At 47.4% G+C, this 142,893-nt stretch overlaps 2 protein-coding genes across 7 annotated transcripts; one reads left to right on the top strand and one right to left on the bottom strand.

The window, feature by feature from the left end:
- Positions 1–32,646: 32,646 nt before the first annotated feature.
- On the top strand, positions 32,647–60,823 carry ZBTB8OS (zinc finger and BTB domain containing 8 opposite strand). 4 transcript variants are annotated; one of them, XM_073552000.1, is made up of 7 exons: positions 32,647–32,936; positions 33,038–33,086; positions 39,292–39,413; positions 46,191–46,273; positions 46,352–46,404; positions 49,365–49,401; positions 59,418–60,823. In XM_073552000.1, exons 1-7 carry the CDS (start codon positions 32,855–32,857, stop codon positions 59,502–59,504), a joined length of 513 nt encoding a protein of 170 aa, XP_073408101.1. In that variant the 5' UTR covers positions 32,647–32,854; the 3' UTR covers positions 59,505–60,823. The 4 variants fall into 4 exon arrangements, with proteins under 4 accessions (XP_073408101.1, XP_073408103.1, XP_073408104.1 ...); XM_073552002.1 differs by having other exon boundaries at positions 32,655–32,940; XM_073552003.1 differs by having other exon boundaries at positions 32,656–32,940; positions 33,038–33,062.
- ZBTB8A (zinc finger and BTB domain containing 8A) lies at positions 59,932–105,676 on the bottom strand. 3 transcript variants are annotated; one of them, XM_073551999.1, is made up of 4 exons: positions 105,540–105,676; positions 93,858–94,792; positions 82,207–82,376; positions 59,932–60,488 (listed from the first exon to the last, which is right to left on the bottom strand). In XM_073551999.1, the coding sequence occupies exons 2-4, from the start codon at positions 94,777–94,779 to the stop codon at positions 60,171–60,173; spliced, it is 1,410 nt and encodes a 469-aa protein (XP_073408100.1). In that variant the 5' UTR covers positions 94,780–94,792; positions 105,540–105,676; the 3' UTR covers positions 59,932–60,170. The 3 variants fall into 3 exon arrangements, with proteins under 3 accessions (XP_073408100.1, XP_073408098.1, XP_073408099.1); XM_073551997.1 differs by having other exon boundaries at positions 105,490–105,641; XM_073551998.1 differs by lacking the exon at positions 105,540–105,676 and adding an exon at positions 105,280–105,461.
- Positions 105,677–142,893: the final 37,217 nt, after the last annotated feature.

Raw genomic sequence — 142,893 nt, 5'->3', positions numbered from 1 at the left:
CCATACAGTATATTATGGGCTCCCATGCTCCTCCATACAGTATATTATGGGACCCCATGCTCCTCCACACAGTGTTATGGGCACTCTGCTCCTCCACACAGTATTATGGGCCCCATGCTCCTCCATAAAGTATTATGGGCCCCCTGCTCCTCCATACAGTATTATTGCCCCCTGCTCCTCCATACAGTAATTATGGGCCCCATGCTCCTCCATACAGTATATTATGGGCCCCCATGCTGCTCCACACACACAGTATTATGGGCTCTCTGCTCCTCCACACAGTATTATGGGCCTCCAAGCTACTCTATACAGTATATTATAAGCCCCATGCCCCTCCATAAAGTATTATGGGTCCCCATGCTCCTCCATACAGTATAATATGGGCCCCCATGCTCCTCCATACAGTATATTATGGGCCCCCCATGCTCCTCCATGCAGTATATTATGGGCCCCCTGCTCCTCCATACAGCATATTATGGGACCCATGCTCCTCCATACAGTATATTATGGGCCCCCATGCACCTCCATACAGTATATTATGGGCCCCCATGCACCTCCATACAGTATATTATGGGCCCCCTGCTCCTCCATACAGTATATTATGGGCCCCCTGCTCCTCCATACAGTATATTATGGCCCCCATGCACCTCCATACAGGATATTATGGGCCCCCTGCTCCTCCAAACAGTATATTATGGCCCCATGCACCTCCATACAGTATATTATGGGCCCCCTGCTCCTCCATACAGTATATTATGGGCCTCCATGCACCTCCATACAGTATATTATGGGTCCCATGCCCCTCCATACAGTATATTATGGGCCCCCATGCACCTAATTACAGTATATTATGGGCCCCCCTGCCCCTCCATACAGTATATTATGGGCCCCCATGCACCTCCATACAGTATATTATGGGTCCCATGCCCCTCCATACAGTATATTATGGGCCCCCTGCTTCTCCATACAGTATATTATGGGCCCCCTGCTTCTCCATACAGTATATTATGGCCCCCATGCACTTCCATACAGTATATCATGGGCCCCCTGCTCCTCTGTACAGTATATTATGTGCCTCCATGCACCTCCATACAGTATATTATGGCCCCCATGCACCTCCATGCAGTATATTATGGGTCCCATGCTCCTCCATACAGTATATTATGGGCCCCCTGCTCCTCCATACAGTATATTATGGGCCCCCATGCACCTCCAAACAGTATATTATGGGCCCCATGCTCCTCCATACAGTATATTATGGCCCCCATGCACCTCCATACAGAATATTATGGGCCCCCTGCTCCTCCATACAGTATATTGTGGGCCCCCATGCACCTCCATACAGTATATTATCGGCCCCCTTCTCCTCCATACAGTATATTATGGCCCCCATGCGCCTTCATACAGTATATTATGGCCCCCATGCACCTCCATACAGTATATTATGGACCCCATGCACCTCCATACAGTATATTATTGCCCCCATGCGCCTCCATACAGTATATTATGGGCCCCATGCACCTCCATACAGTATATTATGGGCCCATGTAATGCTGCATATATAAAGAAAAAAAATCACATACTCACCTCTCCCATTCCCACCGCAGGCCCTGTGCACTCAGCGTCTCTCCTGGCACTGCAATGCTCAGGACAGAGAGGGCACGCAGTGATGACGTCACCCTTTGCTCTGAGACGCCTCAGAGTCAGAGGGCACTGAAGAAGACCCTGCAGCTGCTGAAACGAGGAGAGGTGAGTATTAGAGGGGGCCCCAATGCCAGCGCTGGACCCCATGGTGTGTCCCACTCCCCGTTCACCCAGGGCCCCCAGCGTTTGCCTTGGTTCGCCGGGTGGTGCCGCCGACCCTGGCCATGGCCGTGGGCCGGGAGTCGGGACCGCGTACTCGGGACACGCACGCCGCGCGCGCCTGGATCGCTCTCAGATTTAAAGGGCTCGCATCCCTAATTTTTTTTTCTCTTTCTCTTCCTCCTCTCTGGGGCTACGGGGCCCACCGGGCATTTCACCGGTATCCCGGTGGGCCAGGCCGACCCTGGGTTTTTCTTTTTGGCAGCTGTTACATGCTAATAGTCGCTTTTTATTGCAAAAATAGTTTTTGCATCACCACATTTTGAGAGCTATAATTTTTCCATATTTTGGCCCACAGAGTCATGTCAAGTATTGTTTTTTTGCGGGAAGAGTTGACGTTTTATTGGTACCATTTTCGGGCACATGACATTTTTTGATCGATTTTTATTCCGATTTTTGGGAGACAGAATGAGCAAAAACCAGCATTTCATGAATTTCTTTTTGGGGAGGTGGTGTTTACACCGTTCCATGTGTGGTAAAATTGACAAAGCAGTTTTATTCTTCGGGTCAGTATGATGACAGCGATACCTCATTTATATAATTTTTTTTATGTTTTGGCGCTTTTATACAATAAAAGCGATTTTATAGAAAAAATAATTATTTTTGCATCGCTTTATTCTGAGAGCTATAACTTTTTTATTTTTCTGGTGACGGAGCAGTATGGAGGCTTGTTTTTTGTGGGACAAGATGACATTTTCAGCGGTACCACGTTTATTTATATCCATTCTTTTGATCACATGTTATTCCACTTTTTGTTCAGCGGTATGATAATAAAGCATTGTTTTTTGCCTTGTTTTTTTAATGGGGTTCGCTAAAAGGGTTAACTAGTGGGACAGTTTTATAGGTCGGGTCATTATGGACGCGGCGATACCAAATATGTGCACTTTTATTGTTTAGATTTTTTTTTTTTAATTCAAATATTTATTTAGTGATAGAATAACTATTGATTTTTTTTTTTTACTTCATTCTTACTTTTACACTTTGTCCCACTATGGGACAACCATTTTGTGCAGGCTGTTCGCTTAAATGGCATGCAAATGAAGCAGCATCTGCATGCCATATAAGCTGTCAGCGCTGCCCTTACTGCACACTGACCTGAGAGACTTCCTGACATGCACCGCGCATGACAGGAAGTCTCTCAGCTCTGGTAACTCAGATGTCATCATGATGACATCGGGTTACCATAGCAGCGATTGGGACCCCATGTCATGTCACGGGGTCTCCGATCCAAAGGCAGGTGGGCTGTCAGCTTCGATCGCAGTATTCCAGGGGTTAAATGCCAGGAGTGGTCTGTGACAGCTCCTGGCACTTAGTGCCCGGTGTCAGCTGTAAGAATCAGCTGACACACAGCCACACACCACCCGTGTGTGCGGCCGATCGCTATGACGTATTATTCCGTCCATGGGAAGTAAAACCCAGGTCATATAGATGGAATACTACGTCGCATGGTAGAGAGGGGTTAAGGACTGAGTGATTTGTTCTGTTTTGTATTCCATGAGCCATAAGTGTTTTTCTCAAAATAGCTGAATGTGAGTTTTTTTTGTCAGATGTTAGTTGTATCTTTCATTGACACCATTTTTGAGTACGTATAATTTTTTAGCTTTTATTAATTTTTTTGAGGAAAGAATAACAAAAACAGCAATTCTGCTACTTTTTGAACATGTTAATTTTTTTATACAGGTCAGTATGAGTGTAGTAATATCAAATACTGTATGTGCATTTCTCATGTTATAAAACATGTTTTTATCACCATAATCGGCATATAGGACCCCTACTCTTCTCAATCTATACACTTGGTCTGGGGCAACTCATAAAGTCCCACGGATTCCACTACCACCTTTATGCTGATGACACTCAGATCTACCTCTCTGGCCCAGATGTCACCTCTCTGCTGTCCAGAATCCCAGAGTGTCTATCAGCCATATCCTCCTTCTTCTCCTCTCGCTTCCTCAAACTCAATGTAGACAAATCTGAACTCATCATCTTTCCTCCATCTCACAGATCTTCTTTACCCGACCTAGCTATAACAATTACTGACATCACACTTTCCCCAGTACCAGAAGTCCGCTGCCTCGGAGTAACCTTTGACTCTGCCCTGTCCTTCAAACCGCGCATCCAAGCTCTTTCTACCTCCTGTCGCCTCCAGCTCAAAAATATTTCCAGAATCCGTCCTTTCCTCAACCCTCAATCTACTAAAATGCTTGTGCATTCCCTCATCATCTCCTGCAACATCCTTTTCTGTGGTCTCACTGCTAACACCCTCGCACCTCTCCAGTCCATCCTTAACTCTGCCGCCCGACTAATTCATCTCTCTCCTCGCTACTCCTCCGCTTCTCCCCTCTGCAAATCTCTTCACTGCCTCCCATTCCCTCAGCGTATCCAGTTCAAATTACTAATACAGACCTACAAGGCCATCTATAACCTGTCTCCCCCATATGTCTCTGAACTAATCTCCCGATACCTTCCCTCACGTAATCTCCGGTCCTGCCAAGATCTCCTTCTCTCCTCCACACTTATTCGCTCCTCTCCCAACCGCTTCCAAGACTTCTCCCGAATAGCCCCTATTCTCTGGAATTCTTTGCCCCAACAAGTCCGACTATCAACCACATTTGGATCCTTCAGACGGAACCTGAAAACCCACCTCTTCAAGAAAGCCTGCAGCCTGCAATGACCCCGCTATCTCCTTCTCTCTCACCACTACCGGTGATATCACCTCAACCAACGCCAGAACTGCTGCAACCCACCAACCTACTGTCTCCTTCCCCACCATCCTGTAGCATGTAAGCCCGAAAGGGCAGGGTCCTCTCTACACTCTGTATCAGTCTGTCATTGTTAGTTTGTTTACTGTAAGTGATATCTGTAATTTGTATGTAACCCCTTCTCATGTACAGCACCATGGAATCAATGGTGCTATATAAATAAATAATAATAATAATATAGGGCTTGTTTTTGCTGGATGTTAGCTATTCTTTTTATTTGAATGCCATGGACTGTGCAGCAAAAATAACAGGTTTATCTTTTTCTAAGGGTTGTTGAAAAAGATGATCAAAATATTTTTCAAGATCCTGGTCCAACAACCAAGTCGGTAGTTTATGGTCACTAGACCAGAGCTCTGTGAGCCTCCTCCTACCTACTGGAATCCTCGGAGGCTCTTCTGATTAGTAGATCAGGCGCAACTTCATTGTCACAGCAAAGAAAGTCATCACTCACTATGAAGTGAGCGCAATGTAATCACTCCCCTACACATTGATTGACAGCCAGCTCCGCACACATGCTACAGAGCTGGCAGGATAGTGATAAAAACCCTCACTGTATAGTGAGCTGTGACTGTTACAGCCCCATGCATTGCACCGATTACTGGAAGGCAGCGTCGGACTGGAGCACCTTGGGCCCACCAGATAAAATCATTCTTGGGGCCCACTATGTTGCTACATAGAAATAAATACAAGACCATCAATTGTGTGGTAAAACACGCTAATATCAGGGTATAATATAAGGTAGTACACATCTTAATTATGTAACAGGGGTTGGGGTAGCCCCCTCATCTCTATATATAAAAATGAATGTATGTATGTGTGTGTATCACCAACCAATCACGAAGCATCTTTCATTTCACCAGAGCTGTTCAAAAGAAGCTGAGCTGTGATTGGTTGCTATGATCAACAGTTTTCCTTGCAACCAATCACTAAGCATCTCTCATTTCACCAGAGCTGGTTAAAAGTAGCTGAGCTGTGATTGGTTGCTATGAGCAAGTTTTCCCACTTGACAACACCTCAGCAGACACTGACATGGTGGGAGAAATCTAGCATCCCCAGGAACATAAGCTCCCAGCCATTGTCTGCCCCCCAGAAAGGAGCACAGAGCACATGACAGAAATGAATCCCCCCTCCCATGTGGTATCATTAAGTGACACACATGAATGTAGGAAAGTGCACATATTAAATGTCATGTGGATTTAATATTTTCTCACTGACACTTTTATGCATTATTGATGTGTTACTGTTGTGGCGCCCCTGAGGCTTCAGTCGCCACAGAGGTACTGCACCTTCTCCTAAGGTGTAGTGCCCCACCATCCAGGTAAGGTGGGAACTCCTGACCACACTCCACACCTGCATTCCACACTCAGGATAGTTCAGTGGGGCCACCTAACAGCTTCAGGCTGGGGGTTAGCAGAGCACCCCTCGTGGAACCCTGCTTCGTAACACGACATGTGCTGGTAGGCGGGTGGAGTGAGATGATATAAAAGAGTGGGAAGAGTGAGAGTTAGGGGGTTAGTTGGAGAGAGAGAGAGAAGAGTGAAGATGGGTGTCTGAAGGACGTGCTGCAGCAGGTCCCAATGATCTGGGCTGCTGGCACGAGAAAGACCAGAGAAAGAGACTGATAAGATTGATAACCTAACCTTCCAAGAGAGAGAACGGATTGGAACGAAGGAGAATAGAAGGACGGTGGGAAGCTGGTTGAAGAAAGATAGAGAACCCTTCCAGTCCAGAGTGCAAAGGCCGGGGCCCGGTCCCCGAGGTTGATTGGATCTTTATGTCCGGCAACAGACACCGGAGGAGTAGTGAGCCACTAACGCCTTGCTCCCATCATAGACTTGGGACACAACAGCAACTGAATAGAGAGCCGGGATGCAGAGAGGAGTCCCCGAAGAAGGCTACAGCTGTCTGTCATACAAGTAGAGACTAGGAACACCTAGAGAGAGGCATTCCAGGGTAACTAAGTACTGGAGTGCTTCGCACCTAAAGGCGCATTGGAGGAGTCGTTCAGTGAAGGTACATATTGGCGGAGTGTGGAAGGGAAAATCCTATCTGGCCTGGAGGTTTGCTGGAGCCCTGGCCTGGAGAGCACAGTATGGAGGCAGGCGTGTGTGTGAACTGCAAACAGTGAGTAAAGCGTTGGAACCGCACACCCTGGTGTCCTCCAATTATTCCAGCACGACTACACCTGGGTAACCACATCTATACCATTCTGCGCCTCTTCTCATCTATTGCACCTACACTGCCCTGGGACTACAGCTCCACCTGTGGGGAGCTACACCATCTTTGCTGCACCACACCATCAGTCCCAGTGGATCTGCATGCAGCGTTAGCTCAACATCTCACTTGCCAAACACCACGGGTGGCGTCACGAACTATTCTAATAAACTTTAACACCATTAACATCACCGCCATTGAAATTGGGCACCCAGGGCCACGGATCGGGTCACCGCTGCTGTGACACACATTCCCCCTGACACCGGCCCGGTACGAGTACCCCGCTGCCCTGGGTGTGAGGGGCGACCCACTGTGCTCTAATGCTGTGAGTTTTTTTAAGTGCTACTTTCCCCATAATTCACATGAATATTCCCATATAACACGTAATGCTTTTCCCATAACAACCCATTAAATATTATACTATACTGCATACAGATGCTGTACATTCAAGAGCAACTCAGCCGGACATATTACAAGTTGGCGGTGCATGAAAATGTGTGTGAAGATTTCTCTACTGTACTAATGTATACGGTTTGTGCCTGTCCATTGGTGAAAAGCATATTTATGGTGGCAGAAAATTGAGAATATCAGCCTGATCAGTAGAAAACCTGGGATCTTAGTGAACCATGTTTCTGTGCAATTTCACTATTCTACTTTTACTGGCTTTGACTGGATGATGTGGATTATTAGGGGTAGTAGTCCGGTATCTCTGGCTGACGGGATGATGTGGGATATTATAGTGAGTGTGGGCTATGCGGAGTGGGCGGGGCTCTACACTCAGCTTTAAATATATAGATATAATCATTATAATCTTCAGCTAGTAGAATATAATGTAGCCCCCTCATATAATAAAATGTAGCCCCCTCATACAATATAATGTAGCCCCCTAATAGAATATAATGAAGTCCCCCCATTAAATATAATGTAGCCCCCTCATGGAATATAATGCAGCCCCCTTCATAGGGTATAATGCAGCCCCGCCATAGAATATAATGTAGCCCCCTCATAGGGTATAATGCAGTCCCTTCATACAGTATAATGCATCCCCTCCACAAAATATAATGTGGCCCCCTCAGAGTATAATGCAACCCACCCATAAGGTATAATGTAGCCCCCCCCATAGAATATACTGTAGCCCCCTCATAGGGCATAATGCAGCCCCCCTCATATAGTATAATGTAGCTCTCCCAGAATATAATGTAGTCCCTGAGAGAAAAATGCAGCCCCAACAGAATATAATGCAGCCCCCATCATATAGTATAATGCAGCCCCCCTCATATGGTATAATGCTGCCCCCTTATAGGGTATAATGCAGCCCCCTTACATAGTATAAGGCAGCCTCCCATAGGGTATAATGCAGCCCCCTCCACCTCCATCATTGTTCTCCCCCTCCACTCCATCATTGCCTTCTCACCCACCACCCCTATAATTGCCCTTTACACCATCTCTATCATTGCTTTCTCCCCCACCACCCCTATCATTGCTCATTCCACCACCTCTATCATTGCCTCCCTATGCACTGTGCACAACTGTCAATCATTGAAACAAGCAGGTTCTACAGAGATCAGCAATCAGAGAACTGGTAGATCTGTAGCAGATAAAACATTGATATTATCACAACTGCAACAAGCAGCCAAGCAAGTGATAGATCGCTGGAATCAGGGTCTCTGCCCCTACATCTGTTCTACACCACCCTATATATTGTCATCTCATTTCTGACTACCACCCCACCTATGCTCTAGTTTCTGCCAATAATCAAAGATTAACATTGTGAATTATTTGAACCTTCCACTCCAATTGCTTATTGTCTCTAGCTGCATCAGTTTTCTGGAATTCACTATACCCCAGGCAATTAGGGTAGAAAACCTGTAAGATATTTCATGCTGCATTTCCACTGAGCAACAGGCAGTAGTGACAGGCTGTATGTCACCGTGGGTGTGTTATTAATGGTTATGATGTGGTCAGGTCACACTCGCACTTTAATCCTGACAGCGCAAGGCCAACTTCCTGAAATAAATGTCAGTGATATTCGTAAGCTGTAGCTCTCCCATCCTTCTGATGTTGATTGCCAGTTTTCTCCCTAAGGCCGGAGTCACACTAGCGAGAAATATGGACGAGTGCAATGCGCAAAAAAAACGCATTGCACTCGTCCCAAAGTTAATCTATGGGGCAGCTCCCATCAGCCGATATTTTATCGGTCGTATTATACGTGTTGAGAAAATCTCAGCATGCTGCGATTTGCACCGTATTATGCCGTAAAACGCCAATGCAAGTCTATGGGTGAGCGAAAAAAAGGATTACACACGGACCAGAAGTGTGACTTGTCAGAAATACACACCGGTGTCCTTTACAAAAGCCCGCAATTCAGTGTGCAATACAGTAAAATCACACTGACACGTTTAATAAAGAATAGATATATACACATAGAATATATATGTATATGTCATTGAGACACACATACCGTATATACTCGAGTATAAGCCGATCCGAGTATATGCCGACCCCCCTAATTTTGCCACAAAAAACTGGGAAAACTTATTGACTCGAGTATAAGCCTAGGGTGGAAAATGCAGCAGCTACTTGTGAATTTAAAAAATAAAAATAGATACCAATAAAATTAAAATTAATTGAGACATCAGTAGGTTAAATGTTTTTGAATATCCATATTGAATCAGGAGCCCCACATAATGCTCCATACAGTTCATGATGGCCCCATAAGATGCTCCATACAAAATACACCCCATATAATGATGCACAAAGGTTGATAATGGCCCCATAAGATGCTCCATAGAATAATATGCCCCATTTGTTGCTCCATAAAGGTTATGGCCCCATAAGATGTTCCATAGATTATGCCCCCATAAGATGCTCCATAGATTATGCCCCCATATGCTGCCCCCATAAGATGCTCCATAAATTATGCCCCTATATGCTGCCCCCATAAGATGCTCCATAGATTATGCCCCCATATGCTGCCCCTATAAGATGCTTCATAGATTATGCCGCCATATGATGCTCCATAGATTATGCCCCCATAGGCTGGCCCCATAAGATGCTCAATAGATTATGCCCCCATGTGCTGCTGCTGCATTTAAAAATAAAAAAAGACATACTCACCTCTCCATCGCTGGGGGCCATGTGCCGGTGTCTCTGCTGGCACCTGAGATATTCACCTGTTGGGGGTCCATCGCTGCCTGCTGCTGTCTGGCACGTCATCTGTCAGTGACGTTCAGACTGCAGGGGACGCGGCGCGCACTAACCACGTCACTGTGCCCTCTGCTGTCTGAACGTCACTGACAGATGACATGCCAGACAGCAGAAAGCACCGATGGACCAGGGATAGGTGAATATCACTATACTTACCCATCCTGGTGCGGTCTCTGCAGCCCTGCTCTCCCATGGTCTCCCTTCCTGCCTTCAGCGGTCACGTGGTACCGCTCATTAAACTCATGAATATGCGCATATTCATGAGTTTAATGAGCGGTACCATGTGACCGCTGAAGGAAGGAAGGGAGATCGCGGAGAAGCTGGGGGCTGCAGAGACAGCGCCAGGAAGGGTAAGTATGACCTGACACCCCCGCACCCCCTCCCCCTCCAACCCCCTGGGGTATATGACTCGAATATAAGCCGAGAGGGGGACTTTCAGCCCAAAAAAATGGGCTGAAAATCTCGGCTTATATTCGAGCATATATGGTATATATATATTTATATTTCATAGAGTTCTACATAGCATAATAGCCGGCTTCTGTAAAATCATTACAGAACCTGACATGATGCAACACATGATTTACATATAGTAAACCATGTCATATCAAAACGATTGATATGTCAGTGTTTAATAAATGTATTAGCTTGTGTTAGGAAAAATTTGGAACTCTAGGGGTTAAATTTAAGGCTATAATTGCGGAAGAAAATTGTGTGAGCTCCGGCGCAATTTTCTCCGCCAGAGAGGGAAAGCCAGTGACTGAGGACAGATGTTAATAGCCTAGGAAGGGACCATGGTTATTGGTGCCCCCCCCGGCTAAAAAATCAGCCCCCAGCCACCCCAGTAAAGGTGCCTCTTCCTCAATTCCGGCACTTAGCCTCTCTATTCCCATTGCCTTTAGTGGTGGCTCATGGGTTAATATGTTGTCACCTTGCTTTTGAACTGTGACTTTAAGCTGGGTTGATAATGGAGAGGTGTCAAAAAGACACCTATCCATTTTTAATCCTATAGTAGTAAAAGTTTAAAAAAATACACACACACATTAATTAAAAATTATTTTTTAATTAAAAATTATTTTAATGAAATAATTACACACTGTTTTTGACCAAATTTATTATGCTGCCAATCCAACTGAATCCCTTGTTCTCCTGTAAAAAAATGAAATAAAAAAACAACAATATCCATACCTGTCTGCCGTACTGTCAGGTCCCACGCTGCAATCCGTCACAAGGGGTTAACTAGTTTACACACAGGACCAGGGCTAATGCTACAGGCCACTGCAGAATGAATTAAATCATGCCTGATTAGCTTGGGAAGGTTTCAGAACGTTTTCCCACGCTGTCAGATCACCGCTGGTCAGGCCGGGAGTCTGCACAGCCTCAGTGACTATCGCTGATGTCACTGAGACTACGCGGAGTCCCTGGCTGACCTGAGGTGAAGCTTTCCCACGCTAATCAGTTCATCTCCGGTCAGTCAGGGCGCCTGCGCAGACATGATTTCATTCTGCAGTGGTTTACAGCTGGGCCGGTAGCATTAGCACTGGTCCCTGTTGTAAACTAGTTAGCCCCTCGTGATGGATTGCAACGGGGGACCTGACTGAACAGTGGAGAGGTATGGATATTGTTGTTTTATTATTTTATTTTTTTACAGGAGAACAAGGAATTTTTTTGGATTGGCAGAATAATAAATTTGGTCAAAAACTTTGTGTAATTATTTCATTAAAATAATTTTCAATTAATGTGTGTGTCTTTTTTTAACTCTTTACTACTATAGGACTAATTGGCACCTCTACATTATTAATCCAGCTTAATGTCACCTTTCAATAGCAAGGTGACATTAAACCCTTATTAACCCATGAGCCACTGCTAAAGGCAATGGAAATAGAGAGGCTAAGTGCCAGATGCGCCTTTTCTGGGGTGACTGGGGGCAGATGTTTGTAGCCAGTGGGGGCCCAAAAACAATGGTCACTCTCTAGGCTATTAATAGCTGCCCTCAGTCACTGGTTTTCCCTCTCTGGCGGAGAAAATACCGCCAGAGCCCACACCATTTTTTTCAACGAATTTACCCGTTAATTTAACACCTACGTGTCCCACATTTTACACACATACACTAATCTAATTATTAGTCAAAGACATATATAAAACTAAATGAAATGAAATGGTTTACTGTATGTAAACCATAGAATCATAGAATCATAGAATCATAGAATCGTAGAGTTGGAAGGGACCTCCTGGGCCATCTGGTCCAACCCCCTGCTCAAAGCAGGATTCGCTAAATCATCCCAGTCAGATGTCTGTCCAGCCTCTGTTTGAAGACTTCCATTGAAGGAGAACTCACCACTTCTCGTGGCAGCCTGTTCCACTCATTGATCACGCTAACTGTCAAAAAGTTTTTTCTAATATCTAATCTGTGTCTCCTCCCATTCAGTTTCATCCCATTGCTTCTAGTCTTTCCTTGTGCAAATGAGAATAAAGTTGATCCTTCTAAAATGTGACAGCCCTTTAGATATTTGTAGACTGCTATTAAGTCTCCTCTCAGTCTTCTCTTTTGCAAACTAAACATTCCCAAATCCTGCAACCTTTCCTCATAAGACAGGTTTGCAGACCGGTCACCATTCTGGTCGCTCTTTTCTGAACTTGCTCCAGTTTGTTGATGTCTTTTTTAAAATGTGGTGCCCAAAACTGGACACAATATTCCAGATGAGGTCTGACCAAAGAGGAGTAGAGGGAAATAATGACTTCACGTGATCTAGACTGTATGCTTCTGTTAATACATCCTAGAATTGCATTTACCTTTTTTTGCTGCTGCATCACACTGTTGACTCATATTCAGTCTGTGATCTATTAGTATACCCAAGTCTCTTTCACATGTGCTGTCACTTAGCCCTATTCCTCCCATTCTATATATGCTTTTTTCATTTTTATTGCCCAGATGTAGTACTTTGCATTTCTCCCTGTTAAAAACCATTCTGTTAGTTGCTGCCCACTTCTCCAGTTTATTTAAATTTTTTGAATCCTCTCTCTCTTCTCTAGTATTAGCTATCCCTCCTAGCTTTGTGTCATCAGCAAATTTAATCAGTTTACCCTCAATTCCTTCATCTAAATCGTTGATAAAGATGTTGAACAATACAGGGCCCAGGACAGAGCCCTGTGGTACCCCACTTGAGACATTCTTCCAACTGGATGTACAGCCATTTACGACCACTCTTTGGGTCCGATCACTAAGCCAGTTATGAATCCACCTAACAGTTGCCTTGTCCATTCCATACTTAGTCATTTTTTCAATAAGGATTGTATGAGAGACTTTGTCAAATGCTTTGCTGAAGTCAAGATATACTATATCTACAGCATTTCCTTGATCCACCCAATCAGTGATACCATCATAGAAGGAAATTAAGTTAGTCTGACATGACTTATTAGTTACAAACCCATGCTGACTCTGTTTAATCACTTCATTCTTATCCAGGTATTGACATACATGTTGTTTAATAATTTGTTCAAAGATCTGTGTCATTTCATGTCGGGTTCTGTAATGATTTTATAGAAGCCGGCAATTGATTTAGCGGCTATTATGCTATGTAGAACTCTATAAGCTATAAATATATATATATATATATATATAGTAGGGATTTGCTCTGGTAGGTGATGGCAGGGCCGCAGTAACAAGGCAACACACAGGCTTAAAGTCCAACTTCAGTGGTTTAATGTCACTTTGGCAAACAGCAGGTTAACAGAAAGTAACGGAAAACATAAATATGCTCCAGCTTGAAGAACCACTGGTCCCAGACTCACCCTTGCACGGGACGGGCTTAACTAAGCGACTGCCAGGTCAGCGGCATCCGCCAGGTGCCATTCCCAGGGTTGTTTGGAGTCTTGCTGCAATAGCTCTGCAGCATGGGTAATCCTGCAAACAAATTCAGGCTAACTCCAGCCAAGTTCCTGTATCTTCCACACACACTCACCATGTGCCAAATACCAACCTCAATTACATAGCCCATAATAACCCCTCCCACCGGTGAGGTAGACATCACATGGGCTGATCACTTGACCATGACATCATCGCAGGTCCTGTCTTTAGGGAAAAACCCGGCCAAACATTAATCTGCTGGGAGAAATGTATCTCCCATCCAGTAAAACACCCTTTACTGTAGCACTATATATATATATATATATATATATATATATATTGTGATAAAACACTCCGGGATCGCCTTTGCTGGGGTCAAAGGTCACGTGCGTTCAGCATGAAACTCAGGCGCAGAGCTGTGATTCGGGTATAACTGACACTGGGTCAGGTTTATTAATGGTGAAAGCAATGCATAAAGAAATAAAACATAAAACAAATCCTTGCCTGTCCGGCACTAACTAAACAATGGACAACCTAACTACCAACTGGTGGGCTTCTCCCGTCCAGCCAAACCACAGTTGCAGTGGGCACTGCTTTCACACACGTGTGTCTCTCACACAGACAGGCTCTCTGTGTTCCCAGGCTGAGACACTCACACAACCACCTAGCATCCTTTTATATCCACCTCCCATTATTCATTAGTAAGCAGGTGCTATACTGACCAGACTAGGCCACATAGGAAGGAATCTGGGCGAGATATACCTGCCCTCATCCACTATTCCCACATGATTCTCACATATCCTCCCCCTCTGCTCAGACCACTCCGGTCGAGCAATGACACCCGCCAAACAATGCACTCGGGACAGGGCATCTGCATTTCCCATCTGTACCCCTGGGCGGTGCTCCACTGTAAAAGTGTAGGCCTGCAGGGCAAGGAACCACCGGGTCACCCGGCTATTCCGTTCCTTGTTCAAGTGCATCCACTTGAGAGGGGCATGGTCAGTGATCAGCCTGAACTTTCGGCCCACCAGGTAATATTTGAGGGCCTCTAGAGCCCACTTAATGGCGAGGCACTCTTTTTCTACGACTGCATACCTTTGCTCATGTTTATTCAGCTTCCTGCTGAGATAGAGGACTGGGTGTTCCACTCCGTCCCTCAGTTGTGAGAGTACGGCCCCGATACCGGTATCAGAGGCATCCGTTTGTACCACAAACTTGCTGCGGAAGTCCGGAGTCACCAGTACAGGCTGAGAGCAAAGTGCCCGTTTTAGGCTATGGAAGGCTTCTTCAGCCGCTAAACTCCATTTAATCATGACGGAGTCTTTCCCTTTTGTAAGATCCGTCAGGGGGGGTAGTGATGGCTGCAAAATTGGGTATGAACCGGCGATAATAGCCGGCGATCCCCAGGAAGGCTTGCACCTGCTTCTTGTTGACAGGTTGTGGCCAGTCCTGAACCGCCTGAATCTTATCAACCTGGGGTTTAACAACACCCCTTCCAATTACATACCCCAAATACCGGGCTTCTTCTAGCCCGATGTGACATTTCTTGGGGTTCGCGGTTAGACCTGCCTCCCACAGGTCGTCAATCACAGCTTGTACTTTCTGGAGATGAGTCTCCCAGTCCAAGCTGTAAATGACAATGTTGTCCAAATAGGCCGAAGCGTACTGCCTATGTGGCCTCAGGACTCGATCCATCAGTCTCTGGAAGGTCGCCGGTGCCCCGTGCAGTCCAAACGGCATATACACATACTGAAATAGACCTTCTGGGGTAGCAAATGCCGTCTTTTCTCTGGCAGCCTCCGCCAGAGGGATCTGCCAATACCCCTTTGTTAGGTCTAGGGTCGTAATATACCTGGCTTTTCCTAACCGATCTATTAACTCGTCGACCCGGGGCATAGGGTAGGCATCAAATTTTGAGACCGCATTCAGTTTCCTGAAGTCATTGCAGAACCGGATGGTGCCGTCCGGTTTAGGAATTAGCACAATCGGGCTGGACCAAGCACTGTGCGATTCCTCAATGACACCTAACTCTAACATTGCCTTCACTTCTCGGGAAACGGCTTCACGGCGCGCTTCCGGGATTCGGTAGGGCTTTACGTGAACTGTGACACCAGGTTCCGTTACGATGTCATGTTTCATTAGCGTAGTCTGCCCGGGTTTTTCTGAGAAAAACTTTTGGTTGTGAAGTAGAAACTGCCTGACCTCAGTCTTTTGCTGCTCTGAGAGCGTCTCTGCAACCCGTACCTCCGGTACGGTATGCGAGCAGACGGGATGGGCCAGCTCCGCTGACAAGGCAGACCGATCTTTCCAGGGTTTTATCAGATTTACATGATAAATCTGTTCAGGTTTCCGTTTACCTGCCTGGTACACTTTGTAGTTTACTTCACCAACTCTTTCCTTAATCTCAAAGGGGCCCTGCCACTTTGCCAGGAACTTACTGTCCACCGTGGGGACCAGGATCAACACCCTATCTCCGGGTGCAAACGTACGGATCTTGGCGCCCCTATCATAGATTCTTTTTTGGGCTCCTTGAGCCTGTATCATGTGTTCTTTGACGATAGGCATAACAGCCGCAATACGGTCCTGCATTTGTGTGACGTGATCTATCACTGTTTTAAACGGAGTGACCTGACCCTCCCAGGTTTCTTTTGCAACGTCTAACAGTCCACGAGGACGTCGGGCGTACAATAACTCGAAAGGCAAGAATCCCGTGGAAGACTGGGGTACTTCCCTGATGGCAAAAAGCAAATACGGAAGTAAATAGTCCCAGTTCTTCCCATCCTTGTCTATCACCTTTCTCAGCATCTGCTTCAGAGTTTTATTGAACCGTTCGACCAACCCGTCTGTTTGAGGGTGATACACGGATGTGAGTAATGGTTCGATTTGTAACAATCGGCAGAGCTCCTTCATTACCCTGGACATAAAGGGGGTCCCCTGGTCGGTGAGTATCTGTTTTGGTATACCGACCCGACTAAACACATGCACCAGTTCCTTGGCAATCGTCTTGGTGGCCGTGTTACGCAAAGGGATGGCCTCCGGGTAACGAGTGGCATAATCCAAGATGACCAGAATATGTTGGTGTCCACGTGCAGACCGTGGAAGGGGCCCAACTAAATCCATCCCAATCCTCTCAAACGGGACTTCAATAATAGGTAGGGGTACCAAAGGGCTACAGAACCGGGGCTTAGGTGCAGAGGCTTGGCAGTCAGGACAAGACTCACAATATACACGAATATTGTGATGCATGCCTGGCCAAACAAAACAGTGTAATATCCTTTTGGTGGTTTTCTGGACTCCCAGGTGACCTCCCATCACATGTCCGTGGGCCAGGTCCAGCACCTGCCGCCGGTAGGGTTTTGGCACGACTAATAGTTGCACCGTATCTTCCCCCTTTTTCTCTATCTGATAGAGTAAATCATTCTCCAGAACCATGTAAGGATATGCCAGCCTAGAGCCAGGTTCTACGGGTACCCCATTTATCACTTTTACATTTGTCCTAGCCTGAGAAAGGGTAGGATCCTTTATTTGCTCGCTTTGGAAGTCATCTTTCTGAACTTCTAAATCCGGCAAACGGGGAGGTGGACGGCTGTCGGCCTCCTCCTCTTCCCCGGTCTCCTCCGTATCACCCGCCATGACTGAAAACGGGAACTGCAGGTCATTTCCCGCAGATTCTTCCCCGGAGTCTTCCGGGGAGACCTCTTCCAGGGGTTCGGGACCCACACGTGCCCTGGGAGAAGAATCATGTACACTATTACCCGAGGGCATCAACTGATTCTCCCACAATTGCCAGAAGTGGGGAAAATCCCGGCCCAGGATAACATCATGCAATAACGCCGGGACAAGTCCCACTTTACGTTGCACAGACCCATAGGAAGTAGTAATGCATATGACCGTGGTGAGGTACGAACAGGTGTCTCCATGCTCACACGTTACAGAAAATTTGTCTGATGGTCCAGTCGGGGCTGACACCAGACTGGCCTTCACCAGAGTCACCACACTTCCCGAGTTTAACGATGCCACCACATTTTTGCCATCAACAGTTAAATCACACAAGTGTTTTTCCACATCCTTTTGACCGGCATTCACACTCACTACCCGTGCAACCATAGACATGCGGTTTTTTGAGTCTGTGACATCGCACTGCATGGGTTCAGTAGTGACCGGACAGTTCGCAGCAATATGTCCCATCTCTTGGCAGCGGAAACACCTAACAGGCCCCTTGCTTAGACCATAGTTCGTTACTCTCGGCCTCGCAGTGCGGGCAGTCCCGTTTTCCTCCCCCACTGTCTTAGGGATTTTTCCATCTCCCCTACTCCCTGGAACAGTCTTACCGGTTCCACGTGGAGATGATGAAGAACGAGGTGGGGTAGCGTCGTCTCGGAGTTCTTCCGCCACGGAGTAACGTTCAACCAGATCCACCAGTTGATCTGCCGTCGTAGGATTTCCATGGCTTACCCACTTCCTCCGGGCTGGCGGTAGAGCTCTCAGGTACTTGTCCATGACGACTCTCTGGATTATCTCTGGCGCTGTCAACACCTCCGGTTGTAGCCACTTCTTCGTCACGTGGATCAGGTCGAACATCTGTGACCGCGGTGGTTTATCCGACTGATAAGTCCATTGATGCACTCTCTGTGCACGGACAGCGGTCGTCACTCCGAGCCGGGCCAAGATCTCGGCTTTCAATTTGTCAAAGTCCTGCGCAGCTTCAGGTTCCAAGTCATAATACGCCTTTTGGGCCTCACCGGAAAGAAACGGGGCAATCAGGCCGGCCCATCGTGCCTTCGGCCATTTTTCTCGCACCGCCGTCCGTTCAAACGTGGTCAGGTATGCCTCGACGTCATCTTCGGTCGTCATCTTCTGCCAGTACCGACTCACGTGAATCACTCTCGACTCGGCTTCCAGGTTAACCTCATGTAGGCTTGCCAGGCGCTGCGCCACCTGCTGGAGAAGCGAACGATCGGTAGCTGTCATGTCCACCAACTCCTTCAGCTGGGCCATCATCACCTGATTAGCTTCTTGCTGGACAGCGGTGGACTGTACCAGCGCTTTCACCACGTCCTCCATGCTCATGCTTGCAACGTGATGCCCGCATTCTCCACCACAATGTGATAAAACACTCCGGGATCGCCTTTGCTGGGGTCAAAGGTCACGTGCGTTCAGCATGAAACTCAGGCGCAGAGCTGGGATTCGGGTATAACTGACACTGGGTCAGGTTTATTAATGGTGAAAGCAATGCATAAAGAAATAAAACATAAAACAAATCCTTGCCTGTCCGGCACTAACTAAACAATGGACAACCTAACTACCAACTGGCGGGCTTCTCCCGTCCAGCCAAACCACAGTTGCAGTGGGCACTGCTTTCACTCACATGTGTCTCTCACACAGACAGGCTCTCTGTGTTCCCAGGCTGAGACACTCACACAACCACCTAGCATCCTTTTATATCCACCTCCCATTATTCATTAGTAAGCAGGTGCTATACTGACCAGACTAGGCCACATAGGAAAGGAATCTGGGTGAGATATACCTGCCCTCATCCACTATTCCCACATGATTCTCACTATATATATAGTATTCTATGTGTATATATCTAATCTTTCGTTTGTGTTTTAACCTGTCATTGGGATCCATTATATGTCCATTTTGCAAGCCGGCATTAAAATCTCGTCATACAGATGCCATACGGATGTCACACGGATGCTTAGATGCAAAAAAATAGCATCCTCGCATTACAATCGGATGACAGACAGATCACTGTTCATGAAACATTTGTGCGATTCTGGTCATTGAAAAATGGATCGTATCTTTATACGTTGTGTGTGACTCCAGCTTTAAGAATTTATTCATAGAAATGTTTGTCTAGTCTATGTGCGTCAGTTCTGGGCCATTCACCTTTATGAAAATGAGAACAGAAAATAGCATGCTTCCTGTAGGTCACTTATGTGCTGTCCATTATTTCACTAATTTGTTTTTTTCAGATATAAAAGTAGACACGGTTGTATGAATATAGCCTTAGGCTACGTTCACACGTAGCGGAACTCCCACGGAAGTTACCGCGAGAATTCCGGAATTCCATTCCGCGGGAAAATCGCATTTTAAATTCCCGCGGAAAAACTAGGCGATTTGCAAACGTTGTTAGCTTGCATAATGCTAGTCTTTTCCAAGCAATCTGGAGCATTGCTTGGAGAACTGATTGACAGGTTGGTCACACTCGTCAAACATAGTGTTTGACGAGTATGACCAACTTTTTACTACTGAGGCTGCCTATACAGCATCAGTAGTAAAAGATAGGATGTAAAAAATAATAAAAAAAATAAAAAATATTGTTATTCTCACCTTCTGGCATCCCGTGCAGCCTTCCCGCCTCTCTCCACGCTCCTGGCATCTTCCGGTCCCAGTAAACCTTTGCGTGAATGACCGCGAGACGTCAAGTTCCCGCGACGTCATCGCTAATGATCGCGAGACGTCGTGCTCCCGCGAGACCGCGACGTCATCGCGGTCATTCTTGCAAAGGATTACTGGGACCGGAAGATGCCGGGAGCATGGAGAGAGGCGGGAAGGCTGCGCGGGACGCGGGAAAGTTAGAATAACAATATTTTTTATTTTAATTCTATTTTTTACAGGGATATGGTACCCACAGCCTGGAGGACAGTCTCCTCTCCTCCGTGACCATCAGGAGAGTCTCCATTCTTTTGTGTGTACGGTCAACATCCTCAGTTTTGTACCTTACTTCAGGGTGACTCCGGGGGTGTCCCGGAGGAGGATCAGCTAGGAGCCCAATTGTCATCAGTCTGGAGGCGGGTGAAACAGCGTTTGTTGAGCATGAGTGCCAGGTACAAACGGGTGGCTGACAGTAGACGCGTGCCAGGTCCGGACCTGTGTGTGGGTGAATGGGTGTGGTTAGCTACTAAGAACATAAAACTCAAAATTCCATCTTTAAAACTGGGTCCAAGGTTTATTGGGCCTTTTAGGATTTCTGCCATCATTAACCCAGTGGCTTATCGGTTGGAACTTCCTGCGGTGTACAAAATACATAACGTTTTTCACAGGGCTTTATTGAAAAAGGTGGTAGGCTTGGTGGACACGACGCCGATGCCACCTCCAGTCATGGTGGATGGCGATTTAGAGTTCGAGGTCGCCAAGGTAGTGGACTCTCGAGTAGTACGCCGTACTCTTCAGTATTTGGTGCACTGGCGGGGGTATGGTCCGGAGGAGAGGTCTTGGGTTCCAGCCTCAGACATACATGCGGATCGGCTGGTCAGTTCTTTTCACCGTCGTCATCCGGACAAGCCGGGTCCTATGAGTCTTGAGGGCCCTGGGGTCCCTCGTAGAAGACGGGGTACTGTCATGTCGGACGCTGTTCACACCACAGCGTCCGGCAGGCAGAGGTAGTTCCACCTCCAGCCACTATAGCCTCAGTGGCGCCGGCTTGATCTTCAGGCTCTCGGGGGTTAATCCTGCTGGAGACCAGGTTGGAAGGTTAGTCACGCCCACGGTCTTTAAATAGTCATACTGGCATATGGGCGTCGCCGATTATAGCTTGTGTTTTCATACCAAGTGGTTCCGGTCTGGAGTGGAGGTGTTGCAGAGAGAGAGATTCGTATCTGGTGTCGTATGATCCGTCGTTATCCTTTCTCCTTCCCATATTTGTGTTTAGTTGTGCCCTGTTCACATTACTGTATATTCCTGTGTGTGTGCGGCGCAGTGCAGTTTAAGTTCTCCCTGTCTGTCTTATTTGTGTGGGAGCTTTGGTGGTGTGTCTCCTCACTGGGTGGAGGGTGGAGGGTTAAGTGCAGGGCTGAGCAGGAGATAAGGAAAGGGTGGAGGCTCAGGCATTTGCACCTTCAGCAAAAACCCTGGGTTGAGGGTCAGACAGGGTGTCCCCTAGTGAAAGGGACACCACAGGGGCCCCGGGTATTTCTGCCTTAGTTGTCCTAAGCCCCGCGTGACAAAGGGTCTTGCCTGGCGGTGGAGAAAGCCAATTTCCTGGAGCCACAGTGATGATTCTAGAGGGCTGAATAATGTGCGAAGGTTCCTCCACTGTCTCAGTCGGCTGGAAAGCTCTGGATAAGGCGTCGGCTTTAGTGTTCCTGTTGCCAGGACGAAAACGGAGTTCAAAATCAAATCAGGCGAAAAATAAGGACCACCTGACCTGTCGAGGGTTGAGTCTCTGGGCAGACTGGAGATAGGCCAAGTTTTTGTGGTCAGAAAAGATTACAAAGGGGTGAACAGCCGACTCCTGCAGATGACGCAATTCTTCCAGGGCCAATTTTATGGCCAGCAGTTCGCGGTCGCCGATCGAGTAGTTGCACTCAGACGTAAAGAAGGCCTTCAAAAAGAAGCCACAGGGACGTAGTCGGCCGGAGGCGGATCTCTGGGACAGTACTGCCCTGTCCCCTGTTGGAGAAGCGTCCACCTCAAGCACAAAGGGTCGGTTACTTTCGGGGCGGTGCAACACCGGGGCGGCTGAGAAAGTCCGTTTTAGAGTCTGAAAGGCCTCCTCCGCATCCATAGTCCATGAATTGGGACTCGTCCCCTTTCGGGTGAGAACAGAAATAGGTTTAGTTATTGTGGAAAAAAGTGGAATAAATTGCCTGTAGTAATTAGCAAATCCGAGAAACCGTTGTATAGCTTTTACCTCGACAGGACGAGGCCATTTGAGGATAGCAGTCAGTTTCTCGGGATCCATCCTTAATCCAGTGTCAGAAATAATGTAGCCCAGAAACGGCAGAGAGGTTTGTTCAAAGAGACATTTCTCTATCTTAGCATACAAGCGATTCTCCGAAGACGCTGTAACACCAGGCGAACACTTTCTGTGGGATGCCAGATCCAGCGAGAAGACAAAGATATCGTCCAAGTAAACCACCACGCAGGAGTACAAGAGGTTCCAGAAGATCTCATTGACGAACTCTTGAAACACGGCAGGAGCACTGCAAAGACCAAAGGGCATAACCAGGTACTCGTAATGGCCATCTTTAGTGTTGATCACAGTCTTCCACTCGTCCCCTGCGCGGATACGGATCATATTATAGGCTCCCCTAAGATCCAACTTGGAGAAAACCCGGGCCCCACTGAGACTGTCAAACAACTCCGGAATGAGTGGAAGAGGATATCTCTTCTTGATGGTGATCTCATTCAAGCCCTTATAGTTAATGCACAGCCGCAGAGTTCCGTCCTTCTTCTTGACGAAGAAAAACCCGGCTCCCGCGGGCGACGAGGATTTCCGTATTAACCCTTTGGCGAGGTTCTCCCGGACGTATTCGGACATGGCTAATGTCTTAGCGGGAGACAGTGGGCAAATTCTGCCCCTTGGAGGTGTTGAGTCTGTTGAGAACTGTAGGCTGAAGGGAGACCCGCAAGATTAGGAAGTGGCCGGGGGGCGGCAGCAAGCTGGACAGGAGACAGGCAACGATCCTGGCATGAGTGCCCCCAGCGGAGTATCTCCCCAGAAGACCACTCCACTGAAACTGCCCTTACTAAGGGCACCAATGACCTCTTAACCACCAAGAGCAAGCGACACTACTCTGTCCTCCTCCTCCTGGACCTGTCGGCTGCCTTTGACACAGTGGACCATTCCCTATTATTACAGACCTTCTCATCCCTCGACATCACAGACTTGGCCCTATCCTGAATCTCATCATACCTAACAGACCGGACATTCAGCGTCTCCCACTCACACACCACCTCTTCACCTCGCCCCCTATCTGTCGGAGTCCCACAAGGTTCAGTCCTTGGGCCCCTGCTGTTCTCTATTTACACCTTTGGCCTGGGACAGCTCATAGAATCTCATGGCTTTCAGCATCATCTTTACGCTGATGACACACAGATCTACATCTCTGGACCAGATATCACCTCCCTACTAAACAGAATCCCTCAATGTCTGTCCACTATTTCATCCTTCTTCTCCGCTAGATTTCTGAAACTCAACATGGACAAAACAGAATTCATCATATTTCCCCCATCTCACGTGACCCCCCCTACGAACCTATCAATTACAGTAAATGACTGCCCACTCTCCCCAGTCCCACAAGCTCGCTGCCTCGGAGTAATCCTTGACGCTGATCTCTCCTTCAAACCACATATCCAAGCCCTTTCCACTTCCTGCCGACTTCAACTCAAAAATATTTCACAAATCCGTTCATTCCTCACCCAAGAATCTGCAAAAACCCTAGTCCATGCCCTCATCATCTCTCGCCTTGACTACTGCAACCTCATGCTCTGTGGCCTCCCCTCAAACACTCTCGCACCCCTCCAATCTATTCTAAACTCTGCTGCCCGACTAATCCACCTGTCCCCCCGCTATTCCCCAGCTTCTCCCCTCTGTCAATCCCTTCACTGGCTCCCAATTGCCCAGAGACTCCATTACAAAACCCTAACCATGACATACAAAGCCATCCACAACATGTCTCCTCCATACATCTGTGACCTCGTCTCCCGGTACTTTCCCGCACGCAACCTCCGATCCTCACAAGATCTCCTTCTCTACTCCCCTCTTATCTCCTCTTCCCACAATCGCATACAAGATTTCTCTCGCGCATCACCCCTACTCTGGAACTCTCTACCACAACATATCAGACTCTCACCTACCATCGAAACCTTCAAAAAGAGCCTGAAGACCCACCTCTTCCGACAAGCCTACAACCTGCAGTAACCACCGATCGACCAAACCGCTGCACGACCAGCTCTACCCTCGCCTACTGTATTATCACCCATCCCTTGAAGATTGTGAGCCCTCGCGGGCAGGGTCCTCTCTCCTCCTGTACCAGTTATGACTTGTATTGTTTAAGATTATTGTACTTGTTTTTATGTATACTCCTCCTTACATGTAAAGCGCCATGGAATAAATGGCGCTATAACAATAAATCAAATCAAATCAATCAAATCAAATCAAATTTATTATCGCCAAGTACATATTACATATATACAAGGAATTCTTTGTGGCAAAGAGGCAACATAATATAAAACAACAGATACAACAAGTAACATCTGACAAGACAGATACAGTATATAGTCTACACATGACGATTTAATTGTTGAACAGAGAGTGGATAGAAGCTGTTCATATGGCGGTTGGTATAAATAATAATAATAATAATAATAAAAGACCAGTCGAGGACCGGCTGATGTGTCCGTAACCAGGGAAGACCAAGTAGAATCGCATGGGACAGCTTTGGCAAGACGTAAAAGGCTATCTTTTCTCGATGTAACGCTCTGACTTGCAAATCCACTTCCTCCGTGACCAAGGTGATGGTCTCCTGTAGCGGTTTGCCATCCACTGCAGCAATCAGGCGAGGGTTACATAGGGTAACCACGGGAATTTGATACTTGTCCACTTCTTCACGCCCGAATCCACGTAGGCCACCTCAGACCCACGTCTCTGCCCTGAAACTACAAGAACAGTGATTGTAAGAGGTAAGAGGTTGAGAGGAATCGTTAGCACCTAAGGAGGCCTCTCTTACCTGTCCTAGGTGGAGGAGTTTCCCTGTCTTTCTGAACATTTGCGGACAAAATGCGAAGAACCTCCGCAATAGAGGCATAGACCTTGCGCCCTTCTCTCCATCCGACGTAACTCAGCCCACTTGGTGCGATCCACCTGCTTGGGTTCGACAGAGGAGGAAGAAGAGGACCCGGGTAGACGAGGACTAGCGGACCGATTGGGAAGGAGGGCTGGTCTAGTGGGTCTCCTGTTGTTAGGCGTCGGATTTCTGCGTTTACTCCGCAGGGATCCAGACCCTCACATTCTGCAGTCTCCTGCTGTTTATCTACTGCAGAGGAGATTGCAGAGGAGATTGCCTTGCAGCAATTCTCTCCTTAGGCTAATTCCTTCTGTCCTCCTAGTGAGCATGCTCATGGGACAATCTCCCACTGGAGATCGGGAGTCATGTGCTCAGGTCCCGCTCCAGATCTCATTGGTCCATCTCAGAGGTCTGGAGGCTTGCGGAAGGTCCCGGCTGCTATAAAAGGCGTGCATGGCTGTTCCGCCATGCGCTAGTATAGACTTACTTGCTGCTGTGTGTATGAGGACGGATGTATGATTCTGGTGAATGACTCATTATAAAACCCCTTCCCTCTAATATTACGTATGTAGTTAGGGAATGAGTTAGAATCAGCGCCAGCGCACCTCTGCTGCAACATCCACAGCTTCTAGCGTCCGACATTGCGCTTGCGCCTTAGCTTTGTCATTTAGCGGCAGTGTCCATGCTGCGCTGCAGTAGCAGCTCCTTTGCGTCCGCAGTTGTGACGTTCCGCACACGGTAGGTCTTTTCGGATGTAGTGCCGCCGTCTTGGGCTACTCCTGTGACCTGATACCGTGTGTGCGTTTTTACTGAGTACTGTGACCTCAACAGGCTCAGTCTTTTGTGTTTGTACTTATTTGGCATCTCTGTGAATTAACTGAGATTGCCTTGCACATCTGGTTGAAGTTTAACCCTGTGCGTATTTCCGCCATATTGCTCCTGCCACCACTTAGCAGCGGTTATATCACCTACTGCACAGTGGACCCCGAGCGGCGAACGCACTTTATTATTATTTTTATTTAGTGCGTTCTGCCGTTCCTAACACCTGTCTCTCGCCGACACCCGAGCGCGTTCCTGGAACTGCAGGTCTATACGTGTGGCCAGCGAGATAAGGTCTTCCAGAGTGGTCGGGATATCCTTTATCCTACTCAAGAGACCGCGCCAAAATGCCCCTACCAATGTCACGCTATTCCATCCAAGCTCCGAGGAGAGGGTAGGAAAGCGGATGGCATACTGCCCAACTGTGAGGGGACCCTGGTGAAGGTTGAAAAGGGACTCGGTAAGAGAGGCTAAACGACCGGGATCGTCAAAGACCCTGCGAAATGTATCCAAGAAGACCGGAAGGTTCGAGACAACGGGGTCGTCCCGTTCCCAGAGAGGGTTCAGCCAGGACAGGGCCTCTCCCTCCAGATGGGACATAGTGAAGGCTACTTTGGCTTGATCAGAGGGATATTGCTGAGGCAACTGTTGTGAATTCGCTTTCTGGCCTACCTTTGGTTACTAGTGAAGGTAGTGGAGCTGGTTATATTGACAGAGGGGTCGCGAGTTCTCTTTCCGGGCTCCCTCTGGTGGTTACTGGAGGTAATGGAGCTGATCTAATTAACAGAGGCCTGCCACCTGATAATGAGGAGGATGACTGGAGATCTAGAGTTTCTGACTGGATTTAAGACAGCCGACTCCCTCTATCCCTGCTGGTGATTTTTTCCTGCCTCCTGAGGTCTTAGTTTCCAGCTCAGTCCCTGCATGCTCAGCTAAGTGTTCTTTTGCTATTGTTCACATTTGATCTGGTTTTGTCTATTTCAGTTTTGTGTGTTCAGCCAGCTTCGGCTGGGGCTGTGCTGAATTTCCATCCTTATGTTACTACTTGTGCCAGTTTGTTTTTGTCCCTTATTAGATTGGCCTGTTTTTGCTCTGCTTTCAGAATATACCAGAGTGCTGATATAGTGGGCGAAGTCTAGTGACTTCAGTATTTTTCTATCAGATGTGTTGGGCATTTTTTGCAGGGTTTTTTGCGTGATTGCAGACAGAGTCTTTCCATTCCTGTGCTGTCTAGTTAGTGTGGGCCCCATCGTTTGCTCAGTCTATTTTCCTACCTGCGTATGTGTTTTCATCTTGTCTCACCGACAATATATGTTTGGGGCTATCTATTCCTTTGGGGTCTGCTCTGGGGCAGTTTAGATTTCCCCTTTCTTGCTTTAGGCTTATTTAGTTCTCCGGCTGTGTCGAGGCGTCTAGGATCATCGTAGGTACACTCCACGGCTACTGCTAGTTGTGTGGATAGGATCAAGGGTCTGCAATCCGCTTAGTTACCAACCTCTCTGGTTTTCTGTGGCTTAGCTGGGTCTTGCTTTCCTCCTCGGTGACCCAATCATAACAGGCAACAATTTAAAATGGAGGCTACACTGGTTTAAGAACCCCCTAGAGAGTTTGGGGTCACCACTAAACAGGGGGCGGCTTGGTGAGGCGGGGCGATGGGAGAACAGCCGAGACAGGGGGCAGAGTCGGGACCGCGGCGTCAGATTGGAGGACCCCCAAACAGCTATCAACAGAGGTCATATAACTTAAAATATGGGCTTGAGTATCCCGTTGCTGAGCCAGTTCCAGATGAAGACTGGCCAGCTGAGTAGCATTTCCGGTATCGGCCGCCTGCAGGGTCAACAATCGGGAGTCCAAGAACTTCACGACGGACATTATGCTTCCCTGGTTCTCCCGCAAAAAGAGCAACTCCTTTTGGGTGGCAACAGGAGTACCTTCGGAGTCCATGGCCTGATCGTACTGTTAAGGGTCAGGTGAGAAAGTCTCCAGGAATGGACCCTCTGGATCGTGGCACCGAGGGGTCCCGGGCGAGCCGCCAGGTGGAGCTGACCCCTATACAGGGATCGTTAGGAGCAGGCCTAGAGGTTCGGGTACCACAATAGCCGATACCAAGAGGGGCGGCTCAGAAAAGACTGGAGTAAGACCACGGACTCCAGGACTTCCCATGGACTTCCTCAACGTATCGTGTCTGACCGGGGGGTCCAGTTCCCTCCAAGTTCTGGCGGGCACTGTGTAAGCTCATGAACGCTTCCCTCAACTTCTCCTCTGCTTACCATCCGCAGTCTAATGGACAGGTGGAGCGAACCAACCAGACATTGACTGGGTAAGTACGCCATTTTTCCAACGCTCACCAAAATGACTGGGTTTATCTGCTTCCCTGGGCAGAATTCGCCTATAACAACCATACGGGTGAATCCTCGACTAAGTCTCCATTTTTTATTGTCTTTGGCAGACATCCCGGTGTTCCGCTTCCTGTAATCCCTACCTCCGAGGTACCCCCGGCCAAAGCCTTGTCCTCGGAATTTTCCAAGATCTGGGCCGAGACCAACACGTAATTCAAGAAGGCCGGTGATCGGATGAAAAATTATGCCGACAAGAAGAGATTGGATCCTCCACCGTATCGTACCGGGGACAAAGTCTGGCTCTCGTCCAAATATATCCAGCTGAAATTGCCCTCTTACAAGTTGGGTCCGCGGTACATCGGTCCTTTTGAGATTCTTGGTCGTGTCAATGAAGTCGCCTACAAGGTTGCCTGCTTCGCTCCGAGTCCCGAACACCTTCCATGTCTCTCCTGAAACCTGTGGTGCTGAATCGCTTCCACTCTGTGCCTGAGCTCGTTTCTCAGTCGGTTGGTACCGACAATATCTTTGAAGTGGAGTATATCCTCGCCATGAAAAAGGTTAGAGGTAGGACCCTTTTTCTTATTGATTGGAGGGGCTTTGGTCCTGAGGAGAGGTCCTGGGAACCTCGGGAGAACATCAATGCCCCCCGCATTCTCAGGAGATTTTTTGCAAATCTCAGGGGAGGGCGGCTTAAGGGACGGGGTACTGTCATGCCGCCGAATAGTTACCCTGCCGGCGCTCCCACGTCGCAGCCTCCCGCCGCCTGGCAGCCGCGGCGGTCTCTTCCCCCGGGTCTGCGGCCGATGGCATCTCGGCATGTTATGCGCATGCGCCGTAGGCCGCAGGCGCACCTCCTCCCCGTCTCTTGTGCTCCGGCGGTGCCCTGACCCGGAAGCACCGCCGGACCAATGGGAGACAAGGCTGGGGCATATCAGGCCGCCCTCCTGTATTGGAGGCGCCTGATCATCGTGTCATACAGCATGCTAGGCCCCTCTCCCGCTACCCCCGCTTCTTACCTTGTTACACTTGTCTCCCGCAGTCCTGCTCCGGTCCTGTCCTCCGTGTCCCTGCTCCATCCCGCTGTCCGCGATCCAGTCCTGCAGTCCTACTCCGGTCCTGTCCTCCGTGTCCCTGCTCCATCCTGCTGTCTGTGGTCCAGTCCTCCAGTCCTACTCCGGTCCTGTCCTCCGTTTCCTTGCTCCGTCCTGTTGTCTGTGGTCCAGTCCTGCTATCCCTCTGTACTACCGTGGTCTTACTCCAGCCTATTCTGAGCCGCCCCTCTTGGTACCGGCTATCGTGGTACCCGAACCTCTGGGCCTGCTACTAACGATCCATGTATAGGGGTCGGCTCCACCTGGTGCCTCGCCCGGGGCCCCTCGGTGCCACGATCCAGAGGGTCCACTCCTGGAGATTTTATCACCTGACCAGACCCTTAACACTGGGATGGCTGAGAGCTGATGTTTTTAGCCTGCGGTGTGCCAATATCCATGGCCCCTTCCCAGGCTATTAATATCAGCCTGCAGCTGTCTGCCTAGTCTTTGCTGGTTCAATTTTATAGGGGGAACCTATGTCTAATTTTTCTGGGGTTCCCCTGTAAACTAACCAGTAAAGGTTAAGCAAACATCTGTGAGCTGATACTAACCCCTTCCTGACATTGGACGTACTATCCTGTCCATGTGCCGTGGGCCTTAATGCCCATGGACGGGATAGTACGTCACACATGATCAGCTGCGCTCCCTCCGGGAGCGCGGTTGATCGCGGTCAGGTTTCAGCTGATTCTCACAGCTGACACCTGGCACTAAGTGCCAGGAGTGGTCATGGACTGTTCCCAGCACTTTATCCCCCCGGCACACTGCGATCAAACATGATCGCAGCATTCCGGGAGCAGGCAGAGGGGCCGTCAGCTGTAACATGATGACATCCGGGTTACCAGAGCTCAGAGACTTCCTGTCATGTGCAGTGCATGTCAGGAAGTCTCTGAAGTCAGTGGTGTGCACAGATCTACATGCCATATAAGCGATCAGCCTGCACAAAATGAGTGTCTCACAATGAGACACAGTGTAAAAGTAATAATGAAATTTTAAAAAAAAAATTGTAAAAATATTTAAAAAATAATAATAATAAAAAAATCAATATTTATTCTATCATTAAATCAATATTTGAAAAAAAATCTTAACAATAAAAGTACACATTTAGTATCACCGCGTCCGTAACGACCCGACCTATAAAACTGCCCCACTAGTTAACCCCTTTAGTGAACACCATTAAAAAAAAAAAGGCAAAAAAAACAATTCTTTATCATCATACCGCCGAACAAAAAGTGGAATAACACTCTTTCAATAAGACAGATTTAAATAAACATGATACTGCTGAAAACGTTATCTTGTCCCGCAAAAAACAAGCCTCCATATAGATCCATCACCGGAAAAATAAAAAAGTTATAGCTGTCAGAATAAAGCAATGCAAAAATAATTATTTTTTCTATAAAATAGATTTTACTGTATAAAAGCACCAAGACATAAAAATGGTATAAATGCGGTATCGCTGTCATCGTACTGACCCGAAGACTAGAGCTGCTATATCAATTTTACCACACGCAGAATGGTATAAATGCCCCCCCCCAAGAAAAAAGAAATTCATGAATTGCTGGTTTTTGTTCATTCTCCCTCCCAAAAATCGGGATAAAAAGCGATCAAAAATGTCATGTGCCCGAAAATGGTACCAATAAAAACGTCAACTCGTCTCGCAAAAAAAAAGGCCTGACAAGACTCTGTGGGCCAAGATATGGAAAAATTATAGCTCTCAAAATGTGGTGATGCAAAAACTATTTTTTGCAATAAAAAGCGTCTTTTAGCGTGTGACAGCTGCCAAACATAAAAACCCGCTATAAATAGTAAATCAAACCCCCCTTTATCACCCCCTTACTTAGGGCACATATTTGTGGGGTTGATGTCACCTTTGTATTGTTAGGTGACATCAAGCTCACAGGGTAGTAATGGAGAGGCATCTATAAGACATCTGTCCATTACTAACCCTATAGTAATATTGTATAAAACACAGACACTCAGAATAAAGTCCTTTATTTTAAATAATCACACAGACTCCTTCATTGAATCTTAATTTGCCATACTTACTGAACACGTAATCCCCAACACCCTTGTCTCCTGCAAACAATCAAAAAATAATAAACCAACATATAATACTATCCTGTCCGTTGTAGTCAATTTAATACAGAGTGTCCCACAGCGATCTCACATGTAGATCAGTTACATCTTGAGATGTGACTGCTCTACACGGCCTCCGGCGATACACTGACAGGAGGTAATCGCTCCCATAGTATATCACTGAGCTGCCGTGAAAGTTCACCGGAGTTCATGCGCTCTGGTGCTCTCACTTACAGCACCATTGTGTGAGAACCGGAGCTGATCAGCTGATGAACTCCTGTGAACTCTCACGGCAGCTAAGTGATACACTACGGGAGCGATTACCTCCTGTTATTGTATCGCCGGCGGTCGGGTAGAGCGGTCACATCTCCGGATGTGACTATTCTACACGTGAGATTGACGTGGGACACTCTGTATTAAATGGACTACGGCGGACAGGTGAGTATATGTTGGTTTATTATTTTTCATTAGTTGCAGGAGACACAGGCATCAGTGAGTATTAGGCATTCAGTGAAAAGGCCGGGAAACAAGTATTGAACGACTTCAATATTGTCGATCACACTCATTTGGCAGCCTGAACTCAGCGCATGTAACTACAACCAAAATGCTTCTGTGTGATGTGCAATATGTTAGCATTTGGGGCCCCATTTTGCCTAAAACCGGCCCTGCCCATAGCCATTCATTACAACCCCATGGTTCACTGAACACAGATTTACACGGGTGATTTAGATCGCAGCATTTTGGGTGCAGCGAAAATACACTGGGTCCAAAACGCTATTTCCTGACCGTGGGCACATAGCCTCAAGGGTGGCACCTGTGAGAAATCCACAATGACACTGCGGATTAAATGTAATACAATGTAATTAATGTCGTTTTAAAATGTCATTAATGTCGTTTTGTGCGGAGTGCGGACTGTCTCCATGCCAACCAAGTCTGACTGCTCCCAGTCACGTGACGGGAAGCGGCAGTCACCCGGAAGTGAGCGCACCAAGTCTGACTGCTCCCAGATCCCAGTCACGTGACGGGAAGCGGCAGTCACCCGGAAGTGAGCGCACCAAGTCTGACTGCTCCCAGATCCCAGTCACGTGACGGGAAGCGGCAGTCACCCGGAAGTGAGCGCTGTGAGGTAATGGACGAGCGCTACTACACGGTGACGGAGGAGCAGGCTGCAGTGAAAGCCAAGTACCCGGCTGTGGTGAAGAAGCATGAGTGTAGGTACGGGGCTGCGGCCCTAGGACGGCTGCCGGCCGCTCCTCCATAGTCCGTGCGTACCTCACTGTGCCCCACTAATCCGCCACCTTGTGTCTTTCAGATTTGGACCACACCGCTGACGTGCAGTATGTTCCCTTTTGTGGTGCTTGGTGATGTTATTTTATGTCTCTTTCTAGGTAGCTTTGCACATCGCGACCTTCAGTGAGCTGCTGCTTACCTGGGCGCCATATTGGTTTATTAGTCACTCCACTAGTGAGAAGCATGATGTGTCTCGTGGTGTGAGGGGAAGGTGCCCAGTGCAGCTGTGGGACCCAGTGTTTCTCTGGAGGGTGGCTGCCCCAGATTCTGGTGTATTGTATTCCCTGCCACTTCCAGGGGTGGGAGTTGTTACAAGGTTCCTGCTGCCTGATCCAGGGGCAATAGGGAAAGATTTGATTAGGCTACTTTCACACATCAGGTTTTCGGCGTCAGGCGCGATCCGGCGTCGTGCCGGAACGCCGGATCCGGCAAATGTTTCGTAAAACCGGATGTGACGGATCCGGTTTTCTGGCGGATCCGTCTTTTTCTGGACAGACAAAACCGGATCCGTCTCATCCGGTTCATCCGTTTTTCTATCCGTTTTTCGACGGATTACGCCAGATCCGGTTTTTAAAATTGACCCTTGTGGCCTTCCGAACGGGATTGGCTACTGGAAAACTATATATAGCATGTTCCTACAGCCCTTCTTTGACAGGTTGTAGAGGAGAAAGTGCAGGTTGGAGAGAAGAGCAAGTTACTGGCGAAGATGGATGTTGTCATTGGAAATATTTTGAAGAATTTGGCGGATTTTATAGCGGAGGCGAATCGTTTGAGGGTGATTGTTCTGGAGAAGGAGAGAGCGAGACAGCAGCGCATCAGGCATCGTAGACGACGTTTGTGGATCCACCCCATCACAGCCAAGAGAATGACGCGTGGGGTCTATTCTACACTATGCATGGACCTTCGACGAAACCCGGATACATTTTTTGGATATGTTAGGATGAAAATGGAGAATTTTGATTACTTGGTGGAGCGCATTGCACACCTCATAAGAAAAGCGGACACCTATTGCCGCTTCTCTGTTTCACCCGCAGAGCGTCTGATGGTGACTTTAAGGTAAGCCACATTTATTGGATATGATCGCATCAGAGCACACTTTCACTGCAAGCTTGTTGGTGGTAATTTGTATCTCCTAGTGTTATAGGTCAGTTTTGGTATGTAATGCTGTGATTTAAAACTAATTGATTGTTTTTTAATTCCCCACAGATTTCTTGCAACTGGAGAATCCCTTTCGTCACTGCATTTCCAGTACAGACTCGGGATTTCCACCATATCTGGAATTGTGAAGTACACATGCCGTGCACTGTGGGACTCCTTAGCTGAAGAGTTTTTACCAGAGCCCACAACAGAGAGGTGGATTGAAATTTCAGAAAAGTTTCAACAGATATGTCAGTTTCCAAACTGCTTGGGCGCTGTGGACGGGAAACATATCCGCATTGTAAAGCCAGCTGGATCGGGATCGGAATATTTCAATTACAAGAAATATTTTTCAATTGTCCTCATGGCCATCGCTGACGCGGAATACAAATTTATTGCGGTTGATATTGGGGCCTATGGCCGCTCCAATGACTCTCAAGTTTTCAAACTGTCTGCCATGGGGCGTAAACTGTATGGAAACACCTTCCAGTTCCCACCACCTAGACCGCTGCCGCAAACATCTGGTCCACCTATGCCATTTGTCTGTGTAGGGGATGAAGCCTTCCAGCTGTCAGAACACCTTTTGAAACCGTACTCTAGCAGAGGATTGACAAGACCAAAACGCATTTTTAATTACCGCCTCACAAGAGCAAGAAGAATGGTTGAATGTACCTTTGGTATTCTGACAGCCAAATGGCGGGTCCTATTGACTGCGATCAACCTCAAGACAGAAACTGTGGACGAGGTGATCAAAGCTTGCGTGGTACTCCACAATTTTGTTATCTGCAAGGAACCCATTTCCATTGAGGACACCTCTGAAGAAACCACCTTGGAAGATTACCAGGACATTACCACTAGAAGTTCTGTGACGGTTTCAGTAATGAGGGACAATTTTGCACTATACTTTATGTCACCTCAAGGCAGAGTACACTGGCAGGATGACAGAGTGTGAAAGATTTGTGCCCTAACCAAACTTGTGTACCTTCTGTACCAACAGTATATACCTTTGCCAACCAAAGTTGGCTATCTTGTCATGGTCTCTATTTTTAGCTTTAGGCCACAGGTGTGTACCTGGTTGTGTTTTATGCAAAGTATTTCACCTTTTAACAAAAGTTGTGTACATTGTTAGGAAATCACCAACAATAAACACAACTTTTTAGGTGAAATACTTTGCTTCAAACACAACCAGGAACACAACTGTGGCAAAAAGCTAAAATTTACCCACAGTTATATACCTAGTTTTGAATACCATTTCACCTTTTAAATACCCTGTATTTAACCTTTTTCGCCGCAGAAAGAAATGACAGACAACCAGTGTAAAATAATTTAACTTTTATTGAAAAATGTTTTTTTTAGTAAACTTTTTTAAAATTTTAATAAACTTGTTTAATAAAACTTTGAAACTATAAAACTGAAACCATAAAACTGGTCATTTTTATTTAAATACACACATAATTCTGTGTAGTGTGTGGTGGAAATACTGCTGTAGGGGCTGCGGGACACTTCGACACTGGGAGTGTGGAGAGAGGACTGGGATCGTGGTGGGGAAGGAACAGTTAGAGGTGAAGGTGTGGAAAAAACTACAGAATGGGTGGACATGTGGGAAGCAGAAGAGGTGGTGGGTGGTGAAGTGGAGGGTTGGGCAGGGACTGTAGGAGCAGATGATGTTGATGGCAAGTTGTATGGGGAAGGAGTTTGGTACGGGGCAGGTTGCTGGAAGTGGGGAGATGTCTGGTACGGGGCAGGTTGCTGGAAGTGGGGAGATGTCTGGTACGGGGCAGGTTGCTGGAAGTGGGGAGATGTCTGGTACGGGGCAGGTTGCTGGAAGTGGGGAGATGTCTGGTACGGGGCAGGTTGCTGGAAGTGGGGAGATGTCTGGTACGGGGCAGGTTGCTGGAAGTGGGGAGATGTCTGGTACTGGGGAGTTTGCAGGTACTGGGGAGTTTGCAGGTACTGGTGAGGTTGCTGGTGCTGGTGAGGTTGCTTGTGCTGGTGAGGTTGCTTGTGCTGGGGAGGTTGCTTGTGCTGGGGAGGTTGCTTGTGCTGGGGAGGTTGCTTGTGCTGGGGAGGTTGCTTGTGCTGGGGAGGTTGCTTGTGCTGGGGAGGTTGCTGGTGCTGGGGAGGTTGCTGGTGCTGGGGAGGTGGATGGTATGTAATAGGAGGGGGAGGATGGAAAGTGGCTGGAGGTGGATGGTATGTAATAGGAGGGGGAGGATGGAAAGTGGCTGGAGGGTGTGTAGATGTAATAGGAGGGGGAGGATGGAAAGTGGCTGGAGGGGGTGTAGATGTAATAGGAGGGGGAGGATGGAAAGTGGCTGGAGGGGGTGCAGGTGGAGGAACTACTGTGGTGGGAGGAGGAGGAGGTTGGGAGGTAACTTGCTGGAGAGCAGCGTGGCATGAATGCATTACATGCATCTGCTGGGCAGGAGAGAGCGTTTCCATGCGCTCCACAACAGACCTGAAAAAGGTGTGGTTTGGCGAAGATCTTGCTTCTGAATGCATGGTTTGCAGAAGTGTCTTCACCTCCAGAATGCTGGAGTTGATCTGCTGATAGCCTGCGGAGATTTGCTCTGACAAGACTTTTAGACAGTTCTGGAAAGATGCATTCAGATGCAAGAACTCTGGCGCATAAGTCTTTTCCTGACCCCTCTGCCGCTGCCGCCCAGTTCCCGCAGGTGTACTAGAGGTGGCAGGGGCAGAAGGGTGGGGTAAAGGGAAAGCGATCTCCTCACCAGCAGCTTCATGTAATGTAGGCGGCCACGATGCTCCTGTGCTGGTGGATGGGACAGATGGGTCGAATGTGTGGGAAGGCTGGGAAGGTGCAGATGTACTGGGGCGGTCGAAGTGTCCCTCGGTGCCGGTCTCCTCAGGGATCGCCTCAGAAGGGTCCAATCGTGCCGGCTCCCGAGTGCTGCTCACCGTGCTGTGGAATAAAGAGAAAAAAAAACAATTAAAATACTGACATGGTATGGCCCTGGCTGAAAAAAAAATTTACATATAACATTTTTTTTCACATGTGGTGTGTAATATTTACCTTCTGGTGACCATTGTTTCCCGGAGGAACGACAGGGCTTCTGCGTACTTGTACTTGCTCCTGCGTCCTCCAGATCCACTCGGGGCCCGCATCTCTTTATTGAACTCCTTCTTGAAAAGATCTCTCACAGACCGCCACCGATTCACAATTCTGTTCCCTGAAACGAGAAAGGAGTGGTTAGTATACAACATCAGTGTTTCCCAAACTCCAGTCCCCATGGTCCCCAGGGGTCATGTTTTCAGGATTTCTATAGTAAATAGAAATCCTGAACACATGATCCGTGGGGACCACGAGGACTGGAGTTCGGGAAACACTGGTTTACATCAAGCAACCGGTACTGTATATACTTACGCTCTTTAATCTGGGCCCGAGCTTCGAGGTCCTCTCAGCGGCCAACAAGGAGCGAACAGATTTCCTCCCAGAGTCGTCGGGTAACGATCAGGTCAGCGTGGCGGCGGTCAGCCATATTCCAGAGCGGCTCCCTTTCTCTGACGAGATCGATGAGGCGGTCCACATCAATCCCTCCATCCTCACCGTCAGAGTCGGGAGCACGCTGTGAAGGCTGTTAAAGAAAAAGACAAAAATAACAATTAGCCTCCACAAAAGAAATGAAATAAAAAGTGCAAAAAAACAAAGCAAAAATATTTATACTTACACGCTGGTGACCGCCGCGTTGCTGTCGCCGACGACCCTGGGAGGCACTGCGAGGACCTCTTGGCCAAGCACCAGATTGGGAAGACTAGAGAAGAAAACAAAAAATGTTATGTCTTTGGATGTAGGCATTTGTTTGCTGTGTGTGGTCTGCAGAACATTGTTTTCTATGTGTTGTGTGTAGTGTGATGTTGTGTTTCTGCGTTTGATGCAAAAAACTTACCAATTGTGAGCCCACTCCAGGTGTCTGTCCACCCCTTCCTTCTTCTTCTGGGAGCTCCTCTTCATCTTGTGATTCCTGTTTTGAAATAAAAGGCAATGAATAGACATATATTACAGAGAAGATGGATTTTGGAAATAAAAACTTACCGTCAAACGCTGACGATGCGAGGGAGGGCTCCCAGAAGATGATGTGCTGTCTTCCTGGTGGCCACACTCCATGCCTGTGGGTGGTGTTCCAGCTGCTGCCATTGCTGCTGCTGCATCTATTGGGCGGCTGTTGAATGAAGAGAAACAAAGGGCCAATGAATATCTTGATATTCAATAGCCCTAGTTTGGAGGAATGGGTTATTTGATAATTACCGTCTCTCATCTGCTGGCCTCCCCTCCTCAGCATGTTCTATTTGCTGCTCCATTTGGGGTGGTGGTGGTGCGGATGGTGCTGCAGTGGTCTCCTGCCTTCTCCTGCGCCTGGTTGCTGTCTTGGGTGGCATGTTGGGTGTGGCTGTGGGTCCCACTGTCTTGCTTTTATATATGTCTTGTGGGCAGAGCTACTGAGCATGCGCAGACCAAAAAACCGGATCCGGCGCATTGCGGCGCTCATAGGCTTTCATTGTGTGAAAAAGCCGGACGCGCCGGATCCGGCGTGTCCGGCTTTTTCGCCGGAGACAAAAAACGTTACAGTCACCGTTTTTTCCAGACGCCGGATCGCGACACATTGCCGGATCCGGCGAAAACCGGATGAAACGCATGGCCATCCGGCGCGATCCGGCGCAAATGCAAGTCAATGGGGGGGAAACCGGATCCGGCATTGCATTTCGCCGGATCCGGTTTCTGTCAAAAGCGCCGGATCGCGCCTGACGGCGAAAACCTGATGTGTGAAAGAGGCCTTAGTTTGGTGCCAGGTCTCGGAGGTTCTGTCTGCCATGTCCCAATGATTAACATGTCAGACAAGTGTCAGGCCACACTCAGTATTTGGTCAGTATCTGTAAGCCAATACCAGGAGTGGGTAATAGAAACACCTCACCACTTCTGGATTTATTCTACTTTTCCTCTGATTCTCACTCCTGGTTTTGGCTTACAAATACTGATAAAAAAATAAATGTTTTTTGCTTTCTGTTTACAAATACTGATGTAGAATTCTGAATGTGGCTTTATTTCAGAGAACATGTAGATCTAGAAAGTCTTATTATAGAAGATCTGACTAATAGGTGGCACCTTGTGCTTTTCTACAGGCTCCATGCATGGGGGGATACACTGGAGGAAGCCTTTGAACAGTGTGCGATGGCGATGTTTGGTTACATGACGGATATAGAGACTGTAGAGCCTATAGACACAGTGGAGGTGCAGATTGAAGGTGAGAATGGTTCTGAATAAGTAAGGTATACACTATGTACTGCAGGTAGTCTGAGACTCTTATGTTCAAATTATGGAAAACCAGAGGGTTATTTTATTAAGATGACCACGTCATTGGCGATTGTGCCACCCCACAAACAATCTATTTTATAACCGATACACATACATGTGTTATTTCACTCTGATAAACTGAATTCTGTATTGTAATGTAAGGACCGGCGTCTCGTTATTCCTGTTCCCTTTTGTATACATAAGGATTTTTGTTAAAGGCAGGGCTGTGGAGTCAGTCGGTGCTCATTTTGGTGGAGTCGGTATAAAATGGTCCGACTCCTAAAATCTAATATATAAAGCTCAATGTGGTTATGTATGTATGTCCGGCATTGACATCAGCACCGTCGCAGTTACAGCCACAAAATTTGGCACAGTCACACATCTGGACCCCGAGCGCATCATAGGCTATGTTGTGAGGCGAAATTTTAACCCCGCGCGTTCCAATTCACCAAACAATTTTATCCCTATCTACATAATGGGGAAAAAGTGTATGTATGTATTGGCATCTGCACCGTCATAGCTACAACCACAAAATTTTGCACAGTCACACGTCTGGACCCCGAGACCATCATAGGCTATGTTGTGAGGCGAAATTTTAACCCGCGCGTTCCAATTCACCAAACACTTTTGTCTCTATCTACATAATGGGGAAAAAGTGAAAGGAAAAGTGTTGGAGGCAAATCGACAGCTGCCAGATGTGAACATGGGGGACTTAAAGAATGAGAGCGATGCCGCCAAAGAGTATATACTGTACAGTTGCTAAGGTGGGGCCCTGACATGGGATACTCACCACACACGGGGATATGAACACACACACAAAATGCGCCACACATATACCACCCTCAGCACACATTTCACCACACATATACCAACCTCGCCACATAAAAGTCGAAACACAAGCCACTGAAAACTCGCCACGCTGTCCCAGAGCTGTTTAAAATATGAAAAATGAGCTGTGATTGGTTGCTATCAGCAACAGTTTTCTTTGTAGATAGTTGTGGTAACTGAGGCCAATTATTGTTATCATTTCTATGGTGTTATCGTCCTTCTGTAAAGCTGGAAATAATATAATTTATTACCGTGCCAACACAGACCACCCTCTGACACAGACTGCAGGGGGAGCCCAGTATCACACAGGATAGGATTAGATACAGGATTAGATACACGGCTCAGCAGTCAGTATCACACAGGATAGGATTAGATACACAGCTCAGCAGTCAGTATCACACAGTAGAGGATTAGGGTACCGTTACACTAAGCGATGCACCAGCGATCCCGACAACGATATGGATCGCTGGTGCATCGCTAAGTGGTCGCTAGTGAGCTGCCACACAGGCAGATCTCGCCAGCGACATAGCAGCGGTCGGGGGTCGCTACTTACCTGTCAGACGCGGCGATCCTGACGTCCTCCCGCCCGTGTCCACGCGTCGCTCGTCGGCGCCACAGGAAGCGCCCGACGAGAAATGGTCCAGGACGTTCTCGCGCAATCAGCGACAGACAGCGGGGAGCCGGTCGGAGGTAAGTATCACATGTAGCAATATCGCTGCTACGTCACAAAACCAGTGACGTTACAGCGATATTGCTAGCGATATCGCTATGTGTAAAGGGCCCTTTAGACACATGGCTCAGAATGCAGTATCACACAGGATAGGATTAGATACACAGCTCAGCAGTCAGTATCACACAGGACAGGATTAGATACGCAGATCAGAACACAGTATCACACAGAATAGGATTAGATACACGGCTCAGCAGTCAGTATCACACAGGATAGGATTAGATGCATGGTTTTTATGTGCAATATAATCATTATAATTTGTTATAGCTAACCACAGTTGGTTACTATGCCCAGGCAACGCCGGGCTCTTCAGCTAGTATATAATAAATTGGGTACAGTAGTTCAATGCAGAATGTGCAGACTATTTTTTCATAGGAATTTGGGAAAGTTATGAAATGTCCTATAAAAATGGCTGTTCTAGTCCTGATCTAAGGCTACATTCACACAAGAACAGGTTCTTGCTATTGTAACGGACAATGCTTCTAACATAAGTACAATTAAACTGATGAATGAGAGTAATGAACAACAGCTAGAAGAAAATTTAGGATGCAGTATGTTGGAGATGGAAGGCCACAGTGCTGTTCATGTAACTGAGGAGTAAACAGATATTACAACAGAAGAACAGCAAAGTTATACTTTAGAAATAGATGATCTTGTTGAAGGTGCTTCAAAACACTTTTATATTCATCACATGCGCTGTGTTGTGCACACGCTGCAGCTGGCAATAAGAGATAAGGCCCCGTTACACGTATCAATGTCCCAGTGATCCCACCAACGATCTGACGTGGATGGGATCGCTGGGACATCGTTAGCTGATTGCTGGTGAGCTGTTACATAGACAGCCCCTCCAGCGATCAGGACCAGCGAGCAAGTTGGTTTCCAATGTAAACAGCGGGTATCTAAGAGCTGCGCGGTTCTTTAGTTACCCGCTGTTTAACTTGGAAACCAGTGTCTCTGATCGCTGGTCTCTCGCTGGCCAGCGGGAGACCAACGATCAAAAAATGGCCCAGGACGATGAGCGCGATCAGCGATACCCGACAGGGGGGCCAGTCGCTGATCCATGTCACACAGCGATGTCGCTGGCGAGATCGCTGTGGCGTCACAAAATCAGCGATCTCGCTGGCGATATCGCTGTGTGTGACGGGGCCAATAGTCTGCAAGAGTGACATGCTGGAAATCTGATTGGAAAAGTGAGGTAATTGGTTATTGCCGCCAGAACCCCTAAAATTGATTCCATCTTGAAGAGACGTCCTGGGAAAGGGGCAATTGTCGATCAAGCCACTCGGTGGGGCAGCACTTATTTAATGATTGAGCGATTGCTTGAACTAAAACCGTTTCTTATAGATATGACGAACCCTCAGGTAACCCTAAATGAAGGTCAATGGACACAGGTGGCTGAATTGAAGGAATTGCTTAATCACCCATTTACAGTGACTAAAAAATTACTAGCTGAGAATTTAACTCCTGGCATTTTCGTAAGGGAGTGGAAGAACTTGCTATTTTACCTGTCCCAAAGAGGAGGTTTAATCGCAGATGGCATTTCTGCTTCAATGAAACGGAGAGACACACAGCTATTGGGAAAATAAAATTTTTCTGGCAGCTGTTTATGTGGACCCAAGTCATCATATACTGCTTGATGATCAACAGCTTACTAAAGGAAAAGAAGCTCTGACTGAGGTAGCAGTTAGGATGAGTGGCCTACAGGAGGACTACCAGGCGCAAGAGGACTTGAGTCCTGACAGTGCTACTGCTGCCATATCTTCATCCTCATGAGGAGTTTGACTTTGACAAGTATTTGGATGACATGGAGCAGGCAAAGCGTTGCCGCAAGGAAAAAGATTTCACTCGTCTCCTATAGCAAGCAGATTGACCATATTTCAGCAAAATGTTTCACTTGCTCTCAAAGAAATAGAAAAATTCAACCGTTCATCAAAACTGACTGTGCATGAGGCAATTCCTTTATACCCGGAAATTGTTAGAGATGTTTCCCATGTGGTTACGGCTTTGCCTCCAACCCAAGTTAGTGTAGAGAGGTTGTTCTCTAGCCTTAAAATTATTAGGTCAGATTTGAGGTCTTCTATGAAGGAGGATCTGATGGAGGCAATTCTATTTCTTAGAACAAATTCATAGACTGCACAAATGTTATTTAGTATGTTTTTGTTGAAAACTGTTTTTTGCCACTTACATAGTTTATTACATAGTGATATAGATATATATATATATATATATATATATATGTAATCAATATTTCATAGTGTATTACATATTTACAATTTATTACAGTTTTTTGTTCTAAAGTTGTATTCCAATAAATATATATTATGTTCTATCTAAATATCTTGATTATTGTATCATAAAATGATTAAATGTCTGATGTTCACATTGTACTACAATAAATTTTTCACTTAAATATAAGCAATATATGTGGGAGTCGTGGAGTCGGAGTCTGTGTAGGGGAAATAGAGGAATCTGAGTCGCAGGTTTAGCTTACCGACTCCACAGCCCTGGTTAAAGGGAGTCTGTGACTCCCTAAACGAAGACGGAACTACCGTATATACTCGAGTATAAGCCGACCCGAGTATAAGCCGACCCCCCTAATTTTGCCACAAAAAACTGGGAAAACTTATTGACTCGAGTATAAGCCTAGGGTGGGAAATGCTCCATAGATTATTCCCCCATATGCTGCCCCCATAAGAAGCTCCATAGATTATTCCCCCATGTGCTGCCCCCATTAGAAGCTCCATATTGTTCCCCCATATGCTGCCCCCATTAGAAGCTCAATATTGTTCCCCCATATGCTGCCCCCATTAGAAGCTCCATATTGTTCCCCCATATGCTGCCCCCATTAGAAGCTCCATATTGTTCCCCCATTAGAAGCTCCATATTGTTCCCCCATATACTGCCCCCATTAGAAGCTCCATATTGTTCCCCCATATACTGCCCCCATTAGAAGCTCCATATTGTTCCCCCATATGCTGCCCCCATTAGAAGCTCCTTAAGATTATTCCCCCATGTGCTGCCGCTGCTGCAGCATGTAAAAATAAAAAAAATGACATACTCACCTCTCCGTCGCTGGGTGTCAGATTCTCACCTGTCCTGCGTCCATGGCTGCTCACCGCTATGTGCCACGTCATCAGTCAGTGACGTCTAGACTGCAGGGGGCGCGGTGCGCACTAATCACGTCACCGCGCCCTCTGCTGTCTCAAGTCACTGACCGATGACAGACAGCAGCAAGCAGCCATGGACGCAGGACAAGTGAGTATCACTATACTTACCCGTCCTGACGCTGTGTCTTGAGCCCCCAGCTTCTCCGCGCGCTCTCTTCCTGCCTTCAGCGGTCACGTGGTGCCGCTCATTAAAACTCATGATATGCGCATATTCATGAGTTTTAATGAGCGGCACCACGTGACCGCTGAAGGCAGGAAGAGAGAGCACAGGGAGAAGCTGGGGGCTCAAGACACAGCGTCAGGACGGGTAAGTATGACCTGACACCCCCGCCCCCCTCCCCCTCTGACCCCCCGGTGTATATGACTCGAATATAAGCCGAGAGGGGGACTTTCAGCCCAAAAAAAGGGCTGAAAATCTCGGCTTATATTCGAGTATATACGGTAATTAAAATTATTTTCTAGATTTACCCCTATACAAATTATATTTGCAGTATGCATTTCACTTTTGTAATTAGTTTGAAAACTCTTTAAATATAATCTGTGTAGAACCCTGCTGTACGTGCACACTGATTATGCCGGAGCCAACAGCATGAACACAGTACACCTGTCACCAGGGCCTTTGAGCTGCATTCGGTATAAAATGGACCGACTCCAACTCCTAAAATAATAAATTGGGTACAGTAGTTCATTGCAGTATAGTATTTGCTGTAAATGTTTTCATAAGAATTTGGGAAAGTTATGAAATGTCCCATAAATGTCTGTTCTGTTAAAGATGTTTGCTTTTAGTTGAGCTCTCTGCTGTACTTTATGTACATGCTCAGTAGTGAGGCAGTGCTGTGGGGTTAGGAACCAAAGGTTTGGCTTACTGACTCCACAGCCTGTCACTGCTCCGCTGCTTCTACACCCAGAAGTGTAGTGAGTGGCTTCAGCCAGGATTAGTTATGTGCTCTCCCTGTCTTTAGTGCAGGCCTATTCTGTGACACATTGAAGACATGAGGATCCCTTCTCAGTCTAAAGCCGCTCACTACACTTCTGGATGTAGGCGATGCCATGACAGGAGACAGTCATAAAGGTAGACCCGCCCTCATACTGTGTGGGTGCTGCTGACTCCTCCATAGTCAGTGTGCACATGCAGTGCCTGCTCTGGCAAAGTGAGTGCAGAGAATTGCTCAGTATGAAAATTAAGGGAGTTGTAGGGGTGCAACAAGCTTTTGGCCACACCAAGGTTGCCCCAAATGTTATTTGCATATGCAATATACAGAGTTTTCAAACCAATTACCATATATTGGAGAAATGTACACTGCTAATATGATTTTTATAGGGGCTAAGTGAGCTTCATAACTGTTTAATTAGTTCAATTTGCTTGTCATGGGTGACAGACTCCTTTTACAGAAGACCCTTCACTAATATTTTTGCATTATAAACTGTACTTTCCTGCACATAGTAGCAGGAATATACATAAAATGTTTGTTTTTATTTATTCTCCACTCCGTTGTAGAGATACAGGAAGCCAATATTACTGGCACCTAAAGTGTTAACTTTTTTTTGTCATTCAGCTGAGCATTTAATATTATTTTGCTCTGTCCTCATGGATTTTCTTCCACTATGATGCTGTCCAGTTCTAAAAAGGTAGGGTACATAGGTAGGAAAAGTAGCTTCCCATTGATGTCAGGAACTGTGCCAGCGTGATACTTCCCCGACCTGCATTTTTAGCCCGGTGCCAATCTCTGCTGGCACAGATGGCTCCTGCCGTCGTTTCAACGGCTTCCGCTAACATCATGTTGTTAGAGCAGTGGCTTCTCTTCCACTCTGCTTTGTTGACGGGGCTTGACTGTCGACATCATGATGCTCCATATGTGCCCAAACAATATTAAACATAAAACGCCAAATAAGTAAAGCATTGTGTACTGAAGGTGTATATGCTGACTTTCTCTATCTGTGGAGAGAAATGCTGCATATGTCTGATTCTCTATATCTGACTTTTTTTTTTTTTTTTGCTTAGGCATTGATATGCTTTCTTTGCTGTATAACTTCCTGGACGAGTGGCTGTATAAGTTCAGCGCTGATCAGTACTTCATACCTCGGGTGAGAATTTCATAATGATGTAACTCGCTAGCCACTGTGTAGATTGTACTAGAGAGTGACATTTTCTTTTTCATTTAGGAGGTGAAAGTGTTACACATAGACAGAATGAATTTTAAAATCCGATCTATAGGGTAAGTAATTTCTTAGTCTAATCGAGAAAAATGATCTGCTCAATTGTAGAGCATTCAACAACCTTGTACCGCACTTTTACAGTCCTTACTACTTACTGCGAATGTGCACAGATGTATGGAGCAGGCTTAGGATCTGCTTCATACACTGTCAGCTGCGTTACATATCTAGCACCTTGTTAATGTGCAATCAAAGCTAGTGTAACCCTACAGATGCTGCAGTGATTAACCATTGAGGCCTCTGTAATTTGACACAGAGGGGTGGGGTAACCCTCTATCACCCCAAACTGTGAAGTGATTTCAGGTCTATGTCCTCTAGTGGGAGTGAAACCCAATTTATGGTGCTGGTGTCTGCGCTGATTGGGTAGTACATTTTTTTTATATTACATGTATATTCAGTATTTGCAGTTGGTTGTAATGTTAGGGATATAACGTATTTTTTAGACGATCAGACGCAGCGGAAGAAGCACGCCAAATTTAGAGGTGGAAAATGGGGGGAAAATTCTTTATTGTGAAAATGGTGGTTCGCTTTATAGTCTGAATTTATCTTGCCAGGGGTGGGGCGGCGGCGGTGGAGCGGGGTCCAGGAAGGCATGGTCACCGCAACAGGAAGTTGGAAGTGGCAGAACTGGGGTGATACTGCAAGTTCTGGGCTTGGAAGGAGGGGGGTGTCCTGGTAGTGCGAGGCAGGAGCCATTGATCTCCTGGCAGTGAGCTTCAGGAACATGGCGCTGAAGGCGTCTCATGCACAGATTGAGATCTCTGCTCGTCATTGAGCCAAGATATCAGTTTGCACATGCGCCAACACGGCGTCATTTTTTTTCTTTAAGCACATTGCCATGAGATCAATGGCTCCTGCTTGATGCTGCTGACATGTGAATGTTTTATCTGGTTATCCTACTGATTGTTAAATGGCAGTAACCATTTAACAAACTGTAAATCAACAGATCAAGCAAATGTAAGAATCCTTTCTACTATATTTTATAGGAATTTTTTTTTCTTCTCCTTCCTAAGCCATCTGAACTCATCAACAACTCTGGGGAGCTCAAATACTTTTGTCAAAGTAGCACAGAGTGCCAGCATAGTGAGATGTTGGGTTAAAAGGAACCTGACAGACGATAGATGCTTCCCGCGGTTAGGGCAGCATGCATTAGACACTGGCTGAATTATTTCAGCCATATAAGTTTGACTCAGAAATCAATTCAGAGAAAAACGTACTATAAAAGCCGCTGAGGACTGACCACGAGGGAGCTTAGACAGGCGGATCTCCAGTGACTACATCTCGCCCACTTTCAATGACTACAGGCACGCAGAGAGAGATTCTTCAATCAAGGGGAGCTGGTGGGGGGAAGAAGCAGAGGTGCCACCTGTCCGACTAGTTTACCATGCAGCTTGGTTCCCAGCAGCTTTTAAAGCAAATATGTCACCTCATTTTCTGTAATGCTGTAGATAAGCCCCCGATGTAACCTGAAAGAGAAGAAAAACGGGTTAGATGATACTCACCCGGGAGTTCGGTCTGATGGGTGTTGCGGTCCGGTCCGGCGCCTCCCATCTTCTAGCGATGACGTCGTCCTTCTTACTTCTGACGCGGCTCCTGCGCAAGTGTACTTTATCTGCTCTGTAGAGGGCAGAGTAAAGTACTGCAGTGCGCAGGTGCCGGGAAAGGTCATAGAGGCTCAGCGCCTGCGCACTGCAGTTCTTTACTCTGCCCTCAACAGGGCAGATAAAGTACGCCAGCTCAGGAGCCGCGTCAGTAGTAAGAAGGAGGTCGTCATCTCTAGAAGATGGGAGGTGCCGTGACACCCACCGCATCGGACCGTGCCCCCCCCCCCCGGTGATTATAATCTAACTCGTTTTTCTTCTCTTTCAGGTACATTTGGGGCTTATCTACAGCATTACAGAATGCTGTAGATAAGCCCCTGATGGCTGTGACCGCATCTTATAGGCAAAAAAAAATTAGGTGACAAGATTCCCTTTAAAGTCTGTTTTTCTATGAAACGCTACATCTTTTCAGAGTTAAACTTACATGGCTGGAATCATGTAGCTAGTGCCTGATACATGCTGCTCAAACCATCATGGCTGCTTTTCTCTACCCACTAGCTCAAAGAGAACTGAAGTATAGAGAGCCTGAAGAGGGGAAAATTGGTGCAAATTGCAGGATAAAAGTCATTAGATAGAAATAGTGTTATTCCTCATGTACATATGCAAATTGTCTCTTCTGAGAGGAAGAGGACTTGAACTCTTGTGCCACCTGTTGGAAGTAGCAATCATGCAAGTTATCGACCTTGAAGAGACAATTTGCATATTTAATTTCCCAGAGAAGCATGCAAGCATTTAAGTCTTCTCATACAGGCGTGCTAGACCTGGCATGTCACTCTCCACAAGGAGAAACCTTACCCCTTAGAACCCAGTCAGCCTTTCACTTAGCTAAATCAGATCTCATACTTTGTACTGATGAGGGGCAATACCCCAAAACAGCATGTCTACAAATGGAGATTTCGATTTTGCTTTTATCCTCAGTCATATTTCAAGACTCGTTAAAGGGCCGATAATGATTTGTAGGATCGCTACTTCCAATAGGTGGCACTAGAGTTCTAGTCCTCTTTCTCTTTGAAGAGACCATTTGCATATTTAACTTCTCAGAGGATCATTCAAGGCGTATAAGTCTCCTCATACTAGTGTGTCAGACCTGGCATGTGACTCTCCACAAGGAGAAACTTTACCCTTTAGATCCTCATGTACACACACAGAACATCATATTTTTAAAAGCTACTTGACATGAAAAGTGTGCTTTTAACAATTTATTTTACTATTTATTGATTCTACACACTTAAAGGTTTTCCTCTTGCAGTTTGGTATTTGAGTTATATTAGAGGGTTTTTGTAGATTCTAAATAGTATATTGGGTTATATTTAGTGCACGATACGTGAATTTTAATATCTATATTTTTTTTTTCTTTACAGGTGGGGAGAAGAATTTAGTTTAACCAAACACCCACAGGTAAATTCTAAATTATTCCTTGAGTGTAGTTTTATTAAACAATGTAAATACGATGTTTTCTTATAAGATGGAGCTAAAGGCCTTCATGTACAAAAGTCTAGTAAATCACCCATTTAAGGCTGGTTTCACATTAGCGCTTTTTAAGCGCACGCACGGCCGGGGGTAGCTCCGCCCCCGAGCCGGCTCTCTGCCCGGCGTGCCCGGCCCTTGCTTGTAGCGCCGCCTCCTAGCGCACAGCGGCGCCTGCGATCGGCGCACCCTATCTTTAGCATAGGGTGCGCAGATCGTGCGCAGGCCGTGCGCTAGTTGCGCTTTGACCTGCGCTGCGCACTTTTGACGGTGCGCCGTGCGCGCCAAAATCAAACTTTTCGGATTTTGGCGCGCACGGCGCACCGTCAAAAGTGCGCAGCGCAGGTCAAAGCGCAACTAGCGCACGGCCTGCGCACGATCTGCGCACCCTATGCTAAAGATAGGGTGCGCCGATCGCAGGCGCCGCTGTGCGCTAGGAGGCGGCGCTACAAGCAAGGGGCGGGCACGCTGGGCAGAGAGCCGGCTTGGGGGCGGAGCTACCCCCGGCCGTGCGTGCGCTTAAAAAGCGCTAATGTGAAACCAGCCTAATGTGTAAGGGGTACTCCAGGCTCTCTTCCCTATAGATTATTTTAGGAGAGATAAGGATCGGGCAAATTGACTTTTAAACACTCGATTCTTTTGCTGGAGATAAGCAGCTGCCAGAGGTGTCTGACAGCAGCATAGTATGCTCTCCTTACATAGAACACATGCACACTAGGCTGAACAGTTTGTATGGGAAGTGTGGAGAGAGTAAGCTGATGGTAGAAATGCATTTAGCCTATAGCTATGTGACGTAAGTGGCCAGCTGTTAGGCCACTCTGATACTAACACTATTGCCACAGCTTCTCATTTTTAGTATTAAGAAGTCAATGATTAGGTGAATGTGCAAAGTAACCGCCATGGCTCCCTTGCCAAATCTTGGAAATGCTACTTAAAGTGCTGAAAACGTTAAGGAAAATTTCACACCTTTACTCCTCACTAAGTTACTGATTCTAGCATAGCAGATAATAAAGTTTTCTTAACATTTTGTTGTTTCGTTATACAAAGCTGTTTTTTATGATGTTCATAATGAAAAGAAAACAACTCTTCTTGAACTGGAGGCGAATTATCAGGAATGCCGCCTGAATATCAGGGATAGCTGCCTGGTGGGCACTCATCGGCGGCTGAGGTAGAGACGCCTGGAAGTCCGGCACCCGGGACAGCCAGCGACAGCAGGGAGCGGTGAACCAGAGCAGTGCTAGCGTTGCTGCAGGAGCTAGCCGCCCACTAGAGAAGGCAGACAGGACCTGCGGCATGTGACCGCAGGTCATAGGGGAGGAGGCGGAGCCTAGCGCACCGCTGTTACAGACGACAAAGCGCGGCTCCTGGGGGCAATGCAGGAGGGAGAGGGGATCCAGGGGATTTTGCAGGGCAATGGAGGGGAAAAGTAGTCAGACACAATCCAAGGTCATACACGGATCCAGGAACTAAGTGCACAGGTGTAAACCAATGGATAGTCAAAGTACGTAGCCAGAGTCAGATAACTGGGAGAAGCAGATAACGGTACACAGGCAACAAGCAAAAATCGCAACAGGGACAGAACCGGGTCAAAACCAAACACGCTATAGCACAGGGCACAGGCACACCAGGGATGACACACTCAGCCAAGGGTCAAAGTATAACTGACAAAGGATGGCCCCACAGTGAGGCTATAAAAAGCCTCAGAGAAACCCAAAAGGAGGCCATTCGAGTTTACCCTAAACACACCTAATCCATCCACCAGCAAACCATGACACACATGCCTCAAATAAAACAAGCCATATAGTATTATCTTAAACTAACTCAAATCTGTACCTCGTGTCTAAAGCCAGTGTGAGATTATAAATTCTTACACTAGTACTGAATAATTCTGTTAGACTAACATTTTCATTGGCGTGCACAATGCAGCTGCAGGTCCAATGTCACATGATCTGGAAGCATATACTGTATATGTAAGTTAGTGCAGAAAGTGGGCAGATTGCTTACAGCAGCCACTCGCATGACTTTATTTACTAATTTGCATTGGAAAGTGGACCTAATACTCAAATAAAAGAAGACAAGCATCCAAGACACTTGGAAACTTGTCAGGGAACCTATAAGCAAAGTGGGTGCCTATAATTGTATTATTAAGGAAGTAAATCTGTACCAATTAATATCCAAAAATTTAGTTTTCAGATATGAGGCTCAATTTTCTGCTACAACTAGTTGGTTTTCTATAATTGGTAATTAATGGGAGTGTTACTACAAATCTGTATGTATTAAAACCCACCCCCACACACTGGTGGCTGTCAGCAAGCATGAGGGTTATAACTTAGTTTTCCCTTTAGCCTGTGCCATATAGCTCAGCCATGACATGTCTGCACAAACGGTTAGAAACCGACTCCATGAGGATGGTCTAAGTGCCTGATGTCCACAGATGGGGGTTGTGCTCACAGCCTAACACCGTGCGACCCGCCAAAGAAATGCCGCCCCACACCATTACCGACCCACTGCCAAACCAGTCATGCTGAAGGATGTTGCAGGCAGTAGATCGCTCTCCAAGGCGTCTCCAGACTCAGTCACGTCTGTCACGTGCTCAGTGTGAACCTGCTTTCATTTGTGAAGAGCACAGGGTGCCAGTGGCGAATTTTCCAATCCTGGTGTTCTGTGGCAAATGCCAAGTGTCCTGCACGGTGTTGGGCTGTGAACACAACTCCCATCTGTGGACGTCGGACACTCGGACCATCCTCATGGAGTCGGTTTCTAACTGTTTGTGCAGACACATGCACATTTGTGGCCTGCTGGAGGTCATTTTGCAGGGCTCTGGCAGTGCTCCTCCTGTTCCTTTTTGCACAAAGGCTAAGGTAGCGGTCCTGCTGCTGGGTTGTTGCCCTCCTACGGCCCCCTCCACGTCTCCTGGTGTACTGGCCTGTCTCCTGGTAGCGCCTCTGGACTCTACGCTGACAGACACAGCAAACCTTCTTGCCACAGCTCGCATTCATGTGCCATCCTGGATGAACTGCACTACCTGAGCCACTTGTGTGGGTTGTACAGTCCGTCTCATGCTACCACGAGTGTGAAAGCACAACCAACATTCAAAAGTGACCAAAACATCAGCCAGAAAGCATTGGTACTGAGATGTAGTCTGTGGTCCCTACCTGCAGAACCATTCCTTTATTGAGGGTGTCTTGATAATTGCCAATAATTTCCATCTGTTGTCTATTCCATTTGCACAACAGCATGTGAAATTGATTGTCAATCAGTGTTGCTTGCTAAGTGGACAGTTTGATTTCACAGGAGTTTGATTTACTTGGAGTTATATTCTGTTGTTTAAGTGTTCCCTTTATTTTTTTTGAGCAGTGTGCATTGCTGATTGTTGGTGGTCCAAGTGAAAGACTAAGGCCGGGGTCAGACTTGCGAGAAACTTGCACGTCAATACCCGGCACTCGGATTGGAGCGTTCAGCTGCATGTATTTCTGTGCAGCTGAATGATCTGGTCCCGAGTGCCGGCAGCAGTGCTGGGTATTGACGTGCGAGACTCATGCGAGTTTCTCGTAAGTCTGACCCCGGCCTAAGGCTGGCACTGGCCTTTAGAGTTTTCTCTGCACAGTGCCGTCTGCCCTTTATTAAGATATATAATGTTAGTCAGTACAGAAGTTTGTCCTATTTAGAATAAACAGAAAAAGGTGATAGCATTATCATTTCCTCTTAGACTCCATGTAAGAGCAGTGTTAATTGCCACAGATCATTACTGGTGGTTTCAGATAAAAATTGACAAAGGGGTTGTCCTGTCTCAGAAGAAAAGCAATTTGCGATCACGTGCAGTCTAGTATCATCCGATTTCTCTCAATTGAGGAGAATTAAGGGAAGCCACGTGAGACTATTCGGTATGACCAAAGATATGCATATTGCATACAGTACATGTGGTCGTGTGACTGCCCACCTGCATGTGGAATAAAGGGGAAGAGTGACAGTTGTGGGCATCGCTCACCGCCATAATTGTGCGGTCATAAAGTGCCCACAGACTCTAAGACCGGACAACCCCTTTACGTAATTAATTTGGAAGAGAACCCAAAGACAAACCAGTTATTGTTTTTCAGATGTTGGGGAGCAAGAGGCCTACTTTTTTCACACAATGATCTTTTAATATTTACATGGGAATAAATATTAGTAGAACACAGGAAACCACAGAGGAAGAGGGTGTAAGCTGTCGGCCTATTAAATTTATTGCCAGGAACATGTTGGTAGGCATGACCACCATACGTTAATGAAAATGCTGCTAAAGTGGCACATAGTAGGACATTTGTCCAGGTAAAGAAAATGGGCTTGAATGCTTAAAATAGGAAGTTATACAATGTCCTAATATACTTGAGATGCACACTCTGTTCTCCTCAACTCCACATCTGACTTGCCTTTGACGGAAGAGGTCTTTGTTAGCACATTGAGTGCTGTGTGTGAAGCATCCTCAATAATCAGAACCTCCCACTCCCGTCTTTAAGACTATACACGTGCTGCGCCAATTCTTTGGAATGCACTTCCAAGGTCAATACGATTAGTCCCCAATCCCCACAATTTTAAGCGTGCCCTGAAAACGCATTTATTCAGACTGGCCTACCGCCTCAACACATTAACCTAATCTATCCCTATGTGGCACAGCCAAAAGTTTTTTACCATAACCAGGTTCCCAGCATCATGTTCCCACATGCTTTATGTATCCATTAGCCCTCTGCATCCGTACTGGTACACACTTAACATTATGGCTGGTCCATACAATCCGGGCAACTGTTACCACCCACCTTTCGTGTCTCCCCTTTTTTTCCTCATAGATTGTAAGCTTGCGAGCAGGGCCCTCATTCCTCTTGGTATCTGTTATGATCTATGTGATTATTGTTATGCTGTAATGTATATTGTCTGTACAAGTCCCCTCTGAAATGTAAAGTGCCGCGGAATATGTCAGCGCTATAGAAATAAAATTTATTATTATTATTATGGGTGACTGACTGACTGGCACATTGCAGTAGTTAAATGTAACTACCTGTCACCTCGGAAAACGCGATTTACCTGCAAGTAAGTAGTCTTACAATGTTGCCCGGCCTCGTTACGGAAAGTGCAGCTATCAGGAGAAAGTTACTGTAACTTATTTCCCAGGAGTTGTCAGTTTTCAGGTATAGGGACTATGCACATAGCAGCTATAGTTACCACACACTATACTGTTATCGGTGACTGTAAGCTCACCTCAGCGCTTTTATTAAAGGCCAGCTTGGGAAAGCAAGCTTTCAGTCACCTACTGCTGCTCACAGTATAGTGAGTGGTGACTAGCTGCTCTGTACACATCCTGTATAACTGAAAGCTGTTCATTTTCTCCCAGTCCCAACACTATCAGTAAGGAAGCTGGGTAGCAATGTAATGCTATTTATTTGCCTGCGTGGATTCGAAGCTGTAAGTGGGGATACTGTGACAACCTTTGATAATTGATGTATAGCTTCTGTAAACTGGATCAACCCTTTAATTAAGTACCAGATGGAGTAGTCAGGTGAAAGTTGTGTAGCTATGGATAAATATACAGTACAGACCAAAAGGTTGGACACACCTTCTCATTCAAATAGTTTTCTTTATTTTCATGACTATGAAAATTGTAGATTCACTCTGAAGGCATCAAAACTATGAATTAACACATGTGGAATTATATAATTAACAAAGTGTGAAACAACTAAAAATATCTCTTATATTCTAGGTTCTTCAAAGTAGCCACCTTTTGCTTTAATTACTGCTATGCACACTCTTGGCATTCTCTTGATGAGCTTCAAGAGGTAGTCACCGGAAATGGTCTTCCAACAGTCTTGAAGGAGTTCCCAGAGATGCTTAGCACTTGTTGGCCCTTTTGCCTTCACTCTGCGGTCCAGCTCACTCCAAACCATCTCAATTGGGTTCAGGTCTGGCGACTGTGGAGGACAGGTCATCTGGCGTAGCACCCCATCACTCTCCTTCTTGGTAAAATAGCCCTTACACAGCCTGGAGGTGTGTTTGGGGTCATTGTCCTATTGAAAAATAAATGATGGTCCAACTAAACGCAAACCGGATGCAATAGCATGCCGCTAAAAGATGCTGGTCCAGTATGCCTTCAATTTTGAATAAATCCCCAACAGTGTCACCAGCAACGCGCCCCCACACCATCACACCTCCTCCTCCATGCTTCACGGTGGGAACCAGGCATGTAGAGTCCATCCGTTCACCTTTTCTGCGTCGCACAAAGACACCGTGGTTGGAGCCAAAGATCTCAAATTTGGACTCATCAGACCACAGCACAGATTTCCACTGGTCTAATGTCCATTCCTTGTGTTCTTTAGCCCAAACAAGTCTCTTCTGCTTGTTGCCTGTCTTTAGCAGTGGTTTCCTAGCAGCTATTTTACCATGAAGGCCTGCTGCACAAAGTCTCCTCTTAACAGTTGTTGTAGAGATGTGTCTGCTGCTAGAACTCCGTGTGGCATTGACCTGGCCTCTAATCTGAGCTGCTGTTAACCTGCGATTTCTGAGGCTGTTGACTCGGATGAACTTATCCTCCGCAGCAGAGGTGACTCTTGGTCTTCCTTTCCTGGGGCGGTCCTCATGTGAGCCAGTTTCTTTGTAGCACTTGATGGTTTTTGCCACTGCACTTGGGGACACTTTCAAAGTTTGTCCAATTTTTTGGACTGACTGACCTTCAATTCTTAAAGTAATGATGGCCACTCGTTTTTCTTAGCTGCTTTTCTCTTGCCATAATACAAATTCTAACATTCTATTCAGTAGGACTATCAGCTGTGTATCCACCAGACTTCTGCACAACACAACTGATGGTCCCAGCCCCATTTATAAGGCAAGAAATCCCACTTATTAAACCTGACAGGGCACACCTGTGAAGTGAAAACCATTTCCGGTGACTACCTTTTGAAGCTCATCAAGAGAATGCCAGGAGTGTGCAAAGCAGTAATCAAAGCAAAAGGTGGCTACTTTGAAGAATCTAGAATATAAGACATATAGTATTTTCAGTTGTTTCACACTTTTTTGTTAATTACCGTATTTTTCGCTTTGTAAGACGCACTTTTTTCCCCCAAATTTGGGGGGAAAATAGGGGTGCATCTTACAATGCAAACATACCTTTTATTGTGCTGCAGCTGTGGGTGTCCGTTACTTGCCGCCACAGCGCTGGGTCCTCTGGGTGCTGCCGCCGCGCTGGGTCCCTCGGGTGCTGCCGCCGCCGCCATGCTGTGTCCCCCGGTGCCTGCCGCCGCCAGGCTCTGTCCTGTGCTGCGTGGGGGGCTCTGCCATCCATGCCTGTGCGGTGGCTTGCTCCCTGGAAAATGGCCGCCGCGCAAGCGCAGATGGAGATCTCGGCTCTGAAATCTCGGGAGATGAGATTTCAGCGCTGAAATCTCATCTCCCGAGATTTCTGTCATGATCCAAGGTGGATCTGACAAGTAAAAAGACAAAGTGAAATTTTTTTCCTTTGGCTTGGTGCCAAAGTGGGTTGATTGCCCCCCGGTGGCCAGTAGAATTATTACACGTGGTGTCGTTTGTTCTAAGTTGCCCCGGTGGTGAGTGGTATTGCACTTTAGGTTTAATGTGCACGTAATTATAAAACAGGTGTGATGCTCTATAAAAGAGTGTCAGGTGTGTTTGATCACTGTTGGTTATAGTTAGTCATTCACAAGCCTGGGTGAAAGATGGAGCTGAGCAAGAGTCCTGGGCAGCCCAGCTAGAAGGGACGAGTGGCAGCTTTCGAGTCTGCAAGGATTGGTGGAGTCCAACGATGTGGTCTGCAAGATGGGCTGGCATGGCGTGGTGGAGTCGCAGTTTATGGTGTCAGCAGGAAGTGCTTGCATGGCTTGGTGGAGTGGCGACTATGGTGAGAGTTGCACTCAGCATGCTGGACTTGGTTGCTGAAAACTGGACTCAAGCATGCTGGACTTACTGGCAGCAAAGTTGGACTCAAGCATGCTGGACTTTTTGGCAGAAGCTGGACTCATCTTTGGGACTCTGTTTACTGGGCAGCTGCAACTGGTGGTGGACTCTGCTCCAAGCCTACACTATGGTGATGGATCTGGTTGGAGGAGAAGATGCATGCAGGTGGTGGGCTCTGTTGCTAGGAGCGTACGCAACAGAGCAAAGCTAAGTGGTGTTCCCCCTGTATTGTCATTTTCCCTTATGTGTGTTTAGTGCAGTGGTGGGATTAGTTTCCGCACCGACCAATTCCCTAGTGAGGTTTTAGGTGCAAGGGCGAGTCAGGGTTTGAGGTACGCGTGCGTCGCCCGGTGCGGAATCTGCATAGGGAACGTTAGGAGTGCAGGGACTCTGGCTCAGGGGAGTTCAGGAGGTCTCCACGTCCCTATTCCCTATTGCAGGGCCCAGCATTGTTATTGTTACCCAGGTTTCCCCTTTATTATTTAAATTTGCCCTACTGGAGGTGGTGTATCCAGGGTCACGCGTGTCATGGGTTCGCCTTGCGGTACTTGCTGCGTCCAGACACGTGACCTTGACAATTTCAATGCCGAGATCTCCATCTGCGCTTGCGCGGTGGCCATTTTCCAGGAAGCAAGCCACCGCACAGGCATGGATGGAACGGCAGAGCCCCGCACGCAGCACAGGACAGAGCTCGGCAGCGGCAGCAGGCATCGGGGGACACAGAGTAGGCGGCGGCACCCCGGGGACAGAGTGGGAGGCGGTTCCAGGGGACAGAGCGGTAAGCAATAAGACCCCTGGATTACAAGAAGCACCACCACTTTATTAAAAAAAAGTTTTTTCTTCCTATTTTTCTCCTCAAAATTTGGGGTGCGTCTTATAAAGCGAAAAATACGGTATATAATTCCTCATGTGTTAATTCATAGTTTTGATGCCTTCAGAGTGAATCTACAATTTTCATAGTCATGAAAATAAAGAACTCTTTGAATGAGAAGGTGTGTCCAAACTTTTGGTCTGTACTGTATATATTTTTTTGCTTAAAGGGGTTGTCCTATCTAAAACTTTGTGAATCCTCACACTGTGTGCACTGCACGCTGTGAAGATTCTCCAGCTGTCAGTGCAAGGAACAGCAGGGTCCTGACCACAAGTATGTGATATGCATACTCCCCGGCCAGAATCCAACTAGACTGTTTCTGGCATTGTGCAGTAAATTTGCCCTGGAAACAGTGTAATTGGATTCTGGCAGGGAGTATTCATATCGCATACTTGCAGTCACTGGCACTAACAGCAGGGAGTCCTCACAGCATGCAATGTGTAGGATTCACAAGTCTGTAGCCTAAGGCCTGTTTCACACTTCAGTTGTTGTCAGTAGAAATCCGCCAAGAGTGAAAATAACGGATCCGTTTCCGCTATGTAACGGATGCACCGGATCCGTTTTGTGGACGGATCCGTTTTGTGGACGGATCTGCCAGTGTATGAAGTTTAAAGGAACAGATCTTTAAAAAAAAGAGAGAGACTTTTTTCGCTGCTTCCAGAGCGGCGTTTAGGGTTAAAATGCATGAAAGGGAAAATCTTCCGGGCATGCGCAGTTTAAAATAGCAGTCCGCCGCTGGAAAAAAAACATTACATTGTCCGTCTACTCCACCCGGCGGATGCTATAATTCAAACGGATCCATCAAAAAACGGATGCAATGGACGACCATCAGTCAAAATCCACCGCTAATGCAATTCTATTGGTTAAAAAAAACGGATCCGCCAAAAAAAGTGGATCCGTTTTTTTTTTATAAAAACGGCGGATTTTGACTGACGTCAAACAACTGAAGTGTGAAACGGGCCTAAGACCAGAACACCTCTTAAATTGCTCTGGTAAGTACAGATTTGGTTTAAATGCATTTATTACTAACACACTGCCATTATTTATTTTAGTTTAACACACAGGTGTCAGTTTTGTCCTGAATATGAAATAATGTTGTGTAAGGCAAAGCCTCATGCTGTCTTGCCTTTTCTTTTGCCAGGGCACAGAAGTGAAAGCCATTACATATTCAGCTATGCAGATCCATGAAGAAGAGAAGCCTGAGGTTTTTGTCATAATTGACATTTGAAGTTTGCTAGAATTATTCTTACTCCTCTCTGAAAAGATTTTATTGAATGACCATAGAGATGCCTTACCTTCTAAACTGAGCACTTTCATAACATAACTGAAAAATTAGATTGTTGTGTGCATAAGGCAGCAATCTGATCTGCACTGGAAAGTGGACTGTATTCGTAGCAAGTGTTAAAACCATTTGCTGTTTGCACTGAAGAGCCAAAGTAAAGCTATTTTTATTTAATGCTTTGTAAACTGCTTGTATTGTGGTATTATCTGTGATGCTACTCATGGGTGTGGCAGAGTTGTGCTTTAGTGACAAAACATGTAGCGTTCATAAAAATGTATATTACTTCATTACAGTGAAACGTTGAGAAATATATTTAACAGGAATATTTAACAAGGGGGAAGGGGTTTATACCAGACATTTACAAGAAAGGAAAAGTTGGTCATTGCCAAACCCAACATTCATGAAGAAAATTGGGATCCAGACTTTAATAGTGTCATTCTTTAAGATATGATACTGCTGCTACTAAAAGGAGTGGTGCACAATACAGCAAATCAATAAAAACCACCATGGACATAAAATTACTACACCAAGTAGGTAACATCATAGCCAAGTTTGTGAGGGAGGACGAGAATACCAATAGAAATTCTCCTGAAGTCCTTTTTTTTTGCTCTATCACTTTATTTGAGATTTTGAATCCTCCTCTTCACTGTCCTCTACTTCTTGGATAACAAGTTCTGATTCTGGGCGATCGCCACTGTTCTCTTCCTTAATATCATCTTTGAAGTTCCAACTTTGCTCGCGCTCATTTTCAGGTGGTAGCACTAGGGGTTGGTCATCCCCAAAATCAAAGTTTACATTATCCAAACCAGCTTCTGATAAACACGGATGACATAGACGGTACCTTCTTGTACCATCTTGGATTACTCGACCTGTGACCTCGGTGACTGGTAGTTTGCAACGTCTGCAGATGAGTTTGCCAGCTTCATGGATCTAGGATGAAGGGATAGGAAAAAGTCAATTTATTGAATACTAATAATATTCACTGACTACAGATAATTTGTGCATAGTATATAGTGGATTCTAAAGTCTTTGTACACAGATTTCATCTAATATTTTGTCCCTAAAATTGTATCAAATGATTTTAAAGGAAAAAACCTTTCACATGGCAGGACATAACACCATTCTTGGAACAAAATAACATCTCTCAAACTGTTGGAACAAAATGGTATAAATGAAGTATAATTTCAGCTCTCAATGTAATAGTCATGTTCACCCCACAAAACAGACTGTTGATAAAATTGTTTCTATTAAAGAGTACAACCTTACTTGTCATCAACCCTTTTACTCATCAGGATTAATATTTGGCCTTACATTAGAGGATTTTTGTTTCCTCTCTCTACTAAACAAGGAGAATGAGCAGTTACAAAGGCATGATGACAGACCCATGATTCTAAACTGCTGTTTGGCATTTTCACTGTGCCAGGTATCAATAGTCAGAGGTATGATTTGTTTTTGCTTTTTTAATATACCGGTATACATTTGTCAATAGCTTAAAAATTGTACCTGCAGAAAGTGTTAACGGTGGGTATCTGTAATACTATATTAACATCTATAGGATAATATTTTGGTGATATGGGTTCTGGAGTTGAACCTATTAATACAAGGAATGGTCTGTTGCATTCCTACAAGCACTGCATACCTATTGTTTACAGACCTGTAGACACACTTGACTGCACACCGCAGTCCTCGGACTGACAGTCTGCTCTCCTGACCTGAGCATGACAGCATGTATTTCTATGAAGTGGTCACGCTCGGGTCAATGAGAGGCGACTGCCAGTCTGAGGATTGCGATGTGATCCTCGCACAAGCAATACAGCGGTCTGACTGCGCCCTTATATTGGGATCAGCACAGGAAAGCTTCCTCATTATCCCTGTCAGTCACAGGCTATAGGTTGACTAGCTCATTTCAGTAGCTGAACTAGCAAACTTCTCTCTGACAACTGGTTCAGAGCCAGAGAAGGCACCTGGCTTAGCTAATGAACTGACCCATACAGCCAACACCTTTTATGTACATCCCCGACAGAGGGAAGGTAGCTTTCTCCTTGGTCAAAACTATTGATTGGCGCTTAGAGTCACCATAGAAACATTTTGGCAGCATTCCAGCAAAAAAAATGTACTTTTGCTTGTACAGTGTGTCATAGACTACTATTAATAATGTAAAGGCCAGATTTAGTTGATGTGCCATGCTTGGATTTTCTGCCAACTTGATTCCTTTGCCCCACCTCATATGGTTCCGATAACAGGCTTCATTCCCACAATGTCAGTCTCATCACATTGCTCTTGCTCCTTTGTAATGGCAGCAGTGAATATCAGTGACAGAGCTACTGCTCCCTGAAGTAACCAGGGTGCAGTCAGACGGCTGTATAAATTGGACCAAGATCAGAACACAGTGCACGGACTGGCCGACAGCTCTTCTGACCCAGTTGTGATGGCTACATAGAAATAAATGAAGCGGTCACGCTTGGGAGAGCCGCTAGCCAGTCCGTGCACTCCGTTCCTATCACTGATCTATACAGCCATCTGACTGCGCTCTTAAAGAAATGTCTGCCACCTATGGCAACCAATCACAGCTTAATTCTTATTTCTTCCAGATCAGAATACAAAATGAGTTGCTTAATGATTGCTATGAACAGCAGAGGTGGTTTTCTTTTAGACAGTTTCATAAATCTTCACCTATATCTGTAGCTGCATGGGAGATCAGAGAAGGGCAAAGAGGGCTCAGCTGCTAGGGGAAGATGTCTGAGTTACCAGGGGGGGGGGGATTTGATAAGTGATGTCATCCTATAGTTGACAGGAATTCAGAGAGACATCTTGACTATACATTAGTGCATGTATGGGACTGGTCGTCAAACTAGGAATCATGTGACCCAACTTGGGTGGGAAAATGTAAAGATGTAACAAGTGAGATGAAATGAATTAAACCGCAAGATTTGATAGTGATTTTAAGTATTAATACATTACATACATCTGAACTTCTTATTGCACTTTAAATATTTGAATATTTGTATGTTTTAAAAGGAACTTATTTTACTTTCTCCATTTATCAATAGTACACTAAAATAAGACTTTGTAATAACTGCTTAGAAAAATCTACTTTCTCCTACCAGAACTATATATTTTTTTCACTTATATAGCGTTGTTGGGAAAAACCCACTGTTTCAGTTCATGAAACTTGCAGCTCTCTGGCACCCCCGTTACCCTCAGGTCAGTCAGGGAACTGCACCTAGGTAAGTAGTTGCTGGAGAAGCTGCTCTGTCACATGCTGGTTATCGGGGTACTCTGCAGTGAGGGCGAGATATAGATACCATATTTTTCGCTTTATAAGACTCTCCGGATTATAAGATTTTAGGGAGAAAAAATTTTTTTCAATAAAATAGTGGTGCTTCTTATAATCCATGCATCATCTTATTGCGTACCAGGGGTCGCTGCTGCTGCTGCTGCCACGGGTCTCTGGTGCTGCCCGCTGCTGCTGCCCAGGGTGTCCGTGGCCACTGCACGGGATGTCCTCCGCTGCGGGGGGCTCTGTCGACATTTCTTGCAAGACCAGAGCCCCCTGTAAAATGACCGCCGACGCAGATCTCTGCATGGAAATCTCGGGAGATAAGATTTCAGTGCTGAGATCTCATCTCCCGAGATTTTTGTCTGCGCTTGAGCCGCCTCCCGGCGGCCATGTTACTGGAGTCCACCGCACAGGAGGAAAGCACAGAGCTGCCGGGGGGGGGGGGCTCTGGCCTTTCACGAAATGTCGGCAGAGCCCCCCTGCAGCGGCGTACATCACGGGCAGCCTGCGGAGGACACCCCAGGCAGCGGCTGCAGTCAGCAGCGGCGGGCTACTTACGCGTAAGCGGTTACCACCGGCATATCCGCATTGTAAGACGTACCCCCATTCCCCACCCCCAAATTTAGGGGAATAAAAGTGCGTCTTACAAAGCGGAAAATACGGTGTGTGTGTGTGTATATATATATTAATAATCTCTCACCAGTCTCCGGCCAGGAAAACATATATAAGCCTCCGGTCCGTCACTGCCAGGATCCCTGATAACACACCAGTACGCTTTGCTGCCACCAGTTCCTTGTTAGATATAAGACCGGTCCGTTACCAAGCCTACACTCACTGGCCACTTTATTAGGTACACCATGCTAGTAACGGGTTGGACCCCCTTTTGCCTTCAGAACTGCCTCAATTCTTCGTGGCAGAGATTCAACAAGGTGCTGGAAGCATTCCTCAGAGATTTTGGACCATATTGACATGATGGCATCACACAGTTGGCGCAGATTTGTCGGCTGCACATCCCTGATGCGAATCTCCCGTTCCACCACATCCCAAAGATGCTCTATTGGATTGAGATCTGGTGACTGAGGAGGCCATTTGAGTACAGTGAACTCATTGTCATGTTCAAGAAACCAATCTGAGATGATTCGAGCTTTATGACATGGCGCATTATCCTGCTGAAAGTAGCTATCAGATGCCTGTTCTTAGCTGAGAGGAGTGGTACCCAGTGTGGTCTTCTGCTGCTGTAGCCCAAGTCTTAACACACAGTTGGACAGGTGTACCTAATAAAGTGGCCAGTGAGTGTATATCTGGTCAGAAACCAACCCCAGGGAGCATGAATTTGTGTGGAGTACGTGTCGGATTGTTCATAGAGCAAGAAGTATGAAGCTAGCAAATTTATAAGTTGACTCCAGAAAAAAAAATCTGCAGTGTTTACAAAAGATATTACAAATGAGATAAAATACAAGTATGTACAAAGTTATGAAAATAAAAGGGATAAAAATACAAAACTTACTAAATCTCAGTCACAGGTATGATGTGATGGTAAAGGGGAGGAGAGTTCACAAAGAAAAGAGTCAGTCCACAGCATGGATGTTAGCTGTCTCCGGGCTCTGAATGCCTCCCAAAATGTACGTTTCTCTTTTATGCTAAGGCCATAAACTTAGGGACTCCCGCTTTTGCTGACCTCACATGTGGGCTGTAATTGGAAGGAACACCTATTTTGGAAAGTTATCAATAACTTCATTTCTCCATATCTTTGGCCTGGAAGTTCACAGGCCAAATGATAGTCATTTTTTCCTCTGTGAATTTAGTGTTCATTAGAGTCCTAACACGGTATGTCTGTGATTTGCTGGTGGGCAGAAATCCATTTCCCAGGTTTCTGATGGCCCTAAATGCCGCAAAATGCTGCCATACGTAGCCCCAATTACCCTGATCCTGGAAACAGAGATTTGTGTGTACTCACCGTAAAATCCTTTTCTCCGAGCCACTCATTGGGGACACAGGACCATGGGTGTTATTCTGCTGCCACTAGGAGGCTGACAATAAATTAATACAAAAAAAGTTAGCTCCTCCTCTGCAGTATACACCTTCATGCTGGTTCCGAGAGAACCAGTTTGGTGCAAAAGCAGTAGGAAAAATACTAACATAGAAGAGTACAACATGACAACTTAGCCTAATGGCTTATGCCTGTCCTTTAACAGGGTAGGTACTGTGTCCCCAATGAGTGGCTCGGAAAAAGGATTTTACGTTGAGTACACATACAAATCCCTGTTTATCGGTCGTCCATGACAGCACCACCTGAGAGAGGGGATCCGCCCTTCAGGAACAGGAAACCTACAGATACAAAAGGGCGGCACCTCTCCCACGCATCAGTTGGTTTCCTGTTCCTAGAGGACGGGACTTCCTTCAGATCGTCCATCATGGAGTCGTCGAGGGATTCCCAGGCCGGCTGACCGACTCAGCGGGGGGATCTCCTACCTCGGTCAAGCTCGGGGTACCTGGAAGCGCCACGGTGGGGCCGGGTAGGTCGCCACGGCAGTGGTTAGGGGAGGCGGAGCAAAGGGTCCGGTGGACAGCCGTCTCCAGAATGCGGGCACCAGGTATGTATGCAGGCCCCTCCTGATGCGTTTTCCCCCGGGGTCCGGTCTCAAACCCCCTCCGGCCGGGTCGGCGGTTGCGTCCGGTCGCCAAGCGCAGGCTGGCGCGCATGGGGGCGGCGGGCATACCGGAGCCGGGGGCGCCGTGCCGGCTCCTTTCCGCTCGCTCCCGCGGCCTCTGACGCGCGGCGGAAGTGACGCGGTGGAAGGGGCGGGGCCGGGAACGCCAAAACCGGAAGTCGGGTGCCGGCCGCCTTCCTAGTGTGCGCCGCGTGTGCGCGGCGATCCGGGGGGACGCGCGGTACCCGAGGCGGTGGGGGGGGACGGTTCATGCGGGGGAAGGTCGCGGGAGGGTTCCTGGGGGAGGTGCCGCGCCAGTGCCCTGCTGACCGGATACTGGGAGGCCTTAAAGGGCAGGAGGTGATGCTGCCGGGGTGCTTCTGAAGGCCCAGCGATGGATGACAGAACCCCCATAGAGCAGCAGGACGTGCAGGAGCACCCACAGAAGGAGGCCTCGGTGAAGCCTCATACGAGTGGAAGCGGACGAGTGAGCAGAGCCGCAGAAGTTCCTCCAGTCTAAAGGATTCCCCCTGCCTCCCTCCGTGATCCGGTACCTGCCTCATCTGCATGGGTAAGAGATCTCCGTGAATGTACCCTGATGCAGTGTTCCCTTATGCTGGTTTCGCAGGGGAGGAAAGCTACGGTAAAACAGAAGCACAGGGAATGTGCGCTCTGTAGTTGCCCCTTACCAGACGGCCACCCCAAAAGACTATGTCAGCCATGTGTGCGACAGACGGTAGGGGTTGGAAGGGGACGGGGGCCCAGGCATAGACTGACAGGCCCTTGCACTCTCCCCCATCCTTACAGGGACAGAGATGAAAGCCCTATCTAAAAGGGACTCTTCTAGGGGGAGAGAATTTAGTTTCTCAGGGTCGGAGTCCTCAGCTGCCCCTAGGAACAATTACTCCTCGGATTCCCCGGCCTCCACTTCATCCTCTTCGGATGAAGACTCAAGCCGATTCTGCTTTCCATTAGACCAGATGGACAAGCTAGTTAAAGCAATAAGGTCCACCATGGCAGTAGCAGACTCAAAGCCAGAGCTTTCGGCACAGGTAATGTTCGGAGGTCTAGATCCCAGGAAACACAAAGCTTTTCCATTAAATGATAAGGTCCAGAGCCTGATAGAAAGGGAATGGAAGAGACCCGAAAAAAGGGGCTCCTTACCACCTGCCTTCAAACGGAGGTACCCATTTGATGACCCAGTGGTAAACAGATGGGATAAGGCCCCTAAGCTGGACGCGGCAGTAGCCAAAGCCTCCAAAAAGTCCTCCATACCGTTCGATGATATGGCCTCCTTAAAAGACCCGCTGGATAAAAAAGCGGATTCCTTTCTAAAGGGAACATGGGAGATGTCAGCAGGCGCCCTAAGACCAGCGATAGCTGTCACTTGTATAGCCAGATCCGTGATGGTCTGGCTAGATCAACTAGATTCCCATCTGAAGGACGGAGCCCCAAGAGCATCCAGTCGGAAAACTCTACCGATCATCCAGAGTGCTGCGGCTTTCTTGGCTGATGCCTCAGCAGACTCGGCAAGGATGGCGGCTAGATCAGCTGGGTTATCAAACGCAGCTCGAAGGGCCCTCTGGTTAAAATGCTGGCCAGGAGATATCCAGGCCTGGTCACGACTCTGCTCCATTCCATATGAGGGGAATATCTGTTTGGCCCCATCCTGGACGAACTTTTAGAGAAAGCCGGGAACGATAAAAAGAAGTTCCCCAGCCTCCCGAATCCTTATAGACGCCCCTTCACCAGGAAAGGATATTTCCATAGAAGGCCGTCCAGAGATCAGGGCAGATGGGACGACAAAAGGAGAGTACAGGTTTCATGTTCGGAGGAGGGGGGCGCCAGGAATGTCCATCACGTGACACTAAAAAACCGCCCCAATGACTAGATGCTGTGGGGGGAGACTAGCTGCCTTCTACCCAGCCTGGTCGCTGATCTCTAGCAGCAACTGGATACTGGGGGTGATAGCTGCGGGTTTACGACTAGAGTTCACCCGGGTTCCCCTAGATCAATTTAAGGTCACCCCTCTCAGGTCTTCCACATCAGAACAAGCTGCCCTGGAGGCCGAGGTTCATGAGCTTTGCCACAAGAAAGTCCTGACTATGGTTCCAGAGGGAGAAAGGGGGAAAGGTTTCTACTCCCCTCTGTTCCTGGTCCGCAAGCCAGACGTCTCCTTTAGGACTATAATTAATCTCAAGTCCCTCAAACGATTTCTTGGTTATACGGCCGTTCAAAATGGAAACAATCAATTCAACAATAAAGTTGTTGTTTCAAAACTGCTTTATGGTGGTGTTAGATTTAAAAGAAGCATACTACCATATACCCATTCATACAGCCCATCAGCGCTTCCTCAGAGTAGCGGTTCAGTTAAATGGGTCAGTTGAACATTTCCAATATGCGGCCCTCCCCTTTGGGGTGGCAGTCGCTCCCCGGGTGTTTACTAAAGTGGTGGAAGGAAGTTATGGCCCATCTACGTGAATCTAACATTCTAGTAGTCCCCTACTTAGATGACTTCCTGATTATAGGGAAAACGGCAAAACATTGTAAAGAACAGCTACAGAGGGCAATGTCGACCCTAGAGCGGTTAGGTTGGCTGCTTAATATCAAAAAATCTCGGTTACAGCCGATGAGAATTCAGCAATTTTTAGGCCTGATTCTAGATTCTGAGAAACAGGCTGCCTCCGGAGAAGCTTGTTCGCCTACACTATCATATCCTAAACGCTGCCAATAACCCCACCATGTCCCTCAAGAAAGCCATGTCCCTTCTGGGTTCCCTTTCCTCCTGTATCCGGCGGTCCAGTGGGCCCAGTTTCATTTAAGAACACTACAGGGGAGGTCTTACTGCATCAAAAAATCCTTGGAGGTTACTTGGAGGGCCAGCTAACCTTGTCCCGAAGCACAAGGGAGTCCCTAGAGTGGTGGCTAGAAAAGGATAATTTGTCCAGAGGGGTTCCCTGGGAGTGTGACATATCCCCCATAGTCACTACGGATGCTAGCCCTTCCGGTTGGGGGGCTCATATGGGTGAAGTCCTAGTCCAGGGCCTATGGGACCATCACCAGATAAAAATGTCATCTAATTTGAAAAGAACTGACAGCAGTAGAGCAGGCAGCTAAGAAGTTACTTATGTATCTGCAGGGCCATCATGTGCGAGTGTTCTCCGACAATCAGGTCACAGTGGCTTATGTCAACCACCAAGGTGGGACTCGTTCCAAACCCCTGAGGAATGTGGCAGAACGGTTGTTCCAACTAGCAGAACAGCCATTCTAAGCTGAATGTGCATGCCCTCGTCAGAGCGCAGCCGTTAAGCAGCTTGAGGCCGGGCCAGTACCGGCATGGGAGACTGGCTGGGAATCCCTTGTCCTGTTGACATAAATGCCGCAACCTACTAAAACAAGGAGAATGGTCCCTAAACAATTCGATCTTCGACCTGATTATACAAAAATGGAGACAGCCAGAGGTAGATCTCTTCGCCACCAAGGAAATTAAGACTATTCTGCTCCCTAAATCCCAGAGAGAACCCCCTGGCGGTAGATGCCTTTCTGATAAAGCGGGACTTCAGGCTAGCATACGCCTTCCCTCCCCTATCGCTACTACCCTTGGTGTTGAGAAAAATCAAGAGAGACAGAGCAGGGGTCATAGTTATTGCTCCATTTTTGCCCAGGAGGGCATGGTTCTCATGCCTCAGGACCATGTCTGTGTCCGATCCTTGGGTTCTTCCGGACATCCCGGATTTCGTATCCCACGGCCCAGTCTTCCACCCTCAGGTGGCTGGCCTACGTCAGACGGCGTGGAGTTTGAGCGGGCACTCTTAAAAGAAAAAGACTTCTCCCCAGACTTGATTAACACCCTACTTAAGAATAGGAAGGCCATTACTACCAAGATCTATGCTAGAATTTGGAAGAAGTTCCTGCAGCACTCTGAAATAGTTGCTGGGGGTTCAACTCCAATAAATCAGATCTTAGAGTTTCTTCAGAAAGGTCTGGATATGGGACTTTCCACTAGTACTCTTAAAGTACAAGTATCAGCTTTGGGGGCTCTCTTTAGCTGCAACATCGCAGGTAATTACTGGATCAGTAGGTTCATTAAGGCAGCAGGTAGGTCCAGGCCAGTAGTGAAGGATAGATTCATGCCATGGGACTTGACTCTAGTCCTTACGGCCATGACGGAAGCTCCATTCGAACCTATTTCATCAGCTTCCATTAAAAATCTGTCCCTCAAAGTAGCCTTCCTGGTAGCTCTAACCTCAGCTCGCAGAGTAAGCGACATCCAGGCATTATTTAGGCGTCCTCCTTATATACAGGTTAGGACGGGTAATACTCAGACCTGATCCGGCGTACTTACCTAAAGTGGTTTCTAACTTTCATAGGACTCAGGAAATAGTCCTTCCATCCTTCCTCCCTAATCCAGCTAATGAGAAGGAAGAAAAACTACATACCCTGGATGTTAGGAAATGCCTCATAGAATATCTGGCAGCTACCGATCCTTGGAAGAAAGATAATGCCCTATTTATTTCCCACCAAGGCCCTAGGAAAGGTTGTAGAGTGTCAAAAAATACACTAGCCAGGTGGATTAGAGAAGCAATTTCTGTAGCATACACTTCAAAAGGCAGGTCGCCACCTGGGAAGCTGAGGGCGCATTCCACCAGAGCCATGGCGACCTCGTGAGCCGAGAGATCAGAAGTCTCCATCGACCAGATATGTAAGGCGGCTACTTGGTCCTCTCCGAGCACCTTTTATAGTCATTATAGGCTAGACCTGGGTGCTTCCACAGACCTCTCTTTTGGTATAAGGGTGCTGCAGGCTGTAGTCCCTCCCTAAATAGTTATTACTCTATGTAATTCTCTCAGGTGGTGCTGTCATGGACGACCGATAAAGTCTTAGTTACTCACCGGTTAACGGTATTTTTCGGAGTCCATGACAGCACCCGTATATTCCCTCCCTTTTAGTCTATTTTGGGTGTGCACTCCTTCCTCTTATACGTACACGGGTAATTTAAATAGTCGTGTATAGTATTGTATATAAGTTATGCTATTAACCATTGTGGTCCTCTGTGCTCTGTAATCCAACTGATGCGTGGGAGAGGTGCCGCCCTTTTGTATCTGTAGGTTTCCTGTTCCTGAAGGGCGGATCCCCTCTCTCAGGTGGTGCTGTCATGGACTCCGAAAAATACCGTTAACCGGTGAGTAACTAAGACTTTCTCCTTCGCCTCATTGGGGGACACAGGACCATGGCAATCCCTGGGTGGGAAAACAACACAAAGGATTAGGCTTCACGTAACAACTGCCTAGATGTGTGCCACTGCGGCTTGCAGAATGTTTCTGCCCAGACCTGCATCTGCGGAAGCCTGGGAGTGAATATTATAGTGCTTCGAGAAGGTATGTAGACTGGTCCAAGTCAGCCTTACAGACCTGTTCCGTTGACGCCTGGTGCCGATTGGCCCAGGAAGCCCCAACCGCCCGAGTGGAGTGTGCTCTGATCCCTGCTGGGATGGGCTGACGTGATATGACTCCTGGATGCTGGAACGAATCCTCCTGGCTATCGTAGCCTTTGAAGCGGCAAAACCTTTCCTATAATCTTACGGGATAACGAACAGAGCATCAGTCCTTCTGAATGATGCTGTCCTTGAGACGTACCTTCTCAGAGCTCTGACTAGGTCCAAAGTGTGGAGAGCTCTTTCCACCCTGTGAACAGGGGCCAGACAAAATGAAGGGAGAACAATGTCCTCATTAAGATGGAAGGACGAGATGACCTTTGGCAAAAAGGACTGGACGGCCTGAGAACATTCTTGTCCTGATGGTAATTAAGTAAAGGCGCCCAACAGGAGAGTGCGGCTAGTTCCGAAACTCGTCTGATAGATGTAATTGTAACAAGGAAGGCGACCTTTCAGGACAGAAAAAACAACGAAATGTCCTGAAGCGATTCAAGGGGGGGGGGGGTGTTCCTGTAGGGCACTCAGAACCAAGTTGAGGTCCCGAGGCTCTAAAGCAGTGGTTCCCAAACTCCAGACCTCGCGGACCCCAACAGGTCATGTTTACAGGATTTCCATATTGTTACACATGTGAGAGAATTCCTGATGCCTTGATGATACTTCCATCACCTGTGAAATACTAAGGAAATCCTGAAAACATGACCTGTTGGGGTCCGTGAGGTCTGGAGTTTGGGAACCACTGCTCTAAAGGCATGCAAAAGGGAGGTGCCACATGTGAAACCCCTTGTATGAAAGCCTTCACTTGAAGTTGTGTCGCGATCCTTCTTTGAAATAAGACCGATAGGGTGGAGATTTGGCCCTTGAGAGAGCTGAGTGCCAGGCCCGAGTCCAGACCGGCCTGTAGGAACTCCAAAATGGTGGGAATGAAGAAGAGAGGAGGAAGGCCACAATCCTTGCACCAAGCAAAAAATTTCTTCCAGGTACGGTGATAAATGCGTACAGACGTGGGTTTACGCGCACTAACCATTGTGGAGGCGACCTGTTGAGAAAACCCAGCCTGGGTCAAAACCCAGGATTTAACAGCCATGCCGTTAAACACAGGGCCCCTGAGTTCTGGTGGCAATTTGGACCCTGGGAAAGCAGATCTGGACGATCCAGCAACCTCCAAGGTACGTCGGCGACGAGGTGCACCAACTCTGCGAACCACTCGCAGCGAGGCCAGTCCGGCGCTACCAGGATCACTGGGACTCCTTCCACCTTGACCTTCCCAATGACCCTCGGCAGTAATGGTAGCGGGGGAAAATGTTCGGAAGACGAAAGTGGCGCCACGGAAGAACCAGAGCATCCACTCCGACTGCTCTTGGATCTCGGGACCGTGCTATAAACTGGGCAACTTTGGCATTCAGTCTGGATGCCATCAGATCCCCCAGCGAAGACATCTGGTGGAATACTTCAGGGTGAAGCTCCCACTCCCCCGAGGTGAGCCCCTAACGGCTGAGGAAATCTGCCGTCTAGTTTTCTACGCCTGGAATATGCACAGCTGAGATTAACGAGTGGTTCTTCTCTGCCCAACGGAGAATGAGTTTTTCCCTTCACCCATGACAGCACCACCTGAGAGAGGGATCCGCCCCTTCAGGACAGGAACCTACTGAGACATAAGGGGCGGCACCTCTCCCCCGCTTCAGTTGGGTTCCTGTCCTGGAAGGAACCCCACTGTCGGCGGTACCTGTCATGGGTGAAGAAAAGAAGATAGAACCAGCCCCGTCCCGGCGCAGGAAGAACAGGTGTCTCACCTGCAGCGCCGGCCGTCGGGTGCTGGATGCGCAGTCCCCAGGCCCTCCGGGGTTCCGGATTTGTGCGGGCGTCGGGATCCCCGGGGTCTGCGGGAAGCCCCCACCGCGCCGCCCTCCCCTCGTGCACGCCGCATCTTGATCCCCATAGAAGGGGAGAGACGCTGGCTTCCGGCCGCTGACATCAGCGGCGCGTTGCATACGGGGTGCGCCGGCTGACGTCAGAGAAGGGCGACGGTTTAATGGCGCCGGGTGCGACGCCGGCTTTTCTGAAGCGGTCGGCCGGTGGTCGCAGGGGGGGAGGGGAGAGAAGCTCACCTGAGCGGAGGCGCGGTATTTAAAAAGAGAAGGCGGCAGCAGACGGCGGTGCAACATGGAGTCAGAGCAGGAACGTTCAGCGTCCCTGCCTCCCTCTCAGCCCTCTGGCAGAAAGCATGGAAGCCATTCCAGCAGCAGTTGCCCCAGCCGCAGGTCGGGGGACTCCTCAAGATCCAAAGAGCGCAGGTCACGTGCCCCGACGCAGCCTCCGAGTCCGGTACCCTTGATTTCGGGTGGTGAGTGATCTTCGTGAATGTTAGCATTATGTTAATAGGGCTTCTGTTGTATGCTTCACCCTGTAGGAAAGGCCTAGAAAAGCGGGAAGCAAAAAGAACAATAGGGATTGTGCTATATGTAAATCTCTCCTAGCAAGAGATTGGCAAAAAGATCTCTGTGCTGCGTGCATTCAGCGGACTATGGCGGAGGAAGCGCCTAGTTTCGCAGCCAATCTGATATCTGCCCTGAGGTCAGAAATGGAAGGCTCAATTAAGTCCCTATTAAAAAAAAGGGAAAAAAACAGGAAGGATCCCCCTAGTTCCCCCTCGGATTCCGCGTCAATGTCATCTCAGGCGGAAAAATCATCCTCAGACAGCGACATGGGGGGGTAAACCTTGTTTCCCTGTAGAAGACACAGACGCCCTCCTAAAGGCCATTAGAGCTACAATGGGCCTACAGGAAGAAAAGGCGGCTAAAACCCTAGAGGTTATGTTATGTTTGGGGGGCTTCAGGAGAGGAAAAAACGAACCTTTCCAGTAAACGAGAAGATCCAGGCACTTATTGAGAAAGAGTGGAAAAAGCCCGAAAAATTGGGGGCCCTTCCATCCACTTCTAAGAGACGATATCCCTTCGAGCATAAGGATGCAAAGATATGGGACAAAATCCCCAAAATAGATGCAACAGTGTCCAGGTCCTCCAAAAGGTAAGCCCTGCCCCTGGAAGACGCAGGGGTTCTTAAAGACCCGCTAGACAAGAAGGCGGACTCATATTTGAGGCACGCATGGGAGGCGACAGCAGGAGGACTAAAACCGGCGATAGCGGGCACTTGCACGGCACGCTCCCTCATGATCTGGCTGCAGCAGTTAGAAGAAAAGCTGGCTTCAAGGGTCTCAAGAGAGAAAATCTTATCGGAGATGTATCTCTTGCACGGGGCAGCAGCTTTTTTGGCCGATACCTCGGCGGACTACAGCCAGGGCAGCGTCACTATCAAATGCTGCTAGACGCTCGTTATGGCTTAAGGGCTGTCCGGGTGACCTTCAGTCCAAGGCCAAATTATGCTCTCTCCCCTGCGACGGTCGATTCTTGTTCGGCAAGAACTTGGACGATATACTGGAGGAAGCAGGCGATAAGATTGGCACTCTTTTTCCAAACCTGGGAGAAGATCTCCTCCAACGCCTGGATCCTAACCATCCTAACAGAAGGCCTGAAAATTCCCTTCATTCGTCAGCCAAAATCCGTGGTCGTCATCACACCCATCAGGAAGGTGACCGAAGAGCAGGTGGCCTTAGAAACAGAGATCCTGAGCCTGATAGACAAGCGGGTACTCTCCGAGGTACCACGCCTACAGGAAGGGAAGGGGTTCTATTCACCCCTTTTTCTGATAAAAAAAAACCGATCAAACATTCAGGACAATCATAAATCTCAAACGGCTCAATCTATGGATAAGGAACTCAACCTTCAAGATGGAATCAGTAACTATGGCGGTGAAGCTGCTACACCGATTGCTTCATGGCCGTAGTCGATTTAAAGGATGCGTATTATCACATCCCTATCCACCCAGATTACCAGAAATACTTGAGGGTAGCACTTTATATTCAAGGCACACTAAGGCACTTTCAGTTCAGGGCTCTTCCGTTTGGCATATCTATAGCCCGAGAGTTTTCACCAAGGTCATAGCGGAAGTGACTGCCTTTCTCTGGATTCACGACACGGTCATAATACCATACCTGGACGATTTTCTCATAGTAGGCAGCTCAGAGGACCACTGTACAGCGCAGTTGACCCGGGTGATCAACACCTTGCAGGAATTAGGGTGGATAGTCAATTTCAAAAAATCAAAATTGCAACCCCTAAAAAAACAGGCCTTCCTAGGATTCGTACTAGAGACTCAGAAAAGCAAGAGTGTCTGCTCCCAGAGTCCAAAATAGAAAAGGTGCAGAATCGGCCTTCACGGGCCAAAACCAACCACGTATGACTTTAAGAGCAATGTCCCTGCTAGGTACCCTAACATCCTGTATTCTGGCGGTCAGGTGGGCTCAGTTCCACACCCGGCAACTCCAGTGGGAGATACTAACAGCACAAAGATCGCTAAGAGGGCGTTTAGAAGGAAAGCTGGAGCTTTCCTTAAAAACCAGAGACTCTCAATTGGTGGCTGGACAAGAGAAATCTGACCTTGGGAATACCGTGGGACAGACAGACATCAGATATAATCTTAACAGATGCAAGCTCCTCAGGGTGGGGGGCACACCTAAGGGGCATCATAGGTCAGGGTTCCTGGACGCGTCAAGAAAGGGAAGCATCCTCCAACCCTCCAACCTGAGAGAACTGTGTGCAGTGAGCAAAGCCCTAAGTCACTTCATTCCGCTACTCCAGGGTCGACATGTACGCATCATGTCAGACAACAAGGTAGTAGTGGCATACATCAACCACCAAGGAGGGACAAGATCACACTCCTTAATGGAAGCGGCGACAGACATTCTGAGCAGAGCAGAAGAACACCTACACTCCTTGACAGCCTTACATATAAAAGGGGCAGAAAACATAGAGGCAGACTTGAGTCGCAATACCCTGAAGCAGGGGGAATGGGCGCTAAACAGGTCCATTTTTCAAAAAATAACTCAGCTTTGGGGGAAACCGGTGATAGACCTCTTTGCCAACAAACACAACAGGCAAACAGAAAGGTTCTGCTCTCTAAACCCGAGAGAAAAACCATGGGCAGTGGACTCGTTGCACATCCAGTGGAACTTCAGGCTAGCTTATGCGTTCCCCCCCAGTGGCTCTGATCCCAACAGTTGTCAGAAAAATCAGAAACGATCAGGCCAGGGTGATTCTAATAGCTCCATTTTGGCCAAAAAGGCCCTGGTTTGCTCTGCTACGAAGGATATCCCTCTCCGATCCATGGGTTCTGCCAGAAATCCCGGACCTACTAGCTCAAGGTCCAATATTCCACGCTCAGGTCAAAGGATTCCATCTGACGGCGTGGAATTTGAAAGGTCGCTTTTAACGGATAGAGGGTTCTCCCCCGGGTTGGTGGCCACCCTGCTAAAGAGTAGGAAACATCTACGGCAGAACATGGAACAAGTTCCTGGAGTTCTTACGTAGGCCGTTAGGAAAAGATCCCCCGATTAATGCCATCCTGGAGTTCTTACAATCGGGGTTGCAGATGGGGTTAGCAGTGAACACACTTAAAGTTCAGGTGTCTGCACTAGGGGCGCTCTACAACTGCAAATTGGCATCAAATAGATGGGTAGCCAGATTTATTAAATCCTGCCATGGAGCTAGGCCTATCCCTATACCCCGCATAGCCCCCTGGGATTTAAACCTAGTGCTAGAAGCCCTTACAAAAGATCTGTATGAGCCATTACATCAGCTACCCCTAAAGTTTATGACCCTAAAAACAATCCTGTTAGTGGCCCTCACGTCAGCCCGCAGGATAAGTGATTTACAGGCTCTCTCAGTAAATCCACCTTATACGCAAGTCTTTCAGGATAGGGTAGTGTTAAGAACAGACCCCGCTTATCTGCCCAAAGTAGCATCAGATTTCCATCGGGGCCAGGAAATTGTCCTTCCATCTTTCTGCGAGAACCCAAAAAATCTGGGGGAGGAAAAGTTCCATAATCTGGATGTTAAGAGAGCTCTCGTAGAATACATATCTATGACTAGCCAGTGGAGGAGGTCCCAGTCCCTATTCGTAGCTTTTCAGGGTGCCAGGAAAGGCTATGGGGTTTCAAAAGGGACTATTGCTAGATGGATTAGGGAGGCCATTAGTGTAGCTTACACAGCTAGTGGTATCCCGGTTCCTGACGGCATCAAGGCTCATTCCACCAGAGCCGTGGCGACCTCCTGGGCCGAAAAAGCAGAGGTATCGATTGAACAGATTTGTAAGGCCGCTACCTGGGCCTCACCTTCAACCTTCTTTAAGCACTATAGGTTGAATCTATCCTCCTCTGCTGACTTAACCTTCGGTAGAAGGGTGCTGCAAGCGGTGGTCCCTCCCTAAGGTGTTTCGAATCTCCAAAAATCTCTCAGGTGGTGCTGTCATGAGTGAAGGGAAAACCACCATGGTTACTTACCGGTAGCCGGTTTTTCCGGAACCCATGACAGCACCCGTATATCCCCCCCCTTTCACCATATGGGTGTGCACAATTAGTAGGGTGTTTTTTGAGTGTTGTGGTGTTGGATTAAACATGTAACTAACCGGGAAGTCCTCTCAATGCTCTGTAACCCAACTGAAGAGGGGGAGAGGTGCCGCCCCTTATGTCTCAGTAGGTTCCTGTCCTGGCGGGGCGGATCCCTCTCTCAGGTGGTGCTGTCATGGGTTCCGGAAAAACCGGCTACCGGTAAGTAACCATGGTGGTATCTCGGACATGGCCGCCCTGTTGCAGGTACCCCCCTGATTGATGTATGCCACGGCCGTGGCGTTGTCGGATTGAAATCGGATGGGCTGACCAGCTAGAAGATGATGGAGCTGCTGCAGGGCCAGCCGTATCGCACGGATCTCCAGAACATTGATAGGGAGCCTCGATTCCCGGATTGACCAGTGGCCTTGAGCAGTGTGATGATGAAAGACAGCTGCCCAGCCCAAAAGACTGGCATCGGTAGTCACCACTAGCCATCGATCCGGGAGAAAAAAAAAAGACTTCCCCTGATTGAAAGAAGAGCTCAATGTCACCATCTGAGAGCCTGCCTGACCCTCGGGTAAATGGCACCTGCGGTCGTGAGAGAACGGGTTCCTTTCCCAAGTCACCAGAAGAGCATGTTGCAGGAGACAAAGGTGCAGCTGCACATAAGGGACCGCTTCCATTGCGGCCACCATTTTTCCCAGTACCCTCATACCAAATCGGATGGAATGAGAGGATGAATGACGAAGAGCGCAGGCTCCTCGCTGGAGGGCTAGGACTTTGTCTCGAGGTAGAATTACCAACCCCCAGGAGGTGTCCAGGGTCATCCCTAAAAAGGATATCTGCTGAGATGGGTGAGGATTTGCTGAAGTTTATCATCCAGCCGAGGAGAAAGAGTATTGCAAGTGATGCATCCGCGCAGTCGTTGAAAGATGGACCTTTGACCAAAAGGTCATCTAGATAGTGCAGAAAGACCATGCCCTGAGAGTGCAAGATAGACATGATTGCCACCATGACCTTTGTGAACACTCTGGGAGCTGTAGCGAGGCCAAAGGGCAAGGCCGTGAACTGAAAATGCTGGTCGTGCAAGGCGAAGCGCAGGAATCTCTGGTGGGGAGGGAAAATTGGGATATACAGGTTAGCATCTCTGATGTCGATGCATGCCACAAATTCCCCTTCTTCCATTGAAGTGATAACTGAATGCAGAGATTCCATGCGGAAATGACGGACCTTGACGAACCTGTGCAGAAGTTTGAGGTCTAGTATGGGTCTCACCCTTCCATCCTTTTTTGGGACAACGAAAAGGTTCGAGTAGAAACCTTGAAACCTTTCATTTTCTGGGGTGGGAACAATGACTGCATCGTGCCTCAATGAATCTGTGGCTCGGGGAAAAGCCTTTCCCCCTTCCACTGATGTCGGAGGACGAGAGAAGAAGAAACGTGTTGGGGTGCATAGCAAAATCGATCTTGTATCCGGACGACACCAGGTCTCTGACCCATTAGTCATGGATGACGGAAAGCCAGGCCTGACTAAATAGAAGTAGGCGGCCGCCTACCCTGCTGGTGTTGACAGGATAAAGCCAGGAGTCATTGGACGGAAAATCTTTGAGGTCCCTTAGATCTAGATTGTTTGGGTCGAGATTTCCACTGTTGATTGGGCCTATAGGAGACCTGGGATCCTCTGTCCCTGCGTGGAGAGCGCGCTGACCCAGAAGAAGTGGTGGTAGTGGACCAGCCCGGATTGGAGCGAAAGGATCGGAAACGGAATTGTTGTTTGCGAAAAGGACGCCTAAGTCTCTGTTGGGGGAAGAAGTTTGCTCTTCCCTCCTGTAGCATCGGAAATAAGCTTATCCAGCTTTTCCCCAAATAAGCGGCCACTCTGATAAGGAAGAGATGTGAGACTTTTTTGACGCAGAGTCCGCTTTCCACTCTCTGAGCCATAAAGCTCTTCTGATCGTGATGGCATTAGCTGCTAACCGACTGCTCCCGTCTGGGGGAGGATCCGTCTACATCTGTCCCGCTAATGCTCCATTCCCCAGAAGGGTCACGGAGCGATTCAATCGCTTTGGCCAGAGAAGCCATGGATTGTGACAGTGACGACGCCCACGAAGCTCTGTGGCAGCAGAGGGCTCCTGAGCGCATTTGTTGTCATAGGATTGACAGAGTGGTAAACTGAGCTTTAGGAAACGCAGACTGGCAGGAGGTGATTGCAGTGAAGACTGCAATAGCCTTTAGCCTTTTTAGATGCCTTGAGCTGGGACACTGTACTCTTCTAGGTGTCCCCTTTAAAAAAAATTAGGGATTCCTGCAGTGAAAGGGTTACAGCAGGGAGGGAGGAGGGATGTATGGATCAGCGCTCCCTTACCCAGATCCCGTGTCCCCAGGTCCTTCTGCGTGGCACTTCAGCTGCTGAGCCTCCCCAGGGAGTCTGTGGTGAGTTGTCCCTGACAAATTGCCTCAGGGACCACTGCCAGATGTCAGCGTGTGTCCGGAGGGTCTGTGGGAGGCTGGTAGATGGCCGCTGAGATTAGGATTGGTGCGTCTCATCCTGGACGAGAAGCGCCAGAAAAGTGTGCAGAGCGCCAAAATACGTCACAGTGTGTGGAGCTTCAGGCTGCGGCCCGCAGAAGACCGAAGCCAGGGACTAAATTTATCGGCGCCAATGCCAGAATGATCCCCACTTATGCCAGCGTGGCCCCAGACCGCCTGCCCAGAGCCCTCCAGCCCTGGCACTTACCCAGAGAAGCTGCCGGGCGGCAGGTAAGCCAGTGATATACGGCGGGTACATGTCCTCCTGCAGCCACTGCTGGTCATGGAAGGTGCAGGGGTAACACTCAATCCACAATTCCTTTAATACGGAGGTGGAGAGGGACCCTCCGCCTCCTTGCACCAGCTGCTTTAACAGTGGTGGTGCAGCGGGGGCCTATGTACTTCCAAGGGGTTAAATCCTTTAGGATGGGACAGGACTAAATGTCCGGCTTTAGGCCTGGCTGCTAAAGAGGATACATTGAGGCGACACTCCATGTGCTCGTCCGTTAAGGGTGCGGGGAGATCGGTGCCCTTTAAGGGACCAGTCACCCCTTAAAAAGCAGCCCAGGCATGACATCCCACGTCGCAGGAGAGAATATGGGGAGGCGACACTCCCCGTGCTCGCCTGTTGATGATTCGGGGAGATCGGAGCCTTGAAAGGATCAGTCGCCCCTTCGTCCAATGGAAAAAAGTAAAATGAAAAATAAAATAAAAACCGCTTTTGGTCTGAAGACCTGACCCGTGTGCCTCCTACAGACACTAAGCAAGAACTAGTTCTCTCAGAGCCAGCATGAGGGTGTATACTGCGGAGGAGGAGTTCATGTCTTTCTATGATTGCTTAGCGTCCTCCTAGTGGCAGTAGCATAACACCCATGGTCCTGTGTCCCCCAATGAGACGAAGGAGAAATCCAATTTATATTTCTAGGATTAATGTGTTGTCACTGAATTTGACTGAGTATTTTGTATAGGAAACAAAGATTCTTGGCAGGAAACACCGTTAACTCTGCCAGAGCTGCCATGCAATAAAAGTGACCATTTGGCTGAAGGGAGGGGGGAGTGGAAATTTCTTGAGGGAGACAGAGGGGATGGCAGGAGTGCGAGGGGGGTTGCAGCAGGAATTTGGTCCCTATTGGTGCTCACAATCTAAAGTTCCTTTCATTATGTATATTGGAGTTTGGGAGGAAACCCAACCAAACTTGGGAGAAGATACAGAATATTTGCAGAAGTCCTTGGTGGGATTTGAACCCAGGATCCCAGCGCTGCATGACAGTGCTAACCACTGTGCTGCCTAGAATGAGCATCCATTCTCATTTCACAGGTAAAATCTGTCTTCTGTGACTACAGGTTTTCTCATTACTGAAATATGAGATAAGTTGGTGCTCGAAAATTTGAGCTGTGCACATGTTAAGTATTTGGTGCAGAAATTTCTGCATCTCGACAAAAAAAACAAATGCAGCAGCAAAAGCACGCTTTTTTTTCTGCATTTTTGGTGCATATATTTCCCCACTCATTAGTATGGGTGAAGTCTGCAGCAAAAAAAACGCTGTATTGACAGGTGGTAGATTTAAATTCGCAAGTCACAAATAAGCAACAGGATTCTCATTCACTTTTCTGGAATCAGGAAGCCCTTCAGGTTTTGTGAAAAGTCAAAAATGCAACGTGTACATACAGCCTAACTATTGTCTGAAGAGAGCCTGCAGCAGAATGTCTGTGTCTGCCTCTAGCTCCTCCAGGAAAGATTAGTCCAAAATACTTCTCTGATAAGATATATTACAAAGTTGCTTATTTCCCTGTGTACTATTGATTTATGAAATTAAAGCATAATCTTAATTTTAACTTTTATCTTTTTCATTTTAATGGGCATGTCAACAGGAAAAAACTATGTCAAATACAGCAAGAAGGTTCACTTGTTAAACACATGTTCTTTAAACCTAAGTAGTGTAGCAGGAAGGATATAGGTTATGTGCACCTTTGTATGTATACACTTGCTGGAAGATTCGAGCTGCACTAAGTAGTTGGCCAGTTTAGTGGTTTTCTATTTTCACTACATGCTGGCTTTTGAAGTGCAAGTTCAGCGCTCGGTGTTGTGATAAAATACATCCCGGCTGTCTCCATACTGTAGATATAGATGACATGCTGTGTGTAAATATTACTGTGTGCATATATGGTGGCCAGTAGTAGGAAGCAGAGTATTTGCAGGGTTTTTTTTTTTTTATTTTCGACTGAAAAGATGTTGCAAAACGTACCCACAAAACAGAATACACAGAATGACCAACATAAATTAGTATATTTGCCGAAATATTCATTACATACAGTTTGAAAATGGTTCCGGAGATGCTCCAAACGTGTGAACCTCTTTCCACAGGCCTCACAAGGGTATGGCCGCTCTCCTGTGTGACAGCGCAGATGACGCTTAAGATCAGCTTTGCGTTTGACAGTGTGGGTGCAGAATGGACATTTAAACCTCACAGGACTCAGATCATCTAGCAACAGAAAGGTTAAATAATGAGAATACAAGAAGAGGCGGTTTCCACTGTGTCCATACGTACACAATGCTGTAGCTGTTTTAACTTGTGTATACTTTATGTTCTTGTGACGACTACATGTTGGTTCACCTTTAGTAAATCTAATCCCCCCCTAAACACCGTACAGTACAATAGTTACACGCAGTCAATGTTTTCTTAAATCAAGGTACCAGGCTGCTTGAACCAACAAGTATGTGAGTGCGCGCTACATGGTGCTCAACATGGGTTGAGTTGCTGTCTCTTCCTTGGAGAGAGGATTTTTCAAGATTATTGGTACCCACACGAGCAAATAAAATTTGAGTGGGATTGAATTTTACAAAAATTCTAATTGGTCAAAATGCAGATTTTTTTTGCAATTGGCTTCGGCATGGATTCAGCAAAATAGCCGTTACTAGTCACCAATTTTCTGAACGATAAACCCCATCAAAATATTAAAATCCTTATACTCACATTTCCACTCACCTATCCCTGAAGATGCGGCGAGGATTCATCCCCATCGCTCATGCTGAAATCCCCGGACCTCTTATGCTGGGCCGAATCTTCCAGCTTTGAAAGAGCCCAGGAGAGTTCTGCCCGAGCACCAAAAGTCACGGCATCATCACGTCACAGCGTGGGAGGTCCGGGGACTGCAGGGGGCAGCACTTGAAGATGCAGTGAGGATGAGGTATGCAATAATGAGCGGAGAGAAGAGTATAAGGTTTTTTTTTTGTTTTTTTTCTTTACATCTTCCATTTATTATGCTCTGGGATCTAGAGAAACCCTAGAGCATAAATAAGGGACGTTAAATTTGCAAAGATTAATTTCTCCACAACCCAACTTTCCTGGGAAAATCCGTGAGCACAGGCAAATTCAAATTTTGCCTGTTCCACTCATCTCTACTTACTGGATCAACAAGTAAATCATTACGCAATTGACTCATGTTAAACAGCCCAACATGTTGCTTGAGAATATTGCAGCTCCAGGAAGCATACATATACACTGTGCACAATAAATAGGCAATTCGTATTGTATTTAAGGATCAATGTTATGATTGAACAACTACAGAGCTGTCACTCAGTCCAAAAGATTAATAAACCTGAAAATTTAAGAAAGTAAAAGTGAGGTTTTGTCTTAGGAGTTTATCTGTATGCAGAATTATTATGCAACAAAATTAAACCTTAAATTGTCCCCATCATGTTTATTTTTATCTGTCAAAATAAGAATAAATCCCAAATAACTCAATGTATAAAACCTGCATTTCTGACACTTAAAAACCCCCCATCATTGACCAAAATAGCCACACTTTTCAATAACAGTCATAAGCCTTCCATCCATGGGAGTCTGTTAGTTTCTTAATCTGTTGGCAATCAACTTTTTGGGCAGCACTAACCACAGCCTCCCAGACACTTTCTGAAAGGTGTACCATTTTCCTTCACCATAAGTCTCCCACATGTTTTCAGTAGGATTTAGGTCAGGTGAGGAAAGGGCCATGTCATTCTGGCCTTTACTGGCTAGCCAAGCAGTGGAGACTTCTATGCATGTAATGGAGCGTGGTCCTGCAGAAAAACTGTGATTCTCTTGAAAGATGTAGACTTTGTCCTGTACCCCTACTTGAAGAAAGTGTCTTCTAAAAATTGGCCATGGGTTTTGGGAGTTGATTTTGAGCCCATCTTCAATTCAAGAGGTTGAACAAGCTCCTGCCCACAGCTGTAGCCTACCTCCACCTTGCTGGCGTTTGAGTCAAAGAAGAAGCTCTGTGCCCATTACTGATCCAGCCACGGGCCCGTCAAGAGTCACTCATCTCATCAGTCCATAAAACCTTTGAAAAAATGTCAGATATTTCTTGGCCCAGTCTTGAAGTTTCACCTTCTGTGTCTTGTTCGTTGGTGGTTGGATTTCAGCCTCCCTTACCTTGGCCAGGTATCTGAGCATTGAACACTTTATACTTCTGAGCATTCCAGGGAGGTTTCATTCTGGAATATAGGCCAGGATCACACTTGCGAGAAACACACAAGTCTCGCGTCTCAATACCCGGCACTGCCGCTGGCACTCGGGACCAGAGTGTGCAGCTGCATGTATTTCTATGCAGCTAAGCGCTCCGGTCCGAGTGCCGGGTATTGAGACGCTTGACTAGTGCAAGTTTCTCGCAAGTGTGACCCCGGCCATAACAGCACTGTAGGATAATGGGTTCCTGGTCACTCACGTTTATTTCTTCTCAAATCTTTGGCAGTTAAAGGGACTGTCAGCACAGAATGACTGTTAAAGTATAGGTAATTGGTGCACCATGGCGTGGCCAAACACTTAAATACACCTTCACACCTGCTTGTCCCACCATCTCCACCCTCCTCCCTTATTTGAGTGACAACTCTGGCTTCATAGACCCAGAGAAGGGTGGCGGTAGATGGAAAACAAGCAGGTCGTGGTAAGGTGTATTTAAATGTTTGGCCCTACCTTGATGCATTGAGCACCTCTGTTTTAAAAAGTCATTCTGTGCTGACGGGAGTCCTTTTAACATGCAACTTTTCACAGCATGTTTTTTTTTTTACTGTCGACTATTTGCAACAAAACTTTTGTGTGGTTCTTTGACCACTCCCCAATATGTTAATAATTTCAAGAGTGCTGCATCCCTCTGCAAGACTTTAACAATTTTTTTACTATTCAGAGTTCATTAAATCTTTCTTGGCTCATTTTGCCTGAGGAAAACAAGCTGTCTAATAATTCTGCACACGCTGATGGAAGGTGAGGCACCCTGTATCATAATTACACATCACCTGATCTGCTACATACAATAAATAAGGTTTATACAAATTTGGAGTTGAGATCTCTCCATAGAAATGATATGGTGAAAAACTTTAATAATTGTGCACACAGTGTGCAAATCTTTGAGTAAGGCCTAATTTAGATTAGATTTAGGTTTTTCATCTTTGCACATGAAAAAAATAGACCAATTTCCATGAGTGTACTGGATAATATTTTGGTAAGTGCGCAAAGAGTTTGACTAGTGTAAAAAACCAAAACACACTCACTGTGCATGACCGGAAGTTCATAAGAGACTCCTTCTGAACTGGTCATGCGCAATGCGGCTCTGAAGTGTACACCGGCTACAAAGGTGCAGTAACTATGCTAAAATGAGCGGCACGCATGCGCGAGATTTGCATGAGCTGGATATTACCCCGGCTTGTGCAAATTATGTTGCTATCACGCCCCTGTGGGCAAAATAACATGGAAAGGGTGCCGACTAGTCTGGGGAACTAACACCGCATCAACTAGTCAAAGCTCTCATTAGCATATGAAAGCGGACCTTATAAATGCAATTTTTAAATATTAATTAATCTGAATAAAATACAGGGCTGGTTAGGCAAGGAGTTTAGTCATATCTATGTGAATGCTGCTGGGTTGGAAGGCATGAGGGACCTCACAGGTTCCCTTTAAACCTTTTCACACAACTCTTCCAGCTATTTCTAACACATTTGTTATATCTCATTTTAGTGATTAAGTGGAAAGGTTCAGGGTTTACATTGTGAAGCTGTAAAATCTGTGTTTTTTTTTTTTTGTTTTAAATGCAGCCTAAAAACTTCTTTATAATCAATCTAATTTTTTTTTTCCAAAGTTCCTGTATCCTGAAGGCCCTTACACACAATTAGGCAACAGCTGGCTGAACGATTGTTCAGCCAACAGCCATCTCTCTCGACTCCAACATACCCAGGAATGCTTGGTTCGACCAAACTTTACTATGTTGTCTCAGAGAGCCTCTGGTAGCAGCTTATTCAGACGGAGATCAAAAGTATTGGCTTTTGAAATTCGAGGAAAAGTTTGGAGACCTGCCAATATCATTGAGTTTAGCCAATTTTAGTCTGTGTATGGGGGTAACTCAACTATGCCTACAGATACTCAAAGACTAATTGTCCACTCTTCCTTCTGCATCCAGGTCTCTGCTCTGTATGAAATGGCTGTCCTTTCTGTGCTGACCATGTGATCACTAAAAACCTCATTTCCCACAAGCACTTTACATTTCTCTGAGCTCTAAGCACTCATAAGCACTGCTGATTTAGCTACTTCTGCAACTGCTTCGTGACCTGTTAGTAGTAAAGTTATTGCAAATCGATTTGCAGACCCCAGTCCATTGGCCATGTCCGTATTCTGTGGCCGCTAGAACATAGCCTTGATAACTGTCTCTTACAAGATGACAGCTGCTACTTTTGATCAGCCGGCCTTGCATGACATCAAATGTGCGTCACGCCGCAAATATGATGTCACTCCTGGCCAGCTAGTCATAAGATGAACTGCGGATGCAGTCAGTGGGGGTGGTTTTTCGTCTAAAGTCCAATGACTTTTTTTAGCCAGCAAGGAGAAAAATATATACAACATAACATTTAATAATATACGTAAAGCAACTAGATCAAATAATTATACATACAGACAACCAGGAATAACAGTTTAAAGTGCAAGTGCTCCAAACAACCAGTGCTCATACAAAAAAAAGTTTGGTCTCACCAACATTGTATGATGAACCTCAGGCATCCATGCAGTAAAGGTACTGTCACACTTAGCGATGTACCAGCGATCCCGACCAGCGATATGACGCGGTCAAGATCGCTGGTACATCGCTAAGTGGTCGCTAGTGAGCTGCCACATAGGCAGATCTCACCAGCGACATCGCTGGGGACGGGGATCGCTACTTACCTGTCACACCAGGCGATCCTGCGTCCTCCCGCCCGGCTCCACGCGTCGCTCGTCCTCACAGCAGGAAGCGCCACAGGAAGCTGACGACGAGAAACAGTCCTGAACGTTCTCGCGCGATCAGCGATAACCAGCGGGGGAGCGGGTCGCTGGTAAGTATCAGACACAGAGATATCGCTAGCAATATCGCTATAACGTCACAAGTTATAGCGATATTGCTAGCGATATCTCTTAGTGTGACATGCCCTTAAAGTAGGAGCAAATTATATCAGGGACTTTATCACACCCTGCCGTGCCACATGTGTTGCTTCTGTGCTGATAAGGGAAGTACTCAAGTGTGGTACTGCCTAAATAAGCCCCAAGAATGAATAGTATACCTACCTATGTGTTTCCCCCTCTATCCAGAGGATTCATTAGAGGAGTGTGAACTGTAGGGGTAAAAGTAAAAAAAAAGGGTGGTAGTTGAACAAGAGTTCCTGCAATGACAGGCAACTCTAAAAATAGGTCCAATCGGTCATGTCAAGATCCTAAATAGAATGAAGTGGTCAGGTACTAAATAGCAGACAATGCTGCTTATAAATCGCTATGCACCCTAAACTTTAATCACCCGGCGTCTGACGTATTCAGGGGTCATCAGATCGCATAGACGCCATGGCTTCCCACCTTTGGAACGCTCACGTGACCTTCAGATAGCGGAAGTGACGTGGTATGTGTTTGTGGTCATTGAACCACAGAAATGCCCTAACTTCATATCTTTGATGTTGCCCTGATGCTCACAAGTCACATGTCTAGCTAGGGGACGTGTCCAGTTTATTTCTGATATCTCACAAATGTTCGCCCACCAGTCTCCTGAACTGCCGGATTGATTTGCCCACATACGGTAGGTCTTCCTGCAAGGACAAGTAGCCTTATATATGACGCCATTAGTTTTACAAAATCTTTTATCTGAAATTCCTCACCATTGTGAAATTGTATACCTCTTTGGTAAAAACTGGCTGACCTAGTCCAGCCAACAATTGAGCATCAGAGATTGTACTGTATTGTTGAGGATGGTATAGGTCCTCGGTTTTTTTGCACATAGAACTTATGCCACCTCAATTGCCTGACAAATTGATGTCCATGATACGGTCGAAAACAGAGAAGTTGCTCGTGGGCACAAAAGAAAGCCCCTTATTTAGTACAGACATTTCTATACCGTCAAGGGTTCTTTTGGATAAATTAACGACCTGCAGTTCTAATCCCTGTTGAACAGGGCAGGAGGGCTTTGCAGGAGGTGTGCTCGGTTTAACCAAAAATAAAATCTAGCCGATGAGGATGTATTGCATTCACCTCTTGGATCACCCCTATTCCTGCCTCTCTGGCGCCCCCTTGACAATTTCTGTGAGGTATCAGAATGTTCTGTTTCTGTGGCTGACCAGTCTGTCTCTCGTTCAGCACGCTCAAACCGGTCCTTCAGTACCTGTTATTTTGAAATCCTGAAGATTCCCAAGATATTTCTTTAACACGGTATTGAGATTTCTCAACACTGTCTTGTAAATGACTCTTTGGTATTAAAGTGACTTCTATCTGTTCTTTTAATTTGTCATTTAACAATTCAAAGTTAGATTTCTCTTCTGCTAAGAGAAGCTGCATCAATCTCAGGGAACTGTCAGTGGCTTCCTTTTGCCAATTGATCATCAGTTGAGGGTTTTTGCAACACAATGCTGGTAGCAAGGTGATGTGTAACCCCTTGGGACTATACTATTCTTAATATAATGGTCCAAGCTATGTACTTTTCACCAGAAAGCAATATGTTCTTTGTAAGGTCTCTAATTGCTGCCTTATGTGTAGGTGTATACTTTTTCTGGGGACAAAATGTTTATGAAAACATGTCCCTAGCCTCAGTGAGCCACAGCTCAGTGTCTGGTGCTGCTGAGAGAAAGCCAGTCATAGCAAGAAATAAACCAGTAGGGAGGCACAACAGGGTGTGATAGATTAAGTCCCTGATATAATTTGCTCCTACTTTACTGCATGGATGACTGAGGTTCATCATACAACATTGGCGACACCAAACTTTTATTTGAGCACTGGTTGTTTTGAGCACTTGCACTTTAAACTGTTATTCCCGGTGCTCTATGTGTATACTGTGGTGTAGTAACTACTGAGTCCGCTAGGGGGTGCTGTGTGGATGTCCCAGGAGAAAGGATGAATGGCAGAGTACGGAATGGCTGTTATGTATCCTAAAGTGGGTGGCTTTGGGATGGAGACTTATGTGTTGTTCAGCAATGATATTGCTGAGGTGTTGTTTCAATCTGTAAGGGAGAAGTCTCCAGGTAACTAGAGAGATGGGTGTGCCTGGTTACCTACAAACCCACCCAAGGGGTGTGTTTAAAGCACTGTTAGAAAGAGTGTGTAAATGCTTGAAGGACCTGTGATGAGGTCAGTCATGTGACCCGGTGGGCGTGGCTATGATCCCCTACTTAAATGACAGCGCTACCTCACAGTTGGTGGAGAAAGCTATGGGCACTGTTGTAGCCTTGTTGCTGGGAGCAATGGAAGAGGACTGCAAAGTCGGTTGCTTAAGGCAACGCTGAGCCAGGAGGGCTGACGGTTGGGGAAGCCACTGCCCGGCTGTGGTTCTGGAACCGTGGGGAGGCCTAGTGAGTAAGGCACTGTCCGGATCGGTGAGCCCAGTGCGGCCGTTTCCCCAGGAGAAAGAGACTTATAGGATACCTCTGCGGTAGAGGGGTCCGAGAACCTGCGCGGCCAGCAGGTGGCGTTCGTGAAAACTGTGTTGTTCTGACCGGGGTCAGTGAGAAAGAGACTGGTGATTGATGGGGTGCCTCTGTGGAGAAGAGGTATCCGAGGACCTGTGGGGCAGACACAGGTAATGGACAGGTTTTCATGTTGTACTGACCTGGGTCAGTGTGAAAGACTGCATCTGGAGGGTTCAGTGAGCAAGGTCCTGGAGGGTCAGTGTTGGGAGATTCTAGGAGAAGAATCGGATCCCTGGAGCACGTGGTATGATCTTGGACCTGGTGAGGCATGAGTGTTGGGCAGTCTCAGGAGGAGATGGATGTCCTGAAGAGCACCCGCTAAGCCCCTGGACCTGGTGAGGCCGGTGTGTTGGGAAACCCTGGGAGGAGGGCCGCTCCCTGAATAGCACCCGGTGCGCCCTGTGTGTTGGACGGTCTCAGGAGAGGAGATGGAACGTCCTGAATAGCACACAGAAAGGTGTTTTTTGTGGTGTTTTTTTTTTTTTTTCTTTTCTCAACTCAGCCTGCGATGGCTTAGTGGGAGTCAAGAAGGTGACAAGCGGCTTCCTGTAACTCGGCAGGGTTACAAAGGGGACAAGCGGCTTCCGGTAACTCGGCGGGGTTACAAAGGGGACAAGCGGCATCCGGTAACTCGGCGGGGTTACAAAGGGGACAAGCGGCATCCGGTGGATCGGCGGGTCCACGAACACAGCGCCAGAAGGAACTGGTGTGGTATGTGACAGCAGGAGCTGTGGTGGTGCCAGCAAGGACTTGTGTGGTATCGTTAAAAGAGACAAACTGTACTGTGTGAACTGTGGTCTGAGAAGACCGGTAGAACGGACATGGGGAAATCCCGAAAGTGGGTGGTAGCCCAAATTGGAGTGGTAACCCAAAAAGAAGTGGAGTCCCAGAGGGGGCGGTGACCCAAATTGGGGTGGTAACCCAAAAAGGGGTGGAGTCCCGGGAGGGGACGGCGACCCAAATTGGGATGGTTCAGGAAATGGCAGCACTGGTTGCCTCTGTGGGTATGTCTGGGGAACCGTAGTGTGTCTGTATGAGTTTTGAGGAGTGCGGCATGTATTTTCCGGATAATGACGGGCCACAGGTGTGTACCGTGAAGCTGCATCGGGAAGGAGTCTCTGGTAGACTAGACTCAGAGTCAGGTGACTGACAGGAACTCCGCTCGTTTTATCTCTGACCGAGAAAAACGCCAGGGTTCGCTGTAAACATGGGGTCACTGTGAACTATGCAGTAGACCGAGTAATGTTTGAGGGGACCAAAGGTGGTGTGTGCCAAGGGGGCAGGATACCACGAGACAGTCTATGCCTTGGAGAGGGGCCGGGACTTTGTTTTGTTTGATTGACGTATGGTCGGACGATGGAGACGTTTTGACTGTGGGGCCAGCAGACACAGACAGTGACGGCTCCAGACATGAACAGGTCAGAGGTAGAACTGACCAGAAGCAAAAGTACATATGCCCAACTTACGGACCTGACGTCTCGTGATATGACGGATGCTGGGCGATGAGACGACTGGGGTAAAAACACAGTTAAACGGTAACTGGACGGTTCACTCGGCTGATGGGACTGACCCAGTGGTACCCTTTGACAATATAATCAAAGAAGTAGTTGTGCGACACGTGCTGGCCAAAAGGGAACAAGATCATGAGATACAGTTAATAAAAGACAGTGGAAGAACATCTTGAACAAGAAAGAGTCCTGAGACCAATGGCCGAGCACAGGGTGGAGGGGCTCGAGAAAGAAGTCTTGGAGCTCAGAGGTCACCTGTCCACCTGGCAAAGTGTGAACGATAACCTCAAGGAAGAGATGGAGGAACTCAGAGGAGTAGTAAAAAGTCTTCTGCGGGAGAAGTTGGACGAAGACTTACCGCGGGTGAGCGCGAGTGATGACAGAACTGCCAGTAGCCATTGTGGCAAAGGGTCATGAAGTGATCAAATCGTGTGAAGTTGGTGAGTTAAGAACTGAAGAAGACAGTCACCCGGTCGGGTCAGCGATAGTGAGGGAAGTGTCCGTGGTAAAGCTAGAGCCTTTGGTCCAGGAAGAGAGCAAGACCACGACCTTCCAGTCTGTGATTGATGTACCAGAAGACATGCAAGAAGCCTGTGCTGAGGAAGGTGTGCATGAGGCTTTCAAAGAGGCTCAACGTGCCAATACGTTGCACCGTAGATTACAGTGTGAACTGGAGGTTGCTGCAGAGACAGCAGATGCAAAGAACTGTGAGGTTAATGCACTGAAAAGTAAACTTAGATGTGGTGGGGTACCATTTGTTACAAGACGCTTAGAGAGGATGGTGACTAACCAGTGTCTGACGACGCAGACAGACCGTGACTGGAGGGTCAAAGCCAATGACCGATATTCTGACCGCTGGAGGTGGGGGAGGTCTAACGGAACGAGGCCGTATGACAGATGGAGACTGTTCTCTCGACCTGTGGGGCAAGGTGTAGCGAGTGCCCGGTCGCGAGACCCTGGTGTAATGTTGTTCAAACTTGTGGGGTTGAACACGAGGGGGGAGGTATGTGGTGGTGTAACCACTGAGTCCGCTAGGGGGCGCTGTGTGGATGTCCCAGGAGAAAGGATGAATGGCAGAATACGGAATGGCCGTTATGTATCCCAACGTGGGTGGCTTTGGGATGGAGAATTATGTGTTGTTCAGCAATGATATTGTTGAGGTGTTGTTTCAATCTGTAAGAGAGAAGTCTCCAGGTAACTAGAGAGATGGGCGCGCCTGGTTACCTACAAACCCACCCAGGGGGTGTGTTTAAAGCACTGTTGGAAAGAGTGTGTAAATGCTTGAAGGACCTGTGATGAGGTCAGAGTCATGTGACCCGGTGGGTGTGGCTATGATCCCCTACTTAAAATGACAGCGCTACCTCACAATACTTATATTGCGTGTCTAAACCACCATGTGTAAAGGTTTAAAATTCTCCATCTCCCAAAGAATGCTTTATGTATATCTTTTTAGATATATTACTGCTTATGGGTCTTCTACTTTCTCCAAAGCCGCTTTTATTTGCCCAGAGTAAACAGGATAGTTCTGTCCAAGAGCAATGATTTTCTATGCACACAGAACGATTGTATTAACGATCATTTTGTGCTCATGGAAGTGCGGACTACCTGTCTAAAAAGGTTATTAAATTACCGCCAAACGCGCATGTTAAATGACCACAGACCAGGCTACATAAATGCAACCCAACTCCTTAGGTCTACTAACAAGTTAATCAGCTAAGTAATCTGCACCGGTTATGATCCAATGAATAAGCCAGCTGGGATTTTTAAAACCTACTAATTGATACATATTGTATACTAGATGCTGTATATTTTTTCACTTAAAGCTATTTTTTTAATGTAATCGAAACAGCCCCTTAATGCATTTTATTTTATTTTTTTCAGGATTTGAAAAATATTTTTAAGTAGCTTCTAAAGATTACAGTTAAAGGGATTGTGTTGTTGCAAAGATTATTACTCCATAGACTCAGATTACAAAAAAAAGAAAATTTTTAGTCATTCTCAAGGGGATCAGCGCTGCCTCTTGCTGCTCCTCCAGTCTTTGTTGATTGGCTGTAGCCGATCAACGTCATGTCAACAGAGCTGCTGTCAATCACTGAACTCACCAGCTCATGCACTGTTCATCTGCAGTGATTATCTGCTGTTTCTCATTCATGTGCTTTCTATTTCTGATGAATGTAATAAAGGTAAAGGAATTTGCATTTGTATTTCACCTGCTTTCATGATACAAACTGATGGGGCTGGTGTATTTACATTAAAAAAAAGGATTATACAGTTATTCTGACATATATATTTAAAGTGCTCTAGTATCTCTGTTGTGAAATCTAGTTCTAGATCTTTTTAATAAAGCAGGCATTCCTATTAGGATATGACCATTAACAATACGATTCCTGTGTTTCTGACATAACGTTCCATGTAATACAGCTGTGTACCACTGGGGGAAATCAGTGATTAGGTAAATTACAGACTTACAGTATTTTCATGACCAGGCATTAAGTAAAAACATATTGAACTCTCACCTTCGCTCCAACCAGACATAACACCTAAGATAGTAGGCATGGCTTTGTACAACTCATCTGCCTTGGAGATACGAGGAGCCATGTCCTGGTCTCCAGAATCTGCATTCTGCGGTGACTCTGGCCAGCTTTGAGCTGTGTCACCTTCGTCATCTTCTTCAGGCTTTGAGCACACCAATTCTTCGTGCGATTGTGGTTCTTCGTCTTGCATTGTATTCTCTTCATCGTGGACTATGCATTCTGCAGTGCCACCCACAAGGTCGCCTAACGGAACTGACGTAAGGCATGCGGAATTCAGGGTTTCAGTCACTAACCGCCTGCGGTGTTTACGGACATGCTCTGGTTTACGGAGATGTTTAGAGAAAGGGCGATGCAAACGTGGGTTGATAGGAGGAGGGTAGTTGTATCCGGCGATAAAACGACTATGCTCTGCTGTTTCATGAATGTGTGTTGGGCTGTTTTCAGTCCTCCATCCAGCTGCATAAAATCCAGTGCCGTTGCTGCCGTTGTCTTTGTCAGACAAGCTAAAGAAGCCATCCCTATCTTTTTCATTGATGTCCAGGGAGGATTTGATAAACATTTTGCATACGCTGATGACATCAGTCATTTGCAAATAACTAGCTGCTGACATAACTTCAATGACATTCTGTCCAGAAAGGGGTAATTTTCCAGAGTACACAAAATCTAGGATGGCAGTGAACGTGTCGGCAGAGAAAACATCAAAGGTAGCGGTTGTGGGCTTACTCACATCCTTAGAGCTTTGGGACAACAGCATTTTAAAATACCCACTGCTGGCAAACAGCACATTTCTATGAGCCGTGAACATCTGGCCTTCTACCATGATGTGACAGTCACAAAACAGGTCTTTCTTTCTCTGTTCATCCAACTGCTGCAGGAGTCGAATATGATGAGAGGAGAAATCCATCCTTCCCAGTGCACTGTGTAGTAGAGGAAAAGGCTAGTGAGCGAAAAACAACTCATGGAAGAAATACAGATTTTATTAATTAAAAAAAAAAGTCTACTTAATAAACTTAAACAGGCTGCCTGGCCATTGCTGAGGAACGAAGCTCAGCTCCTATTCAATTGCTCAAATGTGCTCACTGTTCATATCCAAATGTCAAAGCTGAAAACAGTTGATCGTTGGGTGTACCGGGTGTTCGACCCTCACTGATCTCATTAATATCAGAAAGCCGGACAACCTCTAAGGCGACTGTGCCTGATCGGCAATGCACAGACTTGCAGCGTGTCTCCTGAACCAAATATCACAGCCCCATAGGCATATATGAAGCTCAAGTTTGAGTCAAAAGACCTGGGGCCAGTCCATAAATTGCAGTCTGTATTAGGACCACAATATACCAACGTCTGAATTAGTTCTTAGGCAGGGGTCACACTTGCGAGTGCAATGCAAGAAACTCGAGCATCAATACCCGGCACTGCCACCGACACTTGGGACAGGAGTGTGCGGCTGCATGTATTTCTCGGGACCGGAGTGTGCGGCTGCATGTATTTCTATGCAGCCGCACACTACGGTCTCGAGTGCCGGGTATTGATGCGCAAGTTTCTCGCACTGCACTCGCAAGTGTGACCCCCGGCCTTAGTGTCAGAGTTACCGACCCTACTATAAACATGCACAGTCTGCTGGGAATGGATTTTTTTTTTCAAACTGGGGAGAAATAGGCCACTACCAGCCTGAATTTCCTGCGTAATAAAGAAGTCAGGAAAGTTGAAATCCAACATTGCCAAGTCTTCTTTTCCTAACCGCCTACTGTCAGAGGAGGGTTGGGAGTCCCCTATTTGTAGAAAGTAAATACACTAAAATATATTTAGGGCCCAATTAATTAAGACTGGCATTGCGCACACCAGTCTTCATAAAAGGGTCCGCTGGACTAAAGGTACTGTCACACTTAGCGATATGACGCGGTCAGGATCGCTGGTACATCGCTAAGTGGTCGCTAGTGAGCTGCCAAACAGGCAGATCTCACCAGCAACATCGCAGGGGTCGGGGGTCGCTACTTACCTGTCAGACGAGGCGATCTTGACGTCCTCCTGCCCGCGTCCACGCATCGCTCGTTGTCACAGCAGGAAGCCCAGCAGGCAGCTGACGACGAGAAACGGTCCAGGACATTCTCTCGCGATCAGAGATAACCAGCGGGGGAGCGGTCAGAGGCAAGTATCAGACATAGCGATATCGCTATAACGCCACAAAAACCAGTGACGTTATAGCGATATTGCTAGCGATATCGCTTAGTGTGACAGGCCCTTAAGGTGTGCCTAATTCACCAAGAAACACATCCCACTTAATGAATTACAACTGGAGTATATTAGAAATGTTACCCTGGTAAGGCACTAGCCTAGATTTCTGGCAAAATTTGCGCCACTAAAGTAGCATAACATTTGGAGAATTAGATAAGTGGGCTTAGCCATGCCCCTTTCTGCCATGCGCCACCTTTGAAAAGCTGGCCTGTTTTTCTCCATCCTGTTCCAGTTGATTGACTGGTCTCTCCCCATGTACACAGTCATACTGTATATATAATTTACTTTATATTTTTAAAAACTATTTTTTATGCATTCTTACTTTATTTTTAGAAGAAATTAAGATCCCCTATAAACTCTCTCCTGGGAGTACAAAAATGGCAGTGATGGGGTCCTTTGGTAGATCCTGGGCTGCTATGGCAACCCATTGGTACCCCTTGATTACACCCAGGTAAGGAGTGGCCAATGAGCACTGGCACAATTGCGTGACGTGATAACTCCACACTAATACTGATGTCAAGAAACTGACGGCAGTATGTAAACGGCCAAACAGCTCTGATCAATATAGACATACCCCTAAGCAGAAGCAGAAGTAGATGTATACCAAACGTAGAGCATCCAGAAATTGTGTTTTTAAGGCTGTCTACTGAAAAGCGTATGAAAAATTGTCTCGAGTTTCATCTAGAAACCCATGAGCAATAGGTTTTCATACATCTACATTAAGAAATGTACGTGATGACATAGGCTGTATGCAGAAAATTCCTGACTGAAAACCGGACTCCTTCCCAGAAAACGCGCATTTGTGCGCGATTTTTATGCGGGTTTTTACCAGAGCGTCCCCAGTCTCAGAAAATAGAAATGTGGATTTTTCCGCGAAATTAATGAGCATGCTACATTTACTGCGATGTGTTTTTTTCGCGGAAAAAACGCATCAATATGCACAAAAAGTGCGGAATTCATTAAAATGAATGTGATGCTTCTTGTAAGCGTTTTTGCCAGTAAAAACGCTTAGACGCGTACACCCATACAGTTTCATAGGTTTATTACAGAAATGCATCAGTAAAAATCAGATGTCACTAGGATGTTCTGTGTAGCAAGACTTGAATGGACAAGTCTCATCTGAAACTTGGAAGAAACTAGTGCATGCTGAAATTTATTTTTCTCACGGACCGTCTTAGCAGCACTAGTGAACAACATGGGTCATTATGCTATACAATCAAAAATCGGACATTCAATTTATACACTCGTCTGCATGAGTCCTAACTTGCATATATGGGATCTCACTCTGTTGACAGTGGGAAAACCTGCTTCAGCTGTGTCCCCCTCCTTAAAATCTGCAATTTCCAAACCAAAAGAAAGGATAGCTCACACTAGAGAAGACATAGAAAGGATTCAGAAAGATCTAGATAAAGCTTGAACAATGGGCAGCGACTAATTGAATGGTTAACAGGGAGAAATGTAAGATTCTACATCTGGGCAAGAAAAACAAAAAAATTATATCTACAGAATGGGAGGAATAGAACTAAGCAACAGCACATGTGAAAAAGATTAATAGATCACAGATTGCACATGAGTTAACAGTTGATGCAGTAGCAAAAAGGCAAAGACTATTCTATAATGTATTAAGAGAAGCATAGAGTCTAGATCACGTGAAGAAATTATCCCCCCTCTACTCCTCCTTGGTCAGGCCTCATCTGGAATACTGTGTCCAGTTCTGAGTACCACATTTAAAAAACAAACAAACATTGAAACACTGGAGCAAGTTCAGAGAAGAGCAACCAGGATGGTGAGCGGACTTCAAAGTATGTCCTACGAGGAATGGTTTAACGATCTGGAATGTTTAGGTGGCAAAAAACTAGGCTAAGAGGAGACTTAATAGCTGTCTACAAATATTTGAAGGGCTGTCACAGTGTAGAGGGATCATCTTTATTCTCATTTGCACATGGAAACACGAGGAGCAATGGACTGAAACTGAAAGGGAGAAGACACAGATAAGATATTAGAAAAAACTTTTGAGAGTGATCAATGAGTGGAACAGGCTGCCACGAGAGGTGGCAAGTTCTCCTGGAATGGAAGTCTTCCCACAGAGGCTGGACAGACATCTGTCTGAGATGGTATAGGGAATCCTGCATTGAGCAGGGGGTTGGGACATGATGACCCTTGAGGTCCCTTCCAACTCTACCATTCTATGTTTCTGAAGATAAAATCCAGATCATGTGAAAAAGACCTATGGTCATAAAATACGGCGACTAAGAAATAGTAAATATGGAGCGTAGGAAGGATGGAGCTGTACCACGTGACAAACATGATACCAAAATAGTATCCCTCCCCCAAGCTGCACACAAGAAAGTCTCCGGGCTACTCTGACAAGCTAATAATGCCTTTGCAGATCACTCTTGGTGTGTCAGAAAAGGAAAATGCCATTGCGCTTGCTCAGCATCTTCTCTGACAAGCAGGGAAGATGCTGCAGATTTAGTGGCTGCCTGCTCACCACAGCAGGGATCACACTGCATTGCCAACGAGACAGATCCAAGTAGAGAACTGAGAAACAGCACACAAGCGTCCACCTCAGGACATTTAGTAAGCTGGCTGCAGTATAGAAAAGAATGTTCATACTGAAGGAGGCGCTATAATATTTTTATAACTTGAATAGCATGGGATAGAAAATTATTTTGTGATAAATTTAGATACAAAATATTAGAGCAGGTGAGAAGGTGGATTTAAATGTTTGGCCCCACCATGATGCATCGGGCGCCTGTACTTGGTTTGAACAGTCATCCTGTGCTGACAGAGTCCCTTTAACAACTAAAATGTTAAACTGTAAAGCGCTGCGGAATATGTTGGCACTATATAAAGATTATTATTATTAAAATGGATCCAAATCTGGGAAACGCTTCAACCCGGGAAATACTATCTTGATCCCATCTCAGGTTCTCACTGCAATCAAATGATATAAACGTGACCCTATAACCTCAGGTGTGCAATCCCACTATATAACCGTGACCCTGGTCTCATCTGTGTGATCCCACTGTATAGCTGTGACGTGACCCTAGCCTCGTCACTGCCATCTCACTGTAAAAATGTGACCCTAGCCTCATCTGTGTCATACCACTGTATAAATGTTCCCTTTGCCTCATCTGAGCGATCCCACTATACAGATGCGAGCCTAGCCTCATCTGAGCGATCCCACTCTACAGATGCGAGCCTAGCCTCATCTGAGCGATCCCACTCTACAGATGCGAGCCTAGCCTCATCTGAGCGATCCCACTCTACAGATGCGAGCCTAGCCTCATCTGAGCGATCCCACTCTACAGATGCGAGCCTAGCCTCATCTGAGCGATCCCACTCTACAGATGCGAGCCTAGCCTCATCTGAGCGATCCCACTCTACAGATGCGAGCCTAGCCTCATCTGAGCGATCCCACTCTACAGATGCGAGCCTAGCCTCATCTGAGCGATCCCACTCTACAGATGCGAGCCTAGCCTCATCTGAGCGATCCCACTCTACAGATGCGAGCCTAGCCTCATCTGAGCGATCCCACTCTACAGATGCGAGCCTAGCCTCATCTGAGCGATCCCACTCTACAGATGCGAGCCTAGCCTCATCTGAGCGATCCCACTCTACAGATGCGAGCCTAGCCTCATCTGAGCGATCCCACTCTACAGATGCGAGCCTAGCCTCATCTGAGCGATCCCACTCTACAGATGCGAGCCTAGCCTCATCTGAGCGATCCCACTCTACAGATGCGAGCCTAGCCTCATCTGAGCGATCCCACTCTACAGATGCGAGCCTAGCCTCAACTGAGCGATCCCACTACATAGATGGGACACTAGCCTCATCTGAGCGATCCCACTATATAGATGCGAGCCTAGCCTCATCTGTGCAACCCCACTATAAAGATGCGAGCCTAGCCTCATCTCTGCAACCCCACTATATAGATGCGAGCCTAGCCACATCTGAGCAACCCCACTATATAGATGCGAGCCTAGCCTCATCTGAGCAACCCCACTATATACATGGGAGCATAGCGTCATCTGTGCAATACCACTATATAGATGCGAGCCTAGCCTCATCTGTGCAACCCCACTATATAGATGCGAGCCTAGCCTCATCTGAGCAACCCCACTATATACATGGGAGCCTAGCGTCATCTGTGCAATACCACTATATAGATGGGAGCCTAGCGTCATCTGTGCAATACCACTATATAGATGGGAGCCTAGCGTCATCTGTGCAATACCACTATATAGATGGGAGCCTAGCGTCATCTGTGCAATACCACTATATAGATGGGAGCCTAGCGTCATCTGTGCAATACCACTATATAGATGGGAGCCTAGCGTCATCTGTGCAATACCACTATATAGATGGGAGCCTAGCGTCATCTGTGCAATACCACTATATAGATGGGAGCCTAGCGTCATCTGTGCAATACCACTATATAGATGGGAGCCTAGCGTCATCTGTGCAATACCACTATATAGATGGGAGCCTAGCGTCATCTGTGCAATACCACTATATAGATGGGAGCCTAGCGTCATCTGTGCAATACCACTATATAGATGGGAGCCTATCTTCATCTGTGCAATACCACTATATAGATGCGAGCCTAGCATCATCTGTGCAACCCCACTATATAGATGTGAGCCTAGCCTCATCTGAGCAACCCCACTATATAGATGCGAGCCTAGCCTCATCTGAGAAATCCCACTATATAGATGCGAGCCTAGCCTCATCTGTGCAATACCACTATATAGATGCGAGCTTGGCGTCATCTGAGCAACCCCACTATATAACCCCCCATCTGTGCAATACCACTATAGAGATGCGAGTCTAGCGTCCTCTGTGCAACCCCACTATATAAATGGGAGCCTAGCCTCATCTGAGCAACCCCACTACACTGTGTTCAAAATTATTATGCAAAAAATATTTCCTCATATTTTCTCTAAATTACCTATATGAATTGCAGTCAGTTATTTTCCAGTCATCTAATATTCTAGTATAATTGCAATGTTTTTGAACAAAAAAAACAGTATATTTTTAAAAATAAGAAACACTCAAAATGCATGTGCCAAATTATTATGCACAGCAGAGTTTAACCTTTTTTTATTTTGAACAAAAAAAATGGTCAATTGTGAAATTGTAAGCATTATCAGCTTATTACAAAATGAAATCAGTTTTCAAGTCAAAACTTTCTTCTAGGTGATGTTACATTTGCACATAGGACCCCTTGTTGGAAAGAAGCTTCTGAACTCTCTCGTCCATTGAATTTGTCCGTTTTTGGATGGTTTGTGCTTCAATTGTTTTGCATGTGGACAGAATACCCTCCCAGAGCTGTTGCTTAGATGTGAACTGCCTCCCGCCATCATAGACACTCCTTTTGATGATGCTCCAGAGGTTCTCAATGGGTTTGAGGTCAGGGGAAGATGGTGGCCACACCATAAGTTTGTCCTCTTTTATGCCCATAGCAGCCAGAGATGCAGATGTGTTATTTGCAGCATGAGACGGTGCATTATCATGCATGAAAATGATCTTGCTGCGGAAAGCACAGTTCTTCCTCTTGAACCATGGCAGGAAGTGCTGTTTTAGAAACTTCACATAGATTATGGAGTTCATCTTTACCCCTTCAGGGATCCTAAAGGGGCCGACAATTTCTCTCCCCATGATTCCAGCCCAAAACATTACTCCACCTCCTCCTTGTTGGCGCCTTAGCCGTGTTTTCATGGGGTGTCCATCAACCAGCCATCCTCCACTCCATCCATCTGGACCATCGAGCGTTGCACGGCACTCATCGGTGAACAAAACGGTTTGGAAGTCAGTCTTCATGTCTGGTTTGGCCCACTGGAGCAGTTTCTGCTTGTGTGCAGTGGATAGAGGTGATCGACAGGATGGCTTACGCACAGCTGCAAACCTCTGAAGGACCCTGCATCTTGTTGTTCGGGGGACGTTGGAGGCACCAGCAGCTTCAAAAACTTGTCTGCTGCTATGACAAGGCATTTTTGCAGCTGCTCTTTTAACCTGACACAATTGCCTGTTGGAAAGAGTCCTCAATTTTTCCTTATCAGCATGCACACGTGTGTGCTGGGAATCAGCTACATACTTCTTGATTTTGCGATGATCACAATGAAGTGTCTTGGCAATGTTGATTGTAGTCATGCCTTGACCTAAATACTCCACAATTTGTTGCTTCTCAGCAGCCGACACATCCTTTTTCTTTCCCATTTTGGCAAAAAATGTAGGCTGCTTAATAATGTGGAACAGCCTTCTTAAGTAGTCTTGCCTTTATTTGGACACACCTGCCAAACTAATTTGCACAGGTATCTGCAATTGCTTTCAGTGATATAAAGAGCCCTGACACACATCACCATCAATGAGTTTAAATGACAAACCAAAAAATTATAACCTTATCACTCCTAAACTCTCTTTGCATAATAATTTGGAACACAGTTTATATAGATGCGAGCCTAGCCTCATCTGAGAAATCCCACTATATAGATGGGAGCCTAGCCTCATCTGTGCAATACCACTATATAGATGCGAGCCTAGCGTCATCTGTGCAACCCCACTACATAGTTGTCAGCCTAGCCTAGATAAGACTATTTTTACCATTGGGAAATCTGAACTTAGCATTTCTATGACTAAGGAATCTTAGTAGTTTAAAACACGCAAACCCTTAATACATGCTTTTTCCCCTCTACATGTTTTTATTTACTTTTATAAAGATGTTTGTTCAATAAATTTATTTTTTATACTTCCTAATTTTTCTACAGTGCTGGATTGCAATAATTGTTTTATTTGGTTACACTGATAATAGCAGTTCTGCATTATCTGTGTAGTTTCGATGTTGATAGCTCATAAGGAGATTGGGTGTCTGCGATGTCACCCAAAGTCCTGCACTCTGTGGGAGTCTAGACAACCTGAAGATGAGGAGACAGACTAGTAAGTCCTGTCCTCTATAATACATGTCTGTGCTCTGTGAATACTTGTGCTCTCTGTGTACATGTTTGTGTGTATGTATGTGCTCCTTGTATGCATATGTGTGTGTACCATGTGTATAAACATATGTATGTAACATGCAGTTTATTATTTATTTCTGCACTCCGGGACTGCACTTTACTCATCACTCGGAGTACACTGCAGATATGCTGCTGATAACATGATGATGTAGATTGATCTCCTAGTGATTGTTCTGTGCGCATCATTGTTCCACAGCCTGTGTAAGGCTGCGTTCACATGTTCAGGTTTTTTTGCGGCGGTTTTTACCGCAAAAAAACAGCATCCCATACATTCCTATGGGATTCCGCAATGCTGTGCTAATGCTGCGGATTTTCCCGCGGCGGAATCGAATCGCGGAAAAATCTGCCGCATGCTCATTAATTTCCAAAATCGCAGTGATTCCACCCACATAGGAATGCATTGTTCTGATTACTTTCCGCATGTGGCTGTGCCCACCATGCGAAAAGCACAACATTTGCGGATGGTACCCACGGTCCAGAGGAGAGGAGACTGTCCTCCACGCTCTGGGTACCATATCCCTGTAAAAAAATAGAATTAAAATAAAAAAATAAAAATCGGGTTTATTCACCTTACGACGTCCCGCGCAGCGTCCCCAGGCTTCAGCGATACGGCAGTTCCCGTTCCCAGTAAAGCATTGCGATGACCACTGCTGACGTCGCGTCTTGCAATGCTGTAGCGGCATGACGTCATCAAAGGTCACTGCCGCAATGCATCACTGGGAACGGGACCTGTCGGAGCATCGCGGAGGCCTGGGGACGCTGCGCGGGACGTCAAAAGGTGAATATAGCCCGATTTATTTTTTTAAATTATTTTTAACATTAGATCTTTTTACTACTCATGCCGCATAGGCAGCCTCAATAGTAAAAAGTTGGTCACACTCGTCAAACACTGTTTGACGAGTGTGACCAACCTGTCAATCAGTTCTCCAAGCGATGCTACAGATCGCATGGAAAACGCTAGCATTCTGCAAGCTAATTACGCTTGCAAATCACTAGTTTTTCCACAGGAAAATCGCGGGAATTTAAAATGCGATTTTCCCACGGAATGGAATTCTCGCAGTAACTTCCGCTACGTGTGAACTTAGCCTTAGGGTATGTACCCACCATCAGGAATTGACGCTGGTTTGATGTTGCGTATTTATGCAGCGTTAAACCTGTAGCAGCCAGATGTTACAGCACAGTGGATGTGATGTCTAGAAATCCTATGTCCGCTATGTGGGTATGTGCACCTGCGGATCACACGTGGAGACGGACATGTGTCGCGTCTTTCCAGACTGCAGCTTGTCAATTTCTGTTGCAGAGACGCTAGAGAAATTTCACCCGTAGACTGTACGCGGTAAATCCGCACAGCTCAGTGATCACAGGCGGATTTACCCGAGTTCAATAGACGGCAGCGCCTTGCACGCAGTGAACATACGCTGCATCCAAAACCCCGCCATTTCCGGATCGTGAGAACGTAGCCTTAAGAGGCCGGAAACCCAATGTGATCGACAGTAATGGTCTGCAACCTACATGTTGGTGTGTGAGGCGCAATATGTGAGCATTAGCTGTTGCCCTGGTAACAGTGCACTTGTGATCACAATGCGTCCTTATGACACCCATTATAAAAGGGCTGGTTCTTAAAGGGAAAGCTACTATACAGGATGGGGCCCGCTGCATCCACCAGACTACATGCATATTGCACAGGTAAAGGCACTGCAATGTCGGGTGACACACAGGACACGTGCCCCGCCAGCACTGCACCCAAGGAGCAGGGGAGAGCGCTATAACGAGCTCTCTACGTCCCAGCCGTCCCCTCCTATACACACCACTGACACTCTACAATAGCTGTCACACACGCAAAATGAACCCTCTTCAATCAGGACGCTGATTGGTTGAGTTACTTGTCAATCACAGCAGCATCCAGGCTATAACTGCAAATCCTATTGGTTCTCATCCTCGCCGGTAAAGGCGGGACCAAGGGCTGGCATTTCCATTCGCTCCGCCAGCTGTCAATCATGGAGAGGCGGAATGTTAGCACCGTAGAAACGTAATTGGGAGCCAATGCTGCCCGCCGCATGCCACACCCTTTACCGGGAGAGTCGACGCCGGTATATCACGACAAACGATGCCCACCGTCCACCCTTTGTGTGCCGTATCTAATATTTGTCCGTTACCTTTTTTCCCTCTGCCGGTGTCGGTGACCCGTATACCACAGTCACCGCTCCATGTCGGCGTTGGTTTCTGAAGCCCGAGCTTGGCGGCAGTGTGATGCTGCGCTCGTCCTGCCCGGAATAGCGCTGACACGCACACCCCGCCCGCCCCCGGGTCACCTGAGTCAGTGCACTGTTCTGGCCGCAGCCTCCCCGCACCACACACATACGCACCTCAGACACCACCCCCCTCTCGGGTGTTCGCTCGCCTCCGCTCTCCTCACCCGGTTTTAATGTCTCCGGTGTTGTTTCCGTCGCCCGAATGTTCGGACAAAGACCCGTCACGTGACGACGCCCGAGGGCTGAGACTGTCTTAAAGGGGCCGCGCCTAAGGGGGGTGTGCAGACACCCGGAGGAGTGGCATGCCTGTGCGAGAGGCATGTGGTGACCCGGGATAGGAGCCATCCTCTCTGTGGGGTGCAGACCTCGGGTATGTGCTGGCACTGGCTGCGCTGTGCCATGTACAGACATCCTGCTTCATAGGCCCTGTTCACATCTGGAGCAGAGATCTGTCACATACTGCAGCTTGCTGTGCAACTACGGTCTGCTGACAGGCTAGATGCCAGCACTTCTACCTGAATGACCTCGGTGTGGTGAATGTGGTCCATCGGGCATCTGACAGACAATGTCCTATGGTGAAGGAGAACATTGGCATCAGGAAACACAGCCCACATGTGACAGGGAGCCCAGCTGCCGCCAGCTGTTCCTGGTGGGCTCTCACCTGATGGAAGGAGTGATAGTGTAATAATTACTGGAAAGTGACCGATTGCTGACGGCTTATCCAGTCCATTCATACATTACCGGTATTTGTTATCCAGTGTAAGATAATGTTCCTGTTTAAAATGTGGGCAGCAAATCACTAAAAGGGGTTTTCAGGGCCAGACCCCAACTTTGGGAGTGCCGATATCATGACATCTCCTAGCTGTATAATATAGACTAGAGTTGTGCAAATCAATTTACAGGTCCTGATCCTTCAGCCACGTCAGTAGTCTGTGGCCTCTGGATAGGAGCAGTAGGACCCAGTCCATCAGCCACATAAGTAATTTCTGGCCTCTGGTTAGGAGCAGCAGGACCCAGACCATCGGCAACGTCATTAGTCTGTGGCCTCTGGATAGGAGAAACAGGACCCAGTCTATCGGCCATGTCAGTAGTCTGTGGCCTCTGGTTTGGAGCAGCAGGACCCAATCCATTGACCACATCAGTAGTCTGTGGCCTCTGGATAGGAGCAGCAGGACACAGTCCATTGACCATGTCATTAGTCTGTGGCCTCTGGTTAGGAGCAGCAGGACCCAGTCCGTCGGCCATGTGTAGTCTGTGACCTATGGATAGTAGCAGCAGGACCCAGTCCATCGGCCACATCATTAGTCTTTGGTCTCTGGATAGGAGCAGCAGGACCCAGTCCGTTGGCCACCTCAGTAGCCTGTGGACTCTGGATAGGAGAAACAGGACCCAGTCTATCAGCCATGTCAGTAGTCTGTGGCCTCTGGTTAGGAGCAGCAGGACCCAGTCCGTCGGCCATGTGTAGTCTGTGACCTATGGATAGTAGCAGCAGGACCCAGTCCATCGGCCACATCAGTAGTTGGTGGTCTCTGGATAGGAGCAGCAGGACCCAGTCCATCAGCCACATCAATAGTTGGTGGCCTCTGGATAGGAGCAGCGGGACCCAGTCCATCGGCTAGGCCAGTAGTCTGTGGCCTCTGGATAGGAGCAACAGAACCCAGATCATTGGCCACGTCAGTAGTTGGTGGCCTTTGGGTAGGAGCAGCAGAACCCAGTCCATTGACCACGTCTGTAGCCTCTGGCTAAGAGCAGCAGGACCCAGTCCATCAACCACATCAGTAATCTGTGGCCTCTGGCTAGGAGCAGCAGGACCCAGTTCATTGGCCACATCATTAGTCTGTGGCCTCTGGATAGGAGCAGCAGGACCCAGTCCATCAGCCACATCATTAGTCTTTGGTCTCTGGATAGGAGCCGCAGGACCCAGTCCGTTGGCCACCTCAGTAACCTGTGGCCTCTGGATAGGAGCAGCAGGACCCAGACCATCGGCCACGTCATTAGTCTGTGGCCTCTGGATAGGAGCAGTAAGACCCAGTCTATCGGCCACATCACTAGTCTGTGGCCTCCGGATAGGAGCAGAAGGATCCAATCCATTGACCACATCACTATTCTGTGGCCTCTGGATAGGAGCAGCAGGACACAGTCCACTGACCACATCATTAGTCTGTGGCCTCTGGATAGGAGCAGAAGGATCCAATCCATTGACCACATCACTAGTCTGTGGCCTCTGGATAGGAGCAGCAGGACACAGTCCACTGACCACATCATTAGTCTGTGGCCTCTGGATAGGAGCAGCAGGACCCAGTCTATCGGCCATGTGTAGTCTGTGACCTCTGGATAGGAGCAGCAGGACCAAATCCATTGACCACATCACTAGTCTGTGGCCTCTGGATAGGAGCAGCAGGACCCAGTTCGGCGGCCATGTGTAGTCTGTGACCTCTGGATAGGAGCAGCAGGACCCAGTCCATCGGCCACATCAGTAGTTGGTGGCCTCTGGATAGGAGCAGCAGGTCCCAGACCATTGGCCATTTGTATAGTCTGTGACCTCTGGATAGGAGCAGCAGGACCAAATCCATTGACCACATCACTAGTCTGTGGCCTCTGGATAGGAGCAGCAGGACCCAGTTTGGCGGCCATGTGTAGTCTGTGACCTCTGGATAGGAGCAGCAGGACCCAGTCCATCGGCCACATCAGTAGTTGGTGGCCTCTGGATAGGAGCAGCAGGTCCCAGACCATTGGCCATTTGTATAGTCTGTGACCTCTGGATAGGAGCAACAGGACCCAGTCTATTGGCCATGTCAGTAGTCTGTAGCCTCTGGATAGGAGCAGGAGGACCCAGTCCATCGGCCACATCAGTAGTTTGTGGCCTCTGGATAGGAGCAGCGGGACCCAGTCCACCAGCCACATCAGTAGTTGGTGGCCTCTGGGTAGGAGCAGCAGAACCAAGTCCATTGACCACGTCTGTAGCCTCTGGCTAGGAGCAGCAGGACCCAGTCCATCAGCCACGTCATTAGTCCTGTGGTCTCTGGATAGGAGCCCTGAGAACCACCTATTACCTGATAGCATCGGCATCTTTTCTTTAAATTAGCCGACCTGTTGTGATGTAATCAGTGCAACATGATGCACATATGACGTTGCCCCTAGCCAAAATGAGCCATGGATGCTGGGAGGTAGGAGGTGGTTTTCTGACCTCTTGTCCAAGTGGCCTCAGATTACTGATGTAGCTGATGGACCCTGTCCTGCAAATCGATTAGCACCAGCTCAAACATATACACTATTAGTGTTCCTCTCTGCTTCCAGCTCAGGTGGTTATAGCATGCCCATTCGTTCGATTTACTTCCTGTGGTCATTTGCCATCTAACTTCTTTTCTTGCTTCTTGCAATGTTCCAATTTTCAGTTCAGATAAACTAATTGGCTGCAATGACGGGGAGCAAGTAGCTGCAGGGCAGATAAAACTTAGGCCCGGATTCATTTAAACGATTACACCAGAAAAATCACTTTAAAAGTTGCAAAAAATTTTTGTGAAGCTGCAATTTCGTGTTTTCATGCCAGTTTGTCTCAGCTTTGCCATAATTGGAGATGCCACAGCTTATCTAAATCATGATGAGCTGCTGCATGCCTTACACCAGAAATCTTACTCCAGTCACTTGTCAGATGCTCCAGATTCATTAGGAGATGTACAATTCTTAATGAATCTGGAGCCTTTGACTCCAGCAACCCCCTCATCAAGGCTGGAGTAAATGTAGCCAGTTTTGTTGAATCAGGACCTTTAATTTTCTGCCTGCAGCCGCCACACCGGTAAGTTAGCTAAACAGGATTTAAATGCTATTTACCTGCAGATTACCACTATACAGCATATGCAGGTAAGGCCTCTTTCACATATCAGTTTTTTGCCATCAGTCACAATCCGTTGTTTTTTTTAAAAAACGTATCCGGCGACTGATGCCGCTGGATCCGTTTTTTTTTCATAGACTTCTATTAGCGAAGGATGGCCGCACGTTTCATCCGTCGTTAGCTGGATTCGTTGGAAATTCTTTGTCCGGCGGCCGGACACGACACACAGAGCAAGGTTTTTTATATCCGTTGAAAAATCAGCGACGGATACAAATCACCTATCAGTGATTTTTCCAAAGTACCACAGCTGGATGGATGCAAAAAGAACTTTATTAACAATTCTTATACAAATGTTACGTCACATCAGTATGTATACCAATAACCTTGCAGTAGGGAGGGAACTAGTAGTGCTGTCAGGATGGATTCCTGGAAACACAATTACCGGTAGGTCCAATTACCGTTTTCCAGTTCACCACCTGACAGCACCATGGAGAAGTACCAAAGGATGGTAATCTTAGGGCGGGACTACTGCATGTAAGGCTTTCCTGCCGAAAGCTAATGGATCGCCCGCCAGGGCAGTGGGGTACCCGGTACCGGGCCGGTATTTCACATGGAAGTGTCACAGTAGCGGTGACCCAGTCCGTGGCCCTGGGCGCCCATGTTTGGGAGTGAAAAGATGGAATAAAGTTTATGAATAGATGGTTCGTGATGACACCTGTGGTGTTCGGCAATGAAGATGTTAAGCCGATGCTACAGACAGACCCTCTGGGACTGATGGTGTGGTGCAGCAATGATGTTATAGCCCTCCACAGGCAGGGCTGTTGTCCCAGGGCAGTGTAGATGGGTATTTGGAAGGAAGGTGAAGTGTCAGGCACCGAGATGTAGCAGTGCCGGGGAGGTTGCAGCAAGAAGGCAAGGACACAATAGGTTGCAGTTTCTTTACCTTTACTTGGCAAGTGCAGTCCAGGGTCCTGAGTACAGATGGCACAGGAGCTGGTTAGCCTGGAAGCAAATCAGGAATCACTCTGGCAGATGGGTTGTGCAGTCTCCTTACTAGTGCTTGCTTGAGGTGCATGTAGTACGTGTTACACTGAAGTTCCTCCTTATCTTCTCTTAGAACTACCTCGTATGGCAGACAGCTGTAGCCCTCTATCTCTCTTGGCTCACCCTTCGCTGTTGTGCCTCCGAGTCTTAGGTGGGAATAGAGCATTTACAGCTTCCTATTCCTCTGGTTTCTGGTGCAGGACCGTTAGTATCCATACACCCTTGGGGACCAGGCTCCAGATCATGCGCTATCACTGGGACTGAGCTCTCCACTTTCCTCAGTCTCCCCAGCGCGTCTCCTCCATGTCTGCACATGACGCCCTCCTCACACTAACTCCCTCACTCCTTCCTGGCCCCCAGAGACTGCTCCTCCCCTCAGTTCTGGGTTCAGAGCTCCCTCTGCTGACCCGGAGTGGGAACTGTGTTGCATGCAGTGATTAACTGCCAGATAGACCCTTCATTGCTTCCAGGCATGACATCACTCTCCCTAGGAGAAAGGCAATGCCACTGTGGCGATCATACTCCTGGGGGCGCCACACTCCCCCCTAGTGCAATTCAGCACTCCTGGGCTGAAGAAAAACATGTAACCAATATAAACAAATAAACAATTAAATGTACAAGATTCAAAAAGGAAAAATTTACAAAAACCAAATGCTCAAAAAGGAGTCCTATGACGATAAGTCCATGCGTCAATGTCCATGGTCCCATTCCTGGGCAATTGGTGAACTATATACAGGTTCTTACAGAGTCTCTGTAGGCACAAAACCTGAGAACAGTTGCATATTTACATTTCAACATTGACATTAACTTATCATATACAAAATCTTATGGGGGAAAAAAAAACTTTTGTAGTTCCAGCACACGATATAGGAAAATTAAAAAAAGCCTTTATTTAGTCCATCATTAAAAATTACAATACCAAATGTAATAAAAGCATGTGTAGGCTGCACATGCTTTTATTACATTTGGTATTGTAATTTTTAATAATGGACTAAATAAAGGCTTTTTTTAATTTTCCTATATCGTGTGCTGGAACTACAAAAGTTTTTTTTTTCACTAAGAATTTTCTCCCAGATGGGGATGGATTCATTCCGTGCACCAAGATCATGGAAAGGAGGACTGGGCAGGCTGGACCAGGTGAGCTGAAGATTAATTCTATATTGCCCAAAATCTTATGGGGGGTATGCCTTGTGTACTACGAACAGACCTTGAGATTTTAGCTCTACCAGACCCACTTTAACAGTAATTTCTTTACATCCTACTTGTGGTAAAGACTGACCATTGCTGGCCACTACTGTCAGTTTATCAGTTGGGCCATGGGTAAGTTCAGAGTCAGCCCAATACCGCTTGTAAAGGATATACGGCATAGTGGTCACCTGGGAGCCAGTGTCCAGCAGAGCGTTCATGGGGATACCATCAATCACCACAGGGAGGATCGGTCTCCCTCCTAACATACTTGGCTCGCCAGTTCTTTGGGCCTTGTGGTCCTACTCCTGGGGGTTGGCCCTCTGCCCCAGGGGTTACTCGTTTAAAGGACAGAATCTTGCGTGGTGGCCTGCCTTGTGGCAGTGACGACAGATGGGACGTCCGTTCTGGTCATAGCGATTGCTGTTCCTCCCTCGGAGTGGCGGGATCCTCTTCTTCCGCATCCACGGGACATCCTTTGGACTGGAGGCCAACTGGATCTTCTCCTTAGAGGACTCCTGCAGGGACTGCACGGTCTTGGAAAGTGCAGCCATACCTTTGGTCAACTCCTGGACCTGAAGACACAGTTCCGTGGATGGATCATTGTCCAGAGTCTGTGCATCAGTCTCCACAGGGCTGAGAGGGAAGGATGTTGCCTCATGGTGGTATGTGATCGCTGGGCGCCTGGGGGCGCTGGACGGTTGACAGTGGGTTCATGCAGCACCCGGATAGCCCTGTCTTTGAAGTCTGCAAAGTCTAGGTCAGGGTTCTGTAGGGCTATGATGCGCAGCTGTGCTCTGTGGGTACTGGATAGGAGGCCCTCAATAAACTGCTCCTTTAACAGTCTGTCTCCATCCTGCACACTGTCTGGATCCATCTACTTTAATGCCTGCAGCGCCTCCTGCAGGTTAAGAATATAGTCCCGTATACTGTCCTGCGCTCTCTGCTTACATCCAAAGAATCTCATCTTTATTTCAGCTGCAGTGCGCGTGTCAAAGGTGCTTCTGAGCTTAACCAGAATCTTTTTGACAGTCTCTTTATCATTGTCCTGCCAGGCTTTTACTTCTCTCTGCGCTGCACCTGTTAGCTGCCCAATAAGAATGTTCACTTTCTGACTTTCAGACAGGGGATACACTTCAAACAAGCTGCACAGTATCTCTTTGAATTCACTCAGGGTATGTGACTCACCCGAGTACTGCAGTAGCCAGGCCGCTCCCGGTATGTAGGGCATGGACAGCGGCATTATGGGGACCGCTGAGGTGGACGCTGATTCTTGCGGTTCCCTCGAGGCAGCGCTGGCTGCCAGATTCAGTGGCGCTGTTGGAGCCGCAGCTGCGCTGGACCCTGCATCTGGCGACGCTGAGAGGTTAGCGGAAACGTCCGCCGCTGCATTGGCGTTGTCCTCAGACATTTTCTCTCCCCCCTAGTTAACGTGGGCCAGGCCACGGGGTTGCGCTGGCTTACCGGATGCCGCTCCTCGGCTGGATCAGGGGAGGCCGGAACTGCAGGCCTCAGCTTCTCACTTCCCGCCCGCTCTTCTCCTTTCGCGCTTTTCGGCTGGCTCCACCCACGAAGGTCTGTCTCCTTTTCTTCCCGCGCACGCCAATCAGCGGGATAATGGCGGCAATGGCGCCAATTACGCACACAGTCTATAGCACCAAACACAGTCTCTGGCACACAGGACCCGGGGATACCGGGCTCCGTTAATCCTGTTTGTGACGCCAAAATGGATCACCCGCCAGGGCAGTGGGGTACTCGGTACCGGGCCGGTATTTCACAGGGAAGTGTCACAGTAGCGGTGACCCGGTCCGTGGCCCTGGGCGTCCATGTAAGGGAGTGAAGTGATGGAATAAAGTTTATGAATAGATGATTCGTGACGCCACCTGTGGTGTTCGGCAATGAAGATGTTAAGCCGACGCTGCAGACAGATCCTCTGGGACCGATGGTGTGGTGCAGCAATGATGTTATAGACCTGTGTTACGTGTTACAGAACCACTTAGCACCCAGAATATGTTGTGCAGTTATATGTATGGATAATAGGTTCTATGTGAGATGCATGTCCCTAATGCATCAGCATTCCCCTTTTGTCCGCCCTCCCCCCACCTTTGTAATTTCCACAGTAAACATCGGCAGGCTCCGGCCACCTGCGGCTTTTGTAATGCATGTCTGGCCTGCCGCTTTTCTATTGGCCAGCCCTCTGTATCTGTGTGATATATTCTGTGTCCTGTGAGTAAAGTGTTGTCAGACTGGAAATACATAGAGAAGCAGTGATCTTTTATATGCGCCCATGTAACCTAGGGATTCCAGCCAGCGTCATTCATTCAGACTCCAGCCAACGCAGAGCAGACCTCCGAAAACACTGGGTGGTACTGAAAGAGGTACCCCAGCTTGGTAGACCCCGTTACACTGGTGACAGCAGTGGGATTTGATACCCCTTCTACAGGAGGAAAGGAATGAATGGAAAATAACTACCAGAAGTTAAAGAGGACTACATTAAAAGATCTGGTGGAAGCCCGAGGGTTGATCGCCAGCAGCAAAACAAAAGCGGATTTGATAGCAGCCATCATGGAACACGACAGTGCAGCACCCCCCAATGTGAACGTGGAGGAGACCGAATTCCAGAGGGAGGTAAAGAACAGAATGGCGTTCTATGGCCTAAACCCTGCAGTAGAGATCACGAGAGGTGATGACTGATGTGCGTACTGATCTGAAGGAAAAGATGGCCGAGCGGACCAGGATAGAGCTAGCCAAGATGGAGATGGCAGAGCGGACCAAAGTGCAGCTGGCCAAGATGGAGATGGCAGAGCGGAGAGAGGAGAGCCAGCGAGCAGGGGGAGCTCTGGCCTTCGACCAGGTACCTTCAACAGTAAGCCACAAAAAGTTCCAGTATAATGCCTTCCGACAGTTGGGGGAGGCAGAGGAAGACATTGATGGCTTTCTGCAGGACTTAGAGCGGCAGTGTGCCCTTCATCAAGTGAAGCCGGAGGAACGGGTTCAGATTCTGGCCAGCAAGCTGACAGGCCGGGCAGCGGACGCCTATCGCACGGTACCTGATGAGGACTTTATGGACTATGAGCGGATCAAAGAAGTGATCTTGGCCCGGTATGCGCTGACACCAGAGGACTATCGCCAAAAGTTCCGCGGACTTATAAAACGCGTAACCGATACCCACGCTGAATGGGCCTGTAAATTACGGCAGTCACTGCTACAGTTGGGTACAAGTGAGCCAAGCAACCACTAAGGAGGACGTCCTCCAGCTCTTCCTGTTAGAACGATTCTTTAATGGACTAAACCCCGAGACATAGGAATGGCTTTGGGACAGGCGGCCAACGACTCTTGAGGAAGCCGCTCGTCTGGCCGATGAACATCATGATGCCAGGAGGCCGCAGTTCTCCGGATCAAAGGTGGACACTAGGGGCCCGCCCTTGGACCTGGAGGGCCCCAAACCACCGAAGATTGTAGGGGGACCAGCTAGAAACCCGGCCTACCACAGTCCCCCTGGGGCGCGATGCCACACCTGCTGTCAGCTGGGCCACCTGCAAAGACAATGCCCCAACCGGACTCAGCATACCCAGTAGCCAAAGGCAGGAACAGCTACCTTCAGCCGGGCTGCTGTACACTGCTACCAAGGCGAAGCTGACCCGGCATTGGGGGCTACGACTAACCAAGGGGTGGAAGAGATGGAGGAAGTGCTGCATGAAGTAGACCCAGTGCAGGCAGCCCGGGCAGATAATCGACAATAGCATCGACAGGTCGTGTGGGTTAATGGGAAACGTATGCAGGGACTAAGAAATTCCGGAGCAACTTTGACCCTTGTGAAGCCTCATCTCGTCCGGGACCAAGAGAAGACGGATCGGACAGTGGCAGTCTGTGTAGCAGGGGGAGCTATACATCAACTACCCACTGCCAGGATTCACCTGAACTGGGGAGTCGGGGATGGCCTTGTTGAGGTCGGCTTGATGGAGGATTTGCCTGCAGACGTCTTGCTGGGAAATGACTTGGGGCCCATGTTGTCTGCATTCTCGGTGGCCCCTCTGGCTGAGACCTATCCTGTGACCACCCGGAGACAAGCTCGAGCTGCGGAGGCGGAATGACACTCAGAGGAGGCCCAGGTAAGACATCCCAGCCCTGTACGTATTCCCATAGCCAGAGACATTTCTTGGGCCACCCCAGATGAATTTAAGAGGGAGTTACTTGAGGATCCTTCATTAGAGGGATATCGTGGGAAGGCACAGGAGGGGAGAGGAGTACTGGAAGGGGAACAGTTTGTATGGAAGCAGGGACTCCTCTACCGGATCACAGAGCAGCACCACACAGGGACGAGCCCCACTATAAAACAACAGCTGGTAGTTCCCAAGAAGTATAGGCAGGAGCTACTGCGAATCTCTCATGATATACCCTTGGCCGGGCACTTCGGCGTCAGTCACACCAGGCATTGTCTGACACACAACTTCTTTTGGCCGGGGGTAACCTATGATGTTCGTCAGTACTGCCAGACCTGTGACAGTTGTCAGCGCATTGGCAAGAGGGGGGATCGATGCAAGGCCAAATTACGCCCCCTCCCCATTGTGGAGGAACCATTTAGCCGAGTAGCGGTCGATCTGATAGGGTCGTAAGCCAAACCCAGTCCGTCTGGGAAAAAGTATATATTGACAGTGGTAGATTATGCCACACGGTATCCAGAGGCAGTTGCGTTACCTAACATACTGGCAGAGACGGTGGCGGCCGCCCTGCTCCAGGTTTTCTCACAGGTTGGATTTCCCCGGGAGATTATCTCGGACCAGGGTACCCAGTTTACAGCAGAGGTGACCAACCAACTGTGGAAACTGTGCGGCGTAAAGTCCATTAGAAGCGCCCCGTACCACCCGCAAACCAATGGGTTGTGTGAATGCTTTAACGGGACATTAAAACAGCTCATTGGGACTTTTACCAGGACCTACAGGGACTGGGAGAAATTCTTGCCACACCTCCTGTTTGCCTATCGGGAGGTGCCCCAAGAATCCACGGGGTTCTCCCCGTTCGAGCTGGTATACGGGAAAACGGGTAAGGGGACCCCTAGACTTAGTGCTGGAACACTGGGAAGGGGAGGGCCTCATAGAAGGGGTACCTATTGTACCCTATGTGCTGGAATTCCGGGACCACCTACAGGAGCTGACTCAGGCTGTACGTGAGAACATGCAGGCGACCCAGCGGCGCCAGCGCATATGGTACGATCGGAGGGCCAGAGAGCGCACTTTGGAAATAGGACAGAAGGTCCTGGTGTTAGAGCCCACTAAGCAGAATAAGTTTCAAGCTGCATGGCAGGGGCCTTACCAGGTAGTGGGGAAAATAGCCGACACAACCTATAATGTCGCCGATTGTGACGACTCCAGGGTTATCCGCATGTTCCACGTGAATATGCTGAAGCCCTACCGGGAGCGTCCTGAAGAGGTAGTGGCCATCTGTGCACCTGAAGCAGAGGATTTAGCCGGACTTCCCTTGCCGGATGTCTTAGGGGAAAGGACTCAGTCTAAAACATGGGACCAGGTACACTTGGGTGAAGACCTAGGCCCCCGGGAGAGACAGCAGGCAGAGGCGTTGTTGAGGCTGCGACAGAGGATGTTTTCAGAGAGACCGGGGTACAGTCGCCTGGCACAACACAAGGTTGAGACCCAGGATCAGACCCCCCTGCGAGAAAACCCCTTCCGCGTCCCTGAGTCTGTACGAGAGGGGATGCGACAAGAGATGTTGCGTTTAGGGGTCATTGAAGAGTCAGATAGTCCCTAGGCATCCCCCGTAGTGTTAGTGCCCAAGAAGGATGGGACTACACGGTTTTGTGTAGACTATCGTAAGCTCAATGAGAAAACCGTGGCGGATGCATACCCCATGCCGCGTGTGGATGAGTTGTTAGACCGGCTGGCGGGGGCAAAGTATTTGACCACCATCGATCTATGCAAAGGCTACTGGCAGATTCCCCTTAGTCCTGACGCTATTCCCAAGTCAGCATTTGTCACCCCGTTCGGCTTATTCCAGTTTCGAGTTATGCCATTCGGGAAGAAGAATGCCCCGGCGACCTTCCAAAGGCTGGCTGACTGGCTTCTGGATGGTCTCGAGGACTATGCTTGTGCCTACCTGGACGGCATCGCCATCTACAGTGCGACATGGGAAGAGCATCTAAATCACCTAGAGACAGTATTGGACAGGATCCACCAGGCCGGAATCACCCTGAACCCAAGCAAGTGTCACGTGGGCAAAGCAGAGGTTCAGTATTTAGGGCATTGGGTGGGAAGTGGGAAACAGCGACTAGAACCAGCCAAGATTGAGGCCATAGCCAAATGGCCCATCCCACGCACTAAAACCCAGGTCATGGCGTTTCTAGGGACAGCGGGGTATTACAGGAAATTCGTTCCCAATTACAGTAGTGTAGCCAAGCCCCTCACTGATTTGACCCGTAAGAACCAACCCCGCCAGGTAACCTGGACCTCAGAGTGTGTGGAAGCCTTCCGCCAACTAAAGGACGCCCTCACCAATACCCCTGTGTTGGTCGCACCCTATCCAACTAAATGTTTCCTTGTTCATACAGACGCTTCTATGTTTGAATTGGAGGCAGTACTGAGCCAAGTCGGGCCGGATGGCCAAGAACACCAGATAGCTTACCTGAGTCGGAAACTACTGCCCCGTGAAGTGAGCTATGCGGCCATCGAGAAGGAGTGCCTGGCGGTAGTATGGGCACTCAAGAAGTTGCAACCATATTTGTATGGACGACAGTTTTCCCTCCTAACGGACCATAATCCCCTAGTCTGGCTTAATCGAGACTCCGGAGACAATGCCAGATTGCTGCGGAGGAGTTTAGCCCTACAAACTCTGGACTTCACCATCCACCACAGACCCGGCAAACAAAATGGTAACGCCGATGGACTAAGTCGACAAACGGAACTTGTACCAACCCCATAAACTTCCGTCATCCCCAAACCGATCCGTTGAGGATCAGACTGTGTATGCCGATCGCGTCGCTGAAAAAGGGAGCCGTGTTACGTGTTACAGAACCACTTAGCACCCAGAATATGTTGTGCAGTTATATGTATGGATATATTCTGTGTCCTGTGAGTAAAGTGTTGTCAGACTGGAAATACATGGAGAAGCAGTGATCTTTTATATGCGCCCATGTAACCCAGGGATTCCAGCCAGCGTCATTCATTCAGACTCCAGCCAACGCAGAGCGGACCTCCGAAAACACTGGGTGGTACTGAAAGAGGTACCCCAGCTTGGTAGACCCCGTTACACCCTCCTCAGGCAGGGCTGTTGTCCCAGGGCAGTGTAGATGGGTATTGGGAAGGAAGGTGCAGTGTCAGGCACAGAGATGTAGCAGTGTCGGGGAGGTTGCAGCAAGAAGGCAAGGACACAATAGGTTGCAGTTTCTTTACCTTTACTTGGCAAGTGCAGTCCAGGGTCCTGAGTACAGATGGCACAGGAGCTGATTAGCCTGGAAGCAAATCAGGAATCACTCTGGCAGATGGGTTGTGCAGTCTCCTTACTAGCGCTTGCTTGAGGTACATGCAGTACGTGTTACACTGAAGTTCCTCCTTATCTTCTCTTAGAACTACCTCGTATGGCAGACAGCTGTAGCCCTCTATCTCTCTTGGCTCACCCGTCGCTGTTGTGCTCTGAGTCTTAGGTGGGAATAGAGCATTTACAGCTTCCTGTTCCTCTGGTTTCTGGTGCAGGACCGTTAGGATCCATACTGTTATGAATGAGTCACCGGAGGAGGAAAAAACAAAAATACAAGCTAAGTCCAGAAAACCGGAGAGGTTGGTAGCTAGCGGATTGCAGACCCCTGATCCTATTCACAACAACTAACAGTAGCCGTGGGGTGTTCCTACGGTGGTCCTAGACACCTCCTTCACAGCCGGAGAACTAAATAAACCTAAAGAAAGAAAGGGGAAATCTAAACTGCCCCAGAGCAGACCCCAAAGCAATAGACAGCCCCCAACATGTATTGACGGTGAAAACAGATGAAAACACAAACATAGACAGAAAGACAGGCTGAGCAAACGATGGGGCCCTCACTAACTAGATAGGACAGGAAAGAAAAGCAACTGTCTGCAATCACGCAAAAACCCTGCCAAAAAATAATGTCCAACACATCTGATAGAAAAGGCCCTGAAGTCACTAGACTTCAAAATCACTATATCAGCACTCAGGTATAGTCTGAAAACAGAGCAAAGAGATCAACTGATCAGAGACAAAAATGGAGTTCAGCTAGTCCCAACCAGGGCTGGCTGAACACAAACACTAAGTAAACCAGACAAAATCTCATGGAACAATAGCAGAGCAAAAACTTAGCTTTAGTAGACAGTACTAAACTGGAGGCCAGAGCTCAGAGCAGAGAGGATCACCAGCAACCCAGCAGGGCGTCGGCGGCCTTATATCCACTCAGATTCCGGATGTCCAATCACACTCCACCTGTTCAGATGACAGGTTTTTCCCATCCAAATCAATTTCACTACCTCCTTTCACCAGCAGAGGGAGTTCATCGGACATCAAAGGTGAAGAAGAAAATGAGCTCATAACACCATACACCCTTGGGGACCAGGCTCCAGATCATGCGCTATCACTGGGACTGAGCTCTCCACTTTCCTCAGTCTCACCAGCGCGTCTCCTCCACGTCTGCACACGTTTCCGTCCTCACACTAACTCCCTCACTCCTTCCTGGCCCCCAGAGACAGCTCCTCCCCTCAGTTCTGGGTTCAGAGCTCCCTCTGCTGACCCGGAGTGGGAACTGTGTTGCATGCAATGATTAACTGCCAGACCCTTCATTGCTTCCAGGCGTGACATCACTCTCCCTTGGAGGAAGGCAATGCCTCTGTGGCGACCATACTCCTGGGGGCGCCACACTAATTGTTCTGAAACAATATTTAGTTTGTAATGCCTAGCAAAAGTGCTAAGATTAGCCCAAGTTGCGGCCCTGCAAATTTGTTCTGTTGAGGCCCCCCTCTTTCTGCCCATGATGTAGCACATAGCTCAGGTGGAATGGGCGCTAAGAATATCTGGGTATTCTTTCCCCTGTGTTTTATAAGCTAAGATTATCATGGTTTTTATCCACCTCGCAATTGTTGCTTTTGCTGCTTTAGAGCCTCTCTTTGGCCCCCCATACTGTATAAACAGATTCTTGTCTCGTCTCCAACCCTTGGTTGCTTTCAGATATTTTAGTACTGTCTCCCTGACGTCTAAATTATGATAGACCCCTTCCTTTGGATTTCTAGGGTGCTGGCAGAACAAGTGAAGGACCACTTCCTGGTTCATATTTGTAGATGATACTACTTTGGGGAGAAAAGATGGGTCGAGCCTCAAGACTATCCTGTCATCAAAAATATGTAGGTACGGGTCCTGTATAGATAGGGCCTGCATCTCGCCCAACCTTTTTGCCAACGTGATAGCCACAAGGAAGGCCGTCTTAAAAGAGAGTTTGGCTATGTCCATATCCTCTGATAGTAGATACGGGGGTTTACACAGGGCATTAAGGACCAGGTTAAAGGTCCCATGGTGGAGATTACCTCCTTGGCCCCGTCACACATAGCGAGCTCGCTAGCGAGATCGCTGCTGAGTCACAAGTTTTGTGACACAACAGCGATCTCACCAGCAAGATCGTTGTGTGTGACAGCGATCAGCGACCGACCCCCCTGCCGGTATCGCTGATCGCTTTTGGAAAGCCCTGGACATTTCTTTGGTCGCTGGTCTCCCGCTGGCCAGCACACATTGCTGCGTGTGACAGGCGGGAGACAAGCGATCAGCTGGTAACTAACGTACACATCAGGTATCCAAGGGACGTGCGTCCCTTAGAAACCCGATGTGTACGTTAGTTACCAGCACGCTGATGCAGGGACCTGGTAACTAACGTACACATCGGGTATCTAAGGGACGTGCGTCCCTTAGATACTCGATGTGTATATTAGTTACCAGCTCCCTGCATCAGTGCGCTGGTAACTAACGAACACAGCGACGCCGCTCGTTAGGCGTCGCTGTGCTGATCTCTGGTGAAGCTGTCTGACAGCTCATCAGCCAGCGATCATGTAGCGACTCACCAGCGATCCTGACACATTGATATCGTTGTCGGGATTGCTGGTGAGTCGTTATGTGTGACGGGGCCTTTACTAGGGGTCTCAATCTCTGTATGGCTCTAGAAAATCTCGCTATCCAGGGATGTGCGGTTAGAGAAAAATCAAAGAAAATGCTGAGAACCGAGATCTGTACTTTTAAAGTACTAGACCGAAGACCTTTCTGAAAGCCCAACTGGAGAAAGTCAAGGTTTCTGGGAATGTCCCGACTTGTAGTATCTATCGGGGCTTCTCCTGAAAAGGTACAGAATCGTTTCCATATTTTATTATAAACTAGCTGAAGAGCCCGGCATTGCCTGGGCATAGTAACCAACTGTGGTTAGTTATAATAAATTATAATGATTATATTGCACATAAAAAAAAATTCACATCATATATTCAACACTACAGATTTGCAACACAAATTAACTAAACGATTATCCAAGTATCCTCTCCTGTGTGATACTTTCTGCTGAGCTGTGTATCTAATCCTATCGTGTGTTACTGACTGCTCAGCCGTGTATCTAATCCTATCCTGTGTGATACTGACTGCTGAGCAGTGTATCTAATCCTATCCTGTGTGATACCGTCTGCTGAGCCGTGTACCTAATCCTATCGTGTGTTACTGACTGCTCAGCTGTGTATCTAATCCTATCCTGTGTGATACTGACTGTGTGAGACTATGTAGATAGGGTCAAAATTGTTTGGTGAATTGGAACGCGAGGGGTTAAAATTTCGCTTCACAACATAGCCTATGATGCTCTCGGGGTCCAGACGTGTGACTGTGCAAAGTTTTGTGGCTGTAGCTACAACGCTGCAGATGCCAATACATATACACTTTTTCCCCATTATGTAGATAGGGGCAAAATTGTTTGGTGAATTGGAACGCGCAGGATTAAAATTTCGCCTCACAACATAGCCTATGACGCTCTCAGGGTCCAGACGTCCTCCGTGTTTGGCGTTCAGGATCTAGGCTGACAGTTGGAGTGCATCTGGGTTGGTGTGGAGGAGCAGGCCTTGGTGCAGTAGATCCTGTCTCTTCGGTAAAAGGATGGGTCTTTGTACCGCTATTCTGTTTAGAAGAGGAAACCAGCTTCTTTTTGGCCAAAAGGGTACTACCAAGGTCACTGTCGCTCCATCATTCAGAATCTTCCTGAGCGTTCTCGGAATGAGCGGGAGGGGTGGAAAGATGTACAGGAGCCCTTCTCCCCAAGGTTGAGACAGAGCGTCGATCCCCGCTGCCCCGTCTAGAGGATTCAGTGAGAAGAATCTTCTGACCTTTGCATTTGTTCTGGAGGCAAAAAGGTCTACCTGTGGTGTTCCCCAACATTGGCACAGTATGTTGAATACCTCCAAATTCAATTCCCATTCTGTGGGATTTATTTTTGTCCTGTTCAGGAAATCTGCCACCTGGTTCTTGGCTCCTTCCAGGTGAACTGCCAAGATAGAATCGACCGAGTTTTCCGCCCATCTGAAAATCTGGTTTGCTATCTGTTGTAATGGCGGGTGTTTTGGGCTTCCCTGGTGCCTTAAAAACGCCACTGCTGTCACATTGTTGGACAGCACCTTCACATGTTTTCCTTTGTTTCCTGTATAAGAGAAAAACAACTCTGTACTGTAACCTGAAGAAGAGGTGCGGTTTGTCACCTCGAAACGCGTAGTTTCTGTAGTACATATAATAAAGAACTTGAAAGATTTATATGGATTTCTGAAGAATTCTTATCACTAAAGCAGCGCGGATGCTCAGAAGTGCTTTTCTTGGATCCTCAACTTATGGTTCCTTTGTTTCCTTTGACCTCTGACCGAGCCTGGTAGAGAACTTTCCATATTGCATACAACTCCCTGAAGTTTGATGACTTGGTCTTCATCTCTGGACTTCATTGTCCTTGAAAGTATCTTCCTTCTATGTGTCCGCCCCAGCCAAACTGACTGGCGTCCATGGTAACGGTGATACAGGGAGAGAGAACCCATGGTACTCCTACTTTCTGGTTTCCTGGGTTGGCTCACCATCTTAGTGCTCTTCTCACTGAAGGCGACCGTGTCATCCTTCTGTCCAAAGAACTCTGTCTTCTGTCCCAGGTCCGCAAAACCTCCTTTTGTACCTCTCGTGAGTGAAACTGACTCCACTTCACACAGGGGATACATGCCGTCATCAGACCCAGTAACTTCATTGCTTCCCTTATGGAGCACGTGTTCTTCCTGAACCGGCAGATCCTTTCGATTAGCGTGACATGTCTTTCCTCTGGCAGAAAAGATGTTCTGGTGTGAGAATCTAACATGACTCCCAGAAATTTTATTCTAGCCTGTGAGACTAATTTTAACTTTTCCCAATTTATGATCCACCCTAGCTCCTGTAGCTTGGAGATTGTGAGGTGGCAATCGATCCTGAGCTGCTCTTCGGATCCTACTACTACTAAAAAGTCGTATAAATATGGAAGTATGGTTATGCCGTGGTTTCTTAAATAGGCGACCACCTCTATCATTAGTTTGGTAAAAATTCTGGGGGCTGAAGCAAGGCCAAAGGCACCGGAACTGAAAATGATGGATTATCCCCTGGTTCCTCAGGGCAAATCTTAAATACTTCTGATAGGAAGCGTGGATTGGGACATGGTAGTATGCACTTTTCAAGTCCAAAGTGCACATTACCATGTCCTTGTCTATCAGGGGTATTGTGGATCTTATGGATTCCATCTTGAATCTTTTGTATTTTATCCACCTGTTCAGGGGCTTGAGATTTATGATTGTTTGAGAGTCTCCCAATGGTTTCTTTATTGAGAAGAGACTCGAGTAATGACCCCTGCCTCTTTTTGGAGTTGGAACCGGGATGATTGCATTTACTTTTAGAAGCTCCTGGATGTCTGTCAACATAGGGGAGGCTAGTAGGAGGTTGAGACTTGGCTACTACGAACCTCTATGGCGGCAGGTTGGTGAATTCGAAGGCTGGTTTCACACTTGCGTTTTTTTTCGCTGCTTTTTAGCGCAAACAAACATGCGTTTTCCCCCTATACTTTAACATGGGTGCGCATATGTGCGCATACATTTGCGCACGTACGCGTTTGTAAGCGCATGCGTTTTTTGCAGTGTGCACTCGGGCGCACAAAATGCATCCTGTTGCATTTTTTGTGCGTCCGACTTGCCCCCAAAAAACACGCAATGCGTTTTTTTTTTTACAGCAAAACACCCATTAAAGTCTATGGATGCGCATACGTGCGCATTGTAATGCGCACGTATGCGCAAAAAACCGCATGCGTTTCTTTAAAAAAATGCACCAAAACCCGCAAAAGAACGCACACAAACGCATGATGCATTTTTTCATGCGTTTGTGTGCGCAAAAAACGCGCAGCAAAAAAACGCAAGTGTGAAAGTAGCCTAACCTTTAACCTTGGCCAATTGTCTGCAGAATCCAAGGATTCTGTGACATTTTCTGCCAACCCCCTAGAAACTCCTTTAACCGACCTCCCACTCTGATGGCGTCATTTTTTTATGTGTGCCTGACCCAGAGCCAGAGAAGATGGAGTCTCTACCCTTACCCCCTTTGGGATAACTCCATCTCCCTGTCTTCCCTTTCCCCCTGTAGTCTGTCTTCTGACTAGGATGGGATCTACGAAACGGCTGGTATTTCTTTGTTTTTTCTTCAGGGAACCCCTTTTTCTTATCTGAGGCCTTTTCTAGTATGTAATCTAAAATTGGCCCTAACACTTTACCCCCTGAAATTGGAATGGCACAGAGTTTATTCTTTGACTGGGTATCTCATGACCATGTCTTTACCAGATTGCTCTTCTGGCTGCATTAGATAATGACTCGCTCCTGGCAGCGAATTGCACTGACTCAGCTGATGCGTCCGCCTTGAACCCTGTTGCGAGTTTTAGCAGAGGCAGAGACTTAAGTATGACTTCTCTGGAAGTTTTTGCTTTGAGATGTTCCTCCAGATCGTCCACCCATAAATGCATGGACCGGGCCACAGACGTTGCTGCAATGTTGGCTCGAGTTATGGCTGCCGAAGACTCCCAGGATCTTTTTAGCAGTCTGCCTTGCGATCCATCGGCTCTTTCAGGCGTGAGGAGTCCTCGAACGGAATCGTTGTTTTCTTTGCCACCTTGGCCAATGGAACATCTATCTTGGGTACCTCGTCCCAGGTCTTTATATCCTCTGTGTTGAAAGGCAATCGGAGTCTGAAATCTCTCGGTACTACTAGTTTCTTCTCCTCATCTTCCCACTCCTCCAATATCATGGATCTGGGTACGCATGTAGGGAAGGTGACCTGACGGACGGACTTGTCTGTAGGGAGAAGGGACGGTTGGTGCACTGTAGACGGATGTTTGTAATGACAAAAGGGAAACAGCTGGGGAAAACGGAAAAGAAGTGCAGTACCTAAGTTTGACCACAAGATGGCAGGAGGGAGCATGAGAACAGGACTTGACAGCAGCTTAAGGCTACGAAAACGCTTAGTCATGGGGGGCGGGGAGTCAGGAACCCAGGAGGGGATTTCCCGAGGAGGGAGATAAATAGGACAGGAGAGGGTTCCAGTCCTGGCAGGAGCTCAAGAGGAGAAGAGACAGTGAAGAAGAACGAACAGTAGAGGAGAGCTCGACCAGGGGACTGAGGGGAAAAGAAGTCAGGGGGGTGGCCCCGACACGAAGAACCGCAGAACAGACGAGGCCCCGGGGGTACCAAATTGATGACGACCTCGGACTGGTGAAGCGCTGGCGGTAGATAGGCCTAGGGCAGCGTCAGTGAAAGAGCCGCGAGGAACGTCACTACGACAGAAGGAAGGTGCAGGTACCTGGGCCTGAATACGGAGAGCTGTAAAGGTGCTGCGGTGTATTGCTATGGTCGTCAGGAGGACGGCAAAAAAACTCGGGCCTGTTGTATCCGAAAATCTGCCTCCGTCTCGTCTCTGTGTCGTCTGTGCGCGGTAAGCAGTGGACCACCCCTCAATCTGGCCCTTACTACATTTGGCGTAGTCGGCAGGATCGCCGCTGCCAATACTCCAACCTCAGCGGCAGGCCTGCGTCGGAGGAACCAAAGGACCCAAGTTGCTTTTTCCTTGTGGATTACAAAGTCTGGACTTTGGATCGCTGGCTTTTCTTGAGCAGATCCGGAAAAGGAAAATTTTGCAAGATGGTGCCCGAGTGGAATACAAATTGGCACTGTGTTTGGAGCCAGCAAAAGAAAACCAGAAAGAGACTCTGTGCCCCTGCAATGCTGGTGACCTGCGAGCAGGAGGGGTTTGGCGCTGAAGTGGATTACCCGGGGCGGCCGCTGGAGGAACTGTTGTCGGCCGTCCCTGCGGAACTATCCGGCCTGGAGGCTGGTCCTGCCGAAGGGCGGGATGAAGAGCAGCGGCGGACGCCAGACGACGGGAGCGGGAGTTGCAGAGGATCAGTGGAGGCCGGCGACACCCCGGACCGACCACTGAGAGAGTGGAGGAACAGCCTGCAGAAAGCCGCGGCGCCGGGAAAGGTGAGAGTACCTCCGGCACAGCCGGTGGTGCCGCAGGCAGGTCCCGCCCCTACGTCCCGAGCACGAGACCGGTCCCAGGCCTCCCGGCTCGGCCTCCCGCTCTCCAGTGTCCCCAGCTCTGGATGACTCCGCGGCCCTCTCCGGGCCGACCGACGCCTCGGCCAACGATCCCAAGCCGCCCCGCTCGGCGGCGCCACGTCCCGCTTCGCCGGCGCAGAACCCACCTATGGCCACTCCTGCCGCGCTCCATCCTCCAGGGGTGGTCTATCCATCGAGACCTGCCACCACTTCGACCCCATCCTGCAACGCCGCTGCGGCCGGGCCGCCAGGCTATGCGGCCTACCCAGCAGCATCCGCGGCCGCTACTGCCTCGCTCACGGTTCCAGCGGTGGCCTGCTCACCGGTACCCGTGGCCACCTCTGCCGCACTCCATACCACGGCTGCAGCCTGCCCATCGTGGTCCGCGGCCGCGCCGGCCCCACTCCAGATCGCGGCTTCGGCCGGGTCGCCAGGCTCCGCCGCCTCTGCGGAGCCGTCTGCCATCTCCAATAGCAGGCCCCAGCTTCTCCGCTCCGCTTCTCGCCAGTCAACAACCCCGGTCTCCTGCCTGCAGGTTGGAACTGCAGGAGCTTGGGGCCGGATGGAGTGAAGCCATCGCATCACCGGAAATGAGAGCGCCTACGCCACCACCGGTGGTGGACTGCTGGGCCCCTGTGCTGTCCCCCAGCGGGGATATGGGACCTAAGGCTCCTGTCACTGAACATCCGTGCTGGGCACCCCCAGGGGTTACTGGGCCCTGTGGAGAAGGTGCCAATCCCTGCGCAGGGGCGACTGAGGCCGGCTCTGCCCCTGAGACTTTTCTGCCATTTAACGATGCTGTGGCGGTGGAGTTCCCTCCGGCCCGTGCCAGGGCCTGGTTCCCAAGCAGAGAAATGGCACAGAACGCACACCGTGGAACCACCTTCGGCCCCTTCTATCCCTTTTGACGCATCTCTCAGGAGGGAGATGACCCCTGAGCCCTGGGCAAAAAGAACAGTCGGGGCCCAGGAACAGTCGAGACATCCCGGGAGCTCCACGGCTGTGGAGTTCCTTGCTATTTGCGGAACATCGGCCATCAGGAGATGGCCCAGACTGTCGGGATTTCGGTGCACCATTGTGCAGCCTACAGGACAGTTTCACGTCCAAGATAAAGAAAAATGATTTTGTTTGTTGTTTTCTCCTGATACAGCGGGGATGCATACGGGAAAGTGCTCATGTTAAAGGAAGGGGGAGTACTCACATTTTGTTTTTGAAAAGTTGTGTTTAAAGAAAAAGTAAAAAAAAAAAAAGCAGAAAAAAAGGGGGTTATTTATGCTATTATTAAAATCTGGTTAACCGTGTATACGGTATACAAAAGTTGGTTTGATATGTAATATGCATAAGAATGTTCAACAGGTCCTGGGTATGAGGTATGACAAAAACGCCGACCATGACTCTTTTTAAAGTGAAGGACAAAGAGAAGGAAGGTACTGAACCAGACAGTGGTCCCTAGGTCAGGTCCCCGATACCACGGACACCCCAGAAGTATAGGTGGGCGCTGACGATGACCTGGTAGGCATAGGGCCTCGGTCATGGCGTTCCGGACAGTTGAGGGTGACAAGGGGAGAGTAGTGGGAGGTACACGCCGTAGAGTAGTCCGGGTGGACCTAGCCCAACTTGAAAGAAGTCATGTGGCGTGCTGTAGGCTGCTCAGAGCATGGTGCTCCCGGTTTGGTTCGGCCCCCCCACGTATGGCGGGTTTGGCCCAACAACCGGTCCGACAACAGACGGTGGACAAGCTTCAGGACGACGAAGGTAGGGAATACGATTGTCGAGGATGACAATGAACAAAGGGGCAGGAAACCTGAGCTCCCGGACAAATGCACCAAAAGGGGCTCTAATATCACCAGAGCCTTCTTTTTATACCATCCCCGCATTACAACCCAAACCAGGACCCCACTGGATCGCATAGACCCTGGGTGGCGAGTCACGTTCGGGATAAAGAAGGGATTCATCTAACTGAGGCCCTGCAGGCGGGAGATTGCCGGAGTGGCGGAAGGATATACTGCTAACAGCACCATCGCCTCGGGCAGAAGACTTCACCCCTGACCTAAGGCTGTCAGATAAGAGAGACCCCGGAGCTAACCCTCCCCTGCAGATAAGGTACCATTGCGAAATCCCCAGACCAGGACACACAAAATCGCTACTGTTCTCATAGCTGGGGGACGGCTACAGAGAGTGTGTATCACGCCGCAGCATTGAAAATAGTCCCGTCGGGCTTGCAGAAGACACGCGGCCCGGGACCTAGAATAGACGTGCAGCGGCACGCTTCAGCCTCCTCCCCTCTCTGCAATCAGTGAGAGAGATCTGAGGGATTCAAGCGTCTCCGGGAGCTGAGGTAACGCTGAAATAACAGAAGCAAGGTGACGGAGTGTCTTGAGCAGGGGGGTCTGATTCAGGGGACAGAGGATCAGGAGAGCATGGTCATTCTCCCTAACTCCGTAGCAATAAAGGAGATAATCAATTAATCAAGTGGGGGCCTGAGACTGTCTGACCCGAGGGGTGCGAGGAGAGAAGGGAGTAATATAAGGAGCCTTAGATCTGTATTAAGCGCTCCCCCCCCCACCAGTGCTGTCCCTACATCTTTCCTCCCCCCCTTATCTGCTTTCTAATTAACCCATGTTATACCTAGCTGAAGGGATATAAGAGAGGATTCTCTGGAAAACCAGCAGAAAGTGGTTATAGACTGCCATCTAGTGACCAGAGCCAGAACGACATCTCTTTCCATTGTTTATCACTTATAAGATTGGGCATAAAATGGAACATTAGCTAAATTCATAGCCAGCGAGAGGAATTCTAATCTTCAAACTGCTCTATTCTTCTCTGCTTTAGATAACTGCAAAAATGGGGAGATCCAGCGTAAAAACGCAAAAGAGCATGCCCAAACCTACAAAGTCCACTACGCAAACAGACATGGATGACTTTCTTAAAAAGCAAACGGTTCCGTCAGATTCTCTTAAACCACCCAAGCTTCGTGATTTGACCTCATTAGAAGATTCAGATTCTGAACCAGAGAGTGACTCTGACATGGGCAGCACAGCGAGAGAGGCCTTAGTCACTCGTTCGTTCATCAAACGTATATTGTCTAAAGCTCTTGAGCCAATAGGACAAGAACTTGCAGAGATAAAACACGACCTAAAACTTCAAGGCCACAGACTTGAGACATTGGAAAATTCGCAAGTTGCCATGACACAAAGTTCGAACGCTGTACTAGACTCTTTAAAAGTCCATGAACTCCAACTACATACAATTCACACGGTGCTAGAAGATCATGAAAACAGAGAACGTCGTAACAACATAAGAGTTAAAGGCCTTTCTGAAACGGTGGCCTTTGAGGCGTTATGGAAAGCAACACAAGAGATATTCAAAGATCTACTTAATGAATCAGATCCACAGGAAATCGAACTGGTGAGAGTACACAGAGCATTGCATCCGAGGCCTTCTCAAGGGGAAACTCCACGAGATGTGATCTGTCGCTTCCTCGATTATCGAGCAAAAGACTTAGTTCTTCGCAGAGCGCGGGAGGCGCAGGAGATCTCGTATGAAGGCTCACAAATTAAACTTTTCCAGGATTTATCGGCTAGCACTCTCAGGAAGCGGAGGATCTTGAAACCGTTCACTGAAGCATTGATAAAAAAAGGCATCCGTTTTAGATGGTTGTTCCCGTTTGGAGTACATATCACAAATGGAGACAAAGGTATCTCAGCAAGAACATCACAAGACATCAAAGAGGCATGTGAATCCTTGGGGATTGAGCTGGAGGCCTACCCGGACCTGGAGTCCTTCCATTCGGCGACCCTATTGCACCCGCTACCAGATGACCCGGCGTGGCAGATAGCCCTGACGCCAAAATCACAAAGGCTGAAAAGGAAGCTGACAAAGACCTCGCTTCCTAAGGACTCCAGAGACAATACTTGATTTTTGGGTTAGACCCAGATTTTGCAGTTAAGCTTTCTTGGTGTCTACCCCAGTTGGGGTATTGAGTATGGTTGAAGCAAATTTGATGGGGTTGGCGTGCTTTTCCAAATATGGGTAAGCACTGCTGCCACATCTATCCAATAATTCGTTGTAAGGTTTCAACCTAGATCTAGTTACAGCCCAAACTGGGCATTCTCCTAGAATGGAGCATTTCATATTTCATATTTAGTTTATAAGGTTGATTGGAATTTTCCTCAAGCTGGCACTCTATGAAACAATGTCAGTAGGTAACTATGGTACGTTGGCATATTGGTCAATGATATTGTGCAACATAATAACATGGATAATGTTAATATTGTGTTCTCCCCCTCTTCACCTTTTTGTTTTCTCTACCCTTTTCTTTCTTTCGTCTGGTCTACTTGTCCTAGACCCCCTCCCCACTCCCATAGGCACAGGGATTCGTCTCCGTCGTGAGCTGCAAGGATGCTGCTGTGTACAGAAACATGATGGATTCGGATAAGGTACACACATTCATCTCTTTTAACGCACATGGGCTGAATTCTCCAAACACTAGACGCCACACATTACAACTATTCAAAAAACAGCAGGCAGCAGTATTGCTTATTCAGGAAACGCACTTCAAACCGGATAAATTGCCCTCCTTTGAAAGCTCGATATATGATAAATGGTTTCATGCGACAACCACCCAGTCCGGTTCCAGAGGAGTGTCAATAGCAGTGGCAAGGGGAGTGCCCTTCCAGCTAAGAGAAACTATGGCGGACCCTCAGGGTCGTTACATCTTTGTTAAAGGTCTACTAAACGGTGCCCTTGTAACATTGTGCAGTTTATACGCACCAAATAAAAAACTATTGAGATGGGTACTCTCAACACTGAGAAAAATTGATGGCTTTAGAGAGGGTGCATTGATAGTGGGTGGGGACTTGAATGTTGCATTAGAGCCTTTGCTAGACACGACCAAACAGAAAAGTTCGCTCTCACCTAAAGATCTTTACAGAATAAAGTCACAATTGGGATCTCTACAATTGATTGACACATGGAGATATCTAAACCCCTCTGACCGAGACTACACCTTCTACTCCCACCCTCATAAATCTTACCACCGTTTAGACTATATTTTTATATCCAGTAAAATGCTTGCCAATATACAACAGGCGAAAATAATCCCGAATATTTATTCCGATCACTCTTCGGTTTTGTTAAAATTCTCATTATCTAAAGCCTTTCCCCGACATAGAGTATGGCGGCTCAATGAGTCAGTACTTGGAAGTACCGAGGTACAGACACGTATAAACAAAGTGCTTTCCCAATATTTTGAGCAAAATGCTTCACCAGAAATTTCCTCACAGATACTATGGGAAGCACATAAGTCAGTTGTCAGAGGGGAGTTGATATCTATCACTTCCTTTCTAAATAAAATGCAACAAAAAGAAATCCAGGATCTTTATGATAGTATATCACAGCTGGAGCTTACACATAAACATAAAATAGATCAACATAGCTTAGAGAAGCTGCAACAAAAAAGACAGCAACTTAAAGACATTAAACTCGAGATCTGCTAAGCTCTATGCAACATGGAAAAACAGAATGTACGTCCATGGAGACAAAGCATCCAAATTAATGTTATCACAACTAAGGAAGCGGCAGTCACGTACGCTGATTAACTCAATCAAGAATGAACAAGGGTTAAGCTCGCAAACTCCTGAGCACATGGAGCGGGCATTCCTTGACTACTATAAGAAATTATATAATCTCCGTCCGGAAGATAACGCCGATTCCGCACTTAAAAGAAGCATGGACACTAGGTCAGCACTTTAGATCTGCCTGTCTTGTCTGATTCCCAAAAACAATATCTCACTAGACCTTTTTCACTAGGGGAGTTGCAGTCCGCCCTGTCAAAGTGCCCGAAGGGGAAAGCGCCCGGTCCAGATGGATTCTCAGCACTTTACTATAAATCCTTCTCTGGCCTCCTACTCCCACATTTATTGAACGTTTGCAACGCAGTTTTACAAGGCCACCCATTGCCAAACCAAATGCTTACAGCCAGAATATCCCTAATACACAAAGAGGGGAAGGATCCTGAACAATGTAGTAGCTATAGGCCAATCTCTCTCCTTAATGTGGACCTAAAAATCCTAGCAGGGCTGATGGCAAAAAGAATGGCCAAGTCATTGCCAAATTTGATTTCCTTAAATCAGACCGGGTTTGTGGGTGGAAGGGAGGGAAGGGATAATGTCCACAAAGTATTACACCTTCTTCAATACGCAAAAAATCGTAAACTCCCATTGATGCTTCTTGGAACAGATGCAGAGAAGGCCTTTGACAGGGTGGACTGGGTATACCTACGGGAAGTGCTGATCAAGTTTGAGATACCCGAAGCGTTTATAGCAGCCGTAATGGCAATGTACGATAAGCCCAAGGCACATATTAGGATTAACGATTTTACAACAGATGCATTTACTATAAAGAACGGAACAAGACAGGGCTGTCCCCTATCCCCGTTGTTATTTGTGCTAGCAATGGAACCTCTCTTAAATGCCATACAAATACATGAGGGAATAGAGGGTATTAGTATCAATAAGACACACTATAAAATAGCGGCATTTGCGGACGCTCTCTTAGTCTTGATGACTAATCCTTTGCTGGGACTCCCAACATTGATGGATCTCATAGATCAATATAGCAAAATTTCCAATTTTAAAGTAAATATGTCTAAGTCGGAAGCGCTAGACATACATATATCCCCGAATACCTTAGCTAAACTAAAAAGTACATACCCATTCACCTGGCCAAAACAATATATCAAATATTTAGGTGTAAAGATAGGAAGATCGGATAGAGACCTTTTTCAACAGAATATTCCCCCCCTAATTGCCTCAGTAGAAACCATCATGAAATCATGGAGGGACTCGTATGTGTCGTGGATGGGAAGGAAAAATTTACTGAAGAGCCTAATCTCACCCAAGTTCATATATATCTTCCAAATGCTCCCTATAACCATCCCCAAATCGTATCTTCTTAAAATTAATACATTATTCCGCAGATATGTTTGGAAAAAGCAAAAGCCCCGATTAGCATACAGGACATTAACATTAAACAAATCGAGGGGTGGGATGGGTGCACCAGACATAGTAAGGTACTACCAAGCGACAATGCTTACCAGAGTGGTAGACCTGTAGCGGTCTCCTAACAATAAGCAGTGGATTGAGGTGGAGGAAGCCCTAGCACCTTATCCCCTGAGATCCATCCTTTTGGCATATCCTTGTAAAAACATAAACAAAAATTTACCTAATATACACACCAAAGCTACCTTAAAATTATGGAAGGGATTGGTGAAAACTCTAGTTCCCCCTTTGTCCCCCTTACTCAAGTTGGCAGATATAATGCCACACGCATCTTATTCCCGAGACAATGATCTAATCAAACCCGGTTCCCTGGCAAATGTAGCGGTTGATGAACTCTTAATGGACGGGGCACTCCCCTCCTTTCAGGAACTGAAGAAGCAACCAGGGCTTTCCAACTTGACCTTTATACAATTCGGCTCTATAAGAGACTCCTTGGCACAGTATCTTTTAGGAGCAGACGTTACCCGCCCACTGACTGCATTTGAGACTCTCTGTGCAACAAAGGATAAACCCAAAAAGATAATGTCGTCTATTTACCAGGTTTTAAATATAACTGACTGTTGCCTCAAAAGAGCCTATATAACACATTGGGAAAAGGATTTGGGATACAAGTTTACCCCAAATCAAATATCACACATTTATAATTCTTCTCATGGCCCATCACAATGCGTTAGAGCACAAGAGAATTCCTTTAAAATAGTCGCCAGATGGTATATTACACCACAGCAGAACACTTATTGGCAGACGGGGTCTTCTACTAGATGCTGGAGATGCTGTGACTCGGAGGGAACATACTTACATATGTGGTGGTCCTGTCCACCCCTGCTGCAGTTCTGGCGACTAGTAGAGGATTATATCGGGGAAATTGTGGGCAAAAAGCTTACATTGACACCGGAGATAGTGCTCTTAAATTTTCTGTCACCGACTGGACATAAGAATACTGCTCTGTTGACTCAACACATTCTTTCAGCAGCGAAACTTTTGATACCTATGAACTGGAAGACAACTACCACTCCATCTATATCCCAATTGCAAGAGAAGGTAGATATGCTATATCAAGTAGCCAAACTGGCTGCCTTGGTGAATGGCTCACTTTCAGCTTTTGAAAGAGTATGGCACCCATGGACCCGATTCAGATCCATTAGTAGAAGTTGATAAGGCTATAGTGGCCTCCTTGCTCGGCTTTATCAGAGTGGACGAAACCCTTGTTGCCTAGTGTTCCCCTCTCCCCCCCCCCTCCCCTTACTTCCCCTATATTCCACCCCTATCTCCCAACTTCTCCCTCTAATTACTTGACCTCCTGTCCCTTTACTCCCTATACTGTTTTTTTTTCTTTTCTTCTTTTTTGTTCTTCTTCATCTTTGTTTGAAATCATGGCATTTGTGATGTAGCAGGGGCGTGTGGATGGGAAGAACCCAGATTTGAACCCAGATAATCTTGCTACTGGAAGTTCCTTTAAGGCTGTTGTTGTCCTTAAACCTCTATATATCAATAGTTTTTGCCATGAATCGATATTTCAAACCATCTGTTTAACTCCCGAAAAGTGGAATTTGTAGGTTATATAATAATTTTGTAAGCTACTTTGTTGATTGCTTTCTTTCGGATGTAACTTGCAGATTTCAATAAATAAAACATTAAAACGACAATGAACAAAGGAAGGGGAGTGTAGGGAAGGTGACCTGACGGACGGACTTGTCTGTAGGGAGAAGGGACGGTTGGTGCACTGTAGATGGATGTTTGTAATGACAAAAGGGAAACAGCTGGGGAAAAAAAGAAAAGAAGTGCAGTACCTAAGTTTGACCACAAGATGGCAGGAAGGAGCATGAGAACAGGACTTGACAGCAGCTTAAGGCTACGAAAACGCTAAGTCATGGGGGCCGGGGAGACAGGAACCCAGGAGGGGATTTCCCGAGGAGGGAGATAAATAGGACAGAAGAGGGTTCCAGAGGGTTCCAGTTCTGGGAGGAGCTCAAGAGGAGAAGAGACAGTGAAGGAGAACAAACAGTAGAGGAGAGCTTGACCAGGGGACTGAGGAGAAAAGAAGTCAGGGGGGTCGCCCTGACACGAAGAACCGCAGAACAGACGAGGTCCCGGGGGTACCAAATTGACGACGACCTTGGACTGGTGAAGCGCTGGCAGTAGATAGGCCTAGGGTAGCCCCAGTGAAAGAGCCGTGAGGAACGTCACTACGACAGAAGGAAAGTGCAGGTACCTGGACCTGAATAGGGAGAGCTGTAAAGGTGCTGTGGTGTATTGCTAAGGTCGTCAGGAGGACGGCCAATAAACTCAGACCTGTTGTACCTGAAAATCTGCCTCCGTCTCGTCTGTGTTGTCTGTGCGCGGTAAGCAGTGGACCACCCCCCAATCTGGCCCTTACTACACGCAGACCGCCAAACATCTCATCTTGTATAGATACTTCTTCCGGGGAGTCCTGTAATTGCATAGTGTCCCGAAGAGCCTGCAGACGCTCATCTGTGTCTGCTGATGAAAAGAGATATCTCTTCCCTCTTCCTATCGGCTCCTCTTTCCCATCCTGTTCTGAATCTTCCGAATCCTCTTCGTCCGAGGAAGGGCTAGATTCCCTTGGCCACTTTCGCAACCTCTGGGGTTCTGTCTGGCTGTATGCGGAATACCTAGGCTCGAGATGGAAGCCTGGACTTCTTGTCTTATCAGAGACCTCATATCAGCCATTAATGATGTCTGTTCCTTCCCGACGATTTTAAACGTACAGGCCTCACAGAGTGGTTTCAGCCAATTGTCTGGGAATTTGGCTGTACAAATGGGACATTTTTTCCCTGATTTCTTTTTCACTGCTGACAGGGTGGAAGGCTCTCCCTAAAAACGCACAGATATTTAGTATTACCTTTGTGTCTATAGGGTACTAGTATGGCACCTGTGATATGGCTTTGTGAGTAGCCTACTCACGTGCCCCTGACTTTTCCCTGCTCCCTCAGGCCTGGCTGCCTCCTCCATCATACGGTGCAGACTGCCTGAGCTTCTTCCCACAATTCAGGATGGCCGGCGATGGGTACTGAGTCCTTCCCTTTATATCCCTTTTACCTGGTTGATCCTGCTGATCCTTAACCGCCATCTTGCGCGGCGTGACCGTGCTGTCAAAAGCTGCTCCGTGCGGCAGGCTCCGCCGTGACCTAGCAGTGATGCGGCCCCCATGCCTGACGTGCGTCCGCGCCCGGAAGTGACGCTCGGCTGCGTCCACTGCTCCCGGAATGCTTCACCGGCCTCCCCGCCGGCTGTTGAGACCGCCGCACTTCAGCGGCATGACGTGCCTGGGCTCTGGATGCTTCGCCGTTTCTATCCCCAGTGGGACAGGAAAAACACTAATGGGTGTTAAGGGGTGGGTCCTTTCAATTGCTCGTTGTTCCTGTCCCACTGAGGGTAAGAGATGTCAAAAGCAATAATAAAGGATTTTGGGGATATGTCAAAAGTAAAAGAAAAGTCAAAGATGCTATAGGATTTTTACAGGATGAAAATGATGAAATGGTAAGACAGGATGTTGAGAAGGCTGAACTTTTAAATTCCTATTTTGCATCTGTTTTCTCTGAGAAAGGAAATGTAACATCAACTGTAATTCACTGTCCTATTAAGGGAATAGAAGAATCCAGGATATCTATAAACAGAAAGATAGTGAGGAAACACTTAGCTAACCTATATGAATTCAAGTCTCCAGGACCAGATGAATTACACCCCAGAGTACTGAAGGAGATAGCAGAAGAAATTTTTGAACCCCTCTCCATAATCTTTGAAAATTCTTGGAGAACAGGAGAAGTGCCAGAAGACTGGAGAAGAGCAAATGTTGTTCCTATCTTCAAAAAGGGGAAGAAGGTGGACCCAGGCAACTATAGGCCGGTGAGTCTGACTTCTATACCAGGAAAGATCTTTGAACAAATTATTAAACAATAAAAACATAAGCACAAAGGCGCAGGTTCCTATATGATAACGCCTGCAGCTGCAAATAAGGACAACAACCACCCAATTTGTCCAACAATAAAAGTCAAATTAAAAAATGAGTAATTTGCGCTAGCAGGATACCATTCAAAGGTTGCAAAGAAATATCTACAGTGGAGCTGGTTCACAAAATATATGTACCGATACCTTCGTTCAGATGAGTAAGGAACTGGTCGAAGGCTCCTTCCTCAAACAGGGTCCCGGTGCAGAGATGACGCTGCAACCAGTGTTGATGCTGACGAAAATGAGCTTGTGAACGTTAGAGTTCAGTTTGGTGAATGCAGGTATTGGACGCTACTCCGGCCGGTAGCAAGCGTCCTTCTAATCGCGTGACCGCCGCCGACACCCGGCGAGTATAACGGCACGAGTACAGTCCAAAAGCCGGCAAGGTAGCAAAAAGGTGCAGGACCTTGTGTGACGTCACGGTCACGTGGAACACCACGTGACTGGCTAGTGAGCACAAAAACGACCAAAAAGCTGTCTTACGCGTTTCGGAATCGCCGGATTCCTTCTTCAGAGATCTCTGAAGAAGGAATCCGGCGATTCCGAAACGCGTAAGACAGCTTTTTGGTCGTTTTTGTGCTCACTAGCCAGTCACGTGGTGTTCCACGTGACCGTGACGTCACACAAGGTCCTGCACCTTTTTGCTACCTTGCCGGCTTTTGGACTGTACTCGTGCCGTTATACTCGCCGGGTGTCGGCGGCGGTCACGCGATTAGAAGGACGCTTGCTACCGGCCGGAGTAGCGTCCAATACCTGCATTCACCAAACTGAACTCTAACGTTCACAAGCTCATTTTCGTCAGCATCAACACTGGTTGCAGCGTCATCTCTGCACCGGGACCCTGTTTGAGGAAGGAGCCTTCGACCTGTTCCTTACTCATCTGAACGAAGGTATCAGTACATATATTTTGTGAACCAGCTCCACTGTAGATATTTCTTTGCAACCTTTGAATGGTATCCTGCTAGCGCAAATTACTCATTTTTTAATTTGATTTTTAAATTATTAAACAACATGTATGTCAATACCTGGATAAGAATGAAGTGATTAAACAGAGTCAGCATGGGTTTGTAACTAATAAGTCATGTCAGACTAACTTAATTTCCTTCTATGACGGTATCACTGATTGGGTGGATCAAGGAAATGCTGTAGATATAGTATATCTTGACTTCAGCAAAGCATTTGACAAAGTCTCTCATAAAATCCTTATTGAAAAAATGACTAAGTATGGAATGGACAAGGCAACTGTTAGGTGGATTCATAACTGGCTTAGTGATCGGACCCAAAGAGTGGTCGTAAATGGCTGCACATCCAGTTGGAAGAATGTCTCAAGTGGGGTACCACAGGGCTCTGTCCTGGGCCCTGTATTGTTCAACATCTTTATCAACAATTTAGATGAAGGAATTGAGGGTAAACTGATTAAATTTGCTGATGACACAAAGCTAGGAGGGATAGCTAATACTAGAGAAGAGAGAGAGAGGATTCAAAAAGATTTAAATAAACTGGAGAAGTGGGCAGCAACTAACAGAATGGTTTTTAACAGGGAGAAATGCAAAGTACTACATCTGGGCAATAAAAATGAAAAAAGCATATACAGAATGGGAGGAATAGGGCTAAGTGACAGCACATGTGAAAAAGACTTGGGTATACTAATAGATCACAGACTGAATATGAGTCAACAGTGTGATGCAGCAGCAAAAAAGGCAAATGCAATTCTAGGATGCATTAACAGAAGCATACAGTCTAGATCACGTGAAGTCATTATTTCCCTCTACTCCTCTTTGGTCAGACCTCATCTGGAATATTGTGTCCAGTTCTGGGCACCACATTTTAAAAAAAGACATCAACAAACTGGAGCAAGTTCAGAAAAGAGCGACCAGAATGGTGACCGGTCTGCAAACCCTGTCTTATGAGGAAAGGTTGCAGGATTTGGGAATGTTTAGTTTGCAAAAGAGAAGACTGAGAGGAGACTTAATAGCTGTCTTCAAATATCTAAAGGGCTGTCACATTGTAGAAGGATCAACTTTATTCTCATTTGCACAAGGAAAGACTAGAAGCAATGGGATGAAACTGAAGGGGAGGAGACACAGATTAGATATTAGAAAAAACTTTTTGACAGAGTGATCAATGAGTGGAACAGGCTGCCACGAGAAGTGGTGATTCTCCTTCAATGGAAGTCTTCAAACAGAGGCTGGACAGACATCTGACTGGGATGATTTAGCGAATCCTGCTTTGAGCAGGGGGTTGGACCAGATGGCCCAGGAGGTCCCTTCCAACTCTACGATTCTATGATTCTATGATTCTAAGAAGGACGTCCTCCATGGTGCTGTCAGGTGGTGAACTGGAAAACAGATCCGTCGCATCAGTTTTTCACAGTCTGCGATGCATCTGTCGATCCGTCGGATTATGACTGACGCCAAAAAACTGATAAGTGAAAGCAGCCTTACTGGTGATTCTGGACATGATTCCCATTATGACACTAGATGGAGCCTCACACAAGTCTCTCCAGCTTACATGGTGCACTTGTTTAGAGTATTATTGAGGTGTGAGTTAAATAAATGCTGTGTGATGTGCATTTTGGCCATGCAAGAGTCTTTCTCCCTTGGTAGCAGTAGATTGGGTGGTGTTTCAGCAGCTACACCACTGATTTTCAGCTCAGCGCATGAGCTGCCTTTTGTAAAGAGGTCTGTACACTAAGGAGAGAATATCTCACCGAATGTTATCAGTTGATTTCTGATCGTGTTATCCGAGCATCCTCAGGTGTTATCTGAGTATCTTGGATGCACTCGAGTAATATGTTCGAGTCCCCACGGCTGCATGTTTCGCAGCTGTTAGACAGCCTTAACACATGCAGGGATTGCCTGTTTGTTGGGACAGTCCCCAAATGTGTTGCGACTGTCTAACTGCTGCAAAACATGCAGCCGCGTGGACTTGAACATATTACTCGAGCACGCCCAAGATAATCAGGTATCACACGAGCATGGTCAGATAACATGATATCAAAGCACTCTCACTCATCATTATTCTTCATCTTATCAGAAGACATGAAGCTTTATAGCACGGACCAGCTCAAAAATGACTGAGAAATTACTTGACTCTTCTTACTTATTTCTATTGCAAAATTAGATGGCTGTTCATATGTTGTCTTTTAAGCATTTTCTTTCCGCTTTAGATTATGAAAAAAAAGATGGTGGGAAAAAAAAAAAGAAAACACGTCACTTGTTTGAATCAACTTCTGATAGAAAACTCTCCAAACTAGGCATTGTCCAACACCAAAAAATACTTCAGGGATAAATCTCTTCCAAAATGATTCAGAAACGTTTAAAAATTAGAAGCTTCACAAACTCCCAAAGAAGGAGCGTTTCCAGAGACGCTTTCCAAGAGAAAACTCGTTGCTTTTGAATACCGTTTTTTATTCAAGTAAGGCCAAGTTCACATATTCAGTATTTTACCTCAGTATTTGTAATCCAAAACCGATAGTGGATGATAAATAAAGAAGTGGTGACATGTTTCTATTATACTGTTCCTCTGATTGTTCCTCTCCTGGTTTTGACTTACAAATACTGATGTAAAATACTGAATGTGTGAACATGGCCTAATAGTCGCACTATTACGGAAGTTTTATTTATTTTACTCACATATACAGTGGGTGCGGAAAGTATTCAGAACCCTTTAAATTTTTCACTCTGTTTCATTGCAGCCATTTGGTAAATTAAAAAAAAAGTTCATTTTTTTCTCATTAATGTACATTCTGCACCCCATCTGGACTGAAAAAAAAACAAAACACAAATGTAGAAGTTTTTGCAAATGTATTAAAAAAAGAACTGAAATATCACATGGTCATAAGTATTCAGACCCTTTGCTCAGTATTGAGTAGAAGCATGCTTTTGTGCTAGTACAGCCATGAGTCTTCTTGGGAATGATGCAACAAGTTTGTCACACCTGGATTTGGGGATCCTCTGCCATTCTTCCTTGAAGATCCTCTCCAGTCCCATCGGGTTGGATGGTGAACAGCCATTTTCAGGTCTCTCCGGAGATGCTCAATTGGGTTTAGGTCAGGGCTCTGACTGGGCCAGTCAAGAATGATCACAGAGTTGTTCTGAAGCCACTCCTTTGTTATTTTTTAGCTGTGTTCTTAGGGTCATTGTCTTGTTGGAAGGTGAACCTTCGGTCAAGTCTGAGCTCCAGAACACTCTGGAAAAGGTTTTCATCCAGGATCTCTCTGTACTTGGCCGCATTCATGTTTCCTTCAGTGGTAACCAGTCATCCTGTCCTTGCAGCTGAAAAACACCCCCATAGCATGATGCTGCCACCACCATGTTTCACTGTTGGGATTGTATTGGGCAGGTGATGAGCAGTGCTAGGTTTTCTCCACACATACCACTTAGAATTATCACCAAAAAGGTCTATCTTCATCTCATCCAACCAGAGAATTTAATTTCTCATAGTCTGGAAGTCCTTCATGTGTTTTTAGCAAACTCTATGCGGGCTTTCATATGTCTTGAACTGAGAAGAGGCTTCCATCGGGCTACTCTGCCATAAAGGCCCAACTGATGGAGGGCTGCAATGATAGTTGACTTTGTGGAAGTTTCTCCCATCTCCCTACTGCATCTCTGGAGCTCAGCCACAGTGATCATGGGGTTCTTCTTTACCTCTCTCACCAAGGCTCTTCTCCCATGATTGCTCAGTTTGGCTGGACGCCCAGGTCTAGGAAGATTTCTGGCGGTCCCAAACTTCTTCCATTTAATGATTGTGGAGGCCACTGTGCTCTTAGGAACCTTGAGTACTACAGAAACACTTTTGTAACCTTGGCCAG

The sequence above is a fragment of the Dendrobates tinctorius genome, unplaced genomic scaffold (genome assembly GCF_039654945.1).
Source record: "Dendrobates tinctorius isolate UK_male_01 unplaced genomic scaffold, ASM3965494v1 ptg000183l, whole genome shotgun sequence".
Classification (NCBI taxonomy): Eukaryota; Metazoa; Chordata; class Amphibia; order Anura; family Dendrobatidae; genus Dendrobates; species Dendrobates tinctorius.
The sequence above is the reverse complement of the archived record's forward strand: the minus strand, read 5'-3'. Positions and strand labels throughout refer to the sequence as shown.

Excerpts from the sequence above, each read along its gene's own strand:
- ZBTB8A (XM_073551999.1), bottom strand. The coding sequence starts at position 94,779 with ATGGATTTCTCCTCTCATCATATTCGACTCCTGCAGCAGTTGGATGAA. Across the intron at positions 82,377-93,857 it reads TATGTCTGGTTGGAGCGAAG|ATGATCTGAGTCCTGTGAGG; the intron begins GTGAGAGTTCAA and ends TTCTGTTGCTAG. Across the intron at positions 60,489-82,206 it reads TCCGGAACCATTTTCAAACT|ATCCATGAAGCTGGCAAACT; the intron begins GTATGTAATGAA and ends CCTTCATCCTAG.
- ZBTB8OS (XM_073552000.1), top strand. The coding sequence starts at position 32,855 with ATGGACGAGCGCTACTACACGGTGACGGAGGAGCAGGCTGCAGTGAAA. Across the intron at positions 46,274-46,351 it reads ATCAGTACTTCATACCTCGG|GAGGTGAAAGTGTTACACAT; the intron begins GTGAGAATTTCA and ends TTTTTCATTTAG. Across the intron at positions 46,405-49,364 it reads TTTAAAATCCGATCTATAGG|GTGGGGAGAAGAATTTAGTT; the intron begins GTAAGTAATTTC and ends TTTTCTTTACAG.